The sequence below is a fragment of the Musca domestica genome, unplaced genomic scaffold (assembly GCF_030504385.1).
Source record: "Musca domestica strain aabys unplaced genomic scaffold, Musca_domestica.polishedcontigs.V.1.1 31, whole genome shotgun sequence".
Lineage (NCBI taxonomy): Eukaryota > Metazoa > Arthropoda > Insecta > Diptera > Muscidae > Musca > Musca domestica.
The window spans coordinates 7635696-7769596 of NW_026712309.1; the positions used below are offsets into that span (position 1 = coordinate 7635696).

The 133901-nt window shown below is 35.8% G+C and overlaps 1 protein-coding gene across 3 annotated transcripts; it reads right to left on the reverse strand.

The window, feature by feature from the left end:
- Positions 1-26937: 26937 nt before the first annotated feature.
- On the reverse strand, positions 26938-114055 carry LOC101888960 (zinc finger protein 423 homolog). 3 transcript variants are annotated; one of them, XM_020038360.2, is made up of 7 exons: positions 113606-114055; positions 99281-99520; positions 78497-78754; positions 35334-35968; positions 31129-31271; positions 28662-31022; positions 26938-28482 (listed from the first exon to the last, which is right to left on the reverse strand). In XM_020038360.2, the coding sequence occupies exons 1-7, from the start codon at positions 113646-113648 to the stop codon at positions 27741-27743; spliced, it is 4422 nt and encodes a 1473-aa protein (XP_019893919.2). In that variant the 5' UTR covers positions 113649-114055; the 3' UTR covers positions 26938-27740. The 3 variants fall into 3 exon arrangements, with proteins under 3 accessions (XP_019893919.2, XP_019893920.1, XP_058980996.1); XM_020038361.2 differs by lacking the exons at positions 78497-78754; positions 99281-99520; positions 113606-114055 and adding an exon at positions 38968-39808; XM_059125013.1 differs by lacking the exons at positions 78497-78754; positions 99281-99520; positions 113606-114055 and adding an exon at positions 36102-36270.
- Between the last annotated feature and the right edge of the window lie 19846 nt (positions 114056-133901).

Consider the following 133901-nt stretch of genomic DNA (forward strand, 5'->3'; position numbering starts at 1 on the left):
GTGAATGGCTGGCGTGTGTCCATATGTTCACTTAGCATGTCGACACTATTTAAATGCGTTCCCATACACGAGCTACACCCTGACTCTAAGTGGTGTGTCAATGCGTACGACTGGTTTACGACTGTCCAGTTGTGCTCCCCCGAAGTGAGTTCGCCACAACCACACACGGCGTGGCCCATCCACAAGATGTACAAACATTCGGACGGACGGACGGACGGACTTCAGCTTACTTAATTGCGTACAAATTGACATGTGGCAATAGGGATGTATTAATTAAAATACGGTAAATGTCGTTAATTGTAGCCGAATCGAGGAGATGCAATTTTTAAACTACAATTTTATATGTTCGTTAGAACAAAAAAAAAAATGGCATGAAATCAAAAATAATCGATGACAACATTTTCAATCGCTTCAAAAATAAAAGGTGTCTGCAATGTTCTCTTTTCATTTGACCGAAGACATGTCATCGTTTAAATCAGCTACAATTATGGACCCAGTCTATTTCTTCCTACTTTCGCACTAGGAGGTGGATCTAAGAGAACAACATGGACAAATAGAAACGAAGAAACATGAATGTGCTAAAATTATAAGTTGATTCCTGACGGATATAATCATATTTAGTTACCACCTTGCCATAAAGACATGTTTTCCGTTTCGTACTTAAACATTTTACAATTACCAAAAATTATAAACAATTATATTTGGTACAAGATATCATATGCTTTACATCGGCTAAATTTCGATTAGCTCATATTTATGTTTTTCCATTCGATTGCAATATTTGCGCATATTGCGTCCAATTTTGTGCTGTAGGGTATCCGTAGCGGCATTTTGTGTAGGCTGTCATTTATCAATTTAGATCATATTATTTTACAAGTACATTTGGTTTTCCACTAATGGCAATTTTGAAAACAATTTCTCTTTTTTATTACCCTCCACGTAGTTCGAAAATTAACCATATGAAAACGTTGACCGTTTTCATATAGCCTTCATATAATTGTAACTATTTCCAACGGAATAGTTTAAAATTCAGTATTTACAGTTTGTAATGTGTTCTACCTCACTATACTATATTTATTAAAGAGGAAAATGTTTGTACGTTTGATTGTTTGTTTGTAATTTATGGACTCGAAACCCGCTGAACCTATTTCCCTGAAAATTTCCAAGTATACGACAACATCGCCTTAAAGTAACATAAGCTTTATAAATTTTTGAAATTCCACCAGGGACTGGAGACATAGCATCAGAATCGGAGGTAACTCCAAAAAATTAGATTTTATATGCACATATCTATTGATCTATTACAGATACAGTCTCTAAATTTAGAAAGCGTAACGAAATTTGGAACAAAAATAAATTCCGATTTTGATTTGGATATAGCTCCCATATACATTTTCCGGCGATTTCATGTATTTTATGCACCAAACACGCTATGTATCTCTAATTTTAATGAAATTTGGAATGTGTATCGGAATATGGTCTTAAAATTTATTTGCCATATATATTTTCGGCTGATATAATCTTTTGATACATAAAGCACGTCATATTTCTGCAATTTCAATGAAATCTGAAAATAGATTTGTACAATTATTTTGAAATCGGTACAGATTTGGATATAGTTCCTATAAAAGTTTTTCGCCTGCTTTCGTGTTTGAGAATAAAAAAATTCCAAAGACAATCTTTGTGCATGCGGACTAAATTTAGCATGTTCCTGCTTTTCTCATGGTCAGCTGTATGTGAGCTACTTTCCAAATTGTGGAGGTTATAAAAAGATACTCAACAGTTTTTTACTTGTTAATATTTATCAGTCAAGACCGAAGCTCAAACCTACAATAACATTTTCCCCAAAATTAAATTTCTTATTTACCCACACAAAAAAAAAAAAAAAACGTTGTAAAAAAACTTTATTTGTATTGCTTTGTGAAGAGTATCGCATAGTCGGTCAAGGCTCTATTTTATGCTCAAATATACATATATTATTCTAACATACGTAACGCAGCTAAAAATTTACATGATGTAGACATTTTGAAGCAAATTTTATGTGCTTTTACTATTTTTGTTCTACTCGACGATTGCTGATTGCTTGTCGGGAATGAGATTGATTCACAGTATATGAAAATCGTATGTGCATCAAATACCAAAAATGTTGCAAAAGAAGGCAGCACCTGGCCTTTCTGTGTTAACGTGTAAATACACTTTACCTATTTTACGTTATATTTTTGAGCAAAATAATTTCTTTAAATGTAGACGCCCCATAAAATGTATTTCAGAAAAATATGTTATTTTCGTGGCCCTTTTGGGAGTTTTATTTGCAATTTTCCCACTTTCACGAGATTTTTTTATCATTCCGCTAATGTTATAGTACTTGCACATTGCAGTAACTTAAATCACCATTGCTTCTTTAAATAATTAGCGTTTACTAGATATACTTTTTTTAAATCAAATTTAAAACCACCATAAGTTTTGTGCGAAACGACCAAATCCAGAAACGCCGTGGATAAGAGATCCGAATTTTTTTTTAACATGATGAAAAAAATCATTGTTGTAGTGCAAAAAAAAAAAAAAAGATTTTTTTTAAGACTTAATAAAAAATGGGCGATATTTTTCACATACATAACTATGCTTGTACGTTGGATATGAAAATATACGAAAGAATCGAAAGACACCTAGAGTTTACTTTAATTGGTCATTTATCAACAGCATAACATATCCATCTGCTGTCCTTCCAAAACGAAAACTAAATGATGCTTAACACAGATAAATGATTCGAAAAAGAGGAAATGGACACGAACCCATTAAACGGACGGATATGATCATCAAAAAATCGTAAATGCATAATCGGTGTACAGCTTGAATTGAAACAAATGATTTCTTGTTAGTATTATGGAAGATTTTCACCACGGCCGTTGGTTCTGTTAGGTTGTTCCCCATCAGGGCAAGCATCTTCTTTGTATATTTCCCAAGCCATTGGGTAATTTAATCCCATTTACGGAACTTTAAAAGAGCACATAAAACCCTTGTATGCCAACAACAATTTATGAAAACCAACAAAGCGTCAACGGCTTTATGCGGTAATGATGCACTTAATCTTATGGTATCCTGACTAGCTGACAGTTAGCTAAAAAAGAAGAAACACCAGTGAAGAGGGGTGTGTAAAAATATTTTGCAAACAAGTTTCGCTCAAAAGTCAGGGAATGTGAACAATTTTTGCACAAGCAAGCTAGGTGAGGGTTATAAAGTATGTCGCTTTTGCACGCACCCCCTCTCAATTATTCTAAACAACAATCGGAAGGTTACAAGAACTTACCCATTTTTTTTGTTTCCTTAAGGAAACACATTGTTGTTGATGTATGTTTGTGATGCATGCCATCGACGAATTATTTGCCACTTTTTGGCAGCTCCTTAACAGCCAAGAAGGTCTTTTAACAATAACAATTCATTATATGATTAGGTAAGAATGTCAGCAGTGGCCAACCATTAAATGCGGTGGGTCATCAATTCGACTGTCGTTAAATTAAATAACCCCATTTTATACCCTCATCCATATGGCTTTGATCCGACCAAAACGTGCCTCATCGAAACACGCGTTTTAGACGCTAGGTCCCTTTGGACCAAATCCGTTTCAGGATATTTGGAGTCCATCTAGGGGTATTCGTCTGTATATCACATTTTGATCGAGTTTAGAGATGGGCAACATCGGTCCGCTCCTTCTGGTACATCTCCACAAAGGGTCTAAAGTTGCAAAGAAAATAAAAAATCCCAATATTTTTGTTAGTCAGGTATGAAAATGAACAATATCGGCCCACTCAATCGAGTACTTCCTCCATAATGGTCAAAATTTTGAATAATTATGCCTTTCTCTTTCTCGTACCTTCCCCACAATGGGTCAAGATTCTGAATAGCCATGAAGCATCCGATTTCTTTCAAAATCTGCACTTCTCAATATTTCTATCAACACAAAATTTGTTGTGAAGATGGTAGATATCGGCCACTTTTTCTGGTTCCTTCCCCACAAAGGGTTAAATTTTTGATTAACAATTATTCAAAAAAAAAATTAAATTTAAATTTTAAATACTATTAGACGAAGTAATAACCGATATCTGAAACCGCACGCACAATACAGCATTTTCCAAAAATTATCATGTATCTCATATAAAATGAAGAATGTGGTTGATATAGTCCAAATCTGGCACGAAGTAACATTATCTGACTTATGCCAGATACGAAATGGAATATATTGACCCACTCCTTCCGTGTCATCCCGAAAAAGGCTCAACATCCGTCGACAAACCCGACTGATACGTTCTAACTTGTTTTACTATGAATATATAGATGTCGATCTTGCTTCGTTTCGCCGAAATGATCTTTAACAGACACTCTATTGACTAACGACCGTGAACAGGACTTGACGCCCTTGAATGTCCTTTAACAGATTTTCAATGGATAAAATATTTCAAAGAATCTTCTTTGGATAAATTACCTGTAGATCCTCTGTGGTCCGAGGGAGCTTCAAGGAACATGTTCATTGTATTTGAAGCCAAAATAACTTTACAATATTCTTAAGCAGGATTTAATCTTGTGAATAATAAAATACGACCGCACCATTACGACCCGAATGTTTGACCTCACCGGATAATAACATACTTGATATTTTATTAGCGTGATTTGTTTATACACGTATTTATGTCTTGTTATTGCTTTTGTTTTATGGTGGGAATCTGACTTTGTCATTCGTTACACTCAACTCTCAGTCCCATGTAATGCCTTTTCCTTTCCCATGTTCCGGCTTTCATAAAAAGCATATTTCAGACAAGTAAGTATTCAAGGATACGGGCTCTCCTTCTTTCCTTCCTTGCGAATTTCCGTTGCTGCAAAGCCATTATTAAAAGGGGATGTGATACGGATTTCTGCCACACACACAAACGCACACAGATACTCGCAAGTGTAAGGACTAAGGAGTTATTGATATTTGCGTTATATAACAACATTCTGATTGATGACATTACCTTTGTTCGCTTCTCTGTCAATTGATCTGCTGCCACACCGGCAGTCCATTACAAGGATTTTACACGAAAATAATGACACGTTGAACAAGAATTTGATTATTTATTATGCAAATATTTGCGAATGTTAACGCGATTCTGGTGTTATTAGAATTTATGTTAATATGATTTCAGATTTATGTCACACATTGGGTTGATAGTGATGGATGGATGGATGGATGGGTATTATGACAAAAATAGTATATATTTTATTTTAAGAGGTTCGAGGTTTGTGGACGCAAGGGAAACGTTATATGGGTTCTACATATACACAATTTACTTCCATAGGGGTGGGTATTCTAAACTTTGAATCTTCTCATAACAAAAAAAAAAAAAAAAATAATAAAACTATCAAAAAGCGACTGAAGTTTAAATATTAAGATTATTGAAGGTAAATATGAGTTCGGAAACAGCTAAGTTCGACCAAGTCGAACTCTTGATTCCCGTCACCGTTTGAAGATAACTATCAAAATATAAAACTTAATGACACTTAAGTTATATGAAGGCGGCACGAAAACGTGGGACTGGATAGTAATGGGCCTTCTGCCAGAGATGGCGGTGCCTTTTCACAGCCCCAAATAACAATAATAAAGTAAATCCGATGAAAAATGTGGCTAAAATATTTAAAATACCCATTACATGGGTAAAGGGTGGGATGAAAAAACTGCCACCAACTTCAGACTGCTGTCATTTCTAAGCCACTCGTCCGACAGCTGTTAAAATTATTCCAGTGCCAGCTCATTATATTGTGTACAGGCGTACAAAAGCATTTTGGTGAGAATTTTCCAGAAAAAAGTTATTCGTGATGGAATTCGAGCGTGATAGTGTGATTTCATTATTTTTGGCTGGAAAACCTCACGTGGCTATCGTTAGAGCACTCCAGCACTTAAATGTGAATAAACCTTTTTTGTCTCGTACCATCGTTCGTTACCGTGATACTGGTAGCGTAGCCCGAAGTCAAAGAAGTGGACGGAAGAAAACAGCAACACCAGCAGAAATGATTCGAAAAGTAAAGAAGCGATCGAGATCCGCGTCGCAGTGGCCGAAAAATGGCTCGTGAGCTGAACATATCGCAATATACCATTCGGCAAATATTGAAAAATGAGCTCGGGGTAAAGCCATTGAAATTCCAAAAAGTGCAAGAACTTACGCCGCAACAGAACTAAAATAGACTAAAACGAGCTAAAGAGTTGCTTCGCTTGGCCGAAAGTGGTGAACTGCCGAATTTAGTTTTCTCCGATGAGAAACCATTCGTTGTACAGCAGTTTGTAAACAAACCAAATGATCGTGTTTACTTGCCAAAGAGGTCATCTGAAAATGTGCGCCTTCGGCCACCAGAACTCAAGCGGCGTCCATGGTATTGGTGTGGGCCGCCATAACAGCCGATGGTCGCTCTCCCCTCGTATTAATCGACCGTGGCATCATTTATTATTTACCGAATATTATCGCGAAAATAATCTGGAGGGTGTATTAAAGCCTTGGATACACAAACATTTTGGCCGCAGACATTGGACATTCCAACAGGACTCAGCACCATCGTACTCAGCACGCGCCACCCAAGAATGGTTACAAAATGGGGGTCCTCGCTTCATTTCCAGCGCACAATGGCCACCAAAATCTCTGGCCTATTGTGTCTGGAGTATTTTGGAAAGCAAGGTTGGCACTAAAAAATACCAAAGTGTCGATCACCTCAAGCAAGCGCTTCGCCGGGAATGGGCCAAAATACCGCAGAGCAATTATCGTATTGGCCGTTTGAAGGTCATAATTCGTGCCAAAGGTGACCAATTCGAACAAATCTAAACTTATTCTAAAATTTGATGCTATTTCCGACATTTTTTGCTTTCATTCAATAAAATTAAAAAAAAATGTTAAAAAAAATGTTTTTTATCTCACCCTGTATTTTTGATATTAATGGGCAGCAAACTATACAATTTTGGGATAAAACAATATTGTCCTTCAATTTTGTGGATTAACCCCATTCATGTTTTTCCTTCTTTCCTTAATATAAGAATGTTATTAAAAATTATAAAATAAACAAAACCAATTGTTGAATTTTTAAATGTCTATTTGACACAACACGACTCCAGTGCAGAGTCAAATTTTCCTAGTTGCTTTGAAGTTCAACAACCTTTTTTATTGAGCCATGAATCCTACCGTTTATTGACATGTATTAGAATAACGGTAAACAACGGCAGGCATCAGACAAGAACAAAAATCAGGATAATAACATATGCCGATTACATACCCACCTATTTTTACAAAGCCTATATAATTTTAAACATAATGTTTGAATCTGCAACAACTGATATTGACCATTTGGTGCACAATTAACCCGAAATCGGTTAAAGATATATATGGGAGCTATATCTAAATTTGAACGGATTCTCACCAATTTCAATAGGGTTCGTCCTTGGCCCAAACAAATATTGTTTGGAAATTTTCATATCAATCGGATAATAAATGTGACCTGCATTTTGTTCATAAAAATACATGGACAGACGGATGGACTGACATGCATAAATCGACATAAATGAAAATCATAAATGCAAAGTATCATCTCATCTGAGGTAGACGAGTACCTCAGAGCGATTTGAAAATTCCGCAGAAAGTTGAAACAATAGAATATATCGGTCCACTCCTTCATGGATTCTTATGTGAATTTGTGCCAAGAAATAGTGGATTTCGTTTAAAGATTTTTAAGCTCTTCATGGAAATCTACTTTATATAGACTGAGGGTACATACCACTTTATAAATAGTTTTTTTTTTTAATAGAATTTTTGATTTTCTTACTATTACTGATGACTTATTTATTGGTTCGGAAATTTGATTTAATCCAAAAGGGGAACTTCGGTCAACATCTTGTGATATCTTAGAGAATTTTGTATCAAACTAATCTGAATAAAAATGTTTTACTATCAATGTTGACATGACAGGGTTTCAACCGCTACAATGAAAGCGTTTTAAAACAAAACCCATTGCTAACAATTTCAATCTCATCCAGCTCATCTCATTATTCATAGAGAGTCTAAGTTTAGAGAAGTTTCTATCAATAATGTATCCTTTCCAATCTTGGTCACATAACATTTTGTAACATTCTCCCCATTTTGCCGCATGTGTTCTGCTATGTTAACTATTTGACAAAACAAACAAGAGAAAATGCCCCTGAAATGTATTTAATGGCATGTCCTTGGAGGAAATATGGAGAAATATTGTCTGATCATTATTTCAAAACCTTTATTTTAGAGCCTTTTAAAATGGAAATATTTTGAATTATTCTCTGTGGCTAGCGAGCCAAAGACACTTGCTGTTGCACCCAACAATGCCAGAGCGTTGCTTACAAAAAAGCAGCCGAAGCTTATATTGAACAAAAGAACTTTGTACAAGTGATCTGAAACAAAAAAGCCGGGCATGAAACTCTTAAGTATGCCGGCCAAATAAGTACACTTAAAAATTTCCACTGATATAATTACAGCCAGATTATCTCCATCAATCCAAGTTGATTCGATCATTCCACTTGCTGCAGTTGGACGGGTGGATCAACAAACAGATAGATAGACAGTCGCACAGACAGACAGTCAGTCGAGCCCAACAGAATGATTTGAGAGAGGCATGTTGTGTCAACAAGAGAATTCGCACTTGTCAACATCTACATGAATACTACCTGGACACTATCTGTACAATATTTGGTCACATGCTTGTCTGTATTCAGTCACAGATCAAACACCGCTCAATAGCCTCCCTTCTGTCACAATATGACCATACGTTGACTGTGGTTACACGATACTTGTTGGGTAGACAAGTTAACAAGGTACCTTCATAGCGTTACTTGCAATTCAACATAGCGTATACACGTCCGTATTATCCCAATACGCCAGGTCCATATCTAAAATTGTGCCAAAAAACAACGTTTTTAAAAATTAATACTTTTTTTAAATTCGGACAGCTGTAATCATGGTACAAAAGGAGGTAGAACAGTCTCGTAAAACAGCCATTAGGTTATGTCCGGTAACTGTTGGAATTATTCAAAATTATATGCAACAAGTTGTTCTCATTCATTTGATACTGGCTGAACCCGGTGCGCTTCGCTACTCCTGATTTTATATGTTTTCAAAATTTGAAACACGATTATTTTATCGTCAAATATTTTATTAAATAAAACATATTCATGAATTTAAAAAACGTGTTTATTGTAATGCTTTCAATATTATTTGCGAAATACATTTTTAGACCAAATTCCATCACACATCATACATACATGAAATCGACCGAAAATATATATGGGAGCTGTATCCAAATCTCTCTCTCTCTATATATATATATAGAGTTCTGGTGGCCAATCGAAGGTGCACATTTTCAGCTGACCTCTTTGGCAAGTAAACACGATCATTTTGTTTGTTTACAAACTGCTGGACAATGAATGTTTCCTCATAGGAGAGAACCAAATTCGGCAGTTCACCACTTTTGGCCAAGCGAAGCAACTGTTTAGCCCTTTTGACTTTATTTTCTTTCTGTTGCGGTGTAAGTTCTTGCACTTTTTGCAATTTCAATCGCTTTACCCCGAGCTCATTTTTCAATATTTGCCGAATGGTATATTGCGATATGTTCAGCTCACGAGCCATTTTTCGGCCACTGCGACGCGGGTCTCGATCAAGTCGCTTCTTTACTTTTCGAACCATTTCTGCTGGTGTTGCTGTTTTCTCCCGCCACTTCTTTGGAGTAACGCTACGCTACCAGTATCACGGTAATGAGCGATGGAACGAGACAAAAAAGATTTATTCACATTTAAATGCTGGAGTGTTCTAACGATAACCACGTGAGGTTTTCCAGCCAAATATAATGAAATCACACTATCACGCTCAAATTCCATCACGAATAAATTTTTTTCTGGAAAATTTTCACCAAATTTCACGCTTGTACACAATATAATGAGCTGGCACTGGAATAATTTTAACAGATGTCGGACGAGTGGCTTAGAAATGACCGCAGTCTGAAGTTGGTTGCAGTTTTTTCATCTCACCCTGAGAGAACCTAAGCGCTATCGCTTTGACGACACTAAGCAATAGTGTGATATTCTCGAATTACCGAACCACAGTGCAACGACTGGCATTCGTTACGATTGAAGTTTTTTTTTTTGAAACCTGTCAACAACCGCGTAAATTGTACAAATTTCAGAAATGCCACAATACGTATTAATCTCTGCAAGATTTCTTTTGACGCATGTGCCTATCAGTGGATCATTGAATCGATGGATATAAGCATGGCAAACCTATCGATACGCAGGAGGTTTAGTAGGATTTCGTTGGTGCTGTTGTCGCTCAGAAAATTCGTCGTAAGCGGCAAGTGCGGCATTTAAAGTTTTCCTGGAAACTAAGCACACAAGTCGGAGTTTTGACTGATGGCCGGGTTGGCTGGCTGACTGACTGACTATGCGAACGACAAAGTGGAGTAAGTAGTGTTAATAATGAGTAAAATATTTGTGGCGAACTTTGTTGGCGGCTATTGATAAATCGATCACCACGGTGGGCTCTGCATTCGTTTGCTCAGCGTTCTGAGCTCTGCTGCCAGCAGAGGCCGCCAACGAAACACGAACCAGTTAGACAGAGTGGCAACTCGTTTGTCCAACCAGCACCAGCAGCGACGACTGTGAGCCAGTGCATTTATCAATATGTACTCGTCGGCATTTGCGGTATGACATTAATTAACTACTGCCGGTCGGTTGGTCGGACGGATTGATTTGGTTGGGTTGCATGATCGATTGTTTTGTGGTTTTGTCATTTGAACGTTGTTTTACCATCGAGTTGTGGTTGGCTCGGATTGCAGCTAGCAGGCAGCTAGCTCTATGATCTGTTATTGATCTCTTTGATCATAAATGGATGTGCTGAAATATATGCCTGTGATGTCGTCCGACAGGTGCTCTGTGTAATTTTTATAGAAAAAATTAGTCCACGTAACTTGATTAGACTCTTAAACACTTTCGCAGAATTGCATGCAGTGGTGACGGTGGTGAAAATCGCATATCTGATAGTAACCCAAGAGCCCCCTTCACCAATTGCGGCATGCTAACGATGATTTTCCGAGAATTTTGCATGAATTTGGTTGAATGGAGTCCAGGAGACTTTTTATTTGTTTTTTATTCAACGCACACATCCACTTGGTGCAGGATGTTGAAATGCCATGAGCGTAGACATTGGAGGAACTTATTCACATATCTGCAAAGCTATGTGTGTACGTACATTACAGCTGAAAGCGGTTATTATTTTTCAATTAAAGCTTCACATTTTTCTAAATAAAATATTAATGATGTTATGGTGCAATAAAGAGATATTGCAGTGCTCTTGTGTTCAATCAAATTATTTTTTTAAATATTTTGTATTGAAAATTTAAATTTACTGTTTACTGCGTTACTGTGGCACAATTACAGAAGGTATAACAAAGCTACCTCCTAAATACCATTTTTTTCTTTTGGTGCCCCTATTTTGTCAAAACATATACACAGTTTGTATATGTGTGTGTATTGTTTTGAATAAAAGCGAAAATAATTTCAAATTATTTTAAACTAGTTGGCCCTATCCGCGTTGTCGTCCCGTACCTTTAGTCTTTAATGCATATTTTTAAAGCATAATAAATCACTGATCTGACTTTTGTAGGCGGCAAAATTTTTATTATAAGTACTGACTCCATAGTAATTCATAAATTGAAATAAATATTCGTGGCAAAAAATATAATAGATGTTCGCCTACTCGTTGGTTTTAGATATATTGAATAGCCTGATCCATGGTACAATGATATCAAGGTAGGGCTATGATACCATATGATTTCAATTTTTTTATTTTCTTGGCTTAATATGTCATCTTTATTTGTTTATGTATGTGTTTTCTTTTCAATAACAAAAAAATTGTTCAGAAAACATTCAAATTCGGATGTTTTCAAAATGTTTATTTCATCGTATGCATCGACAAAATCTAGCGTTTTTGTAGCGAAATAATCCTTTAGAGATATATAGAATCTGGTTTTGAAAAGAAGTGTTGACCTTTCATTCAGTTTTCGCGGTTTTCAATTATTTATTCAAAATAAATGCAACAAGTTGTTTGATTTTGTTATTGTTTTGATACTATTTCTGACATTACAAGCCAAACAGGTAGACCTCTATACTTGCAATTTTTTTAAAGTTGACCTACCTTCTCTTCATTGTACCATGGCCTGATCCTATTTTTCAGTCGTAGGCTTTAATTTGAGTTTTAAAAACCTATATGATATAGAACATCTATAACAGCCCCATGTGAATACTCAGTCAATTTGGGTATTGCAAAGAGCTTAGCAAAATTTTCCATTCAAATGAGCTGTAATTTGGAATTTATATTTCCAACGCTTAGAATAACGCTGCGTGGTATTTAGCTTTGTCCACATCATAATTGCGGGCAGAATGATTTCAGAATAGTCAAAGATAAGTACTATTTTACACCCATTACCGCAAGAATAAATTATGAGTGTAAGACCCCATAGAGTTCATATTTATACCCTACAACACCAAAAATTATGTAACACCTCGAAATATTGGTTTCCCACATAGGAAAGTATATATGGATCTTCCTATCTCGAGGAGATGAGTCGATCTACCAATGTATGTCCGTCCGTCCGTCTGTCCATGTTAATTTGTAATCAAGCTACAGGTCGCAATTATTAACCGATCCTCACGAAATTGAAAATAGAGGTGGGGTTATGGTCAGAATAGAACTCTATTGGTTTTGGAGATGATTGCACGATATTTAGGGGTTGAAATGGACCAAAAACAGAAAAATATCCTGATTCTAATCAACGCGAAAATTTACATGGAGTTAGAGTTTAGGAGTGAGCAGAAAACTACCGATTTGGGCGGCCATCGGACAATAATTAGCGGGAAAATAGACCCTAATTTTATGTAAGGAAATAGGAAAATGTCCGCTAAACCGCGAATAATTTCAATCCCAGCCAAATCACAAATACATTAAGAGATCACTTCCGACCATTACAGTGATGCTAATAGCCAAGAAATCGGATATATAGCAAAATAGGTACAATATATATGAAAAAAAATTTAACTTATTTAGTCTGCTTATAAATCAAGAACCGCTGGCCCGGTTTTCACAACTCCCATTCCCTACACCACTTTGCTAATTTAGTAGAGCTCCGCATAGCAATTAAAAGTTTTTATGGGAGAATTCAATCATACACGCTATGATTATAATTGTAATTTGAAGTTCAAAGGACCAAATATGCCGAAGCATTTGTATCTTTTAAATTCGGACTTGTTTTGCCTATTTGGTGCACAATTAATTTGAAATCGGAAAAAAATATATATATGAGCTATATCCAAATAGGAACCGATCTCAATAAAATTTGGCAAAGATATTTCTGAGCTGTATTTGATATATTTCCCTGAATATCGTTGTTACGGAGTGCATATTACGGCTGTGGGTAACAAATATAACAAATCGGATGAACAGTATATATGGGAGCTATAGCTATATCTGAACCGATCTTCACCAAATTTGACGTACTAGCTTCTGGACTCAATTCGGTCATAAGTGTCAAATTCCATCCATTTGGGCAAATATTAGACGTTTGGTGCACAATAAAAGGCAAATCGGGCGAAGATATATATGGGAACTATCAGGCATGTCACAGAATGTAAAATCGTTCAAGAGTGAAAACGAAAACGGTTTTAGCTTCTCTAAAAAACGGAAAACGCAAAAATTTTGCGTTTTGATATCACTTTCAAAAAGCAGGGTGAAATTGAAATGTTTAGTGATTTTAACGTAAAAAATAAACAGAAGACACATACATTTAACAGAAAATATTGTATTAACCAAATTCTCTTAGAATGAACATGTTTATGGAATTTATTTTACAAAAAATCTATTATTTTTCTAATCCATGATGAAAAATAATAAAAAGCACTTGCGAGGAACTGGTGGTGGTGATATCAATCAATATGTTTTCAGTGAACACGAGAACAGTTTAATCAGAATTTGCGGATTGTATAAAAGTGTCGATGGAGTTGGTGGTGCAGTAAGCTTTGCGGATTTTGTAAGTGAGGTCTAAGTTGTTCTGAAAAAGAAAACTTTGATTCGTCATCATCTACACATATTCCAAGAACTCGAAAATCAAGTCAATTAGATTTAAGTGAATCTGAAAACGAAGAGCTTAATTTTTCACCGTCAACTTCAAAGCAGACCACTTCGATTTTAAATAAAAAAGATAGACCAAGATCATGCATTCCAGCTGCTTTTAAAAATGTTTTTACATTGGCAATTGATCCAAGAACACCAACATTGGAAGAAAACCGTTTGCGAACACCTATTCAAAAACGACTTAGAAATAAAAGCTTATCGTGTTCTCCGCCATCTACACCAATAAGACAAGTGTCGGGCAGCCTAACAAAAGCAAAACCCACGCCTGCAGTAAAAAGACCCCGGGCAAGAACTCCCTCAAAGCAAGATCTAAATGCGCTTTTAGTTGAGGAAAATTCTCATTTACAAAACTTGGAAAAATTTGTAAAATTCTAGAAGATAACAGTAAGGAAATGAAAAAACAAACTGAAAAGTTGGACAGACTTTGTAACATCCTGGAAAAAAAGTATGTGGAAGAGCAGTTACATAATATTGAAATGCAAAAGAGAATGCGTGAACGGAACGAAATGAAACTCAAAATAGTTGAACTTGAAACTCTTAAATATGCTGTAGAACAGGAAAAAGCAAATACGACTCGTTCTTAACTTTACATTATTTTACACAATGGACTAAAAATGGTGGATCCTTACTCTGCATTTGAGTGAGATAAAGGATCTGATGCGTTCCTCAATGTCCGGCGACGAATTTTTTCAGTAGACCGCTGATTTATTTCTTCATCCATTACAGCAAGTATTGAAGCCCCTGGCATTTTTACTTTTCGTATTTATATTATAAAAAACAATTTAAACTCCTTTTTTAATTGTCAATAATTTGTTTACGACTTTTTTTTTCATGGAGTTACCATATTTTTATTTCAAAAATGTGAAATGATTTTTTTTCCGGATTAGTCAAAACGTACGAGTGCTGAAGAAGCAAAAGCAAATCGTAACGATTTGGAAAAGGTGAAATAAATCGATTTCGTAAAACTTCTGTGAAATGCCTGTGTATCTAAATTTTTACCGATTATCTCCAATTTCAATAGGGTTCGTCCTTGGGCCAAACAAATGATTTGTGCAAAATTTCATCTGGATAGGGCAATAAATGCGAACTGTACTTTGTTTACAAAAATGTGATTCTATGCAGATCATCAAAAGGAACTATGGGTCTATCTCGTTTCCTTTTGTCTGTTACAAACAAATACACAAAGACATAATACCCTGACCACCTTGTGGTGTAGGGTATAAAAACGCGGGAACACAAATGTGGGACTATACTTAAATAAATGCCTAGGTGGACAATTATCTGTAAGATGATTCTCTACCCCAGAGTAGCCATAATACAAATTTTTAACCAAATCAATTGATGAAAGTGGTAAAGGCCAAGACTAGGATCCATTCGAAAATTAAAAATTTTATGAGAGGGGGGTTTTTTCCCCCTTAGATGCCAAATAAAGGCCAAAAAATGAAAAAGTGGCCAAGATACCGAAAATAACTTAAATCATATATGGTTATACCAAAACCACATTTTTTGTATTATTCATTTACTTTTTCAAAAAACAAGAAAAATGATATTGTCAATGTTGAAATTGTTCAATTTTGTACGACCGACGTATTTGGGTAACTCTCATATAAATACATGTGTTTAAATTGTGTGATCAAAAACGTCGACTGAGTACGTAGAATTTTAGGTAAAGCTGTTAAAGCAAATTCAAAACACATTCTAAATAATAAAATAAAAATAAAAAAATAAAAATAAGGAGAATAAAAGTATATATACCCTTCGTCACTTAAAAGTTTCACTTTTGGCCAAACAGGCTGCATTCAGAATCCCTGCTATGTTCATCCATTCCATTGTGTTTAGCGACGAAGCTCACGTTTGACTCAATAGGTACGTAAATAAGCAGAATTTTGTAGAGAAGATCGGTCCATGCATCCAGAATAAGTTACAGCCCATAATGCCGGTGCCATTCCTTAAAGTTACTTCCTCGTGAGCGCTACCGTGAGGTTACATCCAACTTCTTGCTCAAAATTCACGAAATCATATGTCAACTTCATTCACACGCTTTTAAATTGTCGTCTTGCACAGAATGCCAAGTAGATGTCATTGACCCAATTCTTATCTAGAAATCTTACATCAATTGAAGTCAGTTTACACGTCATATTAGAGTAATATGTATTTTTTGACATTTTGTATTTAACATGTTTATAGAACTCCCAACCATTTTAAAACTTAACAGTCCTACTTAATACTTGATGTACGCCTTTGACTTTTTTCAACACATATATTTATGTGAATTTTGTCGAAATAGGTCGAACGTACAATTGTGAAAAATTTTAACATTGACAGATATATTGGATTGCCTTGAGAATATGGACCTTGGGTATTTGCTTAGGTGTTGAATAAACTTTAAACCAAAACAGAATGTAGAAAAAAAAAAACAAAATTTTTGGTGCTGTCAAAATTTTACATAATAAAGAAAACCATTTTAAATTAGTTCGGATTCAGTTGTAACAAAATATTATATTCGACGTTAATAGGGGATACATTTTACAAATTTAGGTTAAACCATTTTTTTTTTTTATCCTAAATTGTATTCAATTTTGAAAAATAAACAAGTTAAAAAGCAGTAAGTTCGGCCGTGTCGAACTTTGAATACCCTCCACCATTTGGAACAAATTTGGAAATTTTCAAAAAATAAAATCCCTAAAAAATTCTGTTAAATTTTTAAAAATACCGAATATAGCCGTTATATTGGGGTTTATACGACGTTGGCCTACATAGGCATCGTTTGTCATAAGTCATTACCATATTAAACGGTGAATAATGTAGCTAAAATCATATAAATATTGTATATAGGGAGGAACCGTTATATCGGAGCTGTGCGAAGACCTGACAATTTTCTGTCACAGGCTTTATCCAATTCGAACTTCAAATACGACATCCAAAACAATTTCGGTGGGTATTGTACCGAATATAGGAAGGTACTGATATATGGTGGCTATACGAAGACCTGGACCTACATCGACAGTTTTCTGTCACAGAGATGTAGTTCTCATCACGAACTCTAAGTACGTAATTTGAAATAATTCCGGCGAATAATGTCGCTAAAATAATCAAAATACCGAATATCGGGAGGTACCGTTGTATAGGGATAGAGATAATTTTCTGTCTTAGGCTGCAGTATCCATTTCGAACTTCAAATGCCAAATTTGAAACAATTCCAGTGAATAATGTCGCTAAAATCACCAAAATACCGAATATCGGGAGGTACCGTTATATGGCGGCTATATGAAAACGTGGACCTACATGGCCCATTTACGAACTTAACCTGCCTTCTATCTCAATTCGTTCGAAAGATAGCGTGATTACAACAGACAGACGGACGGACATACGGACATGGCTAAATCGTCTTAGAATTTCACGCTGATCAAGAATATATATATACTTTGTTGGGTCTGACATAAGTATTTCGAGGAGTTACAAACAAGTTACAAGTTAACATACCCTCCATACTATGGTGGAGGGTATAAAAAGTAAGGTGTAGCCATGACATAATTACAGAAGGTAGAACAAAGCTACCCCCTAAATACACTTTTTTCTTTTGGTGCCCTTATTCTGTCAAAATATGTACACATTTTGTATATTTGTGTGTATTGTTTTGAATTAAAAATGAAATAATTTGAAAATAATTCAAATTCGGTTGCAGAATAAATGCATATTTTCGACGTTAATGGGCAACACATTATACAAATTTGGGATAAAACTGTATTGCCCTACTATTTTAGATTCAATCTTATGGAACAGCCCCTAAATTCCGTTCTAGTTTGCGGGTTTTCCCCGATAAAAAATTGGAAAAATTTAAAAATAAACAAAACCAACAGTGGATATTTAACAGTCTATTTGACACTATAAGACTCCATTACAGAGTTGCGTTTTTCTAGTTTCTTTGAATTATTGAGCCATGGGTGTAGCTACCAGCTGATTATAATTGTTTTCTAAGTGTACCCTACTTCGGACAATTTTGTTTATGTATATATAGTTTTAAAAAAACAAAAAAAAAATATTTTCAAAATCAATGATTGAACGAAACGTACTTTATGATATCGAAAAATATAGCAGGTTCTGGAACAAAGCAAATGTTATAGAAATATTTCGAGCGTACAAAATTGCATGCTTTAGAAGTCTATTTGGCACAACAAGACTTAGCTAGAGAGTTGAATTTTCCCTGAAACTTTTAATTTTTTCGATACTTTATTTAAGAACACAAATAATGAAACTTTTGACAGAATATGCATTCATATGTTCGTCGATTCAAACACTCCTTCTGTATCAGGCCCTTGGCATACGCCTTTAAATTCGTGGATGTTGGCCTATAAAAATAAAAACCATAACAGCGAATAGCACCATTCAGTGCAAACTACTGGTCTTGAAAACTGATGTCACAACCAGAATATGACAATAACAAAAAAAAAAAAAAAAAACTCTTAAGACAGAGGCAAAATTTTCAACATAAAAGATTTGATTTCTTGCTGATAACATTTATACTTGAGAGACGCGCTTCTGCTTTCATACAGTGGTGGCCATAACAAAGAATTCGTTCAAAAGATTAAAATTAAAATAACATAAATACATAACTGAATATAAAATGTCTCAGTATTTCTCATGAGGAGAGTAGATTTCTTGCAACAGTTAGGACTTGAGGATGCAGTTGAGCTTTTTTTTTGAACAAAAAGTAGAAAATTCGAGTTTTTTTGAAAGCCTAATTTTTTTATAAATAAAAATATCATATTTTCCATGCAATTTTGGTGTTCAAATTAAATTTTAAGTTTCTATTTTGTTCAATATTCACGAACCCCCTAAAAGGAAATAAAATTATAAAAACCAAAATAGCAAATTCAAAAGTTTACGATTTTGGCAGAAAGCGGGCAGAGAATGGTGCATTAAGAAGGTAAAAATGCTTTGCAAATACGAAAAAATACAGTCCTGATGCCGTGTCCGCTTTCTGTCAGAATTACTATTTTATTGCGGCATGCTCCAAAATCCTGCATCCCACAATTTTTGAACTGTTCCAGAACCTGCAAGAGTTTACATGTTATCGTATTAAAATCATTTTATGCTTGCTGTTTCTAGTAGAACAGAGCATTTAATAGAAACGCCTTCGGTCTAAAACTAACATTTGACATTAAGTTGTTTTGGTCGATATTTTTTCGTTTTTTTTCGAGCTAAAATTATACATTTAAATTTATTTCGGTCCCATTTCGATCTAACCAAACTGTCCGAGTTCGGTCCGACTTCGAACAGCAAGTTATATGAAGTGGTTGATGAACGAAAATCTGAAGTTTTAGTCGACGTCGAACCGAAGTCGCCAGTCGGAAGGCAATTGGAATTATCGGACCGATGTCGTACCGAACTCGGAAGTAAAATCGTGCGCATTTTTGATTTTATTGCCGACTTTCTAACAGTTTTAAGACCGAAATCAGAAGAATGGTCTCATGAAATTCTAATGTACATATAAATATTAGCTGTCATAATGTAAAAATACATGTACAGTACAAGGGGCTGAATCACTCACGAAATGTATAAGAGTGTGCGCCGGGAAAATCAGGGAGAGATGAAAAAACTGCAACCAACTTCAGACTGCTGTCATTTCAAAGTCACTAGTGCGGCAGCTTTTAAAATTATTTCAGTGACAGCTCATTATATTGTTTACAAGCGTACAAAAGCATTTTGGTGATAATTTTCCAGAAAAAAGTTATTCGTGATGGAATTCAAGCGTGATAATGTGATTTCTTTATATTTGGATGGAAAACCACATGTGGCTATCGTAGACCACTCCAGCATTTAAATGTGAATAAATCTTTTGTGTCTCGAACCATTGTCCGTTACCATGATACTGGTAGCGTAGCCCGACGTCAAGGAAGTGGACGGAAGAAAACAGCAACATCAGTAGAAATGGATTGAAAAGTAAAGAAGCGACTTGATCGAAACCTGCTATTTCCGAATTTTTTTGCTTTCATTCAATAAAATTTAAAAATAAATGTAAAAATTATGGCGTTTGACTTTGTTGCAGTTTTTTTTTTATCTCAACCTTACAATCGGTTTGCTTCCATAGCATCTCTTTTGCTGGAGTACACGAAAGTGTATTAGAAGTCTAATGAGTTTAAAAATTAATGAAAAAGGAATTCCCTTAATTGAAAGTAAACACCAGAAATGGGTTTAGATTATATTAAAAACATCACCCCAATAGATAATAGGTATTTTAATTATTCATTCAAGCGAGTAAAGGATTTTGTTGTTTGCGCTTCTGGAAAAAATTCGAAGTGAAGTCAACTGAACAACAGAGCAAATGGAAATTCATATGGAGCAAATGGAAACGAATCTGGAACAAATTTAATTTCCGCTGTAAATCAATGATTATTTATTGCATTTGTAATATTTGAGGTTCGCTATGAATCTTTGACACTCATAATTCCTTTTTTGTTCACTTTTTTCTTATTTCCTTGTGTGCTTTATCTTTTGTATTTTGTCCGCATGCACTTATTCGAGTACGGATGCCATCGACTACACGATTAAATGTTAATTTGGTAACATTAAAATGAGAATTGGGATTAGTTAGGTGCCGGATATCTCAAGGTACATTTATATTCCCTTTGAACCTAAAGTGCTAAAATACCAATTTGATTGGAAAATGATTCTCGCATCAAAATACTTGAAATCTTCAAGCAACGTAAGCAAGGAAACCGTACACCGACGAATTCAGGTAATTTTTTAGGACGTTTTCTGAACAGTTTTGGTGACAAATTTAATTTTTTTTCTGTTGGACCCCAATAAATTATCGCGAATGGCATTTCTGACAATTATTCTCAGAAAAGATATCGCCAAACAAATGAATAATTACAGCCTATTTGTAGGATTTGATTCGATGAACGAAACCTTCAAAGTACAGAAACTATATAATAAGGAAGCTTTTTTAGATATAGATGGTGTTATACAGGTGTTTATTCATTTATTTGTAATGCGTAGTTAGTCTCTTAGAGAAATGGGCTCAAAAGACTGCAGCAATAATCCACAAAACAAGAACAACATCAATAACCTTAAGCCATGAAATCTGTTATTTTTATATTTTTTAGCAAAGTATAGGGTTTTTTCAAACAGAAATGGCATTCGATTGCAGCTTATATTCTTAGTTTGTTGATTGGATCTGGTTAAATTGTGGTGATCCGGACTGCTATCTTCATAACTCCATCCCGACTGCATCAAAGAATGCAGTGAAATCACCACTCCGATCTGCAGAATTTCCAATTTTTTCCTTAGTATAAGGCATGGCTAGTTCAGCACATTTTCTTACTTCGAGTTGATACAGATTTTCGATTCTTACAATTACTGAAATTAAATCTCTACAAAATTCGTTAGAACGGGTGACTGTTTTCTCCTGTTTTTAAAAGGAACCGATTTTTACCGTCTGCAAAGTTAAAGGTCTTCGTGTTCTGTTATAACTTGATTTAATAAGTGTCTCCCATTTGTCATCGAAATAAAATTCAAGCTAAATGATATCAGCAGGAACAAGAACAACTCGCAACATTGCTCATGAGTGAACACCTTTTTTATTGCTGTTACGTGACGTGACCAGGGACAATGAAAAATTTGCCATAAAATGACAATGTACATACAAACGAACCGATCGTAGTTCATACGGCGTGTGGAGTGTTTGGACAACTGTGTGCCACAATTACTACAAGCAGACAATTCTCTGCGTATCGGTGGAAGCAGAGTTGACGTTTTTAATCAGTGTTTGTTTACGAAATTAGTGTTTTTGTTATAGTTCCGAAATACTCGAATCGAGTTTGTTGTTATCAGATCACAGGAATTATGGGTATGTTTTGATTTCATTTAGAAGGCTGGTTTCTGATGATGGAATTCATCACAAAGTGTGATGAGACTTCTCTTGGAAATAGTTTATGGTGATACGTGCAGGCAATTCTAAAAACAATAATTCAAAATATCGAGCCTTCTACTTAACGCCTAACATTTGGTATTTTATGGTGCGAAAAGTATATCATCGTTAAGTAGATGAAGAGGAACTTCTTGTGGATACTACTCGACAAGTGACACTGTTTGACAAATGTTAATCTTTCAATCCGCGATACAAATAAAACCAGTAAAGAAAGTCCTAAAGTCGGGCGGGGCCGACTTTATGATACCCTACACCACTTTGCTAATTTAGTAGAGCTCCACATAACAATTAAAAGTTTTGATGGGAGAATTCAACCATACACGCTATGATTATAATTATAATTTAAAGTCCGAAGGACTAAATATGCCGAAGTATTTATAACTTTTAAATTCGGACTTGTATTGCCCATTTGGTGTAAAATTAATTTGAATCAGATAAAGGTATATATGGGTGCTATATCCAAATCTGAACCGATTTTGATGAAATTTAGCAAAGGTATTTCTGAGCTGCATTTGATATATTTCCCCAAATATTGTTGGTACAGAGTGCATATGACGGCTGCGGAGGACAAAAATAACAAATCGGATGAACAATATATATGGGAGCTATAGCTATATCTGAACCGATTTCGAATTTCAAATTTGGCATACTTATTTTTAGGCCTAATTTGGTTGTATGGGCAAAATTCCATAATATTCGGGCTGATATTACACGTTGTTGCACAATAAAAGGCAAATCGGACGAAGATATATATGAGAGCTATACCAATATTTTTACCGATTATCTCCAATTTCAATAGGGTTCATCCTTGGGCCAAACAAATGTTGTCTGGAAAATTTCATCTCTATCGGATAATAAATGCGACCTAAATTTTTTTTCACAAGAATAGATTGACAGACGGACTGACATGCATAAATCAACTCAGTGATTCCATGGAGATCCTCAAAAGTAACTATGGGTCTATCTCTCTTCCTTCTCCATGTTACAAACAAATACACAAAGACATAATACCCTTACCACTATGTGTAGGGTATAAACATTAATTGCATTTGAACTACGTCGAAGTCTAATTCGGCACAAACCCGAAAAGGACACTAAGTCCAGTGCGACAACAAGATGACCAACCCAACCAATTTTTATACCCTACACCACATAGTGGTAAGGGTATTATGTCTTTGTGCATTTGTTTGTAACATGGAGAAGGAAACGAGATAGACCCATAGTTACTTTTGAGAACCTTCATAGAATCACTTTCTGAGTCGATTTATGCATGTCAGTCCGTCTGTCCGTCCGTCCGTCCGTCCGTCTGTCCATGTATTCTTGTGAACAAAATGCAGGTCGCATTTATTATCCGATTGAGATGAAATTTTCCAAACAATATTTTTTTGGCCCAAGGACGAACCCTATTGAAATTGGTGAGAATCGGATCAAATTTAGATATGTCCCATATATATCTTCATCCGATTTCGGGCTAAATGTGCACCAAATATTCACTATCCGTCCAAATTACCTGAATTTTGGCACACCCAACCGAGTTCGGCCTAGAAGCAAGTATATAAAATTTGGAGAAAATCGGTTCAGATATAGCTATAGCTCCCACATATATCTTTCATCCGATTTGATCTTTAAGTCCCTCACATTCCTACTATGCACTCCACAACCGTGATATTTGGTACCAGGTATTAGATGGAGCACAGAAATAGCTGTTTTAAATTTTATCGAAATCGGTTCAGATTTGGATATAGCTCCCATATATATCTTAATCCGATTTCGGGTTAATTGACCACCAAATCGCCAATATCAGCCCAAATGGCCCGAATTTTGGCACATGTGACCGAGATTAGCCTTAAAGCAAATACAACAAATTCGGAGAAAATCAGTTCAGAAACAGCTACAGCTCCCATATATATCTTCATCCGATTTCAGGTTAAATGTGCACCAAATGTCCACTATCAGTCCAAATTACCTGAATTTTGACACACCCAACCGGGTTCGGCCTAGAAGCAAGTATATCAAATTTGGAGAAAATCGGTTCAGATATAGCTATAGCTCCCATATATCTTTCATCCGATTTGGTGTTTAAGCCTCTCACATTCGTAATATGCACTCCACAAGAATGATATTTGGTACCAGATATAAGATACAGCCCAGAAATAGCTGTTTGTAATTTTATCGAAATCGGTTCAGATTTGGATATAGCTCCCATATATATCTTCATCCGATTTCGGGTTAATTGTGCACCAAATGGCCGATATAAGTCCAAATGGACTGAATTTTAGTACATCGGACCAAATTCAGCCTAGAAGCATGTATATCAAATTTAGTGAAAATCGGTTCAGATATAGATATAGCAACCATATATATGTTTCATCCGATTTAGAGTTTTAGTCCCATACATTCGTAATATTCACTCCACAACAGTGATATTTGGTACCAGGTATTAAATGGAGCACAGGAATAGCTGTTTTAAATTTTATCGAATTAGGTTCAGATTTGGATATAGCTCTCATATATATCTTCATCCGATTTCGGGTTAAATGTGCACTAAATGGTCAATATCAGCCTAAATCACCAGTCTAGAAGCTAATACGTAAAATTTGGAGAAACCCGGTTCAGAGATAGCTATAGTTCGTAAAATGCACGATAGAATTAGATAGATTTTGATTTTGTACCAAATATCTCATAGAGCTCTGAAATGCCCTGTATAAACCTTTTTACGAGAGCTCTACTAAATATGCATAGTGGTGTAGGGTATCATATAGTCGGCCCCGCCCGACTTTTGAGCTTTCCTTACTGGTTTAATAATGTTGTTAGTGACAACCTAGGGGTTGAAGCGTAGTGGGAATTTGCTTACCAACACATGTTCTCCTATTCACCATTTCGAGTTCAACGAGGTGCAGGTAATTTTCAGAGATTAATTATCTAAGATGGTGAGCGAAGGTCCCTAAAAATAAATTTTGACTTGTTGAGTAAAAGTTTGTACGAGTTGAAATGGACGACCAGTGCAAACAACAGCATGCTATTTGTTCTGCCATTTTCCAAAACTGGTGTAGCGACCCTCAGAAAAGTTAAATCTCTTCTGTGGCAATAGGGAATCCAAAATTTAAGCATCACATTGACCTGGACAAAGGTGAGTAGAATACAGGGTGAGATAAAAAACTGTGCCAAACTTACTTTCCAAATATTCCAGACACAATAGTCCCACGGATTGGTATCCGGAGATTTTGGTGGCCACTGTGCGCTGAAAATGAAAAGAGGAACCTCATTTTGTAACCATTCTTGGGTGGCGCACTCAGCACGATGGTGCTGAGTCCTTTTGGAATGTCCAAGGTCTGCGGTCAAAATGTTTGCGTGCCCAAGGCTTTAATACATTCTCCAGAATATTTTCGCGATAATATTCGGTATTTATTATGATGCCACGGTCGATTAATACGAGGGGAGAGCGACCATCGGCTGTTATGGCGGCCCACACCATCACCATGGCCGGCGCTTGAGTTCTGATGGCCAACCGAAGGTGCACATTTTCCGCTGACCTCTTCGGCAAGTAAACACGATCATTTTGTTTGTTTAAAACTAAAAACTAAATTCGGCAGTTCACCACTTTCGGCCAAGCGAAGCAACTCTTTAGCTCGTTTTAGTCTATTTTCTTTCTGTTGCGGCGTAAGTTCTTGCACTTTTTGGAATTTCAATGGCTTTACCCCGAGCTCATTTTTCAATATTTGGCGAATGGAATATTGCGATGTGTTCAGCTCACTAGCCATTTTTCGGCCACTGCGACGTGGGTTTCGATCAAGTCGCTTCTTTTCTTTTCGAACCATTTCTACTGATGTTGCTGTTTTCTTCCGTCCACTTCCTTGACGTCGGGCTAGGCTACGAGTATCACGGTAACGAGCGATGGTACCAGACAAAAAAGATTTATTCACATTTAAACGCTGGAGTGCTCGAATGATAGCCACTTGTGGTTTTCCAGCCAAATATAAAGAAATCGCACTGTCACGCTTGAATTCTATCACAAATAACTTTTTTTCTGGATAATTCTCAACATCCATATAATGCTCAATGCTATAATGAGCTGCCACTGCAATCATTTTAACAGCTGTCCGACGAATGGCTTGGAAATGACAGCAGTCTGAATTTGGTTGCAGTTTTTTCATCTCACCCTGTCAAATGGTCAAATTCCCCGGGTGAATATATTTATAGATCAATGACAAAAATGCAACTAAAGCTTCTGGGCAGTAATCACTTTAGGAAAATTATTTGTGGAAAGGAGTTATTTCAAAACAAATCCCTCCATAAACAATAATTTCATCTTGTTGTTGCAGAATAGGTAAAAAACAACATATGTTTATTATAAAAAGAACAAAATAAACAATAATGAGACTAAGTCTGACTATTTTGCAACATCACGATACTACGGAATCTCGAACAAACATGCCAACACTGTTTAAATCATTTCATCCCTAACAGACGTGCTTTCGATAAATATAATATATATATATATATATATATATATATATATATATATATATATATATATATATATATATATATATATATATATATATATATATATATATATATATATGTATATACATATATATATATATATATATATATATATATATATATATATATATATATATATATATATATATATATATATATATATAATATAATTCCTGCCGGGTAATCATTGCCAATAATTTCCTACCAAAATAAACCGTGTTTAAATTTGGCCTTGAAAAATTACTACAATGTACCTGTGTAAGTAAAAACCAAAGCGAATTTTAAATATTTATTTGTTTACGATTTTATTATCGGAAAGAATGCAGTTTAGTTACAATTACATTGTTTGTGATGGTTATTTAATGTATGTATGTACTTATGTACTATTTATGTCAGTTTATAAATATTTCTATAGCTGTTCTTTTTTTTTTTTTTTTTCAAATAAGTCATATGTATATACAAATGTAGACACATGATTTTTGCTGTAATCGTATTATTATTACTAGTATATTTAAACATGTAAGTATGTATATAATTAAATAAAAACGTTTTCCACAAATAATTACTAAATATATCAGTTATTCATTTTTCTTTCGTTTTTTTTTTCAAAATAAATTTACAATTCTAAATGAGCACACGAGAATGAAAACAAGTGTTATAACAATTTTCCCAAAGAGAAAAATAAAAACAAAGCAACTGAACAATGTCAGACATTTTATGCTTCTTCTTCATCTTCTTCTTATCACAATAATACTGTCGTAACTACTGGCTAAAAATAAATAAGTGCCTAGGTGTGTAAATCGTCTATTCTGTAAATGGTTTGTTAAATGTTAATACAAGTTTGTAACGTTTTGTATGTATATGAGTGTGTGTATGTGTGTGTGTGTGAGAGAGAGAGAGCGATTAATGGTATGTACGTACGTAAACTAATGGGTGAGAAGAATACTGCTGTTATTTAAAATGCAATCGATAATACTTTAAGTGCGCTTAGAGGATAATTAGCAAGCAGAGTCGCTTTATTCGCATATCTGTTTGTTTGCAATAATACTAAAGGGGTGGCATGTAATACCTCTTCTGTTGCCACCAATTTAGGAGGCAATGTTCTCTTGAGAGTTTTCAGGACTTTTCTTGACATCATCAGCATCCTCTTCTCTGTTGGTCGACACTTGGTTGTTGCTGTCGTGCAATTTCTCCACTTCTATGTATTCATCATCTTCCGCCTGATTAGTTTGATCACTTTCGATTATTTCCTGCTTCACTTCATTCAAGAGTTGAATATTTTCGGACCTTACAGCCTCGGCATTGTTGGTCTCGGATGCGGTGGTGCGATCTTGTTGAGTGGACACCGACTCACATTCATTTTTCAATGGCGAAATTTCCCTAATATCATGGTCGATGAGATGATGATCAAGTTCAGCCCGGAAATAGAACTTTTCGGGGCACAAGTTACAGTCGTAGGGCTTGGAGTTGGTGCCATGATCCAGCATATGACTTAGTAGACCACCGGGCGCAGTGAAAACCGATGAACAAATATAACAGTTGAAACCACGATCTTCACATCCAGCAAATGTGTGCTCGACCAAGTGTTCCTGCAGTTTTTGTGGATGGGGCAAAATCATTTTACATAGATTGCAGCGGTTGGCGACATACTGTCTGGCGTCGGAATTGGTTCGCTGCTCAAAATGCTCACGCTGCTGTTTGAACTTGTTGTTGAGGTTGTGTTTGCGACAGCACTTCTCACAGACCTTTGCTTCCGAGGGCGAATTTGAAATTGGTTCCAAGCATAGAGCACACACATTTTCGGACACATTCGAAGCTTTCACATGGAATCTTAAATAGAGGCAAAAGAAAAAAAAACGAAACAAAATATTCAATTAGGTGGCTGCCAAACAATTTAAATGATAATTTGTACTATATGTAAAGGGAAAAGCAGAAGGAACGTTTAAAGTCGATATCGTAAGCTTTCATTCTGCTTTGCGACCAATGACTCATCATAGCACAGTACTTACTTTGCATGGAGGCCAATCTCGAACTCCGAATGCAACGTTTGACGGCAACATATACACTGGACAGGCATTTGGCCTTCCGTATTGTGATCAGCAAGATGAGCTTTGAAGGCGCTCACATCTGACAGCGGCTTGGAACAGTGCGAACATCTGCCCGACTGCCCTACTTTGGAGTGCTGCAACTTATGCTCGGCCAATATGGCTGGCGACGGAAAGATTTCATCGCAAATCAGACACTTGTGTTTACCGGTGGAGTTGTGGCATGTCTTCATGTGGTGTTCCAGTTCACTGCGCGACTTGAAATTACCCGAACAGTAGGCACATTTCAGGCTCACTCCTGTCTTAAGATTGTGCACTATCTTTCGATGCGAATGTACCTCAGACTCTGTGCGGAAGTCGTTGCGCTCACAAATGCCACAACTGAATCCCGTCGATGGTGATGCACTTAACTCGTTGCGAACATGGCTCTCCGTAGCCGATAAGTGCGGCGCGTTGGCGGGTTGTTTGGGACTTATGAAGTAGTTACCGCCGGCTTTGGTATTTTCTTGAAGGTGGTGTTGCTGTTGTTGTTGCTGCTGCTGCTGATACATTTCCATTACGGTGCGATTTGTATCGAAGTAACGCTGGGAAAGTCCATACATCAATGCTGAATGCTTCATGGCATTTGTATCGATCTGCAGAGGATTGTAGAACTTATTGGCAGCAGCAGCGGCAGCATTCGGAAACAAGCCCTTGTTGAGATGCGACGCAAAGGCCACGTTGTAATCCAAAATACTGTTGTTGTTATTTTGTGCGGTCAGCGGCATTATTGGCCCTTTGCCAAAAAGTGCATTGACGTAGAGAGAGTTCATGGGACTCAGTGCATTGCCCACAACTGGTGGGGAGTGTTCTTCAAAAGTATCCTTTGGCGTGGCGGGCGGACGCTCCATGCCACCGTGGTGGGTTTGCATGTGGCGATCCAGTAGGAATTCAACATGGAATGTTTCCGGGCAAGATGGACAACGGAATTGTCTCGCATGGGCGGCTAAATGGAACTGCATCTCTAAATCCGAAGAACACACAGTGCGACAGAACATGCACTGCAGGGAGTTGACTGGAGGGGGGTTGTTGTTCACCGCCTGATGCCTGGACTTCACATGGATGTTGAAATCATTCTCCGACCGAAAGACATCCATGCAGGCAGAGCAACGGAACAACTTTGTCTCGGCAGAATGGGCGCAGGCAAAGTGCACCTGAATGGCTACCTTAGTTTCGAACATCTCGCTGCACAGACCACACTTATACATTGTTATGGCGTGATGGTCGATAAGGTGCTTTTGCAGTTCCTCCGGCTTTCCGAAGGACTTTTGACACGAAGACGAGCAATTATACTCGGAGCTGGTAATAAGGAAATGCGAGATAACGTGTCGCTCGAACTCTGACTGTTCCCGCAGCATTAGCCCACAGTGGTGACACACCAAGTTCAAGCCTTGGGCAATGTGAGACTTCAAGTGATTGCGGAAGGATTCAAAGTCGGGCAAGCCTGCATTGCACTGGTTGCAGAGAAACACTCCCGGCTTTTCGGCAGGTGCATTGTCATGTGGCGATTTTTGCGGCGTTGTTGAGGGTGTAATCGACCGGCGATTATTCTGACTCAAGTCCGTGGGCTCGTCTTCGCTCTGGCGGGCGCTGGTGTCCAATGACTTTGGACTTGTGGGATGTTGCTCTTCTTTGATACTACTGTCATCGGCACTCGTGGAGCTACGCAGAGGCTGGCCGGTGAGTAGCGGTGGACTGAAAGTCCCCGATGCGGCTAGACGATTGAAGTGCTCGAAATAGGAATTGGGGCTGGTCAGACGATCCACATGTGCCGAACGCATATGTTGGAACATGGCAGCGATGTTGGAGAACTTCATGGTGCAATATTCGCATGCCATTTGGAAGTTGGACCCTTCGGCTGGCACCGGGTTTGAGGGCGGCGTCATCGAATGAACCAACTCTTTTTCATGCTGGCACTGCAGGTGAGTGTTCAACTGTTCCACAGTAGAAAAATCCGATTTCGAACAGAAGGTACACTTCAGTACATTCGAGGAGGAGGATCGCCCACGTTTGCCAAATTCTAGCCGACTAGGGCTGTGATCTCCTCCCACGGCCAGGGCGTAGCGTCTCTTCTGTAGACTTCCGTTACTTGATGCAGATCCGGTGGAACGAGGACTATAATTCAATGCCTGGGGATTACCGCCTGCAGCCAGGAGCGCCGCTTGTTTCTTGTGATTTTGCATATGCGATGTTAAAGCCGCCGCAGTGTTGTAGCCGCGGTTGCATATGGTACATTGGAATGGCTTCTGATTGTCGTGAGTTTTCATGTGGATTTTCAAATGGTCGCTACAGAGGACATGGGAAGAGAATTATCGAAATTAATATCCGTGTTCGCGGCAGCAGCCTTTCCCAAACTTATGAGAAACATCCAGGCAGACTGGCTAATGCTTACCTTCTTGAAAATGCTGCCTCGCAGTGGGGGCAGCGATAGCGCCGATCTCCGGTATGCAGTTTGGTATGGCGATCTCGTGATCTCTTGTGCTTGAAAAGGCGGGCACAGTAGTCGCATTTGAATGGCAAGTGTTCGGCATGGCTCTGCAAAGATAGGGAGCAGACAAAGGAGGCCACATTATTATTGATCCATTACTGATAACCACTGTGAGCGGTGCAAGTTTTGGCTTTCTTTACAATTTTTTTTACACCTTTAAGATTTTTGGATGCATTTTTTTTGGTGTCGCTGCTACCGGCAATGCATGAAGACAAAGTCGAAAACAAAGCCTCACCAAAAAAGAAACAACCCTAAAAAAAGAGCATTCGGACCTGTTCTGTTGGTGGTGCGATTGCAAACATTTTATATGAAAATATTTCATCACTTTAATGTGGCAACCTTAAATGTTTTAAGCATTCCTAAGTCGAGCACAGAGTATGTCCACTGATGAACGTCTGATTATTTGTGACTGTCTGTCTGTCTGACTGACTGACTGTCCGTTTGTTGGTTTGTCTCTTTGGTACGGGTATTTGTCATCTCAGTTGTGAGTTGGGGAATCAGTCCGAAACTGTTGCTTGGCTGGGGACCCGAAGAGCCTCTTCTATGGATTTGGTAAAGAGGCACGTTGTTGGCTCCTTGAAGATTGTTATCAGAATGCGCAAATTTTTAAGTAACAACTTTTGATGTTGTCGCGTTAAATATCATCATACCGCACGTTCGGCTGTCGCATTCACTTGGGTTCTGTCAGAATCTGAACCCTTTGTAGCTGTGTCAACTGTTTGCTAGTTGGCGTGGTAGCGTGCGTTGTGCTGCTGTAGCTGTAGCTGGTGTTTGTTGTTGTAGCTACAGTTAGCTGCTCATATTTTAAACGCATTCACGGACAGATAGCCGCACAATTTATAATGATTTGTTTGTTGGTCTCTAAAACAGTTTAAAAAACCATAATCAACACACAATAATTTTATTAAATTTTTGTTGAAGCGGACGAGGACAACAACAAACAACAACAAAGCTTCTCGCTGAGAGTGGCCGCTCGAGTAGGAACGTTATGTGAGCAGTAAACAACTGTGTGCATACAAATGGGCTAATTTCTGTGCGCCGATCTTGGCAACGCTCGGGCGATGCCAGAAGAGGGAGTTTGGCAATTTCGGTTAGCACAGTCGCTTAGATTTAACATATCAAAGCGAATATACCGCTCGCTTTGTTGCGGTAATCATCTAAAATGTTGTTGGTGATGATGGTGGCGATGACAGCGACTGCGACGGTCGACATTGGTGATGATGATGTATTAGAACACTCGAGCAGTGAGCTTTGTTCTGCTTTGCAATTGGCTTTGGGTTTGGGTTGCTTCGGCGGCACAATCACAATGCCACCTACGGTCGGTTTTAGTGGTCATTTATCACCTGGAGTATCATCCTTCGCCTATCTGGATGCGAGATGTTTTGGTATGCAAAGGTCGTCTATGAAGTCGCTGTTATTAATAAATGCTGCCAGCGTTTGCGCTTCTTTAGTATGCCCAAACCATTTTTCTAAGAACGTTTGCACAAAGCAATAACGCCTGCAAATGTGCAAGTGCAGGCAATTTCCCCCAGGTCTCGTCTGCGTTGGCATAATATGTTAATTGCATGAAGCGTCCAAAATACCTGATACCAATCTAAATGAGTCTAACAAGTCTGGCCGGCAATGCGAGTAATGTTGTCGCAGTAGAATGTCAGTCGGGCCCCAAAAGAATGAATTGCATGCGTGGGCTAAGAGACTAGCTTGGAGAGTTCACTACTAATATGCGTTATTTTTTGGTGAAAACTAAATGCATATGTGCACACATATATATGGATTATTCACATACATATATATATATATATACTGCATTGTTATTCAGCTTGAGTGAGGGCATGTATGCTCATTTAGTACGGTACATGGTTCACTATGTCTTTTAATGTTCGATAGTGCTAAAAGTTACAGCTTGTTGTTCTTTTTTGTTGCTTCCCAATCGAAATAGCTGTGTCTTTATATTTCTGATTAATTGCTGATCGTATGCGTTTTTCACACAATACTCCACAAATTGTTGCAACCTCCATCATAAGGTTGCCATTCCGTTTTCGAATCGTAGCGTAAATCCAACTTTTTTTGCCCAAAATGCAAGAGCTTGCAATTGACCGGTCAATTGGCCGCTTAGATCGTGCGATCAAACGCCTTTAGACCTTTTTGTGGGGCTATGTCAAAGCTCATATTTATACAGACAAGCCCACTTCAATTGACGCATTGGAAGACAACATTGAAGCATTAATTCGAGAGATACCGGCCGAAGAGTTGTAAAATGTATGCCAAAATTGGACTAAGCAGATGGACAATATGAAACGCAGTCAAAGTCAACATTTGCATGAAGTAATTTTCAAAAATTTAATTTTTTAAACCGTTTATCAATTCAGATATAGATTCAATGCATTTTTCTGAACTTTATGTTTTCGTTTTTAAAAATTTTCCTATATCTCTTAAAAAATCACCGTTTTTTGTATATTTGACGAAATAACACTCTACTGCTGTGTTGTATTTTTCTAATTCACCCTATCTTATTCTACCATGGATTTAACGATTGGTCGCTTGAAATCAAATAAGGTTTTTGAAGTATATAAACAGAGTTTTGTAGCTTTGCCCAAACATTGGCATTTCTCATCGGTTTTTAGTCATGGTGGGTTCTCGTCGAATGAGAATCCAAATAGCGCTATCCTCCAATTTGAGGAGTTTTAAAGATCTTGTCCATATTTTTTAGTCGATGTGACTGCAATTTGATAATATTACTTCTTACCATGGTACAATAAAAAGGTATGGTAGAGCTGCCAGCTGATTACAATTTTTTTTCTAAGTGTGCCCGACTTATGCCAATTTTGTGTATGTATTTATTGTTTTGAAAAAAAAAAAAAAACTAAATATTTTCAAAATCAATGAATGGAAGAAGCTTAAATTGCGGGCGCTCACTAATGATATTAACCAGATTTGCCACGGAATTGAAAGATTGAAATCTTAGGATCATATTTTTAAGATAATATCCAGGCATTTCATTCTTCTTTCGAGCTATTTGATTCGTTTTAAAAATGAACAAAAAATATCAAATGAATGGATATAATTTTGAATTATTCTGACAGGAAGCGGGCATAGCCTCAGGGCTGTATTTATGTAGTTTTACGAAGCTGTTCTACCTTCTTATTGTACCATGCTTCTTACCTTGAAAAAATGATCAATGTGCGTTTTCAAATATGCCCAAAATATTTATCGAGCCATATTGCAGGTTCTGGTCCAATTTCCCCACAGAATATGATGCAGCTTGAGATCTCGGTTTGGGTCTAGCCCAAGTAAAGTTCGGCATTGTTGAACTAAAGACTGATTTTAATTATTATATATAAAAACTAATAATGTAGATGTCTTAGCGCATTAGGGGATAGAAGATATAAGGGATCTATCCTTAAATTATGCAACCAACAAATTGTTGACATAAAAGATCTTGCTTGATGAACAGTTCTAAAATAATTGTTCAATTGCGTATTATTGAATGTTAAAAATGATTTGTTCTTTACACAATTACACTTCAGAATTCTATAAAATGAAATATGAATTTGTTTTTAATAATGATTGAAAAACAGAGAATGTGAATCAAGCTCGCAATATTGTAGACATTCCCAACAAGTTTCTAAACAAAAAAAATACTCCAAATACAATCCACAATGCTGTTTGAGGTCAATTCCTAGACATTTGTACATTGTTATGTATTTTGATTCAAAAAAAAATACACTTCATAATTGGGAAGAATCAAATACCTAACATGAAGTACATTCAATATATGCAAATACCCCTTGAATGCTAACGCTAATAATTTTTCAATGGAAATTCTATCAATCCGTCACGGTAGACATATAATGAGACGACATTCCATAGCGATGCTTCGGCCACCCTTCACCTTAAACCATTTAACTTATTTCCAAATTTTACACTTCGAAGCACCCTTTGTCTTGTAATGTTAATTAGCTTCGCATTACCACAACCCTTTTGAGTGGCAGTGTCAAGGCACATTCACTTAGACACCCCATGTCACAGGTGTTGACAAGCGCCGATGCAGACATGTACAAACAAACTCATAGATCTCATAAAATATGCTTGCTCTTTTGTGGACTTACCTGCTCATGCTTTTTTAGATAACCAAGACGCGGAAATGATTTATCACAGAACTGACACTGATAGGATCCGTCGGCACCGGCACTGCCGCCTTTAATGCCATCGCTTGTCAACTTATCAAACTTGAGTGCATTTGCGCCACTGCCGTTGCCCACCTCTGCTGAGTCCCTTTCAATTTTGCGTAATTTTGAAGGAATCCTCAAGGCATGTTCGGCATAGCGATGATGACGTCCATTACGCTTAAGATGTTGCCCGGGATGGTGGTGGTGGTGATGATGATGGTGCTGACGCGGATGAGTTTGGTGTTGTGTTTGTTCTCTGCCATCACCACCTTCGGCAAGTTTGGTATTACCGTTGTCTACGGTATTCTCTGCGGCATTTGGGTTTGTGTCATTTTTGTTAGCTTTTTCGCTGTTCGCCTCCCCGTCATAGTCAGCTGCGTCGGTGGTGCCATTGGTTTTTGCTTTCGACAGACACTGTTGCGACTGCAGCAGAGCGTCGTCGTCGTAACTGGATGCGGCAAAGGCCAAATGTGATGGCACTGGCAAGTGTTGATGGTGATGTAAGGAGTTCGGGGTCAGAGTACCATCCGATATGGAGGGCGAATAACTGGAAGAAGTGTGTGTGGAATACATATCTGAAAGAGAAATAGAAGAGATCTTGTTTAGCATTGGTGATATCTTCTCCTGTAATAAGAACAAATTGCACCAGCGTGATTAGTCATCGCGACCATGTGCTGGACAGTGCATGTCTACGATAGTAACAATTACGTGGGTGGTGTGGTGTTATGGACATCCTTATTATCTTTCAATTACAGGAAATGGTTCCTCGCGGCCATTCAATGCTTTACTACGCACTGCTCTATTCGGGGGGCTTTAATTTTGACGGTGTCTGCGACAACTAGAACTAATTTAATTAATCCAATCCGATACCATCTATCCACCCGGTTCACTTGGCCTTTCAAGGCATTTGTTTGAAACTGATCGTTTGTCAGTGTCGCTGAGCGCCGCAGTGCTTGAGAACACAGATCGTGTTTTGAAATCAAGCCAAACAGCCAACAACACCAGCCCTCCCGCTCGAACAACAAAGTATTTTAAATCATCACATCATCGAGCATGCAACCGCCTGGCTATACGGCCAAGCAAATGAGTGGTCATGCAAAGTGATAATTCTTATTTTTACGATTAAGCCTCTACAGTGAATTGAATGTTTTAATTAGAATTCTCGGTGATACTTATGGCCGGTCGCCCCAAAATTAAGTGCGGACACTTCAGCCGAGCTGAGCTATTGCTCATTTAGCGAGGGAAACTACAAATTACTTTTAATTGGCAGCGGCTACTTGTGCCTTCTGTTCGATGCTGAGTGGATTGCCATGATGCCATGGTCTGGGATTCTTCGATGCTTGGACAGTTCCTATCAAGTGATGTGTCTGGTGGTTTCCTACGGATTACAACAATATGTTCCTTGTCATTCGCTTTAAAAATCTTGTAATTAGCTGTTGTGAATTTGCCTCAATCTGAATGGTGTTAATTGATGTTTATTTTCTACTCCGCACTCGACTTTTTGTTCCGCCACCGGGTGGGGTTAGAGGTCTTTGTCAATTGATTGTTGTTTATTTAATGTCTCATCCCGTTTGTAATCTGAACTTTCGTAACCCTCTGGAAGAGTTTGCTATAGAGAGTTCAAACAGCCAATATAAACATAAAAATGTGTAACCTCTTAACGACAAGATAATGGTCAAGGAAGCACGAGGTCGTGAAGGTGAGAGCATAGCTTTTATTTGAAGTTTTTAAGAGAGCGATGAATTTCGAATATCCGATTTTTATGTAGAGTGAAAAATTCCAACGAAAAAGTTGCAGAATTCTTCACAGGATTTTTAGGTTATTTTTTATCTACTTAAATGCACAAATTTGATTTTTATAATAATCAATTGTCAATTGGACATTGGCAATATCACCCGTACATGCAGATATCAATGAGGTGAGTTGGTAGTCAAGCTCTCTCGAATGCAGGGACGATGCATACTAAATATTAAGTATGCAACCAAACCAAGAAGTTGTTTATTATTGCAGAGCGTTTCTTTATATTATTATTGTTACTGATTGAATATTATTTGCGTTTAAGATTTAATTTACGCATTCTTACTTGCAGTATAAAGATTATAATTGCCAACAGTGAATTGTTAAAAATTGCACTTTTATGAGCTGGTTTGCATTTTTCCTATCTAAAGTTAACAAAAACTGCACTAAGGTTTTTCAGAATAGTTTAAAAGGGGGAAACAGAAGATGTCATTAAAAAAGTAAAGCCGTTGTCAACAAAATTTACATCTGTTCCTTTCTAATTTGAAATCAAACATGCCGCTAGTCATATGGCAAATAGCCGAGTTATTTAAAGATAAAAAAAATATATATCAAATGGAGTCTAATGAACAGTTATCGGCCCAAATGTAACGGCTGTCAATTGTTGATACTAACATAAATCCTTTATCACTTGAAATACAGATGTATCCATGTTAAAACACAATTCAGTGTAAAGGATCAATTACACAATTAAACTTGCAGGCATGTATATTCATTATGCTTAGCTCTGTTACGTTTTTTCACTCTGAAATTTATTTATTTTTTTATTATAGCTTTAAGCTATTATTGTCATTCAGACTCTATTTCAGTCAAGCTGAATCCTAATTCCTATCTCTATTTATTTATTTAAATGGTTTATTCCAATGTAAGTTGTCTTCTTCTTGAAATTAAAAAAAAAAAAAAAACATTTAATTCGATTTTTTTAGATAAAACGGTTTATTCCAATGTAAGTTGTCTTTTTCTTGAAATTAAACAAAAAAAAAACATTTAATTCGATTTTTTTTTAGATAAAACCACATACATTTTTGTTAAAAATTATCGATCTACTTTTTCATAAAAGATCTCAAGAGTAATTCAAAATTCACATACATAATAAGGAAAAAAGAATGTCTTTGATTTATTTTTAATCTTTTTATATAACTACTTAAGTATATAAAAAGTGGAAAAGGTACTAAATTTGAAAGAAACTGACAGCGATTTTTAGTGAATAATTAAATTTTAAAACATTAATGCCATATTTCAAGGGATGATGACCATATATACATGGAAATATAACAAAAAACACGGAGTTTTTATGTAAAATATTCAAATTGAATTTCTGTTTTTAAAAATAGTAGATGTGCTTAAGATTAGTCTAGGGTGGTACTCTCTTTCTTATTATCTCGGAGATATATTTAAATGAAGTTATATGTAATTACAAATGTCTCTGTGCATACATATTTAAAGACATTTAATTTGAATTTAAAAGCGTTTTTTGGATCGGGTATACAGTTTACTTTCCGAAACTGTAAGATTTTGCAAGACCAATTGCATGTTTTAAATGTGTGTTTTTAACCATGATAACCCTTATGTGTACTTTCAGATTGTAATGATTCCTTCATCGATTTATAAAATCCAACCTACTTAAATAGGTGTTCCATTTTGAACCCATTTAAAAAAAGTCGGTGGTAGACATAGAAAAAATAACTATGCATCATAAAAATTACGAATTGTCCCTACAGGAGATTTACAGTTATACCCTCCACCCCATTGAATATTATGTAAAAGTCATAATTACCAGCATTAACAATCTCTTTGGTAGCTTGGATCTTTTCTATTAGATTTTCGAGTCTTGAACTGGGTCCTCGATATAACATTTTTAAAGCCATCATGGCTTTTTCGGAAGCCACTTTTCAAATATGTTTTGTTTTTTCGATTATGCACAGTTATTTTTTACACTTTTATTGTTTCGAAGAAACAATCATTATTTCTTCATATTTTATGTTTAAATTATTATTATTATTTTTTTTTTTTTTTATAAATTTATCACTGTGTAAAATTTGTTTTTCAATTAGATTTGTTTTCTTTATTCCTTTATTTTTTTTATTTATTTATTCTTATTTGTCTTCTCACGAATGATTTGACATCCATTTAGTATGGGCACCAATGATTAACTAAAGTCGTGTACTTAAGCCCGAGTAGAATTGAACCAAACTGTAACCACCACAGTGCTGAACAAACACAAACACACGCGCGCGCCTCCCTAAAAGGCGTTACTAGAATCACAGAGTACACAGAGGCAGCACCGTTGATACGGATAAATGACGACGACAATGACAATGGCTCTTGGATGGGACTCTTGCAGGCATTAAGTGCCTCGTTATGTGATTCATTGATGTAAATTCAATTTTGTCCCACAAACAGCAGACGCAAGAGGTGCCGTACCGAGCAAACCAAATGAACAACGGCCAACGTGGTTGGAACGAGTGCGCGAGTGCTGCACACAATACAGCAATAACAACAAATAACTAGAACAAAACAGGCGAACGTCTTACGCTTACGAACGACAGCCCAAGACTGGTGGTGCTACGACCATAACATCATCATTAGTTAACATTCTTGTGATTGTTCGGCGCAATGGGATTGGGACAGCTTGCCGGAACCAGATTCAGATTCAGAGCAGCAGACACACACCCAATCTCACCGCTTACAACAGCAAACCAGTCGAATTGTACGCTTGTGTGTTTGAGTATTGGGTCCACGCAGTATGTGGCCAATGTGGGCAACCGAAATCAAAACAAACCAAGAGAATAAGCGTAACGTGGTGAGAGCAGCCAAGAATTGTGAACAGACACATACAGTTGCTCGCACGGAATGAGCGAGAGGTGATAAATGGCGCCCACACATTTCCCCACACAAACACAATCAAGACGACACCACTGACGAACACACGCAAACTTCTGTCTCTCAGCTCCCCTATGTCATATACAGTAAGAGACGTCGTTGTGTATGAGTGCCTAGTAGTGGTCCCCATGATTCAATGGCAATGATATGTAATTGAACACATTCAGACAGATATGCATTTGTGCCTGTCTGATGACAGAGTGCTGAGTGGTGTTGTTGTTGTTGGTGGTGGTGGTGACTATGGTGCTGTTTACCATTTTATATACTTCGGGAGAGCGAGTATGAGAGTGAATTTGTGAGAGCATATATATACAAAAATCAACAGAGCCAACAAAGAGGCGGAGCATGGGTCCTTATGTATTTGGACCAATGCACAATGTTTACGTAAATGACAGAGAAGCGAAGCAGTTGCTTTGGTCTTGCACTGTAATGTGGCGGTTTTTGGTTTGTTCGAGTGTTGTTTTATCGTTGGCGGTGGGTTTTTTTTGATGTTCATTGCTACAGTGGCAGTTTTACTTAATTTTTTGCTTGTGGTGTGCGGTGTATGAAGTCGTCCTAATGGGCAAATCGTGTTTCCATTTACAACGTCAATTGCGTTCAAAAAACATTTGGAATGAAAGCATAATTCAATCACGGCACAACAAACAAACTGGCATACAAGCAGATAGATAGATACCTACCCAGGTTAAAAATACGATTTAATTATGAAAAAACTGCCAAATAGCTTTAAGATTATGGTGAATTTTGTACTTGTGTTAATTCAAATTAAAACAGGTAGGCAGGAGGTTTATAATGCTCACTGTCAAGTGGTATTACTAAAAGAAGACAACAATTAGGAAAACAGGTATTGTAAATGTCAATGCAATTTTAATCTCGCCCATGAAAAATTAAAAAAAGAAATAAGGTGAATGTATCAGTCAGCAGTCGGTAATACCCGAAGTACGCTTTAACGCTCTTTACAATGGAGTTTAAAGTTGGAATTAGAAACGATACATTTGAAAAAAAGTTCTCTTTGCTTTTTTGGTGGGCCTCAGTATATGGTCCCGGCGTATTTTGTACAATAAATTTGATCATAGTAAGGATGGTAGACCTTTTGTATGGCATGTCTGCTGTCAGATTTGGGCCTCCATTTATCCTCCATTTATCATGAATACCCCATGATTATATAATATTTAAAAGTTTCCTTTCTATACGATTTAAATTAAATATGAAAAGTATAAAATATATTTATTATGCAAACCGTATTTATATTTAGAGGGCAAAATTGTTTCTTAGTAATTTACTTCAAGATAGAGTTTGTGCAGCCGATGTTAAACAAGACCACAATACTCTTTAATAGCTTTGGACATCTTTGATAGCATGGAAATGAACTTTCCGCTAATTGTGATAAGCTGAGTTAATATTGATCAAAAAGCTAGTATGTCAAAATTGGTGAAGATCGGTACAGATATAGCTATAGCTCCCATATACATTGTTCATCCGATTTGTTATATTTATTACCCACAGCCGTAATATTCACTCCGTAACAGCGATATTCAGGGCAATATATATATAAATGATTGAATTCTCCCATAAAACTGTTAATTGTTATGTGGAGCTCTACAAAATTAGCAAAGTGGTGTAGGTATCATAAAGTCGGGTCCGCCCGACTTTAAGACTTTCTTTACTGGTTTCTGCTAAATTTGTTTGTATTAATTTATTTAAAAGAAAGGCAAGAAAACAATTATGTACTTATAAACAAGCTTAGGGCTATGATTAAATTCTGGAAAGATAAAAAATGAAGATATTTCGTTCCGAAAAGCAATTAGTCGTAAACGAGCGATGAGACGTTCAGTTCTTTTGATTCTTATATAAAAGGAAAACGATTGGAATCGATGAACTGTGTCAGTATATGCTGACGTAGCGCGGGATGTGTGCGAAAATATAGCAGTGTTGTTAAAGGAGTTCTTTAGAAAAGTACCTATATTTCGTGGACTCGTTGCAGTCTTCACAAAGTATCACTGGTTTCAAATCATTACCGTTGATTAAATAACTGTAAAATACAGGTGGAAATAAATTGTAAATTACATAAAAAAAAATACTCTAGAAACTAGTTTCAGAAGTTGTGTGAAGAAATGGGTAGACCCCATATTTCTTCTCTATGCCGAGATACGTTGGTTATCTAGGGAAAAGGTACTGACACGATTAGAGAAACTATCAATATACATATCCCGAATATTTTGAACATATACAGTGTGAAGAATTCGTGCTTAAATTAACATATTTGGCAGATATTTTCTCCAAATTAAACAAACTAAACTTGTAACTGATGTTGTCAAACTAAACCGACTTTTTTGCGGTTTTCGACAAACTTTGAAAATTCATGAGAAGATATAAAAAAGCTCGCAAAGTGAAATTGGAAATGTAACTCGTTTCTATCTATTTAATTATCCATCTAATATCAACTAATATGTCGACAAAAGCAATTAAAGAGCTTATTGATTTACCGAAAGATACACACTTTCAATGGCATACAGTTAATGAAATTCTGGTTCCCGGTTGCTGCGAAGTATTCTAGCCAGTTTAATGAAAAAATAGAATTGAAAAATTCAATTGACACAAATAAGCCGGACAAAAGATTTATAATATTGAATTAAAAAGAGCACTCGCATTCGTAAAAAAAAATAAAAGAGGGTTTTCAACCGTTATCGAATTTCTTTTTAGACTTTTTTTATTTTTGTAGGCATTATTGAAATGAATGAAGTTTTGGCCTTTGTATTCATGTTTTCTCAGTCAGTGATAAAAAAAATTGTTTATCCTTTTTTAAAACGCGTCAGAGAAGCCGATAGGAATCAACATTTTGGGAATTTTGATTATGACGTTTTCACCACAATAATCAGACCATTTTATGCAGCGTTTCCTAAAATTCGACATAGCGTACATACATAAGTATTCAACTTCCCCAATATGGTAAAATGTATTGTACGTCCGTACTACACAAATACGCCAGTTCAATAAAAAATTTATCATTTTTAAAATACAATTAATTTTATATTATCTGTTCCCATTTTTAACACAAAAAAAAAACAAGTAAGCAAATGCTATAGTCGTGCGGGGCCGACCATGTGATACCCTACAACACTACAATATGTTGGAAGTCCCCTCATATCCAAATCCATTTTGGAAGATTTCGTTTTTGAAATAATGGCAAAGAGTCCGCCCAGAGGTTACCCTTAGTTTTTTGACCCGGAGAATTTGGCCAATATTTACGTACTCCGTAGTGTTGTTAAGTATTCAAAACAATTTCACACGAAAGTTGTGGTCTATTTTACAGCTAAATAAAATCCAATGGTCATCCAAAATGCTAGACTTCTTCCCTGTCCTTAACTCTCTTCTGATGCGAAATTCCGTGTCGATTAGTTTTCAATTGTGGTCTATAGAGTGACTACAAAATTAAAAAATATATTTTTTAGTCCATTTGCACTTCTGATCCTATTAATTAATTAATTCTGACCCTAACCCTACCCCATGCAAAATTTCGTGAGGATCGGACGATAATTGCGATATGCATATAATACCCTCAAAACGTAGTGTTGGGGTGTAAAAATTTAGAACATTTACAATTCAAAATTGTAAGTCAAATTGAAAAAATCGCATGCGATAAAAAATATGACAAAAATTGAAAAAAATTCACCAAAAGATATTCACTTTTTTATCGTTTTCTGGCAAGAGACCATTCCGAATTGATGGGAATTGTGAAAATCGGACCAGCGGATCTTGATTAATAAGCAGACGAAATAAGATCAATTATTTTACATATATACTGTACCTTCTATATATCCGATTTCTTGGCTATTAGCATCACTGTAATGGTCAGAAATGATCTTTTAATGTTTTTTTGACTTGGCTGGGATTGAAAATATTCGCGGTTTAGTAGACATTTTACTATTTTCTTACCTAAAAGTTAGGGTCTATTTTACCCGCTAATTATTGCCCGATGGCTTCCCAAATTGGTAGGTTTCTGCCCACTCCTAAACTCTAACTCCATATAAATTTTCGCGTCGATTGTAGCTTGATTACAAATTAACATGGACAGACGGATGGACGGACATACATAGCTAGATCGACTCATCTCGGTGAGATAGAGAAGATCCATACATACTTTCCTATGTGGGAAGCCAATATTTCGAGGTGTTACATAATTTTTGGGCCAATCAAACTTATAATACCCCAACACGTAGTGTTGTAGGGTATAAAAATAAATTATTCAATTGTCAATGTAGAAGTTGTTTGACTTTGACAGAAACCGAATTTTTTAGTCACACAATTAAAACACATAAAACGTCGAACGAGTGCGTAAAATTTTTGGTAACGCTGTAAAATTTCGTACGCCAGAGGTATTTGGATAAACAGATATTCTCTCCGTAATTGATAAATGATTGTTCCTTTGGCAAACGTACTCTTGCAATTAATGAAAGTGTCAGTTGCAAAAATACTAATACGTTCACGTTATTTTCAATTGCAAACTGACATTCAAATCGACTGACAATATTTTTTATGATATAAGTATTTTACTGTAAGTTCATTTTATGTGTAAACATCTGGTCTGTCTGTTAAGTTAACGTCTTCTTCTATAAGTCTTGATTTAGGTTAGGCGAGTTTACTTGCAGGCCTTTTTGAATTTTCCCTTGACAATTTGTTTTCCACAATTTCCGTTTTCATCATTATCTTTTCTGTCATTCCGCAAGGAAACTTGCCTAATATCAAGTCGGACTAAATATGTAAAATGAAAATTGTTATAAAAACAATTTTCCATTTCACATTTTTATGGAACAAGAATACGAGTACAGCTCTGGTTCTTGTTCCAAAATAATTGCTTCCACACGACAAGAGCATGCCAAAAAAAAAAACAGTAAAGAAAGTCTTAAAGTCGGGTGGGGCCGACTTTATGATACCCTACACCACTTTGCTAATTTAGTAGAGCTCCACATAACAATTAAAAGTTTTTATGGGAGAATTCAATCATACACGCTATGATTATAATTATAATTTAAAGTTCAAAAGACTAAATATGCCGAAGCATTTGTATATTTTAAATTCGGACTTATATTGCCCATTTGATATATATGGGAGCTATATCCAAAACTGAACCGATCTTGATAAAATTTGGCAAAGATATTTCTGAGCTGTATTTCATATATTTCCCTGAATATCGCTGTTGCGGAGTGCATATTAAGGCTGTGGGTAACAAATATAACAAATCGGATAAACAATATATATGGGAGCTATAGCTATATTTTAAATGTTGGGGACAGAGATTAAAAAAAAATATGTAGTATTACTGGTTTCGGTTGTGTGCATGGTACAATAAGGAGGTAGAACAGCTTCGTAAAACTGCAGAAATATAGCCCTGAGGCTATGCCCGCTCCCTGTCAAATTTGCATGCAAGAAGTTTTTTAGTTTTCAATATTTTCCTCATTTTTAAAATCATTAAACAGCGGGAAAAATGAATGATATGCCTGGATTTTCTTTCAAAAATATGAACAGTACTATCTTTCATACCATGCCAGAACTGGTGAATAGCTTAAAGCGCGTCTCGCAATGTACTCTTTTTCCAATCATTGATTTTGAAAATATTCTGTTTTCTTTTTTTTTTTTTAAACAATAAATACATACACAAAATTGGCAGAAGTCGGACACACTTTGAAAAAAAAATTGTGATCAGGTGATAACTCTACCTTACCTTTTTATTGTACCATGGTTGTGTGTACTTAGGAAAATTCTAACGCGTCCCAGATTTCGGGCCCACACTAAAAACCAACTACTAAGACATGTCGAACATGGGCGCACTTATCCTTTTTTGATGGATTTGCTTTCATACATATAATTTTATGTTGTAATTCAAAACAAAACAATTTTGTCGTGCAGAACGGCTATTGTGTTGTTATATTCTCTCAACAACGCATAGCATAGCTTATACCTATGAAATGGTGAAATTTAAAATGACAAGAAAATCGAAGAATACCCATTGAAAGCTTCCTACTACTTCTGCTTCTAAAGAAATTAATTCCATAATTCATAAATATAAATTTGGCAGTCAAGCAGCTCTTCTAAAAATGTATTATTTCGGAGTGTCCCGGCCACCCGCGGCTGTGACGCTGGTCCGGGGATATATTTAAATTTCTCCACACATCGTATTTTAGTCACCACGTATACCAAAACGCAACTAAGTCATTGTTTCTATCGAAATTAAAAAAAAAAAAAAAAAATAAACCAAGTTTCGAGAATTGCTAAAACAATCTGCCTCTAGGCAAATAAAAATAATTTTATTATTCAATGTTCCAAACAAAGCAAAAAAAAAATGGAATTTATAAAATAATTTGTTAAAAAAGTACATGTAGCGCATGGGTGTGTACCAATTTATAAATAAAAAAATCTGAACACATCCATTCATTCTTCGTTTATAAGCATTCACTAGTCGATGCGCCGGGGAGAATGGGGAACATTCTTTCCATAATTCATGTCAGCAAATATTTGATTATTTGTTAATTAATTTGAAATGCGCTTAATTGTATCTCCAAAGTGATCAAATGGATTCGTTTTGTTAATAATTGTAGGGTTTTAAAAAAACTCACTGCCATTGGTCGATTCTGTTTATGTATATAAAATGTGCGTGTGCAATAAAGGCGGAGCTGCGCATGTTTCTGCTAATGATTTCATAGCGTGTGGCAGGGGTTATGTACAAGTGTTGGTAGTTGAAAAAGACACAACCACACACACACTCTCTCTCTCTCTTTCTCACCCTGTGTGTTCTTTTTTAAGTAGTGTGTTGTATATGGTATGGTGGGAAGGAGAATTTTGATAGCACTCTGCTCTTGGGCGTAGAAAAGCTTGTGTCTTAAGTTTTTAGTTTTGTGAACAACGTTTAGTTTAATTTAGTTTCACTTGTCGACGTTTTTATTTTTATTATGGAGTTAACGACAGATCGATCAAGAAGGGGTTTCAGTTTAAAGTATTTTACTCTAAGATACGGCATCTTTAAAATCTCTATAAGTTTAATTTCATATTTAGTTATAGACCTTTTTATACATTTCAGTTTTAATAACAATAAAATGCCGACCTTAGGAGAATTCACCAAATGTTCTATTTCTGTCCAATTTTTAAATAAGAATTTTCACAAGTAAATGTTGAAATAAAATTATATTACCTTCGAAAATGTTGTCAGCTATCTTTGGGTAAAAAAAAACAGATTTATTTTATTTAAATTTACATTTTGTCAGTGGGAGTCGGTCGAAAAATTAGCGGGGACACCAAATTAAAAAAAAATTGTTTAATTTTTTTTAAATATATATTTTTAATATATATTATTTTTTTATTTTGAATTAAGTATTTTCTTAAAAAATTAAGTATTTTGTATGATTAAAACGCGGACTTATATACTGTTTTGTAAAATAACATTCTCGTTTATTCAGAAGTTTGACGAATGAAAACATATTTTGGGTTTTGTGGCAAACACCAGTCAGGGACAAAAACGAAAGGTTTGGATTTCCTTTACATTTTTGTTTTTTTTTTTTTCTTTTAATAAACAAATATAACCGAAAAATACAATATGAAGCTATATCTCATTTAAGAATATATTGGCTTCTTGTTACGAAATTCCTCCAAAATGTTATGTTTCTGGTGGAGAACTTTATTTTCAGGGCCCATTCATCAAAGATTTTTATATAAATTCTCCGTAAATAAAAATAAAAATGTGTATAGAAATCAAAATTTAACCGAATACTGTATTGTTGTTATTTCATGGCCAACGTTTATTTATGTGGTAGAGTATTTTAGCTTTTTTGACCTCTCGTTTCACATACAAATTAAACCAAAATTATTTTATTTTGTATTTTATTCCCGACGTTTCGTCGCTGTTTTGACGACTTCTTCTGGTTTGAGCAAGAAAAATTGGGGTGAAAGGATTTTTCCCAAAATTTCCCAGCAACAGACTTTGTGTCGAACACAGTTATAGATTTTAGCTAGTAAAAACTGATTTTGATCAATGCGTGACGGACAGTGTTGCCTTAGTAGACAAGAATCCAAAAATTAATGAGATTTTACGGTGTGAACAACCAACAACCAATGAAATTCAAATGGACTTGAAAGAGTGAGATTTATTATAATTAATAGTAACACCTCATGCAAAATTCCGTGTGGATTGCTCATTGATTATTACCTCTTTAATTTTGGTTCATGTTTTGCGATCATCTTCAAAAACAATAGGTTTCTATTCTGACACTAGTCCTAGCGTCGTGGACAATTTCGTGAGGATTGGACGATAATTGTGACCTGAGTGTAATACTTTGTTCGTTCTGATAGTTCGTAATGGGTACTACAGCCTGTGATAGAAAATTGGCTATGCAGGTCCGCGTCTTCGTATAGCCCCCACATAGCAGTACCTCCCGATATTCGGTTTTTGATGTTTTTAGCGACATTGTTCACCTGAATTGTTTCAAATTTGTTATTTGAAGTTCGTAATGGAAAATGTCTATGCAGGTCCAGATTTTCGTATAGTCCCTACATATCTGTACCTCCCGATTTTCGGTATTTTGATGATTTTAGCGACATTATTCACGGGAATTGTTTCAAATTTTGTATTTAAAGCTCCTAATGGGAACTACAGGAAATTATCTAAGCAGGTATTCGTATAGCCCCTAAATATCGGTTCCTTCCTATATTTGGTATTTTGAAGATTTTAGCTAAATTATTCACCGGGATTGTTAAAATTTCGTATTTGCACTTCGTACTAAGTACTACTACCTGTGACAGAAAGTTGCAGGCCCACGTCTTTATATAGACCCCAAAATAACGGCATTTTTAAAATTCTAACAGAATTTATAACGAATTCCATTTTTTATTTATTTATTTTTTTAAATTTCCAAATTTGTTCTAAACGGTGGAGGTTATTCCTGCTTTTTTACTTGTTATAAGCCAATGGTATTTGTTTTAGATTATCTTTACCAAGGTTCAATCGTAAAGGAAACTGGGAAAATGCAACTCTGTACTGGAGTCTTATTTGGTTTTGTTTATTTAAGTTTTTTTTTTTTTTCACAAGATTATTATATTGGGAAAACCTGAATGGAATATTGGGGTTTCTCCACAAAATTGAATCCAATTGAATAGTAGGACAATATTGTTTTATCCCAAAATTATATATTTTGTTGCCCGTTTACGTGGAAAATATGCATTTTTGTTGTCCCGAAATTTAAAATAATTTCAAATTATTTTCCTTTTGTAATCAAAACAAAACACACATATATAATTACATGTATATTTTTTGACATAATAGGGGCACCAAAAGAAAAAATTGTATTTATGAGGTAGCTTTGTTATATTATCTCTGATCTATTTTTTATGTTTTGCTTAAAGGTTTTGTAACAAGGTTTGTAACAACAGAAATTAAATCTATTAACCTATCAATGCAACAATTACACAAGAAATAATCTCTGCTCACTCCCAGCAAAAAATCCCAAATCATAAATTCTTAAAAAAAATCTTTTAAATAAAGCAACCATTCAAAAGAAAACTAAAATATAAATTCTGGTATTGGGTATTACTTCGTCGAAGGTACGATTCTCAAAAACTAACTTAGTGTCATTAATATTATTCGTTCATGTTTAACGCATGGCATTTCTTATCCACTTCGACCAATTAAAAGTCTCCGAAAGGTGTTCGCCACAATGGTGATAATCACGAACTTGACTAATTACCACACGATACAAAGTCTGGCCGATGTTTTCACTCTAAAACCGAAATCAAGTCAATTATCTAATCAATTAACTACCGGCCGGCCACTCAATTGTGGTATACCCATTGACGTTTGTCAACCGGCTCTTCCTGGTGGTTTAGTGTCCTCTGTTACACATAATTAATCCTGGAGATTAATGATTTAGTCACAGGCCAAAGATAACAGAGACAGGCAAAGGGATGCTGTCCGAAAGGGATGCATTCCGAATCCATCAAAGTGACAATTAGATGACAACGAAGAGTCTATTACAAGAAAGGTGGTCTCCGAGTAGACGGGAAGCAAACACAAAACGCCAAACACCAACCAACAATGCAGTTAGTTGAGGCAACCTTAGACAGCTCATCAGGAATTCTCGTCTAAAGTACAAAAACACAAATACCGTCTTTGTGGAAATGACTCTGGCAAACATTAAACTTTGACAGACGTTGATGTGGATATGAGTGATTTTTTTTTCAGTGAAAAGGAAAAAGTATTGGTGGTGACCTTTTCACTTGATTCATGCCGATGTTTTTCTAAAGTGACTGTTGACAGAGGATGTAAAGGACACTCAGGCCGTTTTGAATCAACTCACCAGACGACACTCGCACACACTCACACACGTTGTGTGCATTTATTTGAAACTACGTAACAAGTTAAAGGACATTTTTATAATTTATCTATTATGTATGACCATATGTGCGACAAGCAAAGTCGGTAACAACGATGATGGACAAACGGTTGTCTTAACCCTTCCAGAGCACCTCGACTAGTCGTGGGCAACAAACACATCACTGTCGGTATGTCTGTATGTGTGTATATGCCAGGGACAATGCTGTTGAGTTGTGTTGGGCTGTAGAGTCGTCCCGACTACGAAAGTCTTCAAAGAGACAATATATTTAAGTGGCTACAAATCTCTGCAGTCAGTGGTCGCTCATTTAGCCGCGCATTAAAAATTCAAAACCTAAGCACTGGTCGATGTTGAGAACGACAATGACAGGGTAGAGTTCGAACCCTCCTTCAACCCCTTGCCTGCCTGACTAGATGGGCTTTACGATGTACACATTAACTTTCGAATGAGTACCAAATGCAAAGTCCTTGACTCGTTCACAGTCACATCAAGCGTTGTAAAGTTAATTGTGAATATGGGTGGTTTTAGGGTGTACGCGATGAGGCCACTTCCACATCTACCGCCCAACCCATCTCATCTCATGAAAAAAGCATTAAATTGTCACTTATACCCAAAAAAGTGGCTGTCACTCATGAGTAATTAGCATTGAATGACTTGACTGGCATACGAACCAGCATCCCCCAACCCTGGTCGCTGTACACTTTTTACGATATTTTTGGGAACACAAATTCGTATAAAAAACCAACGACACTTTCTTTGAAAAGTTTTCGTGGAGGCAGGGTGTTTTAGGTGGGCTTTAATTTAAAATTAGCCAAAGAGAACAAGGAATATCAATTGTCAAGCTATCAAAGCACTTTAGGTGTAGTGCTCTGATGATGACGATGAGTTGCCCTAGAAATTAGGAAAACGGGTATTTTCAAAATATTTTGACAGTGTCGATGTAATCTCTGGTTAGGCAAATCTATTAGCTATCCAAGGTGAAGATACAAAAGGAGAGTACACAATAATTTGTGTCACGTCACAGTTGACAAGCGCTGTCAAAGTATTACAAGAAACCACCAAAATGTTAAAAAACTGTCTCAACATCAGTGTCTTGCTATTTATTTAATTAACTTTTTAATTGTGACAATAAGAAAATCAAGACATAAAACAAATAACTCTATAAACGGACGTGTTTGGTGGTACTTGGTAGTCGTCAGACGCAACGACATTAACAGTCAGAAGAAGAAGGGACATCTTTAAATATTATTTCTGCGTCCCTGATCAGACTAAATCAACAAAAATTTAGGAAGACTTATTACGCGTCTTAAGGGCCTATTGAACTTCATATACATTTCCTACTGCATACCTCTTTCGTATAGGTTATATCATCAATGGCTCCTATCGATTTTCGTTATATAAATGCTTTAAGTCCCACCTTTTTCTACCGAATCGTCTATACGAGTAATTTCTATTGGTAAAACATCAAAATGGATCAACAATTTGGTATAGTTTCCATATAAAGATATCTCCCAAAATTTAAAGGTTTCAAATGAAACTCACAACCAACTAAACTCAAAACGATCTAAGCCCTCCATGAAGAAAACTTTTAACGTAGGTCCACTACTGGGTATAGTGTTCATATAGGGGCAATTCTTAATTTTTTGTATTTTTTCAAATCGCGATACAGTCCACATTATATGACGTAGAGTGTCAAAATTTAGCAGATCAATTTATTTTGTGTCTAGGAAAGTTGGTATTGAAAATGAGATATATCGGTCCACGTTTTGGTATAGTCCCCATATAATGGCACCTCCCGATATTCGGTATTTTGATGTCTTTGCTATTTTTCAAAAAATTGGTATTTGTTGGTCATAATGGGTTCAAGCTCTGTATAACGGTACATCAGGATATTCGGTATTTTTAATGATTTCGCCACATTTTTCGTGGATTCGTCTAAAAATTAGTATTTGTGGAACATAATGGATTCTAGCTCCGTTGGCGAAACATTGTATGTATAGGTCCACGTTTTTGTATAGCCCCATATAACGGTACCACCCGATATTCGGTATTTTGATGATTTTTGCCACATTTTCCGACGAATTTGTCTGATGTTCGCCCCGGCCGAACTTAATGTTTTTTACTTGTTTTTTTTTTTTTAGAATATAGTGAACTTTACAATTGTTCCAAAATTATTTACTTAATTACTCCGATTTTTAGTCTCATCCGAACATTGCACAATTGTTTCTCTCTCTGATAAAAACAATGATTTATAGTTAAATTCACTGAGTTCATAAAATACGGAAATATGATTATGACTTTTTCAGTAAAAGTTACACATTAAGTTGTACTGAGAATTCTCTCAATACGAATACGAAATCGAATCAAAATTACAAATTTCGTTGTGAAATATGAGTTATTAAATAATGTAATGCAATTTTGAATGCATATTATATGAAAAGTAATTAAAATTTAGAGTGAAATTTTTTCAATAATTCTTTCTGAGAAATGTTTACCAGTAGGAATTTGCAATCTCTCAGTAATTTAACTGTCCCTAAGTCCAACCTAGTGGATCTTTGAATTATAAATGTATACAAATTATAGAACTATTGTACACCCCTATTTTCTTTTTTGGTCAAATCTGACCTATTTGTGTAGCAATTTCTTCTAAGAATTTCACTGATTTGATAATTTCAAAGACACATCAAAAACTATCTTCAATTTTTACATAAAACTATGTATGTTATGCTATGTGCTATGTGATGCTATAAAATTAACCAAAAATTAACTAATGTCGATCAAGAAGACTTGCCTTGACAAAAATTTTACAAAAATTTACAATACTGTCAGTTGACCCTCTTTAAATTTCAAATTTCAGCTATGCCTTTTGACAGTAAATGTAGTTGTCAGATGGGCTTATTGGCCAACATAGACAGGTCATGAAAATTATCCTACTGCTTAAATATGTAGTTTCTTTTAAACTTATAATTGTTATTTTTTTCTTTTGTTAAAACAAATAAATATTCAAAGACTGTATGAGGCGTTATGCCTACAAGAAAACATATTTAAGACCATCAGAGTCATTCAAAATATGATTAGAAAGATAACGAATTCCTTGTTTCCACTTCATTTCTTTTAACTTTCCTCGGATACACATGAGCCAACCACAGATTACCTAATTTTCACGATCGTTAGCGCGTGTTTATTAAAATTTTGATTGAAATGAAACACATTAAAGCGGGGGATATACAATAACATCCGAAATGCACCTGCTTTTGATGCAAGGCTATAAAGCAAAAAGAAGTGTGGTTGAAAAATCAATCGGTCGAAAAAGAAAAAAAAAATATGAATGGTTTAACTGAGTGGTTTCATGAATGACTGAATACATGAATGAATTCTCACTCCGAACAGTTGCCTTTGCCGGCCTGGTGCCGGTCGTAGGTATACATCGAGGGATTATGAAGATTGACTTCATAATCCTTTGCCAAGTCTGTGTTCACATTTTGTTTAGGGGTCCGTGACGCCACAGCACTCATTAGTTAGGCTCACATTGTCTTGTTGGAGGGGTTGTTATTGTTGCTGTTGTCGTCGTCAAAACATGTCATCATTCGTTTCAACGCCTCAGACAATGAAACAATTAGGCATTCGTCTTGACGCTTGACCCCATTAGGTCACCACCAAGTTCATCGAAAATTAAGAAATTGATTGATTTGTGTCAGCATCTTACCTGACGACAAGGTAATATGTCTGTGTCTTCATAAATCGATCTTCAATTCGAGATAAGCAGTTTGTTACCTTTGTTTTCTTTGGGTCCACAAGAAAATAGGGTGGTTTTTGGTATTATGCAACTATTCAAACCAAAAAATACCTTTTTCCTTATAACTCTGCAGTTACACTGGGACTGAAATCACAGCACAACAAGATTCTACATTTTCTAGAATTACAAGAAAGCAACCACTTATAGAAAGACGGGCTAAATGAATTAAACGTGTGTGGGCTTACGTTGTAAGGTCACCGTAATAAGGTGCCCTCTCCAAGATATAATAAAAATTGCAGAAAGTTCTTTCTGAATTTTTTTTTGTTCCAAAATGTTCCAATGTCTGCTCTAATTTTAGAGATTAACTTCTTTGGGCGCATGTCTCCATTATCAACATATTTAACTGTTTTAAAAATTGAAAATCTATGTTAGAGTAATTCACATTAATTTTCAATTGTATCAAAAATGTGAATATGGAGCATGTTGGAAGAAGCTAGTACGGCAGCTTGCATTGAGCAGACTTCCGATTTTTCTAAAATATTTGGGACATTCTCGGCGATAAGGGAACTTTAGAACTTAATTAGTTAGTTGGGACTTTCTCAAACGTTATTGACAACCCGATATTCAAAATTGCAGCGTTCAAACATTTTGTGAAACCCATAGAAATAGAAACAATTAAAAAAGCAGTAAGTTCGGCCGGGCCGAATTTTGAATACCCTCCAACATTTGGAACGAATTAGAAAATTTTCAAAAAAAAAAAAAAAATTAAATAAATAAATAAACAAAATCCATTAAAAATTCTTTTAAAATCTTTAAAATATCTAATACAGGAACGTCCCGATATATGGGGGGAAATATGATATTGTGGACCTATAAAGACAAATCTATGTCTGGGTGTAAAGTACACACAAGGAACACCTTGTGTGGAATTTCAGACACTTCCATTGAAAAATGTGGCTAAAATCATCAAAATACCGAATACTGGGGGGTTATATGGGGGCTATACGATATCGTGGACCGATATAGCCCATCTTCGAACTTGACCTGCCTGCAGACAAAAGAGAGATCTGTGCACAATTTTAGCTTCCTATCTTAATTCGTTTAGACTGTAGCGTGATTACAACAGACGGACGGACAGGGCTATATCGTCTTAGAATTTTACGCTGGTCAAGAATATAAATGATTATTTCGATGAGTTACAAACGGAATGACGATGTATGGTGGAGGGTATAAAACTAGAATCTATCTTGGTATTAATACCGGCGACATACATTGCGTATTTTCGAACTTCGAACCGGGTGCAAACTATGTACACATGTGTAAAAAATGTATGATTTCTATTCCAACTCGTTAAAAAGGTTGTTTGAATGATTCATATTCAAAATATTTTAATTTAAGAGAGAATGGCGAAAAATGAATTGAAGGCAGTGGATTTATCACAATATCATGTTTCTAATATAATCATTTTTTTTCATCCACATACATGAAAATCCTTCTTAAAAGCTGCAAATATGAATTTAACTTTCGAGAGAATTTGAACATTTTCAATTTTTTGTATTGTATTCAAAGCAATGAATACGCTTACAAAAAATGTGTACATGTTGTAACATCTAAGTGGTAACCGATTACTATTGCCTTGGCTGATGTCATAAGTATAATCCGTATGGTTTTGTATATTGTGGCTCAATGTATAGATTCGGCAGCAGGTACGTATGTGCTTAAAAGCTGCTAGATGAGGCAAATCCCAATGGCTTGGGTCACACGTCTGTGGTAGAAAACATCTGAGATTCAAAACAGGAGTATCTAATATATACTTCGATTCCTGATGGCCCTAACCGTTTTTGGAACATTAGATCTATTTTAAGGTTTATTCTAAGTGTTGTTGAATAACAACCACACAACTAAAGCCCATCGAGACATCTGATCAGTATATATTATAAACATACCTTTTAAAAATGTTAACATCTTTTAATAAATTTTGGTTGAACCCCTTAAATACTTAATCCATATGAAGCTCCTCGTCTCGACCGTATGTTTACAGGGTGCGATAAACACAAATTCGGCAGTTCACCACTTTCGGTCAAGCGAAGCAACTCTTTAGCTCTTTTGAGTCTATTTTCTTTCTGTTGCGGTGTAAGTTCTTGCACTTTTGGCAATTTCAGCTCATTGCGACGCAGGTTTCGATCAAGTCGCTTCTTCATTTTTCGAACCATTTCTGCTCATGTTGCTGTTTTCTTCCGTCCACTTCCTTGACGTCGGGCTACGCTGCCAGCATCACAGTAACGATGGTATAAGACACAAAAGATTTATTCACATTTAAATGCTGGAGTGCTCTAACGATAGCCAATTGTGGTTTTCCAGATAAATATAAAAAAAATCATATTATCACACTTGAATTCCACCACGAATAACTTTTTTTTCTGGAAAACGCTCACCAAAATGCTTTTGTACGCTTGTAAACAATATCACTGGAATAATTTTAACAGCCGTCGGACAAGTGGCTTAGAAATGACAGCAGTCTGAAGTTGGTTGCAGTTTTTTCATCTCACCCTGTATTTTGATCTCGCGGATAGATATTAGTCTTGTAGTTTTCCCAGATTATATGAGCGACTGGGCCACTTTTTTGAAGAATATTTCATAAAGAAAAGGTTTTTCATTATTTGTTTCTGTTGTCACAACCCAGTCAAATGTCAGTATGACATAATAGTTTCTATAATTACAATTTAGTCTAAACGCCATGCAATTGTACCACTGGACCAATGAATATAAGATTGCAAATAGTAAGTTATTTCACGAATAAGGTTTTGACTTAAAACATCGGATTTTGAACAAAAGTGTATAAATTAATTATTAATGTACCACATGCAACTTGTTGCATTGATTTTGAATAAATAATTCATAATTTAAAAGCATGTTCTACATATCTCTACAGGTTTTTTTTCGCTACAAAAATTGAATTTTTATACCCTACAACACTATGTGTTGGGGGTATTATAAGTTTGATTGGGCCAGAATTTATGTAACACCTTGAAATATTGGTTTCCCATATAGGAAAGTATATATGGATCTTCCTAGCACGCCGAGCTGAGTCGATCTAGCTATGTATGTCCGTCCGTCCGTCTGTCCGTCTGTCCGTAGCTAGAGTTTAGGGCGGGGAAAAAGCCTACCAATTTGTGTTGAAAAAATTCAAAATTTTTCATTAAACCGTGAATATTTTAAATCCCGTCGAAACCACAAAGCCATGACAAGGTTACTTTTGACCTTTACATTGATGTTAACATCCAACAAATCGGATATATAGCAAACTATGTGCGATATATATGTCTATCAAAGAAGATATGCTTGAAAAATCTCTTATATGTCGAGAACGGCTGAACTGATTTCGACAGTTCTCATTAATTCAACCAAGAGGCCATGTTAGGAAAGAAAAAACGTATAAAAAATCCCTTAAAAATATCTCTCTAAAGATTAAAATATTGGATTTGTAACATTTTCTCATATTTTTTCAATTTTGTCATATTTTTTGCATATTTTCATTTTGAATTAAACATTTGGTAATATTTCTACAGCTCACAAAACTAAGTAGTTAGGATATCATATACAGATCGCATTTTTGGCCCGATCCTTACGAAATTTTGCATGGGGATAAGATGAGGGTCAGAATAGATGCCTACTCTTTTTGGAGATGATCGATATATATTTAGGGGTTGAAATGGACCAAAAAACTGCAAAATTGTCAGCAGGTCGTAATTATCGCCCGATCCTCACGCACATTTGAATGGGGGTTACCGCACATTGCAAAAGCCAAGCAGTTTCGGATGGCCATCCAAATGTGTGATATAGTTTACCAACTTTTGTAGACTAAATACGAAAATGTCCATTCGACTTTTTGGAGAATTCACAAATACAGGAAAGACGTACTTCTGACTATTTCGTTAAGGCTGATTTCGTTGAAGAATATAGTCAAATGTCTGTATCTCATATAGATGCGTTTCAGTCAAAAACCAATAATAAATGTTAATCTTTTGCCACTTCTGAGAGATTATAGGTCTTTGGGAAATATTGGTTCCAGATCTAGGAAGACCATTTAGGTGCAACATCTACCAATAAATTGGAAATGAGTAAACTAGTTTAAGTTGATATTATTCGAAAATTAGAGAACGAAACCTGATGGTTTTCTTTTATTATTTGTCACAATATCTTGTGGAATTCGTTCGAGTATCTCGCCTATATTAACTGTATCGTTTATTATAGTGTTGTAGGGTATTCAACGGTCGGCCCCGCTCGACTGTAGCCTTTGCTTACTTGTTTTTCTTGCATACGTTGAAATAAGCATTTTGAAATAAAGTGAATTTGAATATTTTCTAAACAATTTCCATAAATTGAAAATAATACAAACGCACCTTAGATGAAGTTCACATGTTATGTCAACAAAAAAAAATAAAATAAAATACCTTGACTTCATTATATCATGGTTAAGGCGAAAAAAAAAAATCAGTTAAGGTATGAAATCAAAAATATTTTTCTTATATGATATTGTGATTAGACATATAAGCATCCTCACCTGCAATTATCTTAGAACAAAAATTGGGTCAGAGTAACGTTCGAAGTTTTTTTTTTCTGAATGGCTATCAATTCTAAATTAAGAACATTACTAACTACTGGTTTATATGAATATTGCCGTACGAAATGTTAAATGTTGAAATAAAAACGAATGGTGAAAAACGAGTGGTTTTGGAATTAGAAAATATTACAATTGAGCAGAAATTAAAAATGAATGAATTTTTACAAATTTCTACTTGTCAGGTTTGAAAACTTTGACCTTTGACCGTGCAAAGCATTTTACCATAGTGACACAGATGAAGGTTCTTCTTCGAATTTTTGATTGACCTGTAAAATAATCTGTGGCTCTAATCAACACACACAAACGCACATACGAACCACTAAGCCCAAATGATGACAACAGGTCTGCACTACTTTCATTCATTGCTGAATGTGTGGAATTTATGTGTGTTTTCTATTTGTTAATAATCGCATTTTGTGAGCATTTCAATTCATAAGCCATATCTACACGCGTGCCAGTAATATCTGATGTTATTTTACATAAACTTTGCTGTTGTCTTTTACGACATTCGGGTACATATGTGCCATCTGCACGAGCGAGTAATTTTGTGCTGGCTTAGACTTTCCAGATTAAATTCTATTACAACCCCATTCATTCAATTCGCCATCTCTCGGCCAGATGTAGGTAACTAAGGCGGACGTAAAACTACAAGTACTGATGTTTATCACAATTTTATCTGCATACACACATAGGTAAGTGTGCCTGCGTGTGTGTATGTGTGCTAATAAAAAAGCGAGGTCCATATTTTTATTGAACTCTTCCCGTTCTGTGCCGAAAGTACTTCTGACTTCCTTTGCTTTTGTCATAATTATTATTTACTTCAAGAATAGTTTTTGTTTAGTGCCTCCGTTTTACGATGCTTTTATGTGAACCCTAGTCCTTCTTTGAATATTATTAACGTCTCAGCATAAAAGCTGCTCTTGCTCCTGTCGCGAAGCTAATTTCTGTGTATTTGTGGAATAAATAATGCCGTTGGTTTATAGGTATCCAATACGTCAGAATACGAGCGAACGTGTTGGTCGTCTTTATGAGTTCTGAGGCAAAGTCTCTTCAGAAGAATACGCACATTCATCATTATTTGTGAACTGTAATTTGCGGGGCGAATTTCCGAATTTTTATGTTTTAGCTTTGAGCGACCATACACTCAAGTAGTAGGGTTTCCTTCCTTTGCAAGGTAAGGCATTTGCATCGAAGTACTTTGATAGATGTGAACGATATCTTCATTGACAGATTGGGGGAGAGGGTCACCAATGTTCTCGATTGTTTTGTCGAATTAAATTTATTGTTTGCATAAAATGGTGTGTACATAACTTCCGCCTAATTGATAACAATCTTTAGCCAACGATAAGAGTGGAAGTATGCAATTGTTCGGATTAAAAAATAAAAATGCAAAAAGAAAAAATATTTTGCACTCCAAGACCAATGCAAGTCTAAATCATTTGAGTGGATCTTACATAGGAATAGTTTAAAAATCATATGGAACTCCATTCCCGTTTATCGATGCCAATGAAAAATTTAATTTCACACCCTCCTCCCATTCGCTTCACTTGATCTTCTGTAATATATAAAAGGGATTCAACTTTTGCTTGTAAATGTCTGTGCTGCAATGCTACTACAATAACTTTTGAGGCCAGCCTGAAAATTGCAAACAAAAGTAGACACCTTCATTTCGGAGTACTTTTCTTTTCAATGACGTTGTCAACTCCCCAGTTATGTTTCGAACGCAAAACAAGTGAAAACAGCAAAATCTCATAAATAATATCCACATTGCCGTCACCAGACAATTCAACCTGCCCGAAACTCTTTGTGAATCTCAACAAGGCGGTTTGCCCGACTTGCTCGCTTTGGTGATACAAAAGGCAAAGCCGGAACAGAAGCAATGACTATAACGACGGCGATGACGACGAACCAAAAGAGGTTCTGAAGCCGAAACATAAGGATTCTATAAAATGCAAAAGCAATCTCAGGTGTAAACAGCTTGACACCACCCCGTTAACGGTAGCAAACAAACAAGAACTTTTCCACAGCAGTTTCGCGAAACCTGATGGTCAGAAAGTAATGGCATTAAGAAATATGCCACCCAGTTTGTAGCAAACAATGACACAGGCACCACTCACCCACCAGCCCACTCGTTCAAGCCAAAGAAACCGGCGAGCCATCCAATAAACAATGAAAAAAATTCTCTGGTGCACTCGTCCAAACAACACAAGTGTGCCTGCCGTGGACGCGCCGTATGAATGTATGTGCTGCGACTCAACGAAAGCCAGCGAAAGAAGAAACGGAATAAAGCAACAAGAAACTGTGGAGCTCATGCAAGGAATCTCTGCTCCGTGTGTCCTTCTGTGCTGTTGCCTGTGTTGTCAGCAAAGTTTCTGGTAAGGGGACTTTCCTCTGCTGTCTGTTGCAGGACATGAGTTCAGAACAAAGATGCTATGGAACATTTGGAATTAAACATCAGAAAAGCAACAACAAAAAAGTTGCGATTCTTTTGAGAGCAACACTGTGGCTGGAAAATCTCTGAAGGCACTTCACCAACTTTTCCTCTGACCTAAGCTGATTAAAGTGGAAAAAAGTGATTCATGAAATCTGAAATCTACACTAAATAGTTTGCCACAATCACATAGACAGTTTACAAAACGTAGACGCATACATACATACATTTGTACTTATCATACCAATACTGTCGCCAACCAAATACATATCAGGCACATTCCTTTTTGAAACATTTCCGGATTTTAACACACACAATTTGCCCTACCAGCCAAAAACATCGCGTAAAGGTGAAATGTGCGTATGTGACTACTGGGAGAAGGTCTGAAACAGGGGTTTAGTCTCCTCCCAAAGTGTGTATGCATGTGTGTGCCCAGTAATTTTCGTACATACAAGATTTTCCAATTGGATGTTATCCTTGAGGGGCACTTTTGGAGCTGCATTATGACACACTCAGGAACAATTCTAGGTGGCCACCGGGGACCACCCAATCACTTTTAACACACGAGGTATAATATTATTCTGTTGTGTGTGTGTGTGTCTTCGTTCCTTGTGCTGTGTGTACAATGTACTTAACTTTTTACACATATGTTTTTGTGTATGAGGCGGGTGAGTATGTGTGTGTAAAAGTGATTATGTGTGTAGTTGGTTAAAACCACTTTATTTTTAACTGGCATACTCAAAAAAAAATAATGAATTATTTTTTACCCACCCACAACCTGGTCTTTGGCGAAATAACATGTAAAGCAATATATATTGTGATTAAATAGCCAAATTCCAATTCGCTTTTCAAATAGTAAATGTTGCATTTTTGAAACATAAAAAGAAATCTAAGCGCCTATTTCCCTCTGACGATGCAAATTTGAATGCGTATTTTGAACGGGCTTTGTTATATCTTTGGCATTATTCGTTCGTATTCGCTTTCGTATCGTCATTATGAAACAAACCTAATTTTAATAAAGTCATTTTCCCAAAGTTTAACATAATTTTGTACTGAGAATTCTGAGAATAAACTAGAGTAATTGGGTGAAATGCGTTTTAATTTCAGAGTCAGGGTCTTACCAAAATAATTGCGTTGAGTAAAAAAATACCCAACTTCTCACCATAATCAAGCTTTTGCGGTTGTATTACCAAAATACGCAGGGAGTATAACTCTATGTAAAGTTTAAGAACATTTGAAAAATATTTAATGTTTAGAAAAAAAAAACTTAATAAATAATTAAATATACTCAGAGCCTCAATTCTGTTTCTATGAAAATGTCCGTCCGTCCATGTATTTTTGTAAACAAAGTACAGGTCGCATTCATTATCCGATTGAGATGAAAATGTATACAAATCATTTGCTTGGCTCAAGGACGTACCCTATTGAAATTGGAGATAATCGCTCAAAATTTAGATGTAGCTCCAATATATATCTTCGTCCGATTTGCCTTTCATTGTGCACGAAATGTGTAATATTTGTTTTAATATGATGGAATTTGACACATGCGATCAAATTGACCCTAGAAAAAAGTATGTAAAATTTGTTGAAAATCGGTTCAGATATAGATAAAGCTTCCATATATATTGTCCATAGGGTTTGTTATTTTTGTCCTCTACGGCCGCAACATGCACTCTGTAACAATGACATTCGGGAAATATAACAAATGTAGCTCAGCAATACTATTTCCAAATTTCACCGAGATCGGTTTAGATTTGGATATTTCTCCCATATATGTCTTTATCCGATTTAAAGAATATTATGCTACAAATCGTAAGTGTAGGCCCGAATTGGAGGAACGTGTGTTAAATTTGATGAAAATCGGTTCAGATATTGCTATAGGTCCCATATATATGATTCATCCGATTTTGTGTTTAAGTCCCTCTTTCAGTTTCCCGATTTCAGATTTTTGTGCATTAAATAGTTAATATCGGCCTAAAGTGCATTTGCAGGGAGACCAAGTATGCCCACCTGCTCTAATCTTTTGCTGTCAAAACACATTCATTTAATTAAAAATGTCTAACAAATATTTATTTGATTTTAACGAAAATATAACTTTATAACGTTTAAATATAAACTTTTTTCTTCTTTAAGAAAAATACAACATTGCGGCAAAAATATTGTGTGTGTTTTTGGATTCATATTGCATTTTGTTAATATTTTTAATGCACTTTTCTCATTGGATGTTGGAAAGAGTTCGCATTTGGTCTGTTCCACACAAAATAAGGAAACGAAAAGAAAATTGCAGAACTAGTAGATTCTTGAAGATTTTGGAACAGAACAGTTGTATACAAGTACAACACATTTTATGAACAAATTAAATTTGGAAAGAGGAAAAAGAAAAATGCCGTCTTCCCTCTTGAAACGCGATTTAAGCATCCGAGTCAGCGATGAATCATTTTTCTGCACAGACAATTTTCTGTCACAGACTGTAGTTCTAATTGCGAACTCTAAATACGTAATTTGAAACTGCTCCGGTAAATAATGACGCTAAAATCATCAAAATACCGAATATTGGTAGGTACCGTTATATGGGGGCTATACGAAGACGTGGACCTGCATACACAATTTTCTGTATCAAATTCGAAACAATTCCAGTGAATAATGTCGCTAAAATCATCAAAATACCGAATATGGTAAAAACATGGACAGATCACGTCGAAGTTTAGGTAACGATGTAAACTCGACTGATAGATACATTCAGGGTTAACCAGACACTTTGTACTGGATTAACCACGTGTCATGGAACAGCTGAATAAGCTGTAAGATACTTGACTTATACCCGGGGTGCAGTGATGGTCTGGAATTTCCACAAGGTAGAATTTTAAGGGCACAACTGCGGACCACTACCATAAATAGTTTTCTGATGATACTAACTACTGGGGAACTTCAATCAGTTTGCTTTACAGATGGCGTTATAATACTTCTGCAAAACTACTGAAAATTTGTTAATATTGTAAAAACAAAGTTGAAAATGTCCACAGAAAATCCCGACAACTTCATCAAGTACTACAGTGCCACCAGCAAAATTTCATCACGCCTTAACTCAAAAGTTCGATTTACTACTAATATCTTCTTTGGTGTTCTTGTTTTGCCAACCAATGGCTTCCATGGCCAAAAGGAATTCTTTATCACTGACCTTATTTTCCATTTTATCGCACAGTGTGATGGAAGAGACACCAACATCAATCCTCTAAACTAAGTTATTAATGGTTAAAACTGCAGCGAGTTCCAGGGTCATTTTATATTTTACATTTAGGGAAGCGTACTTATAATTGCTAATAACAAATACAACAAGTTGAAGAAATAACAAGGTTTTTCATAGTATTGATTTTCTAACATGATAACATATTGTTTCATTTTCAAATCTTAAATAACTAAGTTCCACAAATGTTGCAAATATGAATTTTAATTTCAATAAAACAGTGTTGGCATTTTTTGGCCATCCGCTGTTATTTTGCTGTTGCACACTAATCGGACTTAATCCCATTAATATCTTTGAAATTTTCTAAAGTATGCAAAGCAAAATGCTTCAAAACAATACACAAACACACATACCAAAACTCTGCATATGCGAGTTTGGACATTAAAAGGGCACCACAAGAAAATTAATTGTTATTTTTCCTTATAAACAAAGGTACATTTATGGCGATAACTCCTAATGAAACAATCAGCTAACATTTCGTGAAAGTAGGAAGTTTATGTGATCCACGATTGATTGTAATGCTGATGATATTTTTATTTATTCATTGTAAAATTGACAATTTTAGATTCACGCGGAAGCTATTAACGCCTGTATTCGTTCCGAATCTAAATGATAAATACGTTATGATAGGAGCAAATTTAGGTCAACAGTAGTTGACAGTTTAAAGAAAGTTCAACAACGTTCTCAGACTTACAACCAGCCAACGGACCAGCCCATTTATATCGCAACTTTTTAATGGTATAATCATTAGACCAAGTCATTTAATGTATAACATCCGAAAAGATCACTTAAGATAAATTCTACCAAACTCATCCCCACACTCACACACACACTCACACACACACACGCACACATACATATACGAACTTTTACGAAAAGTTGTTAATTTAATTGACTTTTCGTATTTTTCCTCATGAAACATACCATACCAACCCAAACAGGTTAATTGAGACGAGTATCAGGGTTTCATTTGTGGCACATTTGTTCACAATGGAATGAATCTCTATCCGCGCCAGCCAAGCACTCAATGCTAAGCCCAAGTAGAAACCCGTCTGTCCCGTTTGTCTTGAGATGTGTTTGAGATTATGATTTACAATAAAGCAACTGTTTAATTCGAATCATAACAAATGATGTACATAAATGTGCGAGTGCGAGTACCCCCGGCCGATGGTCGTTAGGTCGTCGGTTCGGTCGGCTGGCCATAAGAACTTTTCGAGTGTGACTGCGATACGGATCTCTTCTTGGTTTTCTTATGAATGACAGCGGCGGTGGCGGCGAAACCAACCAAAGTTTCACAAAACGGAATCTGGACTGGAAATAAGTCATTGTACTTTAAAAATGTCACATGCTCGACAAACTATCTTTGTCGCACTCCACGCTACCGACAAGCCTGCTGACAGTTCTACCAACTGGTAACCGGTTTCGAAACGGCAAAAAAGAAATATAGTTTTTCATTAAATATATGGTTTTTATGCTGAAGAAATGTATTTCATTCAACTAAAACGCTGGTGGATGCTAATTTCGCAAACTATTGCAATGCTTGCAATTGCTCTGGTATGAGTGTGTGTGTGTGTAGGACAAACAATTATTTATTACAGATCCCATCCGGTAGCAGACAAAAAGAGTTCGGAGCAATAACAAACTGGCATGTCATGTATGAACATTGTTAAGTTGAAAGTTACATAGATAGCCGTCAAGTTTGTCCAAATCTTAGCGCCGAAGACAATTTACTTAAAATTAAGACATATCCCACACTGGGCAACACTACTCTCCTTCTCCATCTCCACCTCCCTCTCCCTACTGCATTGTGTGTTCATATTCAGCCATGGAAGCATGCATGAGTAATTTATGCAGCCATCTTTGCGTAAATACCTTCAGATTTAACTGTTTGTCTTGTAAGACAAATGCGTAATTAATTGCCGACATCAGAAGGAAACATGCTCTACGACATGGACAACATACCACATACGACCAACTATCACAACCGGAAGCAATCTTGGTCTTCTTTGTCGTGTAGATTTGTGCAACGTTGCCCCCATCTTGCCATTTTCTTGAGAAAGTGATACAAGACTTTTTCAAAGTTTCCAGTATGTGTAGGGTAGTTGGGTCTAGCGGAGACGTGGCCTTTGAAGGACAGTTTATTTAACATATCACCATGCAATAAAAATAAACCCTTGAAAAAGGAGTAAAGTAAATACAATTATTTCTAGAAAATTTTGGACTTTAACACGAACAGCATTTTAGGTAAGAAAATATTCCTGTAAAGGTATCATGACAAGAAGAAATTGCTTAAAACTTATGTAGACAACAAAATTTAATGACTGACTTTTTAATGAATGTTACCCAAATAAATTCTAATTTGACAAGGATTAACTTTGACAAACCGAAAGTCTAATAGATAAACTTTAATTGAACTCATGTTAGGTTAGGTTAAAGGATGCGCGGTTGTATAAACAACTACTCCATTTGGAGACCTATTGGTCCATTGTGTTCATCCTAATTTAAGAAGATAGGAGAACAGAATAGAGAGAAGAAAAGGAAATTTAGTAGGTTTGCATCCACGGTGTGTCAGCGTGTCGTCCTTAGCCATTTTAGTATTCTGGCTAACTGAAGAATGACTGCTGGCTCGATGTCGGAGAGGGAGGACAAGTCTGGCAGAATTTGCTTACCCAGTAGCCGCTGTCTCACTCCTATAAGAGTTGGGCAGCGGCAGAGTAAGTGCTCCACCGTCGCAGTTTCTCGCTCGTCTTGACAAAGTCTGCAGCATTCACCACCACCATTTGGATGTCATGGCCTTTATGTTGCAGTGTCCTGTAGTTAGGCCCACCACAAGCTTCAAGTCCAGCTTCGTCATGGATATGAGTGACCTTGATCTCCTTTCGGAGTTCACCGGTCAAATCTTTTTGAAGACAATACATCCCCTTCCAGTTAGCCAGTTCTATTGAAATTTCCCAAGATAATGGCTATGCAGTACTTGGAAGAAGTGACATAAGGGTGGCTTCACTGAGTTCTCAATCTCTAGATCGACTGACTCAGATCCGCGTCTGGCCAATTCATCGGTCGAATCATTGCCAGCTATGTTGCAGTGCCCAGGGACCCAACAGAGCCCCTGCAATTAGTAGCGATGCAATTCTTTGGCCTTTATCAATGCTTTAACTGAAGGTGGTTTTCCCTAAGGAGGGCCCCCAAGCAAGCCCCCATAGGATAGAATTGAATAGGAATGCAAAGGAACAGTTTTGATATTGCATTTACTACTCAATTAGACAATTAAATTTCGAAGTTGATTAGCCACAGGCTAAGGATACAGCGATGTAAATTATACTAATAAGTAAAAAGTAGCCACAAAGATAAACTATTAGAATATAGCCCATTTTTAATCAACAATCTGAGAGAAATAAAAAGACCTTCTTCAATTACACCCCATGAAAAATTCCTTTGTTAGTCTCAATAAAAGTGTTGGAAAATAACAATCTAGTTGTGATGGCATGGTTTGATTTCAATTTACTTATGTGCAGATAGTTAACTACATTTCAATTTTTGTAACATACTTTATGGCAGTATTTATTTTAACTAACCCATTTGGGCATAGTGAGTGCTCAGGCACTATTTGAAATCTAAAATCATGATTAATTTGATCTATTTGCATAGCCTTATGTTTGCAGACGGTACATATCAAATGTGCCTTACCAATACCGATTTTAGACTGAGGCTTAAAGTCAAGCTGTGTACACTGTTGCTCTCGAAGGGAGCATCCAATTTAGTGCAAACTTGCTACATCGCAATATTTTCACCAAATTTGGATCGACTTCGGGGATGGACAGAATCGTCCATTCCACCTGGAATCTTCCCTAAAAAATTCAAAATGTTGCGAAAATAATACAAATTTCATTATAAGTGATGTGAGGACCGGATATAGTAAAAAAATGATTTAGGTAAGGTGGAAAGTGGACAATATTGGTCCAATCTTTCTTGTACCTCCTGCACAAAGGTAACCATTTTGAATGATTATAAGTCTCTTTCAGGTGTTCTTCAAATATTTAGATATAAAATAAAATCAAAATTGGGATATTTTTAATTTTTTGGTCCATTTTATACCCAAAATGTACATCTTCAAAAAAAAGAGGCTTTAATTTTGACCCTAACCCTACCCCCATGCAAAACTTCTTGAGGTTTATAATTGTGGCAAGTAGAGCAACAGAAAAATTAGCCTTCTATTCGGGCCCTAACCACTACCTCTATTTTAAATTTCGTGAGAATCGGGCCATAATTGCGACCTGTAGCGTGATTACCAATTAGTATGGACAGACGGACGGACGGACATACATAGATAGATAGACTCAGCTCGGCGAGATAGGAATATCGATTTATAGTTTCCCATGTTCAGGATCAATATTTCGAGGTGTTTCATAATTTTTGGCCTATTCAAACTTATAATACCCCCAACACATTGTTGGGTAGGGTATATTTATACCCGCCAACAAAAATCACCCATACTTCTGATTTTAGCTACATTTTTGGCAGAATTATCTCCAATATGGTATTTGGAATTGGTAAAAGGCATCGCCCACGCGGGAAGATAATTATTGAAGAAGTCCACGTTTTGTTATAGCCCTATATAACTGTAACACCTGATATTCTGAATTCTAAATATTATATCGGCATTTTTCGAGGGACTTATTTCACTTCTTTTAAATAGTGAAGGGTATTAAAAGCTCGAACCGACCTAACTTAGCTAGTTTTTTACTTGTTATTTAATTCATTGGTTTCTCTTCTATTGAACATAGGATCATTTGGGCACAAAAAAGTTTTTTTCATTGAAGTTATTTTTAAATAACTTCTGGGGAAAATCTCCCCAGATGAAGGCCAAAGGAATTGATGGCTCTTTCCGAAAGCATGGCATTCCCAGCCTTACCCCTAGGGAAACATTATTATTCTTCTGCTTTATAAAAAATATAATGGAACAAAACCTAACTATTTTACAATATATATACATATATCGAATACCCGATATAGTCCAAACTTCGTAATATTAATATCAATATCGGGTTAGGAGTGATCGTGGAAAATATTAGCCCACTGTAAAATGCCCACTGCTACCCATTTGAACCTAACCTCCACTTACGGATGTCTAATCCTTGATAATAAAACCTATCTAAACTCCACAAAAATGTCAAATCGCATTTCATTTTAAAAACCATGTCTGTATATGTGTTCCCATTAGAAGGACGGCAAAGAGTTGGTGTTATCGAGGTTAAGTACAGTTGAGGTAAAGCATTGATTAAAACAAGTAAAGTTCGGCCGGGTCGAACTTTGAATACCCTACTCCATTTGGGACGAATTTGGCAATTCTCAAAAAAATAAAATTCGTTAAAAATTCTGTTAAAATCTTAAAAATACCGAATGTAGCTATTATTTTAGGGTCTATACGAAGACATGAACCTGCGTAGGTAACATTTTTTATAAGCAATTACAATATTCAAATGCGAAACTTAAAAAAATATCGGTTAAAATGTCGAAAAGTCCAAATACCGAATATCGGGAGGTACCGTTATAAGGGGGCTATACGAAGACGTGGACCTGCACATACAATTTTCAGTCGTAGGCTGTATTATCCATTACGAACTTCAAATACCAAATTTGAAACAATTCTGGTGAAAAAATGTCCATAAAATCATTAAAATACCGAATATCGGGAGGTACCGTTATATGAATAATGTCGCTAAAATCATCAAAATACCGAATATCGGGAGGTACAGTTATATGGGGGCTATACCAAAGCGTGGACCTACATGGCCCATTTTCAATACCAAAAGTCCTGCAGACATAACATACATTTGAGCAAAATTTTATCAATCTGCTTCTATTAGTTCGTAAGCTTGACTGATTTCCACAACGGACAGACGGATAGACGTACAGACGAACGAACATCGCAAAATCGACATAGAATTTTATGCTGATCAAGAATGTATATACTTTGTGGGGTCTAAAATGTTTATTTCGAGGTGTTACAAACGAATGACAAACTTAATATACCCTCCATACTATGGTAGAGGGTATAAAAAAATCACAATTGTTTGTTCTGCACACAAAACTCACAGATCCAAACTTTTATGTCAAACAAACAGTGAGGTCGAAGGTGGCCAATTTTGGTACCAATGCTGTGAGAAATTCAACAATCGAAGGGAGTATCTAATTTTGTTCGAGCTTAACACAATATATTTAATATAATTATCATGCGTAGATCAGGTGTGAAAAATAGGAAAACATCGGGCCACTCTTTCTGGAACATACCTGCCGTAACATTTTGAATAATCATATGCGCCGGTGTTCTTCATTTTATCTCGCAGAAACAGTAGAGAATATTCAAATAGCGTTTTGTATCCTACGTTCTACCTTTTTTACGCAACATTTGCTATTACCGATAAAGTTATACCATATTTTACACCCTCCACCATACTATGGACGGTATATTAACTTTGTTCGTAAATGGGTCATGTAGGTCTACATCTTCGTATAGCCTCTATGTAACCGTACCTCCAAACATTCGGTATTTTTATAGTATTAAAGATATTATAGATTGGAATTGTTTAAAATTTCATTTTTAAAACTCGTATTGGATTCAACAGCCTCTAACAGCGTATGCAACCTATGTCCTCGTATACCCCACTTCCGCTTTTTCGGTATTTTGATGATATTAGCGACATTTTTCAAGGTAATTGTTTTAAATTTCGTATTTGAAACTTCTAATAGGCCTGATGACAAAAAATTGCGCATGCAGATCCTCGTCTTCGTATAGTCCCATATAACGGTTTTCATTTAAACGGTATTTTTCGATTATATTTTTTTAAGTTTTTCCTTTCCTTCTAAATGGTGGAGGGTATTAAAAGTTCGGCCCGACAAAAGTTAATTCCTTTTAGTTTTATACTGCGAATGTAAACATTATACTGTTCAAAGTTCTTTTTTTTACTTAGTCCCAATTCGTTTCGATGTTATGGCTGAGAACTTGACATTGGCTTGTGTCATTTTAAAATGTATATTGTGCCTATTCGGCAAACTCAAAGACATTACTTTGTGAATCTATAATGAACTACTGCTTACAAATTGAGGGGTCAGGTTATATGGGACCAGTACTAATTTAGCACGCTTCGGCAAGCAAAATATACATCCCGAATTTTTTCTAGAAAATGTGAAATTACATTGGCATTGAAATTAAAGTCAAATGTCCAAAAGTTTGGCGGTACCGTTTTATGAGTCTTTCGTCTAGAAAATATTCTGTAGACTTCAAGCTCAATATGTCGCATCCTCGTGCGAAATTGATGCAAATTTTATCGACATACAGAAACACATCTCAAAATGTAGGGCCCAAATTACCATAATACGTGTCATAAATACCTAAAAAAAATATTGCCTAGTTCCAGGCGTTAGTTAACATGCAACATAATGCACTTTCAATGTTCTGTCAGTCAAGTCTTGTACGACCATTTCAACGGATTTTCTTAATGAAAATGTTGATAGTCATGCTAAGTGTCATCAAAACAATGACCGTATAATAATGTTGCAAGGGCAATCAAAAATTTCCAAGAGCAGTCAGAAAAAGTCCAACTATTACTGACACCAACATTTGTTGTGATAATTATTACAATCTAACTAGCACCACTCTAAATTTCTCCACATGACCAATGTTATTGAAAGCGGAACTAAAGGGGAAACAATAAACTTACAATGCTAAAAGAAGTGGCAACGTGTGATTTGGTCACAGTTTAACGGTAATCGCAAACGGACACACACAAACATATTATATACAGTATTGTAAGTAGATACCCAGTAAACAATTTTTTCCGACTGCTCTGATTTTAGATTTTTTTCCGAAATTTCTGACGTTTTTTTCAGAAATTTCTGATAGAAATAGGTCCGATTTTCTAAACGTTGACACATTCTCTCCCATAGTAGTTGTTGTTGTGATCATTCATTTCAAGATCTCAAGAACAACAAAGCGCAAAGCAAAAATGCTATTTGTTATTGTTATTGTGAACTGTTAGATTTTCCGTTGTAAAAATGTGCGTTTTGTTGTTGTTGTGAATCAGCCTCTTTCTCTTTCGAATTTTATTCCGAATTTTCTTTCGAATTCTGACCGATTTCTTTTAGAAAATCTGAATATTCCGCCGAATTTCCAGACGAATTCTGACCGATTTCTTTCAGAAATTCGGAGTTGTCCTCCGAATCTTTTCCGAAAATCTAATTTTTTCTCCTATTTTTTCAAGAATTTTCACCGAATTCGGACCGAATTCGTCCAGAAAATCTAATATTTTTTCAGATTTTTTTCAGAAAATCTTTCCGAATTCGGTGACCACGTCCATACAACTTTCGTACCGAAATCGGAAGGAATTCGGAATCAGAATCGGACATTTTTTCAGAGATTCTGACAGAAATCGGACCGAATTCGGCAAAAATTGTTTACTGGGTAGTAGCAAATGCTTGACAAGCCTTTTCCATTTCATCCTTTCAATTCGTACTTGCTTAGTAATGTTCTTCGTGTGGTGTGTTGTGCTATCGTTTAGATTTTCCCAACCTCGCATAAGAAACACTGTCTTTGCTGTCGTCCTTCTATGCTTTATGTGCGTCTGTCGATTTTTGCTTCCATTTGTATCTGCTTGCTAAATGGATAGTTGCGGGTTGCTCGAATCATTGCAGGTTTGTGTGGTTATTGTGCATGTCGAACAAGTCGTTTTTACTTTCAGTTTGTATTTTTTTTTCCAGTTCTGTTGTATATTTATATGTATTTAAACACACACACACTCACATACATGCTGGCGTTTTTCTGGCCGTGTGGTGTATGCTCCTTTATTTGTTCGTGTAGATTGCTGGTGGTACTTGCTCTGGCTGCTGGCCGGATGGTGTTGATTGCTGTTTTGGGTTTTTAAAACGTAGTTAGGCTGCCGGGTTTGTTGTATGGCTGCCATGGCGGAATGACTCCCTCGACTCAGGTGTAGAGCACCCCGGAGTGTCGTGACCAGCTCGTATATAACACCCAATACAGCAATTTCAATGGTTATGCGCTTATTGCTTCAGTTTGGTACGGTTCACTCGCATCATTTCTTGTTCATATTTGGTCAGGGTTCTAACTAATGGCGCTCTCTATGTTCAGCTTTCTGTCAGCTGAAAGGAGAAACATCGCTGCTGCGGCTACTGTCATTTAAAAACAGAACACAATTATACTCACATTCGGCCAGGCGCGAGTTTACATTCAATACACTGGTACTCGGTGACATTTCGTTTATTCGTACCTGGTGCTTGTGTATAAATGCATATCTAGCTCTCTGCCTCTCCGGTTATTGTCAAATCGACACATGATTATCACCAGTGTCCACGAGTGAATGAAATAAAAGGTGCAAATGCCCGTTAATGGTTTACTTTATTTATAAAAAAAAAAAACAATCGCTTTTATATTCACATATGATAATTGGTTTTTAATTTCACAGCGAACACTTTATTTTGTCGGTGTATTTTATTTCATGTTCAAATATATTTGTTCAAACTTATACGATGTTATCACAAGTGATTATATTATAAATCGCAATGTTTATTGGAATTGGAGAAATAAAAACAAATTAATGATAATAATAATTATTGTTGATGAAAGTGTTGATGAATCTTATTTTACTCAAATATAGGATACTATATAGAAAATAAAAATACTGTGAACATCGATCCAGATTTGGATTGAGTTGATGTTGCACCAAACACACGAGATAGGTCCGATCTGGCTGAAACCAGAATATTCAACATTTTGGCATATTGTGTGGTAGGGTAGGAAGCAGTGGTCTAATATTGTAAATTCTTTTACGTCACTTTAGAATGACATAAATAATACCATGTGCCAAGTTTAGATTCTATCGGATCTCCGCTCCAATTTTATGTAAAATATTTTTTCTATGAATTTAGAACTCTTGGATGATGATTATATAGAAAGTGGACTTATACTTCCCATTTTCACTCCTGCTGTAATATATTGAGACGGGCTAAAGTTGAAGAAAATCGAACACTGATTCGACATTTTACGAAAGTTATTGTTATATGTTGTTATATGTACACAGAACAAATTTAGTTTATCGTGCACCAGATTTGTTTTATATGAGATGTATGTGTTTATATATATATATATATATATATATATATATATATATATATATATATATATATATATATATATATATATATATATATATATAAATTTTTTTTTTTTTTTTTTTTTATACCCTACACCACATAGTGGTAAGGGTATTATGTCTTTGTGCATTTGTTTGTAACATGGAGAAGGAAACGAGATAGACCCATAGTTACTTTTGAGAACCTTCATAGAATCACTTTCTGAGTCGATTTATGCATGTCAGTCCGTCTGTCCGTCCGTCCGTCCGTCCGTCTGTCCATGTATTCTTGTGAACAAAATGCAGGTCGCATTTATTATCCGATTGAGATGAAATTTTCCAAACAATGTATGTTTGGCCCAAGGACGAACCCTATTGAAATTGGTGAAAATCGGATCAAATTTAGATATAGCTCCCATATATATCTTCATCCGATTTCGGGTTAAATGTGCACCAAATGTCCACTATCAGTCCAAATTACCTGGATTTTGGCACACCCAACCGAGTTCGGTCTAGAAGCAAGTATATCAAATTTGGAGAAAATCGGTTCAGATATAGCTATAGCTCCCATATATATCTTTCATCCGATTTGATCTTTAAGTCCCTCACATTCCTACTATGCACTCCACAACCGTGATATTTGGTACCAGGTATTAGATGGAGCACAGAAATAGCTGTTTTAAATTTTATCGAAATCGGTTCAGATTTGGATACAGCTCCCATATATATTTTCATCCGATTTCGGGTTAAATGTGCACCAAATGTCCACTATCAGTCCAAATTACCTGAATTTTGGCACACCCAACCGAGTTCGGCCTAGAAGCAAGTATATCAAATTTGGAGAAAATCGGTTCAGATATAGCTATAGCTCCCATATATATCTTTCATCCGATTTGATTTTTAAGTCCCTGACATTCCTACTATGCACTCCACAACCGTGATATTTGGTACCAGGTATTAGATGGAGCACAGAAATAGCTGTTTTAAATTTTATCGAAATCGGTTCAGATTTGGATATAGCTCCCATATATATCTTCATCCGATTTCGGGTTAATTGACCACCAAATGGCCAATATCAGCCCAAATAGCCCTAATTTTGGCACATGTGACCGAGATTAGCCTTAAAGCAAATACAACAAATTTGGAGAAAATCGGTTCAGAAACAGCTATAGCTCCCATATATATGTTTTATCCGATTTGGTGTTTAAGCCTCTCACAATCGTAATATGCACTCCACAAGAATGATATTTGGTACCAGATATAAGATACAGCCCAGAAATAGCTGTTTGTAATTTTATCGAAATCGGTTCTGATTTGGATATAGCTCTCATATATATCTTCATCCGATATCGGGTCAATTGTGCACCAAATGGCCGATATAAGTCCAAATGGACTGAATTTTAGTACATCGGACCAAATTCAGCCTAGAAGCAAGTATATCAAATTTAGTGAAAATCGGTTCAGATATAGATATAGCAACCATATATATGTTTCATCCGATTTAGTGTTTTAGTCCCTTACATTCGTAATATTCACTCCACAACCGTGATATTTGGTACCAGGTATTAGATGGAGCACAGGAATAGCTGTTTTAAATTTTATCGAAATCGGTTCAGATTTGGATATAGCTCCCATATATATCTTCATCCGATTTCGGGTGATTGACCACCAAATGGCCGTAATAGCATCAATTTTGGTAAATCCGACCGAAATCAGCTTAGAAGCAAGTACACCAATTTTATTAAAAATCGGTTCAGATATAGCTCCCATATATATCGTTCATCCGATTTGGTCTTTAAGTCCCTCACATTCGTAATATGCACTCCACAGGAATGATATTTGGTACCAGATATCAGATAAAGCCCAAAAATAGTTGATTTTAATTTTATTAAAATCTGTTCCGATTTGGATATGCCTCCAATATAAATCTTCATCCGATTTCGTGTTAATTGTGCATCAAATGGCCAATATCAGCCCAAATCACCTGAATTTTCGTACATAGGACCGAATTCAGTCTAGAAGCTAATACGTCAAATTTGGAGAAACCCGGTTCAGAGATAGCTATAGTTCGTAAAATGCACGATAGAATTAGATAGATTTTGATTTTGTACCATATATCTCATAGAGCTCTGATATGTCCTGTATAAACCTTTTTATGAGAGCTCTACTAAATATGCATAGTGGTGTAGGGTATCATATAGTCGGCCCCGCCCGACTTTTGAGCTTTCCTTACTGGTTTTTTTTTGAAATTTTGAATGTACCCATTTTGTCCATTTTTAATCTTATCTAAATGATACGATGTGTAAAGTTCGAACTACAACAGACTCTCTCTCTCTCTTCACTAAATATGAACATTGTAATATTTTACAAAAATTTTAAACTATTGTGCGTGAGTTACTATAAAGAGCGGACCCACGCATTCCATTTCCACACTAACCTACTTTAAAATTTTATGTTTGAAAGTTACTGATTATTGTCGGTAACGACACAAATAGTTAGAAAATCCCACTATAGACCTTCCCAGCAGAAATGGGCTGATAAGTGGAATAAATAGAAGTATTGCGATATGTTAAGTTTACAGACATTTGGTGTAGTGTCACGCATGTTATAAAAGTGTTAATTATTTAAAATTTAGAATTTTTTTGGGGGATGTATTAGAAGGAATGAACCGAGTTCGTCCCTTTTCTCATCTGACCATAGGCAAATACAAATATTAAGATGTATCCACTTTGTTTATTATAATGTAATTTCATTTCACTGAAAATGTTGACCTTTTATATAGAAAGTACCAATTGGGCCGATTTTGCCCATTTTCGAAATAGCTTTGAGATTGATAAAATAATACGATGCGACAAATTTGGCCAATATCGGATATTTTCTTTTTAAGACATACATATTAACAGATTGTCGGGCAGATATCGCTTGATGAACTCCAAAAGTTCTGAAGAGGGTTTCGTTCAAAGAAGGCAGTATCAAATGTTGGCTAAGGGTATAAAAAAGGAAATACGCCACAGTTATTAAAGTGCGGAGTGGGAAACAGTTTGTGAAATATTTAAGCCCTTTAAGCTCTTTTTAAAAAATATAGAAAAAAATAAAGAAAAAATTTCTCCAAATACATATATTGTGTAGTGGACCTTATTTCTCATTTCCAAAACATGACCTTTGTTACATTTTATATGACTTAGTTTAATTGACTGATATTCCTACATGTCCATAGGACTTTACAATGTCTACAGGGCTTTTGGCATGTAGAGTTTGCCATGTTTGTTCACGATTTACATAGCCTCTATAACACACACATGCTTTTGGTCCATTAGCGATGGTTTCCATCAGGTTTCTTGTAGAGTCGTAGTCAAGAAGTGTCCCTGAAATAGCCCTGAAATAGAAATTATCTGCCCATATTATAAATAAAAAGATGAAAATATTAACAAAATATTAACTTTTTGGACACATTTCGAACCTTGAAAGCATGGTACAATAAAAAGGTAAGGTAGAGCTATCAGCTGTTTTTTCTAAGTGTGCCCGACTTCTGCCAATTTTGTGTGTGTATTTATTGTTTTGAAAATTCCTTATTGTACCATGCTTTAAAGCATTAACCATATTTTCCTTCCAACATTAATGTTTGCCAGTTACTTTTTCTTAGCTCAACAAAATTAAAATAATTCATAATGATGCCTAATTTTCATTATTATCAGAAGAGTTTTCATATGTGTTGTTATATATAGTAGTGGTGATATCAAAAATTAAATTTGCTTCGCAAAAGATTAGAAAAATAAAGCTTTTTTAGCAATGTTTATGTTGATAAAAGTCAAGATAATATATTTTTCTGCAATTAAAAACACACACAAGAAATCGTAAAAATCTTACCGGAATAGTAACTGTCAAGACTCAGTAAGTCCTCATCCATATAATCATCTTCCAAATCATCCAACTCATTTGGGTCATCATCATCTTCATCGCCCATGTCTTCCCCATCGACGTCTTCTTTTTCATCTTTTTGGATGGTTTGATCCTTCAAGGAACTACACTCCTTTTCAACACACTCTTCAACAATTTCAATAGCTAGCTTCGTCATTTCGTCTTTATTCGCTGCAGAGCCGTGCGTGTGGTTCTCCGTAATATGACCTGATGAAAGAAATACACAAAGAAAAACAAATACTCAGTTGAGATTATGTTGATCATAAACACGTACATATGTATATCGGACCACAAAAATGTACTCCTCGTTGCCATTCATACTGCAAGCATGAATATCCATGCATCCACAGAAATAATCAAATAATTACATTCTAACTAAAAATGCATTAACGTGCCAAATTCCCAAAAGCGAATTATTTTATGGAAAACATTTCACAGGTACTCACACTCGAGCACATACCTTGGCTCGCCCATTCAATCGCTTACCCACAAAAAAAAAAAACTTTAGAAAGTGTTAACCTAACCGTACCGAACGGAACCAGCCAGTCAGGCAGCCAACCAAATATGCCCAAAATGCTCCAAAACCAAACTCCAAACACAATAACACACACGCTCACACACACTTCCACGACATGCCTGCAAGGCAACAAACAAGTCTTCGAGACACCAAGGAATGCCACAACAAAGTTTAAAAATCTGCTACTTCCACACAGTCAGCCAGCCATACACAATGGTGCCGCCGAAGATGATGCCATAAGTGTGTGCCCAGGGTCAAGAGGCACGGAGCCCTTCAGAAGAAAATCAATATGTTTCGTTTAAACTTCTACCCAAGCAAGAAATTTGCAACAAGGCGGGCGCACATGGCCACTACTGTGTGGGAATGTTGTGAGTGCCAGCCAAGACCTCGCAACCAACTCCAACCTCCAACTACTGACACATGCAATACTTTATGTAGAGTACATTGAGGATACCATAATGTTCGACATAGCTGCGGCTTGTCCCAGGTGTAAGGAATTTTGATTAGTCAAATCCCAGGGGTACCATAATTCCCCCACAGTAGTGCCAGTGCCAACCATTCAGTGTTACAGCCCGGCAGCCAGCCACCAGCCATAAAGAGCAAAGGCAGCAGCAACAACAAGAGTTGGCGAAGGGCACCACAAGTAAGTGGAGCGGGGGGAAGGTGGTGGTATTTGTTGTGACACACAAGTCTCTTTTGCTTGAAATGTATTTTTGCAGAGAATTCTGGTATTTTCAAGAGATTAAAGAAAGGTGAAAATAGCGCATGTCCCTGAGAGATATTCCTATCCAAGGCAAATGTATAAAGAGTATTGACGATAGTATTTCTCTTAGGTCGCTGCCAGAACAGCTGTTATTTTTGGAACGTTGTAAGAGGTATTTTGGAAAATAAAAAAAAAATATTTATAAATATATCATATGGATATTGCAGTTCTTTTGATTAAACAAATAATGTCGTTGTAAAGAAGGCCTTGAGCCTCTGAGAATTGTAATTGTAATCGCTTAACATTTCCACAGATATGAACTTTGCGCCCGTGCAAAATTTACTTTGGCCAAGCTCATCGGCCCGATAATGTAACCCAAGCTATATCAATAATATTTACCGTCTAGGTCAGATTGGTCATGACAAGGAGTAATTTTAAACTTAGCTTAAAGCTCTTTGAGAAACTCATTATTTTTGGAGTAATTCAAACGGATGAATAGTTTTCAAAATAGTTTAAAAAAATGTGTTTTAGCCTAAAATAGTTGGTTTTGCGGAAAAAATGTTTTGTGGCTTCAAAGGAAAAGTAAAGCTTGAATTGAAAAGTATGATCGATACCCCTTAAAATATTTCAAAATAATAGTTCACCTTATGAGGAAATTATGGCACAATCAAGACATCAGTAAGAAACTAACAAAGTTCAGACTGGAATGTTTTCTACAATTTCGCATCAACAATTAATGGAATGAATTTCTTGAGAGCTTGAATCACCAACTAATAACTTTCATTTCTGGATAAGCATTTCATTTTAAGTAATTTTTGGTAGCCGTAACTATTAACCTATCGGTTGTTATAAACTACAACGCTATGTTGTGAAGGTAAAATAAGTTTGTAACAACTCGAAATAATGGTATACATTATATTGGACATCATATCCACAGGTCTTTAATTTGTAATCAAACTACATGTCGCAATTGTGTTCCGATCTTCACGAAATTTTTAATGGAGTTAGGATAATGGTTAGAAGCCTATATATATTTACACCCTCCACCATACTATGGAGGATATATTAACATTGTCATTCCGTCTGTCAAACATGTCATGTCAGACCCAACAATGTATACATATTCTTTATAAGCGTAGTCGATCAAGCGATGTCCGTCTGCCTGTGTGTCTGTTGTAAACACGCCATCTTTCGAGCGAATTGAGATAGAAGTCTAAAATTTTGTATTTTGCCAGAAGGTAGGTTAAGTTGTAAAAAGGCTCATGTCGATGCAGGTTTCCATAGAGCCCCCATGATTGATGATTTGATGATTTTAGAGATTTTTTTGAACTGTTTTAAATTTCATAATTTATACTACAGCCTATGCAGGTCGACGTCTTCGTTTAGCCCCATATAAAGATGACTCCCGATATTCGATATTTTGATGGGTTTAACAACATTTTCAACCGGAATTGCTTAAATTTTGGTATTCAAAGGTTTTAACGGATACTACAACTTATGACAAAAAATTACTTATGCAGTTCCTCGCGAAAAAATGAACAAAAACAGTTTTCTTCAAACTTGGCAATCCCTATACAGGTCAAATTATGCGGATTTTGCTATACTTGAAAGGGTACTTCTGATCTATAAAATCATAACGATTTCATTGACGTTTAAAAGAGACATCAGAAATATAGCAATATATACAGGAGTCTAAATTTTGAATTCTCATCGAGACTAAATATGTAAATATTGTCACGGAATATTGCATGGTATCTTTGGTCTGACCGAAAACAAAGACATTTAGTTCTTTTTTAAATTTCATGGAAACGGAGATTTCTGGAAAATATTTTTTGTGTGATTGCGAAGATTATTCAAGTGGAGGAATGTACACTGGTGGCCAAAACTAAAGCAACTAAAATCGCAAAGACAATAAATGTCCTGTAACTTTTACAAAAATAAAAACATTGTAATTATTTTTCCAGTTTTTAATGAGGTGCTTAATTCACTTTTAGAAAACTAAAAATAAGAATACAAAAATAATATTGAATGAAAAATAATATATGGAAAACTAAAATGACCCAATTTTTGCTTGGACAAAACTAAAGCAACTTTTTTATTTTTTATTTTAAAATAATTAAATTTTGGCTAATAGTCGATAGCATCCATTATTTTTGATAGCAGCTGCACCCCTACGAGGCATTGAATCTATAACACGCTCAATTTGATCCTTGGGTATGCTTTTCCAGGCACACTGAACTCTTTAGAAAATGTTGTGTTTATTTCTTTCCGAATCTCGCTTGATCTTCCTATCTACGATACTCCAAAGGTTTTCTATGGGGTTTAGGTCAGATGATTGTGAGGACATGACATAACACCGATTTCTGACCTCCGCAACCAATCTTTGAGAAGTTTTGATGCATGCTTCCGATCATTTTCAAGCAGAAATGCCCACATAAGCCAACTATTTTCCTCAGCGGAAGGAAACAACGTGATTTTCAACACATCTTTGTAAACAAACCGATCCATAACTTCCTTTATTTCATGGATAGGCCCAAGTCCATAGAAAAAAAAAAAAAACAGTTCCACACAATTTTTGTCCCTCCCTCATGTTTCACTGTACCCTTGCAACACTGCGGCTCAAGTCTTTCATTTTTTTGGTCTTCTCATCGTAAAATTATTCATGTCAGAGCCTTAATATTAAACGTAGACTCATCCCAGAATAAAATGTTTTTCCATTGAGCTGGATTCCGATTAATATTATCGTTTCCGAAAGCCATCCTGGCTTTCCGATTTTTTCAGATATAAATGGCTTTTTTTGATGGCTTACGGACATGCAGACCAGCTGCCACTACACGTCTACGTACTGATCACGAGCTCATATCCAATGATAGCTCTCTCACCAATTCAATTGAATTCTTAAATTGTTGTTTTTTATTTCTCTCACAATTTGTTGATCAGAACGAGCTGAAGTTTTTCACGGCCTTCATCCCTTATAGACTGTTTCTACATTTCCAGTTTCATAAAACCGACTTAGTATACGAGAAATCACATAAATATTTATGAAATATTTCTCGGAAATAATTTTCTCCGATAGCTTGTTATAATTTGCTGTTTTACTTAAGTTCTGTATTTGCTTCTAGCCATTTTTAAACTTTTATGGGCAGTACTTAAAAAAAAAACAAACATATGCTGTTGTAGAAAACTTCTCAAAAATGATTTATGACAAGCGAAATTGTTGAAGGAAGCAAAAAGCGATAAATATAACAGTAAAAACATCTGAAATTGCAGCGATCATATGAATGTACAACAGAGTTGCTTTTGTTTTGTCCAAGCCAAAATCGGGTTAATTGACTTTACTATACATTATTTTTTATATAAAAATTAATTTTGGTTCTTTGTTTAAAGTTTTTAAAAAGTGAATAAAGTGCCTAATTTAAAACTGGAAAAACTTTCTAATTTTCTTAATTTTTAAAAAAGTTACATGACATTCATTCTCCTTGTAAGTTTAGTTGCTTTAGTTTTGGCCACCAGTGTATGTTAGAAATCAAAACTTTTAAAAATTATGGGTAAGTAGCTTGATAAGCAAGAAGCCACCACTACCAAAAAATGGATAGAATGGATTATTTGGTAATGGAATTTTTTCCTGCATTGAAGTGGACGAAATTATCCATTACATTTCTAATTCTGACACAGTAATTCGTCGTTCGTATAGAATAATCTTTTTAACAGCCAAGTGACTGATTAGTATGAACAAATACCTACATTTGTGGCCCAAATTGTTATTGTCAAAAACACGAAACACGACCTGTTGGTCGACCTGTTGGCGTGTTTCTTTACCAAGTACTTGACATTACTGCCTGAATGGCAGAAACGAAGAGAACGGCGACGACGAGAACAAACATGATTTCTCTTTGCACAATAAATTGACAAATTGCTAAAGAAAAGAGCATTTGCGATGTGTGAATGTGAAATGGCAAAAGGCAAAGACAAAGCGACAACATCAACAGCCAACTTAAGCACTTAACGAGTTGTATGTGTGAGTAAGTGGCATGCCACTGTACAATGCCACCTCAGAGATTTGCAAAAGTTTTTATGACACATGAAACGTAACATAACAACACTCGAATGCATAAGAGTGTGGTAGCGGAGGCTATATATATGTGTGTGTATATGTGTATGGCTGCTATACATACACATATGTTTGTGTTTATTACGCTCATCGCACATTTAGCCAGCTTGGCTTTTGTAACGAACAACACCAAACTATTGACAAACTACACTGTGCAAACACACACACACACACACACTCTCACATACAAACTAACATATGTACAATTCTTACCACGGCGACTCATCAAACGCACGTAGTTTTTAGTAATGCCCATGGGACTTTGAAGCCATCAATGCTAAGTCAGTCAGTCAGCCAGCCAACCAGTCATACAGTCATCTGGTAATTTAGACGCAAATGAAAATCGTGTAAATGAAGTCAATTCGTTTACGAGTTCTAATAACAAAAAGACCAACAACCATTTATTTCTGCTCTCCACCAATTTGTAGGAGCGTTCATCAATTTCGCGCTCCGCACTTCTCGACCGGTACGTCTAGGACATGTGCCGCGAGAGCGAGGTGCAAGATATTCGCCATGCACTTGTATGTCGTATACGTAACGCGTATTTTTAAAGTCATCAAATAAAACCGCGAAACAAGAATTCCCCACGAACACTGGCAACACGCCTGCCTCCATCGAAGTACGTGCGTGTGTGTTGCCGCGTTTGCATTCGTCGAACAAATTGAAAGTCCTTGCACTAATCAAACCATCCATGTCATCCACGACAATATGTATGTGTGTGTGTGTATGAGTAACTTTTTGATGATGGAATGTTAAGTAAGTCTGCCTGAAGGGTTCCGCATTCTAGTTAAATATCCGCCGCCAACAGTTCGTACGCAAACACCAACGACAGCAACATTGATGCGTTCAAAGTCTAATTATGCTGACAACTTTTGCGAATTTGTGAATGCTATGTTACGTCAAGAGTTTTTAGAGTAGTACGTACACAGCATTAAGATGGGTCGGCATGAAATGTACAATCAAGATATTAGTGTTAAAATTGTCAAGAAGCAAGTAATAATTCAAGAGGGGATCGCTTCCTCAACTCTTTTGAATCAAGGTATATGTTAGTCAGAAATAAGTTACTGAAAGCAGTATTTAAGTCCTAAGCAGCTGTGGTAGTGCATTTCACCAAAACATATGATTTATCATTTTTGTATTTCTGGAATTATGGCCAGATATAATTTGTACAGATTCATTGGCTTCTTATAATCCTGTTTTCGAAGCAGTTTAGTTTGGGCTACACTTTTTTATGAAACAGCTATACTAAAATCAGAATTCTTACTCACTTTTATGGTTAAACAAGAGCATTGGATTGACTCCATAAACCTGAAGCAAATATCTTAAAACATAGTTTTTTCTTTAGAAATTTAAATTCCTATACATACACATAACTATATAAGAACCACTCTTACGGGGGTTCTTTAAATTTGCCTTAGTTAGTGTGAACTGTTAATCACGATTGATTGTTACTAAATAATTCAACAATATATTGTTGCTTTATCTGACTTAGATTTTTTTTTTAAAGTAAAAATTTCATTTGCAGATGGCATACAGGGTAAGACAAAAAAAAAAAAAACAGCAAATTCAAACGCCATAATTTTTCCACGAATTAAGGCCTTCAAACGGCCAATGAAACCATCAATATTCGGCAATCTATTCTGATGCCACGGTCGATTAATACGAGCGGAGAGCGACCATCGGCTGTTATGGCGGCCCACACAATCACTTGGCCGGCGCTTGAGTCCTGGTGGCCAACCGAAGGTGCACATTTTCAGCTTACCTCTTTGGCAAGTAAACACGATCGTTCTGCTTGTTTTTTTTACAAACTGCTGGACAACGAATGTTTTCTCATCGGAGAAAACAAAATTCGGCAGTTCACAATTTTCGGCCAAGCGAACTCTTTCTAAGTTCTTTGACTTTTTGGAATTTAAATGACTTTATCCCGAGTTCATTTTTCAATATTTGCCGAATGGAATATTGCGATATGTTCAGCTCAGGAGCCATTTTTCGGCCACTGCGACGCGGGTTTCGATCAAGTCGCTCCTCTACTTTTCGGACCATTTCTGCTGATGTTGCTGTTTTCTTTCGTCCACTTCCTTGACGTCGGGCTACGCTACCAATAGCACGGTAACGAGCGATGATACGAGACACAAAAGATTTATTCACATTTTAATGCTGGAGTGCTTTAACGATAGCCACTTGTGGTTTTCCAGCCAAATAAAAAGAAATCACACTATCACGCTTGAATTCCATCACGAATAACTTTTTGCTGGAAAATTCTCACTAAAATGCTTTTGTACGCTTGTAAACAATGTAATGAGCTGTCACTGGAATAATTTAAACAGCTGTCGGGCGAGTAGCTTAGAAATGACAGCAGTCTGAAGTTTGTTGCGGTTTTTTCATCTCACTTTGTAGGTCTGAATTCCTTATTAAGGTGATCTTACCAAAAAAATCAGACACTTGGTAGTTGATTAAGCCGAATAATCCATTACAAAGTACAAAAAATAAAAATAAAAATACAAAAAACCTCGTTACTAAGTAATGTATAACTTCGTCACAGAGTGTGCGTATCCGAGTAAAAACCCTAATATTGTGATTTCGAGACTCAGCATTGCCAAACGAAGAAAGAACAATACGATCAGTTGTTAATGTTGATGTTTGCGAGTTCAGTGCCAGCAGTTGATTTTGAAAAGTACCCATTTCTTTTGCCGACCTTTTGGTGGACGACAAATAGTCACATATTTTGGTTGGTATGCTCTTGCATATTGGTTGCCATGTATGTTATTATGATTGGTTGCCATGTATGTTATAACGATTGTCAGAAACTGGTTAGGAAGTTTTTGCAGGGTATAAATGAACATATATTGTCAAATATTTTTCTAACCGATAACAAGATAAAATTGTTCCCTTAGTCCTACAAAGAATTATCAAATTCTTATATAAATAACATAAAATATATAGACATAGAAATATCAAACACATAATAAAAGGTTTCACACAACTTGATTATGTAACGCCAAAGTGGTACATTTATGTTAATTATTGTTGTGTTCCATTCAGAGGACCTAGGAAATATCGTAATATTTTCCCGAACCACTCTTATATATGAATGTTTCCAATTGACCATTTGTGAAAAAACACCATGGCCATATCCGGGTATACCGATAAGTAACACTAAAGAACTCCATGTGATGATGAGCATATTGCCCGTCCAGGACATTAGATAGTCAGTCAGCCAGTCCTTGGTATCTTTGTTAATTCTATGGAAATCGTGAAAACGCCTCTAACTTTCGGAACTTTCATTACGAGCATCGACGTCGTCATAAAACGTTGATTCAACATCCACGCTGTACCCACATCTTCACAGTCACACACACACACATGGTGAATACCATTCGTATTCATTCAAATAAGCTGCAACATCTGGGGAATACTTTTATCGAACAATTTGAATACTGCGTCGTCGTCGAACATTGCACACACACACATGCATAGGTTGTATGTTCGTTGTTGCCATGAATGCGGTCGTCGATGTTTTCTTTCCAGCTAATGACGATGGCGTAACTACAAACGGCATTTTTGTCGCTTGTCTGTTTTGCAACATACCTATACAACGTATGTACACACCAACATATGTGTGATGATGATGATCTGCACATGCATCTGCACTCACACACCTTCCAATTTAATATCTGCACTTATGTATGTGTGTGTGCCATTCGTGCCATAGAAATTTGTGCCATTCTTTGTCACTTTATTGCATAGCTTTACGAGTCCATTATCAAGGATGTGATGCCGCGAAAGTCAGTGTATCCATTTATTGTTAGATTTGTGGTTTCGTCACCTTCACCAGGTCGTTTTGTTTATGACTACGGAAGTACATATTTTCGCCAAATGACAGACATACACATGCATATCCTGGTTTACCGTTATAAAACTGCTCAGAATCATTAGAGGTATCTTCTTACACACATTATTCAATGTGATAATAATATTAATAATCATAATTACAATAAATATTATTTAAATTCTTACTACTACTTTTTCCTTCACTGTGAGAAATTGCGATACTGTTCCACTTTTGTTTTCCGTCTCCGTTTATGAGATTTTTTTTTAAACAATAGCCGATCTTTTGTTGGTTGTAATAAAAGGCATGTATAGGCGCTTTTTGTACGGCTCCAGAAAAGGTCTTTTCTTTTAAAATCTTAAAACTACGAAAAGAGAGAAATTCGCTCTGATATCCAAATTTTTGTAAAGGTTTCCTACGGTTTCTCCAGAAAAGTTTCCGAGTAATCTGCACATACTCGTCTGTTTTGTTTGAAAAAACAAAGTTAAACTTTTTTTGACGACATGTTTTACCCTTCATTCCGAAAAGTTTCAGAGTACTCTGCACATACTCTTTTGAAAGAAGTAGAAACATTTTGTGAATACCACTCTTGTAATTTGGAATTATTTATTTATGATCACGGTATTTTTTTTTTATTTTTATAATTTAGATGCAGCATTGGAACACACTCCTGGAACTATGGGAAGTATCGTAGAAACGAACATCAAATTATTTTCGGCCAAATCCTCCGACAATATTAAACCTTTTTCCGATAACTTTTCGTATTTAGAAAAGTTTAGGTATTTTTTCCGATTTTCGGAAAAAAACTATTGAAAATATTCATATTTTTTAAGAATTTTGGATCAAACAACCGAACATTTTCCGAATTTCGAATCAACAATCCGCGAATTTTCAGAATTTGAAAAGTAAAAAATGTGCAAAGAAAGAAACTTATGTCATGTCCTGCTAGGTTTAATACATTTCAAAATAGCTGTTTTTGTGGTCAATAATCGTTTTGCTTAGTGTTAAAACATAACTTAAATATTCTAAGGTTCTCCCTTCTGTGATCACTACTTATAGAAATACATATTACATATGCGTCTCAACGTACTTCTTTGTTTCTTGACGCTATTGTACATTTCATTAACGTGGCTGATTTTCAATGATGCGATCGTAATTACATTCCAATAGTCCAGCGTATTCATATTAAGAGTTTTCGTCACGTCGTTGCTAACTATGTTAAGGATAAACGCTTTCATCTGCAATTACATTCGCCCCCAAAATATATATATGAATGTGTATATGCCTGTAAATTGGGTTCAGTAAAAGAGTATGAAAGTCAGACCCTTTATTGGTTATCACGCCAAAATGTGTTTAATAATGGACTGTCTTTACGTACCTTAGACTAAAATATTCCTAGGTTCTTAGTGTCCCAGAAGTAATTTGACCCTGTGTTGTACATATTCGGCAAATATCCCCTTCTCACGTTCAACATACACACTTATGTGGTTGCACAACACACAAAACAAACATATATGAATATTCCCAGCAAACTAAACATATGAATATTTTGGAAAGGAGTTCGGTTCGAACTTCGGGTGGAGATGTTGACATATTTGCTGATCGGTGGGAAGGATTAAATACTGAGGGTTGCCCGACAAAAATCGGTAGGGAGTATTGTCGGATAGTTATCGGCCCGAATTCGGAAGTAAAAACTATGATTTTAAAGCAAAACCTGAAAAAAAATGATTTTATGTCCAAAGCGGATTCTCTTTTGGAAATCACTCTCTCCATAAATTCAAATCGCAAGAGAAAACATACAACTCACAAGTAAGAAAATTCGGTGAATAATGTGGCTAAAATCATCAAAGTACCGAATATCGAGAGGTGCAGTTATATGGGGGCTATGCAAAGACGGGGAAATGCACAGACAATTTTCTGTCTTAGACTGTACTATCCATTATGAACTTCAAATACCAAATTTGAAACATTTGTCGCTAAAATCATCAAAATACCGAATATCGGGAGGTACCGTTATATGTGGGCTATACCCAAAACGTGGACCCACATGACTCATTTTTAATATCAAAAGTCCTCAGACATAATACACATTTGAGTAACATTTTATCAACCACAGACGGACTTACGGATGGACATCGCTAAATGGACATAGAATTTTATGCTGATCAAGAATGTATATACTTTGTGGGGTCTAAAATGTATATTTCGAGGTGTTACAAATGAAATTGCAAACTTAATATACCCCCATAATATGGTGGAGGGTATATAAAGCAATATGAACATTTTTTTGGTTGAGGCAGTTAGACGTCCATTAGAAACTTTAATTTAAAAATTTCAGACAATTCCGTTGAAAAAAAATTGAAAAAAGCCATCAGAATACTAAATATGTAGGGTTGTACCGTTATATGGGGGCTGTTCCACTATGTGGACTTATATTAACAACACGGGAACACGTAACAACCCTTAAATACAAAATTCCAGACAATTTCGGTGAAAAAAGCACAGAAAATCGTCGTTAAAATGAGGGTGTAGCGTTATAAAAAGTAGGCCGATAAAGCCATCTTCGTGACCTAAGTTCATATAAAATATCTCAATTCCTTCGGAAGATAGCGTGGTTGCAACCGACGGACGAACATGGCTAAATCGGATTAGAATTTTACGCTGATCATTACTTTCTTTGAGTTACAAACGGAATGACAAACTTAATATACCCTTCATGTTATGGTGGAAGGTATACAAATACAAATATACAATTCAATCATAGCTAAATCAAAATGAGTTTGGACAATAGTCCGTCATGTCGGCCATTCCTCAAATAGTTCGCTGGGTTGCCATGCATTTGAATGCAGTTTACGTCACATAGTGGGGTCTAAGGTGATAAAGAGAAATTACCACGACCTGCTCTAAGTGTAGATGTCCTGTGAGATTTGTTGTCCGCTCCCAATTGCACAGGATTGCACTGCAGGTTGCCTGAGTAGTTGACTTACTGGCTGCTTGCAATGCTTTTAATTCGATTCGTAGTTCTGTTGGCAACGAAATCCAATGGGATTAGCCGTACTCAAACTCAAATATGCTCATCCTGCTCCTGTCACCGAAGTGTTCGCTCATTTTGCATTGGCATTGTCTTGTTGTGTTTGTTGCTCTAGAGTATTGAAGAGCAACAAAATATCCGATTCTGTAAATATGGGTGCGAATGTGTTTTGTGTGTATGTGCGTGTGTTGGTTTGTGTGTTCAATGAACTATAAAATATTCTAAAATAATAAAAAAAAGTGACTGAACCTATTCCCAATGGGGATTCAATAAATGTTAAAAGTTTATTTGTAGTCGGTTCGGTTCGGTTGTTGTTATTTTTGTGCTACTTTCACAACTGTGGAAGGGTTTGCTGTGGTGTGTATGTGTGTGTATGTATATCTGTGGAAAGGGAGAGCAAGAAGGCCACTGAAGGACTCCTTGCTCTTGCTACAACAAATGTCGTTGTTCTTGTTGTTGTAACACGTCAAAAAGGTGTCACATACGCAAAATATGATAAACTTTACTTTTGTCTCATGTTCAATACCCAACGGATTAATAATGGAAAAATGAGCAACTCCAACGGCTGCCGAACAACACCACTGACAGCAACAGCAGTAATAACAGAGCCTGTAAAAATGCCAGCCAACCACAAAAGTAATAATAATACACACACATACACTCACACACATAATAACACATATATGCATGTAAACGTACATTCGTACACGATTTCCAACAGGCTTGAGTGCTTGTCTGCGTAGCAGGATATGCTTCCTTCAAGATGCTGCAAAAGCATAACCACAGAGCCACAGCCACATTTACACCTTCACCTTCCAGCTTCCCCAATGATGAAGATGCTGCATTTACATTGCTTTGCCGCCACATCGCCGTAGCTAGCAGCAGCTCATTGTTGTCAGAGATTATTTCGAATGAACCCAATATTCACTCACCATTCATTCATATGCCGAACTGTTTAACTACATATGCTGCTGTATGTTAACTGTATTAAGTCCTCTGTCTGTCATATTCCCGCTGCGATTTCAAGATCTTAAGTAAAATTTCAAGGTATCTGTGTGTGTTGTGCTCACACACACATACATTTGTGATACAGTGTACAGTGTATCACAAAACAAATTTGTACCATGTCGATCTTGCAGTTCAATTGTTTTTATTCACTCGAGAGAAGAAATTAATAAAGCGGCTCAGAGTTTTCGGATACTAGGTATTAGCATATGTCGCGTTCTAGTGGCCTGGTGTTATGACTTAAGTGAAAATGTATATGAGATTCAGCATAATAGTAGCTGCAAATCATTTGACCGTTAAGGAATATCCGCATGTTAAAACCAGTAAAGAAAGTCTTAAAGTCGGGCGGGGCCGACTTTATGATACCCTACACCACTTTGCTAATTTAGTAGAGCTCCGCATAACAATTAAACGTTTTTTTATGGGAGAATTCAATCATACACGCTATGATTATAATTATAATTTAAAGTTTAAAGGATTAAATAGGCAGAAGCATTTGTATCTTTTAAATTCGGACTTGTATTGCCCATTGGTGCAAAATTAATTTGAAATCAGATAAAGATATATATGGAAGCTATATCCAAATCTGAACCGATCTCGATAAAATTTGGCAAAGATATTTCTGAGGTGTAATTGATATATTTCCCTGAATATCGATATTGTGGAGTGCATATTATGGCTGTGGGTAACAAATACAACATATCGGATGAACAATATACATGGGAGATATAGCTATATCTGAACCGATCTTCACTACCTTCTAGACTCAATTCGGTGGTATGTGCCAAATTTCATCGCATTTGGTATTTGCGATAAAATTTAGCAAATGTATTTCTGAGCTGTATTTGATATATTTCTCGAAATATTGTTGTTACAGAGTGCATATTACGGCTGCGGAGGACAAAAATAACAAATCGGATGAACAATATATATGGGAGCTACAGTTATATCTGAACTGATTTCGATCAAATTTTACATACTTATTTTCAGGTCCAATCTGATCGTACGTGCAAAATTCCATACTATTCGGACTGATATTACACGTTTGATGCACAATAAAAGGCAAATCGGACGAAGATATATGTGGGAGTTATATCTAAAATTTGACCGATTATCTCCAATTTCAATAGGGTTCGTCCTTGGGCCAAACAAATGATTTGCGCAAAATTTCATCTGGATAGGGCAATAAATGCGAACTGTACTTTGTTTACAAAAATACATGGACAGACGGACAGACGGACAGACGGACGGGCGGACATGCATAAATCGACTCAGAATGTGATTCTATGCAGATCATCAAAAGGAACTATGGGCCTATCTCGTTTCCTTTTGCCTGTTACAAACAAATGCACAAAAACATAATACCCTGACCACCTTGTGGTGTAGGGTATAATCATGATAGAGTTCGCACTAAAAAAGGTAGATTTTTTTTTTAAATTTGCCCTGGTATTGATATTTTTCATGGGATATTTGGTATTGAAAATGGAATGTATCGGTCCAGGTTGAGATGTAGCTGCTCGAAATAATCATTTTCCCCCCCACAATGTACATACATTCTTCATCAGCATAAATTTCTATAGTCGATTTTGCCATGTCAGTCTGTGGAAATCACTCTTACTTTCACACGGAGTGAAGTAGGTTGATAAATTTATGCTTATATCCGTAGTATTTTTACTCTACGTCTCAGTGTATTATGTCTTTGTGCGTTTGTTTTTAACATGCAGAAGGAAACGAAATAGACCCATTGTTCCTTTTCCTGAACTCCATAGAATCCATAATGTGTAGCATCCATTAGCAAACTGTATATAGAGGCACAGGTTTTCGTATGTCCCTCATATAACGATAACGTAAAATGTATAAAATGTATAAAATGTATAAAATGTTTGAACATTTTTGATTTGACATACATCTGAAATTCTGTGGTACTTTATATATTTTGTACGTAGTATTCTACTTAACGTTAGAAACTCTCAATTAAATTTCTTTTCCTTCCCACCTCTCATACTTTTATAAATCACTGTACTTGAGTAAAAACTATACTACATACACATTTACAAAGCAACACATACACATGGCATAAAAATGCCTGCTACTTGTATGGCAATGTATAATTTTTTATTCACACGGATGTGGTTCCCAGAGGACACCAAACACTCATACAAACTCTGGGGTGTGCGTTTCGTCGCATACGATGCGTGCGTGTGTGCGAACTTCATTCGTAGGACAAAGGAGTAATGTACTTTTTCATATTGGAAATTATGGTTGTTATGACACTCGCATTAAATGAAAACATACCCTGCATTCGAGTCCTGGTCGATGGATTTCAGTGATGGTAAAAAAAATGATATTCAAATGTGAATAGCACTTTTTTCGATAGGATGATAATGACAAGCAGGATCTCTTTATAGGAATTGAGAGAATGAAGACGTATTTATTTTTCATGGGATATTTGGTATTGCAGCACCGAAATTTAACAACATTTTGATCATTTTCACAATAAAACCTCTCTTACTTGACCCAAATCTAGCGCATAAACATTTGTTTGTACGTATGTTTGCTCCAGCGTCTAGCAACATTATGCTGTATATTACGCTTAACTCACTCATAGAAAATACATCCTTACGCCAATACATATGCACACTGGGACTCAAACACTCAAACACTCACACATACATACCCACATACAAAAACTCGCGCGCGTGTGTGTGTGCTGGAACATATCAGCTTTCACATACACAGGGAATGCAGGAAAATATTCATATAACTTTAGATACTCTGTGGGATTTCGAAGTAAAAAAGACAATTTTCGGATCCCCAAAACTTATCACACAGTCTCATTTCCCCCCAGAACATTATACAACACCCCAGAGACCAAAGGGAGAATAAACCAAATAGCTATATGCTCTCATACGAGAAGCAGCAGCAAGTTATGGCAATGGAGCACTGGCAAGTGGCAAACGCTGCCAGAAAACAGCTGTGAATGGATGAAGAATTTCGTTCGCTCTGTCCTTGTCGGGGCGGGGGTTATTGAAGAAATGAATGGCATACAAAGTTGGAATAAATTCGAGTGATGAATAAGTTCGGTATATTTTGCCAAAATATTGCAGATGCAATTTAAATGTTGGGTAACATATACACATGAGCGTATGTGAACATACATATGTACGAAGTATATAAAAAATTAAAATTATTTTTTAATGATTTAGCATTCAATATTTTTAGCGATGTTTACAAATAAATAACAGTATGTTTTTGTGGGGGGAGGGGGGTGGCTAAAATGGATTGTCTTAATTAATGTAATACAGAAATATATATTTTTTGAAACAGCAATGTGGATCACTCTAATATACATAGGCGACGCATCGTACAGTCTGCCAAAATAATGTTTACAAATGGAAGAAATCTCATTTCAACAAAGTACTAAGAGTGTGTTTCCACGATTTCATCAAACATTCTTCCACGTTCATTTATTGGTGGAGAAAGAAACCATGGAAAGACAGATAGAAATTTTTTTCATACTCCCACAATTTACTTTGAAATATCATAATTATACCCTACACCACAAGGTGGTCAGGGTATTATGTCTTTTGCATTTGCAAGAGGCCAAAAGAAACGAGATAGATACATAATTCCTTTTGATGATCTGCATAGAATCACATTCTGAGTCGATTTATGCATGTCCGCCCGTCCGTCTGTCCATGTATTTTTGTAAACAAAGTCGCATTTATTGGCCGATCCAGTTGAATTTGTGCCCAAATCATTTGTTTGACCCAAGGACGAACCCTATTTAAATTGGAGACAATCGATCCGAATTTAGATATAACTCCCATATATATCTTCGTCCGATTTGTTTTTTATTGTGCACCAAACAGGGTGAGATAAAAAACTGCAACAAAGTCAATCGCCATAGTTTTTACATTTTAACTTTATTGAATGAAAGCAAAAAATGTCGGAAAAAATATAAGAATAAGTTTAGATTTGTTCAAATTGGTCACTATTGGCACGAATTATGGCCTTCAAACGGCCAATGAAACCCCCACACGCTGCCCGAATGTTGCTCTGCGGTATTTTGGTGCCAACACTTTGGTAATTTTTAGTGCCAACCTTGCTTTCCAAATACTCCAGGCACAATAGTTCAACGGATTGGTATCCGGAGATTTTGGTGGCCATTTTGCGATGGAAATGAAGCGAATAACCTCATTTTGTGCTGAGTCCTGTTGGTCTGCAACCAAATGTTTGCGTTCCCAAAGCCTCCAGAATATTTTCGCGATAATATTCTGATGCCACGGTCGATTAATACGGGCGGAGAGCAACCATCGGCTGTTATGGCTGCACACACCATCACGGCGCTTGAGTTCCGGTGGCCAACCGAAGGTGCACATTTTCAGCTGACTTCTTTAGCAAGTAATCACGTTAATTTTGTTTGTTTACAAACTGCTGAACATCGAATGATTTCTCATCGGACAAAACCAAGTTCGGCAGTTCACCACTTTCGGCCAAGCTAAGCAACTCTTTAGTTCCTTTGAGTCTATTTTCTTTCTGTTGCGGTATAAGTTCTTGCACTTTTTGGAAATTTGGAAAGGCTTTACCCCGAGTTCATTTTTCAATATCTGCTGAATGGAATATTGCGATATGTTCAGCTCACGAGCTATTTTTCTGCGACGCGGGTTTCGGTGCTGATGTTGCTTTTTTCTTCCGTCCACTTCCTTGACGTCGGGCTACGCTACCAGTATCACGGTTACGAGCGATGGTACGAGACACTAAAGATTTATTCACATTTAAATGCTGGAGTGCTCTAACAATAGCCACTTGTGGTTTTCCAGCCAAATATAAAGAAATCACACCATCACGCTTGAATTCCATCACGAATAACTTGTTTTTTCTTTTTAACACCAAAATGCTTTTGTACTCTTGTAAACAATATAATGAGCTGTCACTGAAATAATTTTAACAACTGTCGGACGAGTGGCTTAGAAATAACTGCAGTCTGAAATTGGTTATAGTTTTTTCATCTCACCCTGTATAGCTCAGAAATACCTTTGCCAAATTTTATCGAGATCTGTTCAGATTTGGATATAGCTCTCATATATATCTTTATCCGATTTCAAGTTAATTGTGCCAAAATTGAAAAGGCACCAATGCCTCGGCAAATTTAGTGGAAATCGATTCAGGTGAAGATATTCCTCTCATACACATAAAAAACACATGAATTTCATTGAATACTAAATCCAAGCAAATTTTAGGTCATCATTTTCAAAATTGTATTGTTTTTTCAAACATTTTTTTTTTGCTTTTGCAAGGAGCTGCTTGACAAACTGCATACCCATGTCCCTATTTTGTATTTCGTTTATTGTGTAACTGGCATCCAGCTACCCGTTCTGCCTACTGGCTGTCCATCTAACAGACCGTACATGTCGAAGAAGCATTTATGTTTGTATTACTTAGCATTACGAGGCGTGTATGTACCATAAAATGTGTGGCATGCTGCTCTGTGGCGCCCTCTGTACACCCAAGTGCCATAATAAAGGCTCACAGGAATATTTTCATGTAATGTACGAGCTCTCGGACGACACAACATGGACACATCAAAGTTTATGTGGAACACAACCACAGCGAGCTAACAGTTGCAGCATGGTCATCACAACAATACAGCCGCAACAGACATAAACACAGACAGATGGACGGACACATGTTGGCCCAACAAGGCCATCGACGCTACCAAGAGCAAAATATCAACATTTATGTAATGGTTATGGCGTATGGTGCGTCTTCTCTCTCTCTCTCCCTCTCTCTCTGTTTCCCTCTATCTGGCTCTGGTTCCGTGTGCAAGATTGTGGGCAAATTCAATATTACACTCACATGGATGTTTGGCCCTATTGTGGGTGAACTACACATGCCTTGGCATGTCGGTTCATGTCACACAGAACAAATTCGATTGCAGAGCTATATTCAAGAATTTCTTACATTTGAAGCTAGGCGAAAATGCTCAGTAACGCAACTGTTTACGCACAATGACATGATCTAAATAATAATTACCGATCCACGATTAGTTTTAATGAATATTAAACTAAAGCAGTCCAGTTCAAATTTGTTTTACTCAAAAGATATAAGTAAGTAACGTGTTCTCCAAATGCACATTCCTAAAAATTACACCAAACTTCGTCTAAGACCCACGCATGTGTTTAATTTTCCATTGTATTACATTACTTTAAGATATCGGACATCCCAATTGGCTGACGAAGTGGACACTCCTCAGATCTGTCCCCATAACAATACGGAGCATACTCTCCGACTCGAGTCTCAGTGTAAGTGTATGACAGGAAATGACCACCACACCACACACTGAGAATACAAGTTCAAGTAGTTATAGCGATGAGCACAAGACCAAGCAACAACAAATGAGTTGTTCTGCAGTTGGCTGTTTGACCAACCGGTCAGTTGTTGGTCTTCTCAGTTGCTACTCATTGACCAAAAATGAAATTTGCATTTTTGCTATTTATGAGACTGTTGAGAGTTATTAGCTGGCCAAGTCGGTACTCGTGGGAGTGTTAACTTTGTTATATCAATACAAGCATTTGTAAAAGGACAATTGCGTAGGCAGGCATACATAGATACATACATATATCTACAGTAAACACATTGACATTACAGAGGATGGTCGATATAAATACATAAAGCCTGAGTTCCATTGAGAGGGAGTGATTAAGGGAAAATGTATAACATTTTGTAAGGGTCCATAGGTCTAGTCGAGCCTTGGGCAAATGTCCAGCAAAAATTCTCATTGCCAAACAATGGTTTTTCTATCCAATTTGCTGAGGTCGTAACTACTTACAATGCAACCTACCAACCCCTCATTTTGATAATCTCCCGAAATAAGTAAATAGCTTTCGGCAACTAAATGTCAACAAATAATTAGAAAAAAAATTTGAGTACATTAATTGGTAATGAGGAGAATAAGTCCTTTTTCTTAGAAACAACTTTAAAGTCTTATAAAATTACCTTTCTTAAGATTATTTGCCCATTGAGTTCCGAAAAATTTTGCTGAGTGCTCTGTACTACAAATTAAAGAGTAACAAAACTGGCTCTGGGACAACCATTTACTGCGCATTGGAAATATTGTAGTAGGAACAGCTTTCTCGTCGAGACGTTGATACTACCGGACAAGATGATCTATCGAAGAGCAATATTCCCGTCATCATTTGCGACTTGTGGGATATTTTAAAACAGGTTAGGATTTGCTACATCCACAAGTAGCATTTTAAGCGCAATTTGGAATCAACAATCTAAGAATCCGTTTTTGGATATCCCCATCCCGTCATATTTTCCGAACAAATATTACCAAGAAGAATGTATTTTTTTTAACATAAATGTTCTTATTGTTTCAAATATGGCCCAAATCTTCCATATTTTTTTTTTTTTTTAATTTATTTATGTATTAATTTTTTTTCGAATCATCAAATTTACATTACATCCTAATATACATATAAAAAAGCAACAGAAGCAAGAAACTGGCTACGATATGGAATCAAAAACTTACCATTGTTATTATTGGTAGTTACAATTTTGTCTACCGATGACACGACTGCTGTTGTTGTTGTTGCTGCTGTAGTAGTAGTGGGACTCGCCACTAGGGATGGGTGGGTGTCTTTAGTTTTCATATCTTTACAAGATTGACCATCAGCCTTGTCACTCTCCATACTTTCAGTCTCACTAAGTAGCTCCTCCTTAGGATCCAGCAACGATAGAGGATCTTCACAATCCTCAGCCGTCTCACCCACTGCAACAGAAATAGAAAAAATTCAAATATTATGACAACAAGAAAATGAAAACATTAAATCACTATGACAAGGAACACCGACTTCTTTTTGGTGTATGGGTCTGATGAGTAAACACACACACACACACCCTCACGTACATACGTAAGCAAACATAAATCTTAAACGTATAAAAATACACCCTCGTTACCCCTTTAATGGCCAAATAAAAATTAGTTATGCAATCGAATTTTAATATTTATATGCCCCCCGGTAACAGCTCCAGATATATTCACTCTCACACTCGCATTCGGACAAATGGGGCAGCAAACCAGAAACAAAAGCACACCAACACCAAGCAAAGTACTTTTGAGCCACCTTCATGTCGTATTGGCGGGTGCTCTGTCCGTCGATGTGGAAAGTATCGCCCAAACGAAAGAAATTTGTTTTTAGAGCAAATTGGTTTTCTTTACTGCTGTTGGATCGTTGCTTATGTCGGCGTTGTTTTTCCGCCGTCAACAACGCCATCATCCACAGTTTTCTTCTGGTGTTCGCTGCAACCATAACCGAAACACGGAGCAACACCACAACAACAGGAACGGGTAACGGCAACGAAGTGCCAGCTCACTTTATGCAGATTAAGCTTAAGCACTCCCCAGACGACCATAGAGGTATAAATTCTATTTACACGTACGTATATTTTATTTTTTACCAATAGCTCAACTTAAGTACCAAAAGACATTCTGCAACCACCACCACCACCACCACCAACGAGCGACACCACTCATTCATATGAACTTGGTGTCATTTGTTAGCATGTGAGTGTGGCTGAATGGGCCAGCTACAAATGGCTCCGTCAAATTCATCTTGGCCCAAACATTTGTACTTCCTTGTGTCCACTACACATGTAAGAGAATGGTTTGGGGGAGGGTGAGTTTGAGTTGAAGCAAAATACAGTGGCGATCTCTTAATGAATTGCCTGCAAAAGGTGTTGCTGCTCCATTCACAGGCCAATGTCCGAGGCGCTAACCGTTATTACCGTTTCCTGTTATGAGTTTTATTTCATACTTCTCGTCTCTGCTTTCGCATGCTATCTGCTCATTATGATTAGGAATTGTTCAATCCGTCCTCCATACTAGTAAACCCCCTCACGTTGCTGCGAGGGATGGGAATTCGGTTAATTGGGTTTCTCCACCTTCCCTCACCGCCTGGGTAGTTTTGGTTTGTCCATTTTCAAACATCGTCAGTGATGTCGTTTTTTTTACTTTTTTTACACGAAACATGTGTAATCGTTTGCAATTAAATTGAATTTTTCATAAATATCCAAGCATTTCGTATCCTCAACGGCTGTGAAGAGAACATTTGTGCACACACATATCGTACGATTCGAGCCATTCGTCCCTTCCATAAATGTATCGTTAAGATTTTAAACTACACCTCAAGGAATCCGAAAAAATGGCCATTTGCAAACAAGCGTATCACAGACCGCCACAGATAATGAATTTTGACGTGAGTGTGTTGGTGCGTTTTAGGACAGGCTGGAGTGTATTCAAGTTGGCAAAAAAAAATTAAAATATGCGTAAAAAATAACATTTTAATCACGTTTAAGGAATAAATAATGAAATTATTGTTTGAAAGAACTTAGATTGTCATAGATGTGGTTGAAATGCAATTTCGAGTTTAGTGGTCATACACACAAATGTATTTTACAGAGGAGAAAAAAAAATGAAGTAGATCAACAACTAATTCTACTGACACCCTCTATAAAAATTATTTGTACCATGTTTTTTGCAGAACTTTTAAATATTGTATAAGAGATCTATATATTACGGTGTGTTTGAACTACATCGGGTAATCCCATGACACTGCATAAAATGTTTATGTAGAGGGACACCCGGAAGGATCGGACCGTTATATTCGATTTTCACAATTGCACAAAATATTGGGATGTACTAAGATTTCGCATATTTCGAGAGTTATTATCATTCGAAAGTTTTACCTTTTGTGGGGAAAATACCAAGAGGAGCGGGGCAATATTTTTGGGGGGTTACCAGAAGGTAGATAAACAACCCTGAATTCGATCTAAATTTGCTAAAAAATATTACGATACACCAGTTTGGCCCAAATCGTGGGCACACAACAGACTGACAGGGCTATATCGACTATAAATGTTCTGAAATGGATTTTGTCTAAATTATACCGTTTAAAACGACTAGTTATACATCCCATCTTTATATTTAGCCATATGACTTATGATGTAATAAATCTTCCAACTTCATTTTGATAAATCTGAGGTATTCTCCATCTGTTTACCTCTCTTATCAATACAGGAAAAACGTTGCCTGGAGTAGGCATATACATTTTAGAGGGGATATGTAGTGATTTTCTCACAAACAAATTGGTCCATTCTATATGGTATGGCTACTTTTTCTCTGCTGTGGAAAAGTTCAAAAAGTACCGCCGTATGGGGCTACATTTAAAAATGTTTTGTTACAGTTAGTTTTGTTCGAAATCTTCCGAAAATCCCCAAACCCATAAAATAATTTAAACCAATAGGGACCGTTTTGCCAAATTGAGGACCAACATTAAGTCAGAACTTTTTTGTCTGTTGAGAGTTGCAGCAGATTCGGTTGAAAACTATGGCTAAAGCTCCTAAAATAACTTAAACAAGGGGACTATACCAAAACTCATTTCCAATATCAATATCTTCGGACTCAAAATACATATCATCATAATTTTATCTTCCTATGTGATTTCCTCAATCAGACGAACAAAGACAATTAAATTTGAATTCTATTAAAAATATATAAAACAAGTAAGCAAAGGCTACAGTCGAGCGGGGCCGACCGTTGAATACCCTACAACACTATAATAAACGATACAGTTATATAGGCAAGATACTCGAAAGAATTTCACAAGATATTGTGACAAATAATAAAAGAAAACCATCAGGTTTCGTTCTCTTATTTTCGAATAATAGCAACTTAAACTAATTTGTTCATTTCCAATTTATTGATAGATGTTGCACGTAAATGGTCTTCCTAGATCTGGAACCAGTATTTCCCAAAGACCTATAATCTCTCAGAAGTGGCAAAAGATTAACATTTATTATTGGTTTTTGACTGAAACGCATCTATATGAGATACAGCCATATGACTATATTCTTCAACGAAATCAGCGTTAACGAAATAGTCAGAAGTGCGTCTTCCCTGTTTTTGTGAATTCTCCAAAAAGTCACTGGAATGGACATTTTCGTATTTTGTTTACAAAAGTTGGCAAACTCCTTTACACATTGAATATTTTTGGATGGCCATCCAAAACTGCTTGGCTTTTGCAATGTCCGGTAACCCCCATTCAAATGTGCGTGAGGATTGGGCGATAATTACGACCTGCTGACAATTTTGCAGTTTTTTGGTCCATTTCAACCACTAAATATATGGCGATCATCTCCAAAAAGAGTAGGCTTCTATTCTGACCCTCATCTTATCCCCATGCAAAATTTCGTAAGGATCGGGCCATAAATGCGATCTGTATATGATAACCTGATATCCTAACTACTTAGTTTTGTTAGCTGTAGAAATATTACCAAATGTTTAATTCAAAATGAAAATATGCAAAATGGAAAAAATATGAGAAAATATTACAAAATCAATATTTTCATCTTTAGAGAGATATTTGTATGCGTTTTTAGACGTTTTTCCTTTCCTGCCAAGAGGCCATTCTGAATTAATGAGAACTGTCGAAATCAATTCAGCCGTTCTCGACATATATGAGATCTTTCAAGCATATCTTCTTTGATAGACATATATATCGCATATACTTGCTATATATTCGATTTTTTGGATCTTAACATCAATGTAAAGATCAGAAGTAACCTTGTCATGGCTTTGTGATTTCGCCGGGATTTAAAATATTAGCGGTTTAATGAAAAATTTTGAATTTTTTCAACAAAAAAGATATGGCCTATTTTACCCGCTAAATATTATCCGATGACCACCCAAATTGGTAGGCTTCTTCCCCGCCCTAAACTCTAGCTACATGCGAAATGTCGCGTCGATTGGTCTATAATTGTGACCTGTAGAGCTACTGCAAAATCCGACATTTTTTCAGTATTTGGTCCATTTCAACCCCTAAATATTTGGCGATCATCTCCAAAAGAAATAGGGTTCTATTCTGACCCTAGCCCCACCTCCATTCTAAATTTCGTGAAGATCGGGCCATAATTGCGACCTGTAGAGTGATTACAAATTAACATGGACAGACGGACAGGCGGACAGACGGACGGATGGACATACATAGCTAGATCGACTCAGCTCGGCGAGATAGGAAGATCCATATATACTTTCCTATGTGGGAAATCAATATTTCGTGGTGTTACATAATTTTGGGCCAATCAAACTTATAATACCCCCAACACATAGTGTTGTAGGGTATAATTAAAATTAATTTTTTGTTGAGTTTTAAACTTAATATTTTCCCCATTATATGGTGGAGGGTATAAAAAGATAGGCCCCATAATAATAATGATGACTTGGTCTCACAAAAGTTATGATTTACCTGTAATCATTCACAAACTATTTTGCTGTACATAATTACGCCATAATTTTATTTTTTTTTTAATTTTATTGAATGAAAGCAAAAATGTCGGAAATAGCATCAAATATTAGAATAAATTTAGATTTGTTCGAATTGGCCACCTTTGGCACGAATTATGGCCTTCAAACGGCCAATGAAACCGTCTCACGCTGACCGAATGTTGCTCTGCGGTATTTTGGTCCATTCCCGGCGAAGCGCTTGCTTGAGGTGATCGACACTTTGGTATTTTTCAGTGCCAAACTGGCTTTCCAAAATACTTCAGACACAATAGTCCAACGTATTGGTATCCGGAGATTTTAGAATTGAAGCGAGGAATCTTATTTTGTAACCATTCTTGGGTGGCGCGTGCTGAGTGCGATCTGCGGCCAAAATGTTTGCATGTCCAAAGCTTACACCCTTCAAAATATTTCCGCTGTAATATTCAGCATTTATTCTGATACCACGGTCGATTAATACGAGCGGAGAGCGTCCATCGGCTGTTATGACGGCCCACACCATCAGCATGGCCAGCGCTTGAGTTCTAGTGGTGGCCAACCGAAGGTGCACATTTTCAGCTGACCTCTTTGGCAAGTAAACACGATCATTTTGTTTGTCTACAAACCGCTGCACAATGAATGTTTTCTCATCGGAGAAAACCAAATTCGGCAGTTCACCACTTTCGGCCAAGCGAAGCAACTCGGACTAGTGGCTTAGAAATGAAAGCAGTCTGAAGTTGGTGGCAGTTTTTTCATCTCAGACTGTACATACGAAAAATATTTACTGTCCGAAACTCTTGGGCCAAAAATAAAGTCTAATATTGTCTTTGCATAGTACATAGTTACACTGTCAGAGAAGAAAATATGGAAAAACTTGATAATCACAACAATTTAGTAGATGGTTTTATAGGCAGACATATACTATACTCATATGGATAATAGCGTAGTTATTACGAAATAAAAATCATAGTTTTTAAATGTTTGGAGGGAGGGCATAAATTTTAAAATAGTTGTCCAACTTTTTTTTTTTCAAAATTTGATAAAATGTAGACTATGTTGGTCTACACTTATCAAAAAAGAATCGAATTGACAATTTGAAGGGCGCTTCTCAGAGAATACACAAGTTCGAAAAATTTGAACCTCGATTTAAGTTTGTTCGATAAATAAAGTGATTCAAAGCGCGAATATTGCTACAATAAATAACGAATCAATAAAATTAAGCATCCTTGTAAAATTGCTAAGAAATAATATCCGAATGAAGATAGTTAAACAGCCTGGCCTATAGTGATTATTTCAAGACGATTTGAACTATATGACCAACGACGGAGGGAAGATCTATTTCTAGCCTAGTGAAGAAACTCCAGTTAAAATTATTGAAATTGATGGTATCACAAGCCTATACGTTCAGTAAGTTGGTATGTCTATGTGTTTGCGACATTTATGTCGGCACAGAAGCGCCCATACGAATGCAGCGAATTTCATTTTGGTTTAAAGGTCCCAAGAGTGCATTTCGCACTCATTCACAAGTAGCTACAACAACGATGTGAAAAATACATTGCTTCAAATATGCATAGACACACGCACATACATACATTCGCATATGCCAATGTGCACAGACATACATACAAACATCAGCATATATCCTTAAGTGGTAAGTGCTACTACCCAAATTCTTAGCATACTTTTAAATCAAACGCTACTCTTTTACTCTCCGGATTTATTAACAAATACGCACAACGGAAACTAAAAGGACATTTTCCACTACATTTCGAGTATCCTTCCCCGTAGTCTAGTCAACATACAACCAACAAAGTACAGGGTGTTCATCTACCTATATAACATTCTTATTCCGAATAGAGTTAAAATATCAGATAAATTCGAAATAATACAATGTCGAGTACCTCCGTCCGAAGTTTACTACTCTGCATGCTTTGCTGAGAGGCATAAGTTTGCTTCATCTGAACAGAAGCAGAGAGAAGATCAGGAACTCGAATTTCACAAACGAAAATACATTGTCATACCCTACATCACACTGCCATAAAGAGAATTATGCATTTCTTTCAATGTAAAACATGCAAAAAAAATCTAGAAAGTAGACATTTCGGAGGATGACAGGCACGTCTCTTTGTCTCAGACGTCTCTTTGTCATAATGAGTGGAAATCTATTAATATTTGGTCAATATCCTTCTCTTCAATTGGAACAAGAATTCGTCCAACATACCTCGACAAGGTAACTGCTTCTCCTTGCTCATTTTTGCCCAATAATACCTCTGGATAAAACAGTGACTTTTGACTTGTTGTGCCCCAAACGCTACAATTTTGCTGAAGGTGCTTCTTTTCTTCCATGATTTTCAAAGTAATGTCGCAGTATTACCTAGCGTTTCTCAAGCTTATACAAAAACATAATCGTTCGGCGGAAGGATAAAACTAATTATTTTTCAAATCAGATATGAGCTAAGTGTCACCACTCATACTCGAAAAAACCATTTGATAGCTCAAAACTACCACAAAGTAAATGTTCGCAAGTGTGGGGTGAAAGATAAAAATACCGCAAAACATAAAATATCGGTTTCATGCCCTGTGAACCGTGAGTAAAATGTTAGGACTAACTCCCCAATTGTCAGTTGCCAACCGTGAACCAAAGCAACACTTTTTACACAAAAATAATTCATCGAATTCCGTTCCACCCCAATATTTACGCCAGTGTGCATGTATGTCTAGCAAGTAGCTCCCAAGAGGCCACTAAGCGCAAACATACACATTTAAACAAACACAGTCACTCACCGTAAGTTTTTAATGGTTTTGCTGCCATTTATGGCACATTTGTTTGTTTGTTTGTTTTAATATTAAAACTTGGTGTGTGTGTGTGTGTGTTAGTGTGTGAGCGCACGTTAATGATTTGCCAAATATTTCCAAATGAAAATATCCAACTCTTTATTTTTAATTTAATACGAACGAATGCGAAAGGCGAGGGAAACTGCACATAATGCAATGAAAATCTTGGGCGTCATGTTATTATGTCAAGTGCATACTTTGACGTCCGGCCTATCCGGCGACATTGCAATATATTTAATCTGCATAACAATGTCCTCGACAATAGCTCAAATTGTGTCGCATGCACTCCTGGCAAAATGACGCACTACAACCAACCTCATACTCGTCCATCAATATCTGTAAAAGCTTTGTACGTTCAAGAACTCTGGGGACTTACGTTCCGAACAGGAGACAGAAATTCGATTTATCACCAAGCGGGTCGGTATGAACGACATAAAGCTCTGGGCACTTTTCGGTTTTGTTTGCCCAACAATTTCAAATACACAAGACACAGAAATTATTTTATATTTTATCCCCAAAAGAATTTGGCAAAAAGGCAGACAACGAATGGATACCTAGGCATTGTGGTCGAGTGGGTTTTTTTGTTGATGTGTTTACAACATGTTCGAATTCCTTTAAACAACAGCGAACACATGAGCAACTCCTCTACCATAGGTATGAGTAAAAGGTGAAATATTACAATATTATTTCTTTCTGCCAATATGCCTCATACATTTGGCTTATGCCATTCGAAATTTGTATAAGAGTATGTGAACTCCACTAATTAAATAATTCTATGTCGATGAGGACATGCTCGAAATTTTGTTTTGGGATACAGCTTCTACAGTTCTCTGCAGAAAATTATTAATATAGATCCCGTTTAGCAGTTCCACCTGATGTTAACTTTTCTCTAACACTTTCCGCACACATCTTCTAAATGAATACTATCATCATCAGGAATTGTTACTACAATTTACCTTTTTCAAAGAATGTGGTTATAAAAAGATAATCAAACCGTCAAAATATTTTAAATGATTTGAGTGCGATTAATACCTTATTACCCCGGTATTTCAGGTATTTCCAAAGATTCAGCATTTTTTACCAATGCAATGTATGAAAGGGTTAATACTAATGGATAGTCTCAAAGAATTATTTACAAATACACGAAACTTTAATCTAAAAATTGAAAATACGGGAAATTCGAATAATCGGCACCTGTCCTTATCAAAAATAATAGATATGTATCAAAAATAATAGATATGCATGTACAATTTGTAGAAATTGGTAACTGCAAGTGAGATAGAGTGGCGAGAGCAGTGTTATAATGTTTGTTTTTGGAAAGGAAGAAAGTGAGTGTGATTCTCATTCACTTGAGAATACCTGATACCTACAGAGTTTACAAAGTGACCATTCTCTTCCCAGGAATGAGATCATGATAATAGAAAGCAATATGAGGTTAAACCATAGAAAAATAAAGGTATGGACTAAAAAAATGTTTAAATTTTCCCTTCCGGCAGATGTCACTATTGCTGATCTTGGGCCAGTCAAGTCACTCAGGGCTAGTGAAGTCACTCGACTTCTAAAACAATTTATTCATTTTTCTGCTATTTAAGTTCAATATTTTTATATTTCACGACATATTTTGATAATGTAAAAGTAAAAAAAGTCACTGTTTCGTTTTTAATTGATAAATAATAAAGAATCATAAAAATATTCAATATTTTGTATTTTGAGAGAATTGAGTGGGTCTACTGAACCTCTCTCACAGCATGAACGACATCTATTGAAGCACTTTTTTCAGAGACAACTTTTTAGTCTTTACCTAATTTGTCTATGGTTAAACCAATGGCTGAATACTCCAAAGTAAAACTATCAATTTTTAAACCTTTAAAAATAAATTTATATTAAATTAAGCTTTACCAATTTCAATATCGACTTTCTTAACACATAATAACTTGCTATTAAAATTGACAAAACTCACATTATTTACTGGATGGAATTTATTATACTTTTTTCAACCAAAATTTATATATATTTTTTATTTATTTATTATTATTATTATTTTTTTTTTTACATCAAACAAAGTCTCAGTAAACTAAGAATTTGTCACCTCTATTTAGGTTTCACAATATGCTGGATTTTGCCCGTAAAAATTGGAAAACATGAAATTTGTAGCACAGTGTTATTTTCCATATTATCTATAATTTTCCAAAGACAGCTAATTGTAATAATGTAATTCGAATAGCCTACAGTCTCGTTTATTAGATCTATAATGGCAACTTGGTAACTCGGAATATGGTTGTATATATATAAATGTTTGCGTGCCCAAGGCTTTAATACACCCTCCAGAATATTTTCGCGATAATATTCGACATTTATTCTGATGCCACGGTCGATTAATACGAGCGGAGAGCGACCATCGGCTGTTATGGCGACACACACTTGCACTTTTTATACCCTCCACCAAAAACAGTATGAAGGGCATATTAAGTTCGTCATTCCGTTTGTAACTCATCGAAATAATCATTTTAGACCCAACAAAGTATATATATTCTTGATCAGCGTAAAATTCTAAGACGATTTAGCCCTGTCCGTCTGATGTAATCACGCTACAGTCTAAACGAATTAAGATAGGAAGCTAAAATTTTGCACAGATCTCTCTTTTGTCTGCAGGCAGGTCAAGTTCGAAGATGGGGTATATTGGTCCACGATATCGTATAGCCCCCATATAACGGTACCCCCGATATTTGGTATTTTGATGATTTTATCCACATTTTTCAATGGAATTGTCTGAAATTCCACAAAAGGAGTCCCTTGTGGGCATTTTACCCCCTCAAAAAGAATTGTCTATATAGGTCCACGATATCGTATATCCCCCATATAACTGTACCCCCCGATATTCTGTATTTTGATGATGTTAGCCACACTTTTCAATGGAATTGTCTTAAAATCCACACAAGTAGTTCCTTGTGAGTACTTCACCCCCTGAGAGAGAATTGTCTATACAGGTCCACGATATCGTGTATCCCCCATATAACGGTACCCCCCGATATTCGATATTTTTATGATTTTACCCACATTTTTTATCGGAATTGTCTAAAAATCCACACAAGGAGTTCCTTGTGGGTACTTTATACCTCTACAGAGAAGTATCTATATAGGTCCACGATATCGTGTAGTCCTTATATAACGGTACTCCCGATATTCGGTATTTTGATGTTTTTAGCCATATTTTTCAACGGAATGGTCACAAGGGGTTCTTTGTACACAAGGGGTTCTTTGCGAGCACTTTACCCCCCAACAGAGAATTCTCTATATAGGTTAACGATAACGTATAGCCCCCATATAACGGTACCCCGCGATATTCGGTATTTTGATGATTTTAGCCACATTTTCCAATCGTATTGTCTGAAAATCCACACACGGAGTTCTTTGTGAGCACCCCTGAAAGGGAATTGTCTATATAGGTCCACAATATCGTACATCCCCCATATGACGGTACTCATCTATATTCGGTATTTTGATCATTTTACCCATATTTTTCAACGGAATTGTCTGATAATCCACACAAGGAGTTCTTTGTGAGCACTTTACCCCCTGACATAGAGTTCTCTATATAGGTTAACGATATCGTATAGCCCCCATATAACGGTACCCCCGTTATTCGGTATTTTGATGATTTTAGCTATATATTCCAATGGTATTCTCTGAAAATCCCCGCAAGGATTTCGTTGTGAGCACTTTAACCCCTGAAAGGTATTTCCCAATTGTATTCTCTGAAAATCCACACAAGAATTTCCTTGTGAGTACTTTACCCCCAAACATAGATTTGTCTATATAGGTCCACAATAGCGTATATCCCCCCATATATCGGCACCTTCCAATATTAGGTATTTTAAAGATTTTTACAGAATTTTCAATGGATTTTATTTTTTTTTTAATATTTTCTATTTCGTTCCAAATGGTGGAGGATATTCAAAGTTCGGCCCGGTCGAACTTACTAATTTTTTACTTGTTGGAATTTCAATGGCTTTACCCCGAGCTCATTTTTTAATATTTGCCGAATTGAATATTGCGATATGTTCAGCTTACGAGCCATTTTTCGGCCACTGTGACCCGGGTTTCGATCAAGTCGCTTCTTTATTTTTCGAACCATTTCTGACGATGTTGCTGTTTTCTACCGTCCACTTCCTTGACGTCGGGCTACGCTTCCAGTATCACGGTTACGAGCGATGGTACGAGACACTAAAGATTTACTCACATTTAAATGCTGGAGTACTCTAACGATAGCCACTTGTGGTTTTCCAGCCAAATATAAAGAAATCACACTATCACGCTTGAATTCCATCACGAATAATTTTTTTTCCTGAAAATTTTCAACCAAAATGCTTTTGTACGCTTGTAAACAATATCACTGGAATAATTTTAACAGCTGTCGGACGAGTGGCTTAGAAATGACTGCAGTCTGAAGTTGGTTGCAGTTTCTTCATCTCTCTCTGATCAGCATTAAATTCTGCGTCGATTTTACGATTTCCGTCTGTGTGTTGAAATCAGGACACTGTTCAGACGTAGAAATTTGGCACATTAGTTCGTATTGTGTCTCGTATAGTTGGTATTGAAAAGGAAGTATATTGGCCAACGTTTACATTACATTGCAGCGCCCATATAACGGTGCCTCCCGATATTCAGTGATTTGATGATTTTTCCAAGGAATTGTTCCAAATTTGTTCCAAATTAGTAGTTTGTAACGGGTTCTACCACGGGTGGCAGAACACGTTTTCCAATAACCCCTATATAACGGTACCCTTAGAAATTCGGTATTACTACGATTCGGTATTTGTAGTTGATCCAATTTTGTACATTTAACGATACCGACCAATATTCGCTTTTTTGAAGATTAGAAACAATTTTACCCGTGGAATTGTGTCAAATTTGGTATTTTAGATTCGCAGATAAGAATACTTTTCTTATTCTATCATCCACTTTCTTTGCAACTGTCTGGAAGCCTTCCTCACATACGCAAACTTCGTAAAAGTATAAACAGTAACAGACCTATTTTAAAAACAGCATTTGAATAAGCGTCCGTTTTGTATGCGAGTAAGTAGAATTCGATACTTTTGTTGTTGCAAAATGGTCAGGCCTTATCCCTTTATTGTTGTTTTTATAAAAACAACGTTTGTTGTCGATACAAAATTTAAAAATTTTCCAAAAAATACCCTCATTTGCAAGTCACTCCACGTTGGCTACCAACAATATTTATGTGTGGCAAAGATATAGTGTGGGAGAGGGGGGTTATTGGGCTCAGTGAGCGCGTGAACGAAACAGAGAGATAGTTTGGCAAAGAGAGAAAAGAAATAAAACCTAATCCTCAAGGGAACTCCCCTGGGATTGGCTGTATGTTCCCAGGAGAAATAACGAACGATGGGTTTTCTATGTTATTTTGTTATTGTTGATGTTGTTGCCAATGCCGTTGGTTTCGTTGTCGTGCGGCATTAAGACCGAACATTGTGCCGATGATGAACTGAAACTGAACAGAGCAAAACAGCAGAGGACGGTATGTAATAATGTTGGATTGCGTTGCGCAAACTAAGGCAGTCCGATGCTGAGTCCTACGTATATGTGAATGTTCAGGGTCCTACGGAGAAGGAGAGAGAGAGAGGCAGTTGGGGGGGCGGGAGGTGAGGGCGATGGATTTTTTACACTGATGTTTTGGTTGTGTTGGGCTGATGTTGCCTCCGCTCTGTTGCTTGGGGAACCATACTCTCATTCCATGTGGGATTTGTTTCCACAATAAAGGTTCCTTTTTGTTTTGTGTTTCAAACAGGGATTTTGGGATGTGTAGGCAACAACAACAACATCAACAACAGTAGCAGTAGCAGCAGCAAAGATGACAATAATAACAACAACGAAAACAACTTGCTGTTACAGCAAAATCCAAGTAAACCGTCTATGTGTTTGTATTTGTATGTGTGTGTGGGTGTGTGTGGGTGTAATTGCACAATGCAAAAAGGTTGTTCGTTACTAAAATCTATTCGTTGCTGTTGTTGTTGCCGCTGTATATGAAACATTTTATGTCACTTAGGGGTATCACAGTCAGTTGATGCAGCAACAAAATTCGAAAACGATTTAAAAATTCATTCATACCTAAAAACTAACACGTGCATGATATACGACAGCCACCTACTACAACAGCAACAACAACAACGAGAAGAGTTGCAGCAACAGCATTGCCTGGTGGCTCCGATGGCGGGGAAACAGCGAGCGGCACTGCGGACAGAGACAGAAAGTTTGATTACACATGACACTGCACAGAACAGCAGGCAGCCAGTCAGACAGCCAACAAAGCCAAACCCCCATCGATACGTCAGTCTCCAAGGTGTATACTCTTGACACTTGCCAAAGTGTATGATTGGCATTGCAATTTCTGCTCTCGGTTCAAATACGAGTGAGTATACAATATTTGTTGTGCGGATGTTTGAATGGAGCCATGGAGCGATGGATGGGACGGATTGGATTGGAATGGGATGGGATGGATAGTTCCATCAATCATGTACGGGTACAGGCAAAGACACACTCGCACTTGTTCTATAATAGATATTTCACACAAATTATACTTATACCTGCAGACACACGCAAAAACACCCGTTCTGCTCCGCTCCGCTCACACACTAGAGCACACATAAATATGCATACTACTATTTCATTGACATTGAACACACTTACATTTAAGAAAAGCCCGTGGTTTTAACTGTTTGCGGCGAGACATGTTATTTACAATGTTTTTCGTTTTTGCTCCTTGCTACTGGTGTTATTGTTGCAGCTTAAAGTAAATCCAATGGGGAATAGTTAAAGTCGTTGTAAATTCCAAAATTTGTGCCGAAAATGTTTGCACAAACACACACACACACGCGCGCCTACATCAATAAATCATACGCTCACTCTGCGACACTTCGCCATGCATATCAACAAGGTTAGTATGTCGTTATGTAGATATCTTCTATTTGCATTTGGAGTTCGAACATTTGGTTGGAAAAACTTCACAAATCACGTTATCGCATGGCCAGCCACTCATGGCTTTTCATAACACTTTTCGTAATTATCAGACGCGCGCGCTTTCAACAAACTTCCGTCACTAAATGATTTCCACGCTCAAATCGTACGTATGTGCTTATCCTTGCGACAACATTGGCGGAATGTCTTCAAGTGGCCGGAAACACAAATTTCCAAACATCAAACCCACCGGTTGGCAAATTGCGCTCATATACTACTCTTAAGCTAGTACAAACCATTCTCTTACATCACTCAATTCAAGAGAGGCAATACTGCTGTCCTGCCGTTTTGTTCATTTGTGTAGTTAAGAGCGAGAGACAGAGAGTTCGCCAGAGCACCCATTCTAACGTTGGAATGTGTATGCGTGTGTGTGTGTGTGTGTTTATAAACAAACCACACACCAATATCAAAAACCGGCACTCCGGCAAGAAACTCCCAAGAGGGTTGGATTTCCTGTGCGTATGTGTGCGTGCTGTTGTTCCTGTAGCTGTAACCAAAAATACACTCAACATTGCCAAAACCTATGACAATTTAAAAGCAATGTAGCCTTGTTGTAGTCCGAATAAAGGAGATTGAAAGGACGGGAAACGTGTATTTGGCGTTGACATTAACACATTTGCAATATTCGATCGAAGGAAATCATCCCCGTTTTCCTTGGAGTTTTACGCACCATGTCAATTACATTTCGTTGCATGCACACGCACGCACACACACATACATGCTGCACCAATCACTGCACGGGGTGCTTTCGTAGCCGCTGTTGGCTCTTTAAGTTGGTGGCAAGAGCTTCTTGTTAGGATCCTCCTGCTGTTAGCGGACACTATAGGGTGCTTTTGCATGTCTTCCTCTTTCTTGGCTCTGCCACTGTTTCGTCTATTGTTGACGAGCAATTATGAAGTCATCAGCGACCTAACATTGCGGCCGGCGAGTACTTTCGCACGTGTGTATGGGGGGTCTGGTGTGCTGCCTCTTGTCGTATCTTGTCGGCATCGACTTTTGCCAATGGCCAAGGAGTCAAACTTTTTCAAACAATGACAAAGGGATTAGTTTTGATGAATTCTCATCAGCGGGATTTTTCATGTTCCGTTGTGTAATTGAGGGAAATAATGTATGTGTGTCATAATTGCATGCGGATCAAATTGCTGTGACTGCCGTTAGACGTGAGAACTTTTGTTTTGATGTTTAAGACTCCAGATAGAGACCAACAGATTTTACGCTCATTTTGCAACTCAAATTTTCAATCAAAAAATTAATAGATTCTGCTTTTAATCTAGCTGTCTCCTTATTAGCAATTTTAAATTGTCTAAAAACATTGTTTGCGTTTCAATATTTTAAAAATAAACTCAACTAGTGTGATGATTAGGAATTCCTTAGTTTCCGATCTAGCCACAGATCCAAATCATGTGTTGTGCTTGAAATAGAGGCTATCAACACGATGTAGCCTATAGTACCTAACCTTCTCAGTTTATTAATTTTGATATTAAATTTCCAAATTTTGAGATTTAAACAAGTAAAAAAGTTGTAAGTTCGGCCGGGCCGAACTTTGAATACCCTACACCATTTGGGACAAATTTGACAATTCTCAAAAACAATAAAATCCGTTAAAACTTCTGTTAAAATCTTAAAAATACCGAATGTAGCTATTATATTAGGGTCTATCAAAAAAATGAAACAATTCTGGTGAAAAATGTCCATAAAATCATTAAAATGCCGAATATCGGGAGGTACCGTTATATGGGGGCTTTACGAAGAGGTGGACCTGCACAGACAATTTTCTGTTTAGGGCTGTAGTATCCATTACGAACTTTAAATACCAAATTTGAAACAATTCCGGTGAAGAAATTCGCTAAAATCATCAAAACAGCGAATATCGGGAGGTACCGTTATACGGGGGCTCTACGAAGACGTGGAACTGCACAGAAAATTTTCCGTTTTAGACTGTAGTATCCATTATGAACTTCAAATACCAAATTTGAAACATTTCCGGTGAAGAAATTCGCTAAAATCATCAAAATACCGAATATCGGGAGGTACAGTTATATGGAGGCTATACCAAGACGTGGACCTACATGGCCCATTTTCAATACCAAAAGTCCAGCAGACATAACATACATTTGAGCAAAATTTTATTATTCTGATCGTTCGGAAACCAGAGTGATTTCCACAGACGGATAGACGGACGGACATCGCTAAATTGACAGAGAATTTTATGCTGATCAAAAACATATATACTTTGTGGGGTCTAAAATGTGCATTTCGAGGTGTTACGAACGGAATGACAAACTTAATATACCCTCCATACTATGGTGGAGGGTATAAAAAAATCAGTACTAGCACCTGATCAAAGATTGAAGCAAATATAACGATGTGAGAGATCGTAAACTCCGTTTCTCTTACATGAGATGTTTGACTTTTTTTAATTTGGAACCACCAAGAACTACCACACCGATGTAACACATGTTTTAATTTCAAATTTTATTAAAATTTAGATTTTGCAAAATATTGTGTCACTTTCATATGGGGCTTCTATGACATGTTTTCCTAATTAAAATAACAGGTCATTAGCCTCTTTAAAAGTAATTGTTTCGTCATACTTGGTGTCGTTTTATACATGTCGGTCCATTTGGCGTAATTAAACTTAGATGAAATCCGGGGATAAAAAATATCATCCACTCCTTCTGGTAGCTCATATTATGCGAAGGGGGTATCCGATATTCTTAACACTCGTAATCTTGATATCAGTCTTAGGTCCATAGCCAATATTGACAGTATTGACCTCCGACGTAGCCAGAAATACATTTTAAACCCATTTCAGGCAACCATTCATAAATTAACTTCTTTGACGGATATCCCAGATCATATTAATGAAGGTCATGCCAATTATACGATTTGCGATTATCGGTCAAATTATATATTTAGATAAGGGGGATTGTGTTCTTTGCCAGAAATATCTAATTTGCAGTTAAAAATTGTCTAACGAATGCAACCTGTTAAATTCTTTAATGTATACAGAGTGAGATGAAAAAACTGCAAATAACTTCAAACTGATATGTCATTTCTAGGCCACTCGTCCGACAGCTGTTAAAACTATTCCAGAGACAGCTCATTATATTGTTTACAAGCGTACAAAAACATTTCGGTGAGAATTTTCCAGAAAAAAAAGTTATTCGTGATGGAATTCAAGCGTCATAGTGTGATTTCTTTTAATTTGGCTGGAAAACCACAAGTGGCTATTGCTAGAGCACTCCAGCATTTAAATGCGAATAAATCTTTTGTGTCTCGTACCATTGCTCGTTACCGTGATACGGGTAGCGTAGCCCGACGTCAAGGAAGTGAACGGAAGAAAACCGCAACATCAGCAGAAATGGTTCGAAAAGTAAAGAAGTGACTTGATCGAAACCTGGGTCGCAGTGGCCGAAAAATGGCTCGTGAGCTGAACATATCGCAATATTCCTTTCGGCAAATATTGAAAAATGAACTCGGGGTAAAGCCATTGAAATTCCAAAAAGTACAAGAACTTACACCGCAACAGAAAAAATAGACTCAAAAAAGCCAGAGTTGCTTCGCTTGGCCGAAAGTGGTGTCGATCACCTCAAGCAAGCGCTTCGCCGGAAATGGGCCAAAATACCGCATACCAACATTCGGACAGCGTGTGGCGACTTCAAGGCCATAATTCGTGCCAAAGGTGACCAATTCGAACAAATCTAAAATTATTCTAAATTTGATGCTATTCCCGACATTTTTTGCTTTCATCAATAAAATTTAAAAACAATGTAAAAATTATAGCGTTTAACTTTGTTGCAGTTTTTTATCTCACCCTGTGTGAAATGTGCAGGACCGAAATATTTAATAAAAACATTTTTATGAACAATGATTTATATTTAGAGTTCAAATTGAAAAAAATAAATATTCACCTCAATAACCAATAAGTATCTAATTATTAAGCGCCTGCCTCTGTATGACGATACAACGGTGAATGTGAGTAAAAAATACCATTCCAATATTAATTTTTAATTTTTGGTTTTAATTAAAAAAAAAAAAACAAAAAATCATATGGAATAAATTAATATATTTTTTTACAGATGAGTCGATATAAAAGTGAATTTGAAACAAGTAAAAAACAGTAAGGTCGGCCCTCCACCATTTCGAAGGAATTTGCAAATTTTCAAAAAAAAAAAAAAAAAAAACAGTAAAGAAAGTCTTAAAGTCGGGCGGGGCCGACTTTATGATACCCTACACCACTTTGCTAATTTAGTAGAGCTCCGCATAACAATTAAAAGTTTTTATGGGAGAATTCAATCATACACGCTATGATTATAATTATAATATAAAGTTCAAAGGACTAAATATGCCGAAGCATTTGTATCTTTTAAATTCGGACTTGTTTTGGCCATTTGGTGCACAATTAATTTGAAATCGGATAAAAATATATATGGGAGCCAAATCGGAACCGATTTCAATAAAATTTGGCAAAGATATTTCTGAGCTGTATTTGATATATTTCCCTAGATATCGTTGTTACGGAATGCATATTACGGTGTAGGAAACAAATATAACAAATCGGATGAACAGTATATATGGGAGCTATAACTATATCTGAACCGATCTGAACCAAATTTGACATACTAGCTTCTAGACTCAATTCGTAAGTGCCAAATTTCATCCCATTTGGGCAAATATTAGACGTTTGGTGCACAATCAAAGGTAAATCGGACGAAGTTATATATGGGAGCTATATCCAAATCTGAACCGATCTCGATAGAATTTAGCAAATGTATTTCTGAGCTGTATTTGATATATTTCACCAAATATTGTTGTTACAGAGTGAATATTACGGCTGGGGAGGACAAAAATAACAAATCGGATGAACAATATATATTGGAGCTATAGCTATATCTGAACCGATTTCGATCAAATTTGGCATACTTATTTTCAGGTTCAATCTGATCGTACTTACCATACTATTCGGACTGATATTACACGTTTGGTGCACAATAAAAGGCAAATCGGACGAAGATATATATGGGAGCTATATCTAAATTTTGACCGATTATCCGACCGAATTTCAATAGGGTTCGTCCTTGGGCCAAACAAATGATTTGTGCAAAATTTCATCTGGATAGGGCAATAAATGCGAACTGTACTTTGTTTACAAAAATACATGAACGGGCGGACGGACATGCATAAATCGACTCAGAATGTGATTCTATGCAGATCATCAAAAGGAACTATGGGTCTATCTCGTTTCCTTTTGTCTGTTACAAACAAATGCACAAAGACATAATACCCTGACCACCTTGTGGTGTAGGGTATAACAACATTAAGTTCATTTTTATATATAAAAGAACTAGCTGGCCCGGTCCGCACCTTTTAATTGAGTGTTGAATGAATTAAGAATAGCCAAAGTAAATTACTTTTTTTAAAGCCATTAGCACCTCAGATTGTCCATTAGAGTTCTTATAAGTCCCTCTAACCTTGTCGGTCTGTTTGTCCGCCAAAAAGTGGACTTGAGGGAGTACTATTATAGGGAAAAAATTCTAAAATTTGTAGATATGTTCAAATTTTTGTGTAAGATTTTCACCACCAAATACACATTTTTAGCCAAATCCTTTGAAATATGGTAAAATCAGGAGGTACTTTTATATGGGTATTACTCCTAGACATCGACCTATATTGAAAACATTCTTCTAGCTCTTATAATCCAATATAACAAATAGAGACCAAATCAAAAATATAGCAAAACAACAACAACTGAAAAAAATTTCGCGTGATTTAAATGAGTAAAAATAGTTTTATCCACCATATTTTTCATCATAGTATAATTCAATGACGATTCAACAAATATTCGGTCCCGTGCTAATTTCATATATTTGTAATTTGTTCATGTTTCCACAATTTATTTCATATAGATGTATTTTTCTGTCATTTTTGGTTGTTTAAATGTGTTCGCATCTTCCATCTGAACCACGATGTCGGCCCTGTAATCGAAAATTAGATGTCAGTTAACATCGTATTTCGCACTTATTTCATTTTCTTTTGGTGAAAAATTGTATATAGTGAAAAATTATTTTGTTCACAAAAATCCACTGAATTCAATATGATAATACAAATTGAAAAAAATGACAAAAGAAGAATAACAAATTGAAAAAATCTTCAACCTGTTCGCTGATTTATTACAGCAAATGTTTAAAGACCATTACTATCATTTTAAAATTCGATTCCACTGAAAATTTTTTCGATTTTTTCCCGATTTGAGAATTTTTGCAATGAGATCTCTTTTCCGTGATTTTTTTTTGCTATTTTGACAAAGTAATTATTTTTTAATTAATAATTATCTTTCTTTTGGTGTGACCGCGTTAAATTATTTCGATATCATCTATTCCGTTTCGCCACCATATAATTCGGTACTACGCTTCCATGTAACCCGCCATCAATTTCAATTCTCAAGAAATCAAGTCGATTAAATAAATTGGTATTAATATTTGAATTCAAAAATAAAATATAAAAAACACTACAAATGTACATTAGAAAAAAGTAAGTCAAAATGGAAAAACATCATACAAAATAAAACATTACTATTGTACATTTGAAAAGTCAAAATGAAAATGTTAATATATCACATTTTTACGCGATTTTTCTGGATATTATCCTTTTCGGAGAGGAGACAACTCCGAATTTGTGTGAATCGTTAAAATCAGTCCAGCTGTCCTTAAGTTATAAGCGTAGTAACTAACACAACTTACATTTATATATATAGATGTGAATTCAAGCGTGTTTCACTTTAAACTTCATATGCCAGTAGGACGATTCGGATAATGCAGTTAAACTTATCAAAAAATAAAGTGAATGAGTCCGTAAAATGGGTCAATGCCAAAACGGGAACCTCTATGGACTATTTTATACTTCTAGGATTATCATCAAAATATCGAATTTCGGCAGGTACTGTTATATGGGAGCTATACATACAAAAACCAATTTCTGGGCAAATTCGCGAAATAATGTGGCAAATAATCGTCAAACAACGAATATCGGGAGGTACCGTTGTATGGGGGCTATACCAAAACGTGGATCTTGTACCCATTTTTACATATAAATACCAATGTTTAGACAAATCCGATAAAAACTGTTTCAAAAATCATCAAAATACCGAATATCGAGAGGTACCTTTATATCTCATTTTCAATGCCAACCATCCTAGACACAATACAAGTTGTTCTGCTATATTTTGACGCTCTACGTCAAATAATGTGGGCTGTATTGTGATTTCAACAGTCAGACAAACGGACATCGTTAAATCGACTTAGAATTTTATGCTGATTATGAATATATACACTTTATGGCGTCTATGAGAATATTTAGGGATGTTACAAACCATTCCAAGGTGGAGGGTATAAAAAGTCCGTTGAATAAAACTGTTAAAATAATAAAAACACCATTTTTAGGCTATTACGATATTCAGTACGAAACTTGAAACAATTCAGGTGTATAATGTCGCTAAAATCATCAAAATGACGAATATAGGGAGATACCGTTTTAAAGGGGGCTATACGAAGACGCGGATGTGTGAGAGCAATATTCTGTCATGAGATGTAGTACCCATTAGAAACTTCAAATTCTAATTTCGAAAATTTTCGGTGAAAATTGTTAAAGAGATAATCAAAATACCGAATATCTGCAGGTGCAGTTACGTAGGGATTACACTAACACTTAGATATATATTGACAGTTCTATGCAAGTATGGTTCTTACATAATGGGAACACATGCTTCCAATCTACATCAAATTGGGGTTAAAATTGTGGGTAAAACACCCAAAAACCCTAAATCTGTCGGTACAGTTATATAGGGGCTACCAAATCAAATTGTGGACCAATATAGCCAATTTTGAATTCCATTTTGTTCTGAAGCTAGAGTAATTTCCTAAATAAATCGACATAGAATTTTATGCTGATCAAGAATATATACTTTGTGGGGTCTAAATAAAATGTATATTTCGAGGTGTTACAATCGGAATGGCATACTTAATATACCCTCCATAAATTACGTTAGAAAATCTTATCTAAATCGTCAAAATATCTAATATAGGGGGGGGGGGCTACACGAAAACGTGACCGACATGACCCATGCTTACTCACGAAATACACATGTGTGCAAAATTTTAGCATTCAATCTTCTTCATTCATCTTTTAATGCTACATTTTGCGAAGATAAATACACTATTATGTATTGATCATATAATGTATTGATATATACAATAAAATTTTAGCTATATTGAAAATCTCTCCCTGCAAAATTATGCGAAGGTAAGTTCACTAATATAAATAGGCCCTACATACTTCCTAATTTTAGGTATTTTGAGGGTGTTTTAGATAGAGTTTTTTTTTTACAAACTTATCATTTAGTATTTTGTTTCTCAGTGAATAAATGCTACAAAAATTGCCAATATAATACCACCGATAACGTTGATCTCTGCAGGACGCAATGGGGTTAGATCCCCAAGATCAGAAGCAAATTCAGAGGAAAAACTTTTTAAATCGGAGGAGACTGCATATTTGTGTGAATGAGAAATAATAATAAAAAATGTATACGAAATTGGTTGGCAATTAAGCCTTCCTATCTGAAATAGACCAAAACCTTATCAATATATTAAAAAAGTAACTGATTTTTAAAAAATCATCATTTTAGTGTTCCTCCATTAAATGTCTCTCATTGTCTTAAATTGGATCATCTGAAAATAAAGATAAAAGAAACTTATTTAAAAAGAACAACAAAACAAAAAAACAAACAAAATAGAGAACAAGATCAATATACATTCACCGCAAAATCAGTTGACTATTTTCACCATTTTTTAAATAAAACAAAAACGACACAAAAATTATAATTTTATAAAATACAAAATTATAATTTTAGAACCTTAATCTTAGAAACTTAGAACCATGTGGCGGAAATATGATCATATTTTGAATTAATTTTTACAATATTTTTACATCACTGTTTTTAAAACTTTTTTTCTAAAACACTGATAACTGCATGTATTCGATTCGAATCCTAAAATTACCACTTTTGATGAGAAACAATAAAACTAAAAAAATAAAAAAAAAAATATTTTTTTCCAAAAATTAAGTTAAATTACTCAACTTTAGCACTGTGTAATTAGAAAACTAAACAACTTGACGGACATCATTAAATCCACTTAGAATTTCATGCAGATATGAATATGTATACTTTATGGAATCTACGACGAATATTTTGAGGTGTTACAGATGGAAAATGTTTGTACGTTTGTTTGTTTGATCGTTATTTATAGACTCAAAAATCGCTGAACAATTTTTCCTGAAAATTTCCCAACATTTTATTTTATAATATTGCCTGAAAGTACCATAGGCTATATAAATTTTTGAAATTCTACTAGGAACTGGGGATATGGCATAAGAATCGGAGGTACCTCCAAAAATATTTAGATATTGTATGCAAATATCTTTTGATTGGTTGTAGATACAGTCTTCAATTTGGAATGTGTGACGGAATTTGATACAAAAATAAATTTACTAAATTATATTGAAATCGGTTTAGATTTGGACATAGCTCCCAAATATTTTTTCGGCCGATTTCATGTATTTGATGAGCCAACCACGCTATGTATCTCCTATTTCAATGAAATTTGGAATGTGCGATGACAAAAATAAATGTACGATTTTAGTGTTTGATGCACAAAACACGCTATGTACCTCCCATTTTTATGAAATTTCGAATGTGTAACGGTTTTTGATGCAAAACTAAATTTTCCAAATTGTATTGAAACCGGTTCAGAGATTGATATAGCTCCCATATAAACTTTTTAACGTACTTTTATGTATTTGATGCACCAAACACGCAATGTATCTCCAATATCCAATATCAATGAAATTTAGAAAGTGTAACGGAATTTGGTAAAAAAAAATTGCCAAATTATATTGAAATCGCTTCAGATTTGGATATAGCTCCCATACGGGGAAGTATATATGTTCAATGTATTGCTACATCGAATCCCACTAATACCAAAAAAATGCGGTTCAACTTTAAAAGATTACAGTTTCCTGTACATTTGACATTTCTTATAAATCCAAAGGACAAACTCTTCGTGTACACGGACTAAATTTAGCAAGTTTTTATTTTAATTTTTTTACATTACAATAAATACTTCTTTAATTCTTGAATTTGTTTTTTAGAACCACAAAATATTTGTATTAAAAATTTTGAATTCATATAAAACGAAAGGGATAGCAAAGCGCGACTGGTTCAGCTTAATATAAGGATGGTCAATGGTGGAGAGTATAAAAATATTTCCAAAAAATTCAAAAAATCGTATTTTTCTCGAAACTTCAAAGACTAACCCATACTAATAAAGCTTTTGAGAGTACATTAATGCAATGTGAAAGCTTCTCTCATGGAAATAGTCTTTTCTGTCCAGGTGAAGTGTATGTGTGATATACCTGCAAGCAAAAAATATCCCCTATGTCACTTAGAAGACTCAACAAAGCGATAGAAATCATCCCGATTGATATAGCTTTCTCACCGTGGAAGTTGCATCCTTCGGGAAGAAACGAACCACGCCTGCGATAGTTTAAGGCGTGACTAAATAGCGCACACAGCGTTATTTTTAATAATCACGCAAGTCACTTCTTCGACAGTTATTAGGAGCGAAAAAGACTACTTTGTATACTTTTTCTTTTTTTCATATAACTTAAACTAATAAGCTGAAATACCATGGTAGAATTAAAAAGGTAAAGTTATGCAATCATATATTTACAATTTTTATTCAATATTAGTTATTTGACAACATCTCATTTTCAAAATTTATAGAACAGTGTTGGCATGTTTGTTCGGGATACCATAGTATTTTGTTGTGGCAAAATGGTCAGATTTAAACCCATTATTGTTGTTTTTATAAAAAAAATTAAATTTTATATTTATAAATCCATTGTGTACACAGCCAATTTCAGAGAGGAACCTTTTTTAATTCAGTGAAATTTGACAAGGTAAATAACAGAAAATGCAGAGATGTAAAATCTTATTTGAAATGACTTGACCTTGATAATTTTTCCATGTGAAATGCCTAAACATTATTTTTTTCTCTTTAAAAATGTGATGTCTGGCTTGTTAATCGAACCTGGATTCTCTGAGAGCAAAGCCAGCATGCTTACCACTACACAACAACATACAGGTCCCAGATGACATTACAAGACATTTAAATGTTAAATCCGTACTTTATGTGATCCGTTTATGCAAAAATCTCCTACGAAACATCGTTTTAGAAAAAAATATGTTTCACTTATAGTTTTTGGGTCCTTAGGCCGACCCTGGCAGCTTACCTCAGACCAAGACCAAGATATCAGAAACAAACATTAGAAGGCGTTTTGAACTGAAATTGGCTATTTGTTAAAGAATCATGTATGTCCGTTTGGGCACTATACTATTTTTTTTTTTTTTGATAGGGTAAGTGCGCCTAAGTTCGGCATGTCCCAGTAGTCGACAGTTTTGAAATTTAAACTCAAATAACTAAAAATGGAATTGACCAAATAATGAAATAATTGCAAAAAAACGTCAACAGTGTTCTCTGCTCTCTTTCTGTAAAAAAAGAGTGAGCTCCGATCATTTATTACGAGAGAATAACGGTTTTCGTCAGTGAGTGTCTTCCAACGCGTGCGATAGTGCTTGTGTGTAAAGAAAAAATTAGTGGTGGCGTCAACTTAATAATCGATTTAAATTATTAAATTTAATACTTTTGAAATCAGAAATATTTTATAATAGTAAATAACAGTCTAAAGATCATTTTATAACTTAAAAAACATACATAATCAAGCATTTTTCTCTTATATTATTTAATGCCGACATTAGGAACAGAAAAAAAGAGATTTGCCAGTAGTCGGCATAGGGTGCCGATTACTAGAAAAATATCATTTTTGACCTATTTCACCAAAACTTGAGAAAAGTTTTAAAATATAATCCAAAAACTACTCAAATAAAAAAATAGTTTTGAGTCCGCAGTTGCTTTTATTTGTGCTTTTTGACCAACTTTTCTAAATTAAGTAGGTTTTTTTAAATCAGTTATTTGACGTTTTAGATAGCGGCGGCATTGAAAAAAATGTTAGTTATCTAAAGGAAAAAGATCAATTCACAAATTCCAAATACAAGAAAGGTATTTAATCTCATTTTTATTTCAATTGGAAATCCATACGTTACTGAAGGTAACCATACTATTCTTGATTTTCTACCTATATTTGGTTTAGAATGATAATTAATTAAAACACTATTTAAAAACGAAATTAGTTTTTCAAACTGTGAATTAATAATACGGCATTGTTTTATACTATTTGAAATAAAAAAATATACAAAATATTATTTTTTTACTAATATACCATATGCCGACTACTAGCAAATAGACATGCCGAGCATTGGAAAATGGTGCCGACTACTGGCAAAAAACTACTATTTTAGTAAAATTGCAAATTTTGCCAATTTAATAAAAACAAATTCAATTTTTGTTTATTATTTCGAAAAGTAAACAAAATTTGGAATCTGAACAACTTTATTTTTCTGCAATTGAAAGATTTCACTCATAATGTTGAAAGATTGAAAAATCGAAAATGCTAAAAGTGTTTAGGGTTTCTACAACAGTCGATTCCTAATGAGAAGAAATGAAAAAATTGTTATAATAATGGCTCGACATCTATTGCAAGAAATAAGACTAATGCTGACCTGATGTCTTTACTGATATGCTATTCCAATTTGAACCTCATTTGAACTTGATCCTAGGTGGCGCTATTACTCTACAACTTTATAAAAAATTTATTGTACTTGCCAATTTAATAAGTAGATGGCACGAATACAAACACCAACAAAGTTCTAATAATTTATTTTTCCGACAGATGTCACCAATTCTCTATAAACTATAATGTTGGGTTTTGACATAATCTTTAGATGTCACCTTTATCACTCAGAGATAAAAGAGTTGTCGAATTCGGAGTTTATTAATTATTCCCCAACCGTTTGTGTTTTTTATACATTACGACAGAATATAAACTACTGTTTTCAGTTAGTAAATGATTTGTTTATTATACTAATTATTAATGTTTTGCATTGGGAGAGAATGTAGATGACATCTGTTGAAGCGCTCGACGATTAGATATGGAATCACTTTTTAGTCTATATATATTCATATTCTATATATTCCTTTGTCTACATCAAGGTAGAATAGCGTCATATGTTTTCTTTTTTTTTTTTAAGTATAAATTTGATAGTATCTCATTCTCAAAATCTTCATTAACGGAGATGAGAATCTGATTTCAATTAAGTAAAATTTGACGAAATTTATTATATAAAAATGCAGAGTTGCATGTTATTACTTGTACCATGGTTCATGCCTTGGCTTTATTTTATCAAAATAGAGTAAATAATTTCGATACCAAATTATCTAAATAAATTATTCTATAGAATTGCTTATTATTTTCTTAAAACAAAGTTTTCACTCATTAGTGCTTCAGTGAAATTCACCTTGACACACTAGCGCCATCTTATGCAAAACTTTGGTCAAAAATAAGCAATGGAGCATTCCGTTGTCCATATTTTCATTAGTCTCTGATCAAACCCTATGGTGATGAGATGGTGCAGTTACGAATGAAAAGAAGATTAGTTAAACTTATCAAAAAACCATAAAATGAATGAGTCAGTTATATGGGGCCATGCCACAACTGGAACCTCAATGGACTATTTTATACTTCAAGGATTGTCATCCATCAAATCTTTTAAAATACCAAATTTGAAACAATTATGTGCGTAAATGTGACTAGAATTATTGAAATACCGAATATCGGTGGGTATCGTTATATGTGCTCTATAGGAAAACGTGGAACGAAATATTTATTGCTCTGCCACCGGGCTTGAACCCATTATGAACTACAAATCCGTGGGAAAATATGGCAAAAATCATGAAAATACCGAATATTGGGAGGTGCCGTAATATGGGGGCTATACCAAAACGTGACCTATGCATACAATGTTTCGCCACCGGATCTAGAACCCATTATGACCAACAAAAACCAATTTTTAGACAAATCCATGAAAAGGTGTGGCAAAAATCATGAAAATACCGAATATCGGGAGGTACCGTTATATAAATTGTGGACCTATACATAAAATGTTTCGTCAGACGAGCTAGAACCCATAGATGATTACAATAAACTATTTATAGTACTTTACGTGTTAAATCATTGTCTCTTTACTTTGATTTCTGTCTTGAGTTTTTCTTCTGTTTGTTTTTTAGTTTGAAAAAAGTATAATTCACAATATGTAGCTAGGAAAGCGTATAATTCACAATATTTTTTGTAGACGATAGTGACATCTGTTGGTCATTTTATGGCGCATTCTATTTCAATAAAATTCTTTTCCGAAGTAACAAACCACACACAATATTTCAGCAATGTTGAGTAAAATGCTTTATTAAATTTTGTCTTTTTTCTGAACAACGTCACGTTATGTATTGTAAAGATATTTTTTTAATCATAGAAACACTTGGCCACACTTTTCATTCCCAATATATTCAAATTTATTTCCTGTACATTTATTCATGGCGCCGGAATAGAAAATCCAATTTGACACAAATTTATTATTTTGCTATGCATTGCATTACTTTATTTGTAATGCAATCGGAATATTCCTTTAAAGGGTTAAGGGTGAAATTCTTCTGAAAACACTTATATACAATTCTTTAATCAATATATTTAGGCCTCCTTAACTTTTCTATATTTAAATGGTCATTGACATAAAATGCTCGTCGTTATAATCGCAATTGACTGGTTCTCAGCATTTAGTGAAGCGGCCAATTCATGGAAATTTGGAAAATCAGTTAAATTTAATATTGTGATGATTTTAGTCCATTTGGGTTGTCCGAACTTAACCGCTTGTAACGCCTCTAAATATTCGCCTGTGTAAAATAAATATATTAATGATCACCACATGTCGTTTTAACGATGTACATCTGTCTGTTGAAATCAAGATACAGATGCACAATAGTTTGCATTGCGTTGAGGATGGTTGTTATTAAAGAATTAGGTAAATCGGCCCACGTTTTCCTATAGTCCCCACATGATTTTATCCACATTTCTCGTTTACTTTATTTTTCTGGTATTGGCAGTTTAAAGTGGAACACGATCGTATATTGATTCCAAATACTTTAATTTATAAATGTTTTATTTACCTTATGGTGGGTATTGGGAGATGGGCCCGGCCTAAATTCTTGAGCAGCGTAAAATTCTAAGTCTATCGACATTTGTTTAAATTCGGTATTTAGAGTTTGTAACGGGTTTAGTTCCTGTGACCCACTTTTTTTTAACGGAATCGTTTAAAATTCGAATCATAGATTTCAGTATGGATTCTACATCATGTGGCAAATCATTCTTTATATTTTTGTTCATGTAACCCCGTATAACTGTACTTTCCGATATTCGGTATTTTAACGATTCAGATCACATTTTTCAACTTTTCGGTACTTAAATGTTTAACGGGTTCCACCTCCTGTGACAGAGATAGCTTCTGGCTTTATAGCTTTAAAGAAATATAGAACACAATTTTGAAAAGAAATTAGACCTTTTATTATTTTTTTGTGTTTACAATTCCAAATCGATGCAACAATTTATAGTATTTGTTTTGATAGTAATTCTGACATAACAACCTCTACAGATATGCCTCTTTGCCTGTAAAAGTTCAAAGTTATCCTACCTATCATTATCATTGTACCATGGGTGAACCCAATATTTAATGCCGATTCTTTTATGTTTAAATGTTTTCTTTACTCGTGTGGGGGGGTATTAACAGTTTCTTCCAAACTAATGAAAGTTTTGATTCTAGAATTTATATACGTAATTGTGCAACTTTCTCAACCGATCGTAAATTTCATTATGAGCGTAGATGGACCGACAACACGAACATTTTCAAAACATTTTTAAAGCATTATTTGGTATAGAAATCTACGACAATGGATTAAATAATCCTAATAGGCTTGAAGAGTCGAATAAACGACTTAGCACACACTTCAAAAAATCCCTATAATAAACCATTGGACATAATAGAGGCGATGAAAACAAGAATGTCCCACGGTCACAGCTGCCAACGAAATTTCAGGAAAAATCGTATATTTAAAAAAATCATGATCTTCATTTTTGAAAATCGACAACGAATTGTTTATATTATCTAAAGGACAGAAAATTAATATATCCAACTATGCATTTCAATAAAAATGAAAATAAATTCAAATAAAGGTTTTCAAGGTTTTTTGTTTTCAAATTTGGTATTTGATGTTCGTAATAGATACTACAGCCTATGACAGAAAACTGTCTGTGCAGGTCTACGTCTTCGTATAGCCCACATATAACGGTACGTCCCGATATTCGGTATTTTTATGATTTTAGCGACATTATTCACCGGAATTGTTTCAAATTTAATGTTTGAAGTTCGTAATGGATACTACAGCCTACAACAGAAAATTGTTTATTCAGGTCCACGTATTCGTATAGCCCCCATATAATGGTACCTCCCTACTTTCGGTATTTTGATGATTATAGCGACATTATTCACCGGAATTGTTTCAAATTTGGTATTTGTAGTTTGAATGTATTCTACACCCTATGACAGAAAATTGTCTGTGCAGGTCCACGACTTCGTATAGCCCCCATATAATGGTTACTTGTTTCAAATTTTTTCAAATTTTTTTATTTGAAGTTCAGAATGGATACTATAGCTTCTGATATTCGGAATTTTGATGGTTTAGTGGCATTATTTACCGGAATTGTTTCAAATTTGATAGTTGAAGTTCGTAATGCGTGCTACCGCCTAAGACAGAAAATTGTCTGTGCAGGTCCACGTCTTCGTGTGGCCCCCATCCCGATCTTCGGTATTTTGATTGTTTTAGCGACATTATTCACCGGAATTATATCAAATTTGGTATTTGAAGTTCGTAATAGACACTACAACCAAAAGAAAATTTGAGTCAAATCGCCTAAGCAGTTCTCAAGCTATGTGGTATTATACTTTTTTTTAAGTTTTATAAATATAGTTTTAAAGAAGTATGTGTGGCTAGTTCCTCTGACCCCAAGCAGAAACCTAGGGTTGGAGGGAGTCGAGAGTACGCCATTTACTAACTATTGAACAGATATCTTCATTATTTTGCCAAATATTAGGATTGTAGGTAAATCGAAAAATGTGCGCAAAAGTAGTCGTGGTCACTTTCTCTTTGCATAAAAATCAAACTCGGGATAGGACGAACATTTAAATTAAAAGTAGGCGTGGTCAGTTCCTCAGACCCAAATAAATACTTTGGGTTGGATATGATGTCAACAGTATCTCGTGTAATAATTTTCAAACTGATATTTTCATTATTTTGGCAAATAGAAAAATTTTAGATAAATCAAGTGAAAATAGGCGTGGTCTTTAAAAACCTAACTCGGAGTATGACGAACGTTTGTACAAAAAATTATGCAAATCGGTCCAGCCGTTCTCAACTGATTTCATTAGCAACGAACAACAATTGATTTTTATATACATCATTATATACATATATTATATACACATCATATTAGAATTAAAACACTACAAATGTACATTCGAAAAAAATGCAATATAAAACATTACTATTGTACATTTCAAAGGCAAAATTTTAAAATTTCACATTTTTACGCTTTTTTTTGGATTTTATCCTTTTCCGAGAGACAATTCCGAATTTTGCCTGTATCGTTAAAATCAGATAAGCGGTTCTTGAATCATAAGCGTAGTAACTAACACAACTTTCTTGACGTGATTAGTTCCTCAGCCCCTTACTTAGGGTTGGATAGGAATTCAACAACATAAGGATTTTATATATAAGGCGTTGTCAATATTTTTTCTTTAAAACCTTTCATTAGCAACGAACAACAATTGATTTATATATATACTAGCTGGCCCGGTCCGCGTTGCCGGCCCGTAGTTTTTGTCTATTATGCATATATTCCCAAGCATAATTATTCACAGATATGACTGATATAAGTGTTCACGTACAGGTCGATTTAAAGTGTTTTAAAATACCTGTACCCATTTTTAACCAGTGGGCTGCAATATTTAAACCGTGGGCTTCAACTGTGTGGATGTGCTATACAAATCTATTAAAAAGTATATATCAATCTTATCGTCATATAAGGGATCAAATTAATTTTTAATATGGTAAAAATCGTAGCAAAATCTTCCAGTCAAATGAGCAGTTATTTGGAATTTGCTGTATTTTGTATACTACATAATTGAGGGCTGAATGATTTAAGAATAGCCAAAATTAATTACTTTTTTAAACCCATTAGCAACTTAGATTGTGCATTAGAGTCCTCATAAGTCCCCCTAACCATGTCAGTCTGTTTGTCCGCCAAAAGGTGGACTTGAGAGGGTATTATAACATGGATAAAAATTCTAAAATTTGTAGATATGTTGAAATTTTAGTGTAAGATTTTCACCCCCTTAATACGCATTATTAGCCAAATTCTTTGAAATGTGGTTAAATTAGGAGGTACCTTCTTTATATGGGCACTACTCCGAAACATCGACCTACATTGAAAACTTTCTTCTACCCCTTATAATCCAAGATGACAAATAGAGGCCAAATCAAAAATATAGCAGAACAATATAGCATGTCATAGCATTTCGCGTGATTTAAATAAGTAAAAATAGTTTTATCCACCTCATAATTGAGGGCAGAATGATAAGATGGGAATTAATTTTATTTGCCATTTAAATTGTAAGTTGGAGACCCCTTAAAGTCCATATTTTCATCATAGGATAATTCAATGATGATTAAACAAATATTCGGTCCCGTGCTACTTTCTTATATTTGTAATTTGTTCATGTTTCCACAATTTATTTCATATGGATGCACATCCCAAATCTACGTTCCCAACCAATATTCTCTTGGGGGTTAAAAATTCAATAGAATACAAAATTTTCTTTTCTGACCACACATTAGATGTGAAAGTGGACTTGGGGATACTCCAATGTGGGGACTTTACTTAAATAAATTCCTATGTGGCAATTATCTGTATGATGGTTCCCTACCCCAGGGTGGCATAAATAAAATTTTTTAGCCAAATCAATTGATGAATGTGGTCAATACCAATATGGGCCCTACTCTGAAAATTTCAAATTTTATGCGAAGAGGTTATCTACCCCCTTAGAAACAAAAATGTCAAATAAGGGCCAAAAAATGAAAAAAGTGGCCGGCCAAGACCCCAAAAATAACTTAAATCATAGATGGTTATATAAATATGAAATCGGGTTGTTCCCTTATCCATGAGTTATGATCGATATAAAGACCTGCAAAAGTGATTTTAGGTATTTTGAATGTTTGGGAAGAATTTCTGGAAGGATATAAAACCTTTTCTTACTAAAAGTCCCATTCGCTCTACTATTTTGCACCTTTTATTTCAATATTGGTATATTACTTATTATTCTCCCAAAGAATTTAGCATTTTGAGCTCTCATTGGACGGATCATTGTCACGCTTTGAAATGAGCCCCATTAAGCTTTTTCGGTCATTTTTGTTTGTTTAAATGTGTTCGCATCTTCCAGCTAACCCACAATGTAGGCCCTGGAGTTGAAAGGTAGATGTCAGTTAACATCCTATTTCGCACTTATTTAATTTTTTTAGTGAAAAATTATTCTTTATTTTGTTCACAAAAAATCCACTGAATTCAATATGATAATACAAATTGAAAAAAAAAATTGACAAAAAAAAAGAATAACAAATTGAAAACGTCTTCAACTTTTTCGCTGATTTTTTACAGCAAATGTTTTAAGATCCTTCCTTACAAAGTTTGTCAATAGAATGTACTATTACTTTAAAATTCGATTCCATTGAAAATGTTTTTTTGATTTTTGCAATGAGATCTCTTTTTCATGATTTTTCAGCGATTTAGAAAAAGT

Bases quoted from the DNA above. Each gene is read 5' to 3' on its own strand.
- LOC101888960 (XM_020038360.2), bottom strand. From the start codon at position 113,648: ATGTCTCGCCGCAAACAGTTAAAACCACGGGCTTTTCTTAAAT. The intron at 99,521-113,605 runs GTAAGTGTGTTC...TTTCTGTTGCAG, and splicing joins ACCACGGGCTTTTCTTAAAT to TGGGTGAGACGGCTGAGGAT. The intron at 78,755-99,280 runs GTAAGTTTTTGA...TTCTTTCATCAG, and splicing joins AACTACCAATAATAACAATG to GTCATATTACGGAGAACCAC.